The 142,081-nt window shown below is 42.7% G+C and overlaps 7 protein-coding genes and 1 pseudogene across 9 annotated transcripts in view; 3 read left to right on the top strand and 5 right to left on the bottom strand.

Annotated features, from left to right (window-relative positions):
• Nucleotides 1-15,007: 15,007 nt before the first annotated feature.
• Nucleotides 15,008-19,450, bottom strand: LOC148593570 (phospholipid transfer protein C2CD2L-like; annotated as a pseudogene). The gene is made up of 6 exons (XR_015913693.1): nt 19,304-19,450; nt 18,622-18,792; nt 17,806-17,901; nt 17,116-17,255; nt 16,384-16,665; nt 15,008-15,450 (listed from the first exon to the last, which is right to left on the bottom strand). The product of XR_015913693.1 is annotated as a phospholipid transfer protein C2CD2L-like (transcript).
• A 20,359-nt stretch (nt 19,451-39,809) lies between these two features.
• GYG1 (glycogenin 1) lies at nt 39,810-52,071 on the top strand. 2 transcript variants are annotated; one of them, XM_088530512.1, is made up of 7 exons: nt 39,810-39,961; nt 41,727-41,901; nt 42,254-42,416; nt 46,919-47,045; nt 50,029-50,248; nt 50,955-51,005; nt 51,229-52,071. In XM_088530512.1, exons 1-7 carry the CDS (start codon nt 39,957-39,959, stop codon nt 51,421-51,423), a joined length of 936 nt encoding a protein of 311 aa, XP_088386638.1. In that variant the 5' UTR covers nt 39,810-39,956; the 3' UTR covers nt 51,424-52,071. The 2 variants fall into 2 exon arrangements, with proteins under 2 accessions (XP_088386638.1, XP_010215192.2); XM_010216890.2 differs by lacking the exon at nt 50,955-51,005.
• Nucleotides 52,072-54,922: 2,851 nt separating this feature from the next.
• Nucleotides 54,923-77,213, bottom strand: HLTF (helicase like transcription factor). Its single transcript, XM_088530501.1, has 24 exons — nt 77,193-77,213; nt 75,713-75,923; nt 74,949-75,115; nt 73,782-73,915; nt 72,563-72,663; nt 71,865-71,939; nt 71,462-71,653; nt 71,216-71,311; nt 70,162-70,210; nt 69,153-69,240; nt 68,725-68,801; nt 67,418-67,507; nt 67,103-67,200; nt 65,452-65,595; nt 64,554-64,692; nt 63,757-63,892; nt 63,362-63,541; nt 62,793-62,911; nt 61,280-61,458; nt 59,047-59,175; nt 57,548-57,660; nt 57,087-57,267; nt 55,779-55,859; nt 54,923-55,149 (listed from the first exon to the last, which is right to left on the bottom strand). Exons 1-24 carry the CDS (start codon nt 77,210-77,212, stop codon nt 54,997-54,999), a joined length of 2,952 nt encoding a protein of 983 aa, XP_088386627.1. The 5' UTR covers nt 77,213; the 3' UTR covers nt 54,923-54,996.
• A 4,491-nt stretch (nt 77,214-81,704) lies between these two features.
• Nucleotides 81,705-86,837, top strand: LOC104569884 (tubulin alpha-3 chain). The gene is made up of 5 exons (XM_010216883.2): nt 81,705-81,779; nt 83,207-83,429; nt 83,889-84,037; nt 84,857-85,537; nt 86,451-86,837. The coding sequence occupies exons 1-5, from the start codon at nt 81,777-81,779 to the stop codon at nt 86,745-86,747; spliced, it is 1,353 nt and encodes a 450-aa protein (XP_010215185.2). The 5' UTR covers nt 81,705-81,776; the 3' UTR covers nt 86,748-86,837.
• Nucleotides 86,838-88,145: 1,308 nt separating this feature from the next.
• On the top strand, nt 88,146-105,219 carry HPS3 (HPS3 biogenesis of lysosomal organelles complex 2 subunit 1). Its single transcript, XM_088530499.1, has 17 exons — nt 88,146-88,376; nt 88,493-88,987; nt 90,473-90,659; nt 91,835-91,920; nt 92,976-93,168; nt 93,435-93,516; nt 94,951-95,105; nt 96,161-96,269; nt 96,479-96,660; nt 96,927-97,104; nt 97,739-97,969; nt 99,883-100,068; nt 100,735-100,923; nt 101,476-101,583; nt 102,057-102,263; nt 103,502-103,592; nt 105,006-105,219. Exons 1-17 carry the CDS (start codon nt 88,154-88,156, stop codon nt 105,131-105,133), a joined length of 3,030 nt encoding a protein of 1,009 aa, XP_088386625.1. The 5' UTR covers nt 88,146-88,153; the 3' UTR covers nt 105,134-105,219.
• Nucleotides 105,220-107,193: 1,974 nt separating this feature from the next.
• Nucleotides 107,194-124,437, bottom strand: CP (ceruloplasmin). The gene is given in 21 exon segments (XM_088530498.1): nt 107,194-107,377; nt 108,344-108,506; nt 108,948-109,087; nt 109,474-109,690; nt 110,436-110,542; nt 111,071-111,199; nt 111,695-111,834; nt 112,865-113,072; nt 114,012-114,224; nt 114,856-115,006; nt 115,554-115,996; nt 116,552-116,691; nt 117,559-117,724; nt 119,565-119,819; nt 120,478-120,651; nt 121,147-121,359; nt 122,868-122,900; nt 122,903-122,983; nt 122,986-123,054; nt 123,057-123,109; nt 124,251-124,437. Coding segments are annotated over 21 exon segments (3,291 nt in total). The 5' UTR covers nt 124,406-124,437; the 3' UTR covers nt 107,194-107,336.
• Nucleotides 124,438-130,323: 5,886 nt separating this feature from the next.
• Nucleotides 130,324-135,589, bottom strand: TM4SF18 (transmembrane 4 L six family member 18). Its single transcript, XM_010216884.2, has 5 exons — nt 135,378-135,589; nt 133,564-133,653; nt 132,784-132,926; nt 131,099-131,279; nt 130,324-130,359 (listed from the first exon to the last, which is right to left on the bottom strand). The coding sequence occupies exons 1-5, from the start codon at nt 135,552-135,554 to the stop codon at nt 130,345-130,347; spliced, it is 606 nt and encodes a 201-aa protein (XP_010215186.1). The 5' UTR covers nt 135,555-135,589; the 3' UTR covers nt 130,324-130,344.
• A 5,203-nt stretch (nt 135,590-140,792) lies between these two features.
• The window catches only part of LOC104569887 (transmembrane 4 L6 family member 1), a 3,471-nt gene continuing 2,182 nt past the window's right edge, over nt 140,793-142,081 (bottom strand). The window contains exon 4 of the mRNA XM_010216886.2: nt 140,793-141,010. Within this exon, the coding sequence (XP_010215188.2) occupies nt 140,809-141,010 (202 nt within the window). The 3' untranslated portion in view covers nt 140,793-140,808. The remainder of the gene's footprint in view (nt 141,011-142,081) is intronic.

Below are 142,081 nucleotides of genomic sequence, written 5' to 3'. Positions count from 1 at the left end.
TAGGAGGTTTAGGGGTCCTACAGGAGCTCTAGGGGGTCCTATGGGGGCTCTAGGGGGTCCTATGGGGGCTCTAGGGGGTCCTAGGGGAGCTCTAGGGGATCCTATGAGAGCTCTGGGGTAGTTACAGGATCTCTAGGGGGTCCTATGGGGGCTATAGAAGGTCCTATGGTGGTTATAGGGGGCCCTAGGGGAGCTCTAGGGCGTCCCATGGAGCTCTAGGGGGCCCTTTGGGGGCTATAGGGCATCCTATGGGGACTATAGGGGGTCCTATAGGAGCTCTAGAGGTGCTATAGGAGCTCTAGGGGATGCTATGGGGCCTATATGGGGTCCTATGATGGTTATAGGGGGCCCTAGGGGAGATCTAGGGGGCTCTATGGGGCTATAGGGGGTCCTATGGGAGCTCTGGGGGTCCTAGGGGAACTCTAGGGAGCCCTATGGGGGCTATAGGACATCCTATGGGGACTATAGGGAGTCCTATAGGAGCTCTAGGAGGTCCTATGGGGCCTATACGGGGTCCTATGGTGGTTATAGGGTGTCCTAGGGGAGCTCTGGGGGCCCTGTGGGGGCTCTAGGGCATCCTATGGGGACTATAGGAGATCCTATAGGAGCTCTAGGGGGCCATAAGAGCTCTAGGGGTTCCTATGGGGTCCATAGGGGGTCCTATGGGAGCTCTAGGGGGTCCTATGGGGGTTAAAGGGGGTCCTAGGCGAGCTCTGGGGGGTCCTAGGGGAGCTCTAGGGCATCCTATGGGGACTATAGAGGGTCATATAGGAGGTTTAGGGGGCTATAGGAGCTCTAGGGGGGGTCCTATAGGGGCTCTAGGGCGTCCTAGGGGGGTTATAAGGGGTCCTATGGGAGCCCTAGGGGGTCCTATGCGGGCTGTAGGGTGTCGTAGGGGATCTCTAGGGTGCCCTATGGGGGCAATAAGGGGTGCTATGATGGTTATAGGGGGCCCTATGGGAGCTTTAGGGCATTCTATGGGGAATATAGGGGATTATATAGGAGCTCTAGGGGGGCAATAGGAGCTCTAGAAGTTCCTCTGGGAGCTATAGGCGGTACTATGGGAGGTGTAGGGGGTCCTATGGGGGCTATAGAGTGTCCTATGGTGGTTATCGGGGGCCCTAAGGGAGCTCTAGGGGGTCCTATGGGGGCTATAGGGGGTCTAATTGGGAGCTCTGGGGGTCCTAGGGGAGCTCTAGGGGGTCCTATGGGGGCTATAGGGGGTCCTATGGGAGCTCTGGCGGTCCTAGGGGAGCTCTAGGGGGTTGTATGGGGGCTATAGGGGGTCCTAGGGGAGCTCTGGGTATCCCGTGGGGTCTCTAGGGGGTCCTATGGTGGTTATAGGTGGCCCTATGGGAGCTCTAGGGCATCCTATGGGGACTATAGGGGATCCTATAAGAGCTCTAGGGGTTCCTATGGGGGCCATAGGGGGTCCAATGGGAGCTCTAGGAGGCTCTCTGGGGGCTATAGGGGGTCCTAGGGGAGCTCTGGGGGTCCTAGGGGAACTCTAGGGAGCCCTATGGGGGCTATAGGACATCCTATGGGGACTATAGGGAGTCCTATAGGAGCTCTAGGAGGTCCTATGGGGCCTATACGGGGTCCTATGGTGGTTATACGGTGTCCTAGGGGAGCTCTGGCGGCCCTGTGGGGGCTCTAGGGCATCCTATGGTGTCTATTGGGGGTCCTATAGGAGCTCTAGGGGGTTTTTAGGAGTTCTAGGGGGTCCAATGGGGGCTATAGGGCGTCCTATGGGAGCTCTAGGGGTCCTATGGGGGCTATAGGGGGTTTTGTTGGAGCTCTGGGGTTCCTGTGGGGGCTATAGGGGGCCTTACGCGAGCTCTAGGGGGGCCTAAGAGGGTTATAGCGGGTCCTAGGGGAGCTCTAGGGGGCCCTATGGGGGCTATAGGGGGTCCTATGGAGGTTATAGGGGACCCAATGGGAGCTCTAGGGCATCCTATGGGCACTACAGAGGGTCCCATAGAAGCTCTAGGGGGGCTATAGGACCTCTAGGGGGTCCTTGGGGGCTATAGGGGGTCCTAGTGGAGCTCTGGGGGTCCTAGGGGAGCTCTAGTCATCCTATGGGGACTATAGAGAATCCTATAGAAGCTCTAGGGGCTCTCTCGGGGCTATAGGGGGTCCTATGGGAGCTCTAGGGGGCCCTATGAGGGCTCAAGGGGGTCCTAAGGAGGTTATAGGTGGCCCTATGGGAGCTCTAGGGCATTCTATGGGGAATATAGGGGATCCTATAGGAGCCCTAGGGGGGCAATAGGAGCTCTAGGAGTTCCTATGGGAGCTATACGGGGTATTATGAGAGGTCTAAGGGGTCCTATGGGGGCTATGGAGTGTCCTTTGGTGGTTATTGGGGGCCCTAAGGGAGCTCTAGGGGCCCCTATGGGGGCTATAGGGGGTTCTATGGGAGCTCTGGGGCTCCTAGTGGAGCTCTAGGGGGTCGTATGGGAGCTCTGGGGGTCCTAGGGGGGCTATAGGGGGGTCCTATGGTGGTTATAGGGGATGCTGGGGGAGTTCTAGGGGGTCCTATGGGGGCTATAGTGGGTCCTATGGTGGTTATAGTGTGCCCTATGGGAGCTCTAGGGCATCCTATGGGGACTACAGGGGGTCCTGTAGGAGCTCTAGGGTGTCTATAGGAGCTCTACGGGGTCCTATGGGGGCTATAGAGGGTCCTATGGTGGTTATAGGGGGCCCTAGGGGAGCTCTAGGGCGTCCTATGGGAGCTCTAGGAGGCTCTCTGGGGGCTATAGGGGCTCCTAGGGGAGCACTGGAGGTCGTATGGGGGCTCTGGGGAATTATAGCAGTTTTAGGGGGTCCTATGGGGGCTATAGAAGGTGCTATGGTGGTTATAGGGGGCCCTAGGGGAGCTCTCGGGCATCCTATGGGGACTATAGGGGATCCTATAGGAGCTCTAGGGCATCCGATGGGGGCTCTAGGGCGTCCTATGGGACCTCTCGGGGGCCCTATTGGAGCTGTAGGGCATCCTATGGGGACTATAGGGGGTCCTATAGGAGCTCTAGGGGGGCTATAGGAGCTCTAGGGGGCCCTATGGGGGCTATAGGGCATCCTATGGTGGTTATAGGGGGCCCTAGGGGAGCTCTAGGTGGTCCTATGGGGGCTATAGGGGCTCCTAGTGGCGCTCTGGGGGTTCCAGGGGAGCTCTGGGGGCCCTATGGGGGCTCTTAGGGGTCCTATGGTGGTTATAGGTGGCCCTATGGGAGCTCTAGGGCATCCTATGGGGACTATAGGGGATCTTATAGAAGCTCTAGGGGGGCTATAGGAGCTCTAGGGGTTCCTATGGGGCTCTAGGGGGTCCTTTGGGAGTTCTAGGGGGCCCTATCGGGGTTATAGGGGGTCCTGTGGGGTCTCTAGGGGGTCCTATGCGGGCTCTAGGGGGTCCTATGGGAGTTCTAGGGAGCCCCATGGGGGTTATAGGGGGTCCTAGGGGAGCTCTAGGGCGTCCCGTGGAGCTCTAGGGGGTCCTATGGGGGCTTTAGGGGGTTCTATGGGAGCTCTGGTGTCCAGTGGGGGCTATAGGGGGCCCTATGGAGCTCTAGGGGGCCCTATGAGGATTATAGGGGATCCTATAGGAGTTCTTGGGGGTCCTATGGGGGCTCTTGGGGGTCCTAGGGGAGTTCTAGGGGGCCTCTGGGAGCTATAGGGCATCGTATGGTGGTTATAGGGCGCCCTAGGGGAGCTCTAGGGCGTCCTATCGGAGCTCTAGGAGGCCCTATGGGGGCTATAGGGGGTCGTAGGGGAGCTGTGGGGATCCCGTGGGGTCTCTAGGGGGCCCTATGGGGGCTCTAGGGGGTCCTATGGGGGCTATAGGGGCCCGATGGGTGCTCTAGGGGGTCCTATGGGAGCTCTGGGGGTTCTAGGGGAGCTCTAGGGGATCCTATGGGGGCTATAGGGGTTCCTAGGGGAGATCTGGGGGTCCTAGGGGGTCTATAGGGGCTCCTATGGTGGTTATAGGGCACGCTGGGGGAGTTCTAGGGGTTCCTATGGGTGCTATAGGGGCTCCTATGGTGGTTATAGTGTGCCCTATGGGAGCTCTAGGGCATCCTACGGGGTCTATAGGGGATCCTATAGGAGGTCTAGGGGGTCTATAGGAGCTCTAGGGGGTCCTATGGGAGCTCTAGGGGGCCCTATGGGAGCTCTAGGGTTTCTAGGGGAGCTCTGGTGGTCCTAGGGGAGCTCCAGGGGGCCCTATGGGGGCTATAGGGGATCCTATGGTGGTTATAAGGGGGTCCTAGGGAGCTCTGGGGGTCCTGTGTGGGCGCTAGGGGGCCCTATGGGGGCTATAGTGGGTCCTATGGTGGTTATAGGTGGCCCTATGGGAGCTCTAGGGCATCCTATGGGGACTATAGAGGGTCATAGAGGAGGTTTAGGGGGTCTATAGGAGCTCTAGGGGTTCCTATGGGGGCTCTAGGGGGTCCTATGGGGCTTATAGGGGGTCCTAGGGGAGTTCTGGGGGGTCCTAGGGGATCTCTAGGGGATCCTATGGGTGCTCTGGGGGATTTATAGGAGCTCTAGGGGGTCCTATGGGGGCTATAGAAGGTCCTATGGTGGTTATAGGGGGCCCTAGGGGAGCTCTAGGGCGTCCCATGGAGCTCTAGGGAGCCCTATGGGAGCTATAGGGGGTCCTAGGGGAGATCTGGGGTTCCTAGGGGAGCTCTAGGGGGCCCTATGGGGGCTATAGGGCATCCTATGGGGACTATATGGGGTCCTATGGTGGTTATAGGGGGCCCTAGGGGAGCTCTAGGTGGTCCTATGGGGGCTATAGGGCGCCCTAGGGGAGCTCTAGGGCGTCCTATGGGAGCTCTAGGAGGCTCTCTGGGGGCTATAGGGGGTCCTAGGGAACTCTGAGCCTCCTCTGAGGCTCTGAGCCTCCTGGACTCAGATATGGGGAGCTGGGAGCCTCCTGGCCTCCTCTACGGGGGCCTCTGAGCCTCCCGGCCTCTGACATGGTGGACTCTGAGCCTCTCCTATGGGGGTAGGGAGCCTCCCGGCCTCCTCTGTGGGGGCCTCTGAGCCTCCTGGACTCCACTATGGACGTCTTTCAGCCTCCTGGCTGTCCCAGCCTTCTTTATGGGGACCTGAGCCTCCCGGCCTCCGATATGGGGGGCCCTGGAGCCTTCTGGCCTCCGATATGGGTGTCTCTGAATCTCCTGGACTCAGGTATGGGGAGCTGGGAGCCTCCTGATCTCCTCTATGGGGGCCTCTGAGCCTCCCGGCCTTCGATATGTGGGACTGGGAGCCTCCTGGCCTCCAATATGGGGCCCCTGAGCCTCCCATCCTTCCCTATGGGGGTCTGGGAGCTTCCCAGCCTCATCTACAAGGGCCTCTGAGCCTCCCGGCCTCCTCTGTGCACAACTGGGAGCCTCCCGGCATCCGATATGGGGGGCCCTGGAGCCTCCTGGCCTCCACTACGGGAAACTGGGAGCCTCCGGGCCTCTCATATGGGGGCCTCTGAGCCTCCTGGCTTCTCATATGGGGTCCTCTGAGCCTCCCAGCCTCTGATATGGGGGACTGGGAGCCTCCTGGCCTCTCATACAGGAGCCTCTGAGCCTTCTGGCCTCCACCATGGGGGTCTGGGAGCCTCCATTATGGGGACCTAGAGCCTCTGGAACTCCTCTGTGGGGGCTTCTGAGCCTCCTGGCCTCCGCTATGGGGGCCCTGGGGCCTCCCAGCCTCTGATATGGGGACCTAGAGCCTCTCCTATGGGGGTCTGGGAGCCTCCCGGCCTCCTCTACGGGGGCCTCTGAGCCTCCCAGTCTCCTCTATGGGGATCTCTGAGCCTCCTGGACTCCAATATGGGGGACTGGGAGCCTCCCGGCCTCCGATACTGGGGGCCCTGGAGCTTCCTGCCCTCCACTATGGGAAACTGGGAGCCTCCTAGCTTCTTATATGGGGGCCTCTGAGCATGCTGGACTCGGATATGTGGAGCTGGGAGCCTCCCGGCCTCCTCTATGGGGACCTCTGAGCCTCTCCTATGGGGGTCTGGGAGCCTCCGGGCCTCTGCTACGGCAGGTCTCTGAGCTTCCCAGCCTCGTCTACGGGGGCCTCTGAGCCTCTCCTGTGGGGGTCTAGGAGCCTCCCGGCCTACTCTGTGGGAGCCTCTGAGCATCCTGGCCTCTGATATGAGGACTGGGAGCCTCCTCGACTCTGATATGGGGGGCCTGGAGCCTCTTGACCTCCTCTATGGGGGTCTGGGAGCCTCTAGGCCTCCTCTGTGGGGGCCTCTGAGCCTCCTGGACTCCACTATGGACGTCTTTCAGCCTCCTGGCCTCTCATATAGGGGCCTATGACTGTCCCAGCCTTCTTTAAGGGAAACTGAGCCTCCTGGAATCGGATATGGGGAGCTAGGAGCCTCCTGGCCTCCGATATGGGGGCCTATGAGCCTCCTGGCCTCCAATACGGGGAGCCCCGGAGCCTTCTGGCCTCCAATATGGGGAGCTGGGAGCCTCCTGGCCTCTCATATTGGGGCCTCTGAACCTCCTGGACTCCGCTATGGGGAGCTGGGAGTCTCCTGGCCTGCACTGTGGGTGCCTCTGAGCCTCCTGGCTTCTCATATGGGGGTCTCTGACCCTCCCAGCCTCCTCCATGGGGGCCTCTGAGCCTCTCCTACGGGGGGCCTCTGAGCCTCCCAGCCTCTGATACGGGGGACTGGGAGCCTCCTGGCCTCTCATACAGGAGCCTCTGAGCCTCCTGGCCTCCGCTATGGGGGTCTGGGAGTCTCCGTTATGGGGACCTAGAGCCTCGCGACCTCCTCTGTGGGGGTCTGTGAGCCTCCTGGCCTCCTCTATGGGGGTCTCAGAGTCTCTCCTATGCGGGACCTGGAGCCTCCTGGACTCCGCTACGGGGCCCTTGGTCCTCCTGTCCTCCGACATGGGGGGCATCTGAGCCTCCCGGCCTCCGATACTGGGGGCCCTGGAGCCTCCTGGCCTCCGATATGGGTGCCTCTGAGTCTCCTGGACTCGGATATGTGGAGCTGGGAGCCTCCCGGCCTCCTCTATGGGGTCCTCTGAGTCTCACGGCCTTTGATATGGGGGACCCTGGTGCCTCCCGGTCTCTGATATGGGGGTCTGGCAGCCTCCCAGCCTCCTCTATGGGGGCCTCTGAGCCTCCTGGCTTCTCATACGGGGGTGTCTGAGCCTCCCATCCTTCTCTATGGGGGCCTCTGAGTGTCCTGGACTCCGATATGGGGCACGGGGAGCCTCCCGGCCTCATCTATAGGGTCTCTGAGCCTCCTGGACTCCTCCATGGCGTCCTCTGAGCCTCTCCTATGGGAGTCTGGGAGCCTCCCAGCCTCCTCTATGGGGGTCTCTGAGCCTCGTGGACTCCACTACAGGCATCTCTCAGCCTCCTGGCCTCTCATATAGTGGCCTGAGTGTCCAAGCCTTCTCTATGTGGGTCTGACCCTCCTGGACTCGGATATGGGGGGCTGGGAGCCTCCTGGCCTCTCATACAGGAGCCTCCGAGCCTCCTGGCCTCCACCATTGGGGTCTGAAAGTCTCCCAGCCTCCTCTGTGGGGGTCTCTGAACCTCTCCTATGGGGGGCCTGGAGCCTCCTGGAGTCCGCTAAGCGGGGGGCAGTCCTCCTGGACTCTGATATGGGGGTCTCTGAGTCTCCTGGCCTCCGATATGGGGACCTAGAGCCTCTCCTATGGGGGGCTGGGAGCCTCCCAGCCTCTGCTATGGGGGTCTCTGAGGCTCCCGGCCTCCGATATGGGGGGCTGTAGGGAAATGCTGTGCTGAGGATCTGCAGAGCTGAGAAGAGCCTGTGCGGTCGGGACCTAGCAAAGCTCCTGGCAACCAATCAGAACGAGCCTGGAAACCCCTCAGCTGCTTGTAGGGATCAATATCCGCGCACGTCGGTAACAACCGGAGCGAGACCTGACCTCATGTTGAGTCCGTGTCCTGCGATCCGGCTCGGCTCCCGGAAAGGCCGTGCAGTTATCCTGCGCTGGGCCAACAGTCGGCGCCCGAACAGGGACCCGACGGCAGGAACGTTGGGACCCGACGGCGGGGGACCAAACGGCAGGAAAGTTGCTGCGACGGGTGGGAGATCCTGGGTCGCCGCGGCTGGACGGAGGATCCAGGAGCCGGGAAGCGGCGTCCGCTGCGAGGGATTCTCTGCTCCCAATCAGGCCTGGCTGCTGCAAAAGGAAAAAGGGGCAGTTAGAGAGGAATGGGCAGAGAGCCGCGGCCAGGGCTGCCCAGCAGGGCTGCTCAATCCCGGCTTTCAGGTCGCAGTGGAAGCACAACGGGAACGCTGGCTAGGGGATAAGGAAGCAGGCCAAGGCCAGAGCGAATAAAAGAGCTGTTGAACTAAAAGGAGGAGCTGAACAAGCCAGGGGGGCTGGAAGGGTCTCGGTTACATCATTGTCAGCCAATCAGGAGCCTGCACAGTGACGTCACTAACTGCCACAATCATATAAACGTGCTGCATGCGAGCTAATAAACGAGCAGGATCCTTTAACTGCCATTGAGGGGGCGTCCTGACTCCGGCCGACCTCCTACAGGGGGACATGGAGGGATATGAGGGACACTGGGGACATGGGGGGACATGGTGGGACTCGGGGGGACACGGTGGGACTCGGGGGGACATAGGAGGACATGGAGGGACTCGGGGGACATGGGGGACACATGGAGGGGACACTGGGGGACAAAGGGGATACGGAGGGACACGGCGGGACGTGGAGGAACACGGGGGGACATGGAAAGACACACGGGGACACACTGACGGACACGGGGACACACGGAGGGACACATGGAGGGGACACTGAGGGACAAAGGGGATACGGAGGGACACGGGGGGACACAGGGGACATGGAAGGACACACATGGACACATGGAGGGACATGCAGGGGACACACAGGGACACACAGGTGACACATGGGGACACACGGGGGATACTGGGGGACACATGGAAGGACACAGAGGGAAACAGAGACACACGGAGGGACACGCAGGTGACACAGGGACATGCGCGGCCCCCCAAAGCCCCCACGTTCCCCCTATTCCCCCCTGGATCCCCGTGTCCCCCCCATGTCCCCACCACCCCCCTGTGTCCCCGTCCCCTCGGCTAACGAGCCCCTTCATTAACCCCCCCATTAACCCTCCCTCATTAGCGGGCCCCCCTCATTAAGCCCCCCCCCCCCCCACTAACCCCCCCCCCCCCGGATCCCGGTTTCCTACCCGGCAGCTCCAGCCCCAGCTCCATGGTCTGCGCTGGGGCAAGGGCGGGTCCCAATGTCCCCCTGCGGGTGACACCAACCCCGTCCCCGCGACCGGGAGGCGCCGCCATCGCTGCCGCCGCCTGCGCCCTCAGCTTCCGCTTCCGGCGACCCGCCCCTTCCGCCGCGCGTTGCCCCCGGCGACGGCTCCGCCAATGGCGGCGCGTTGCCCCCGGCGACGGCTCCGCCAATGGCGGCGCGTTGCCCCCAGCGACACATTCACACTGGAAGAGGCAGGATCCCAATGTCCCCCTGTGGGCGACACCAGCCCCCCGTTACCCCAATGACCCCCTGTGGGTAACACGACCGACCCCGGGAGCGGGAGGGGGAGCGGGAGCCGGCCGCGCGAATGCGCCCTTCCCCTTCCGCCTCCGGAGACTCGCCCCTTCCGCCGCGTTTGCACGCGGAGGTGCCCAATGGCGGCGCGTTGCCCCCAGCGACGGCTCCGCCAAGGGCGGCGCGTTGCCCTCCTCCCGTCTGCGCATGCGCCGCCTCCCCCTCCCTCTTGCAGTACCGGTAATCGGACACGCGATGGCAGCAGAGAGCGCTCCCGACGCTCTGCGCATGCGCACCTCCACCCTCCCAGTCGCAGTACCGATGTTCCGACACCGTTCGGACGATAATTCTAGTAACCAGTGATGTAAATACAAAGGCTCTTAATTGGTAGACAATGATCTAACAAAGGCCGCAGTGAAGAAAGAGGGCGGGCGCTTACGCTTCCCCTTTGCAGTGCGCGTTGTTGGACACGCGGTGGCAGCAGAGAGAGCGCTGGAGCTCTGCGCATGCGCGGCCCGTCCTATGCTGCACTGCACTTTTTTGCACACCAGGGGGCAGGAGAGTTCACGACGACCCGTAGTGCGCATGCGCATTCACCTACTCTTCTTGCGCATGCGTAGATAGGCCCCCGCCGTCCCGAGACTTGTGCGCATGCGCATATTTTGGGGCGGGGCGGGGGGGTGGGGGTGCGGCTTCCCCCTCTTCAAGCTTCCCCGTTCAGCTTCGGCGAACTCCAGAGGTTCCGGGCGTTGCAGAGGCTGTTTGTGTTTTTGTTAATAACACCAAGGGCTCAAGGCCGTGCTTTATTAAGATATGGATATCCTAACGAAGGCAGCTTCTCCAAACGCCGGCCAAATTTGTCACCCCCCCCCCCCCCCCCCCCCGCGCTTGCCGTTGCCAGGGGCTTTCAGACCAACGGCGACGCACTGGTGGCAGAACGCGCATGCGCATGCCCCTTACGCTGCAGTTCCGAATTTCCGACACCGGGGGCGCCAGTGAGGGCGCCAGAGCACACGGCGCATGCGCTGAAGAAGGCTGTTGCGCGCATGCGTACTGCCGTTTCCCTCTGGTGCACGCGCGCTACGGTCTCTGTGCCGCGCATGCTCCCTGGCACCCAGCGCGGCGCACGCGCAGCAGCGCACGCGCAGCAACGTCCTCTAGCGGCAGGAGCGGAGGCCGGGCCACGTTCCAGCAGCTCCGGCCTTTTCCTGTCTCGCGTCCCCCGCACGGCGCTAGGACAGTGTGAAAACAGCACCCACCCTTGTCCCCCCCTTTCACAGAGATGCGCACACATCTCCCCTGTACCTGCGTTGAAGCAGGCAGCGCCTGAAGGCTGCAGCAGCAGCTTTCCTCTGCTCAGTGTGAAATACAGTGCCAATTTATTTATTAAATATGCAAAATAAAATTAACCACACAAATACAATAAAGATGCCAGCAGCCGTCGTGCCCTTGGCTCATGCACTGTAGACCCATGTACCTATCTATTTCTAAGAACAGTGGCTGACCGTGGCAACACAGCAGCTCCAGCTCTGGCCTTCTTAGAAGCCAGAGCTTCTCTTCTTACACAGTGGTAGGCAGGACGTGAGACATGAGATGAGGTTTGCAACTTCCTGGTCATTTAATAAGTTAATAGGTTCAGCCATTACACAGCAATGGAATTCTTCAGAAACATTTAGACAGGTGCTCAATTTCATTCTTTTAGCCTGTAATTAAGTTTGTTTTTTAAACTGTCCTCTGGTAAGAAGCTAAACAGTTCCTATCCTTTTCTCTAAACACTCTGGGGTTAAAAGAACCTGCCCCGAGAGAAGGCATCAAGTACAAAAGAGCACGCACGTGTGGAGCGCGGGTATTTGGTCTCGTACAGATGAGGAAGGCTGCAGAAAAGCAGTCATGCCTGTCAAGGGAGCCGTGGTCCAACAAAGACCTTATCCTTTTCCTGCCGCCACTGAGGTTACTACTCCAGTTGTGATCCAGAGGGAGCCAGGACGGAACAGGGCCAAAGCCTCCGGTGCTCACGAACAGCAGCTATCCGGCGCTGAAGTGTTTCAAGAGCTGCCCCGAAACCATCTCTCCGTTGCATGAGCAAAGAGGGGACTGAGAGGCCCTCTCTCCAGCAGCAACATTGCTAAAGACACAAAGGAGACCCGAAACTTTCCTACGCATCCGTTATCTGGGCTGGAGCCAGAGCACAGCTCGTGCTCCCTGGTATCCATCTGAAGTTTTCCTGATGCTCCTCTCTGCTGACAGATCCTTCCAGATTTGTGCTCTTACTGACTCCTCTCCAGGCCTCCTCCTGCACTTCAGTTGTACATGGCATGATGGGTGCAGCAGGTGCAAAGGTTGGCTCTTCTCTTTCAGGCCCATCTCCGGTACGGTCTGCGTCAGTGTGTTCTGAGGACTCCGCAGACGCTACTGATGCCATTCGCTTTCTCAGCCCCCTCCCACCGCGAGCAGGACAGGCCTCCACAGAGCCCGCTCTCTTGGCAAGCACAACTGCATGTGCGCTCAGCGTGTCCCCCCCGGCCCTTCGAACTTCCCCTGCAAACATCAGGCCTCTCTCAAACATCCAGCACCCTGAAGCCTGTCGCGCCTCCTAAAACACTGAGGCCTTTGCAGGGCCCTTCATTCATGCGCAGGCTTCGCTTGCCTCAGCGCAAGACCCCTGTCAGCTGGGTGCCACGGGCTTTTTTGCCAGGGACTTTCCTGACAGCCTCTCCCAAGTGTGGGAACATGGTATGTCCAGACAGAAACATACGTACAAGAGTTCAGCTAGAGACATCTCTTTTCTTAGAGAAGCAAAAATACACCGTACAAGTAAATCCCAGTAACTCTGTTCATCCAAAACGGGGGGAAGGAAAGTTTACTGTGTCTTCATTTAGCCGCCGAAATCAATTCCACTCCATCTGCAGAAGTGCCCAAGAGCCAGGAAACTGGGAACAAATTCAGCGTGTGTTGTGAATCTTGCACATATATCTTGGGAATCAATGGTTTAACACCGCTTCAAAAAGAACCGGCGTCTCCCGAGGTTGGCGACAAGCTCTAGTTTTGGTTTTCCTTCTAGGTCTCATCTTGCCTTTGTCCTCTGAGACAGACCAAAACATTCTGCTTACGAGCGAGGTATGTGCTTGTGAGACACCAACCCTGTTAACATTTTCCGTGTGAGATTTTTACCAAAGAGAACAACTGTCGCTATCCCTGGCAGCTCTTGCGATGTGCTCAAATCCGAAACTGAGCGTCAAATACGCACGTCTGAGCTCTGGATAAGCACCAGCACCTGCTGCACGTGCTGAGACAGCTCACCCCGCTCGTGGATTATAGGAAAAGGAAAAAACCCTTGAATTTCAATGACAAAAGGGTAGATGCTAAAGCCCTAACTGGAGAGCTGCTGGCACCTCATAAAGTTCTCAAGACAGGCGAGCATTTCCAAGGCAAGGTCTCATAGCCACTAGAGAGGCAGCACCGCCCGGGTTCCGTGCGAGGCTGCCTCAAAATCTATCAAAGCAGAACAGCAAATTCAAGTAGTGGCAGCGGCAGTGGCAGCCCTGGCAGGGATGGTACAAGAGGGAATGCTCCAAACCCTGGAGCTCCGGGAACGAGGGCTCGCCTGCTGACGACAGGGCCATGCACAGCACTACCCTGACCCGGCAAGGAAGTCTGCCGCGTTGCTGCAGCCTAGATGCACGCGGCCGACTTCCAACGGTGCTGCAGCAGGAACTGGTCAACTCCATAAAGAAAAGTAATTTTCTGGGAGTAACAGTGAGCACTCTCACGGCTCCAGCAGAGAGCTGTGAGCTCAGCCATGAAGGCCTAGCCACAGCAACTTGCTGGGGAAAAAACAAACAAAAAAAAAACAAAAAGGGAAAAGGGAAAAGAAAGCACAAACATGAAAGAGGTTGGCAAGGACAGAAAGAGTTCTGGACCAAAAAAGAGATGGAGAAGAGGTTCCTGGGCAGCTGGCTGCACTATTTGGATTTACAATGCCATTCTAGTGAGGAATCCAAAGGAAAGGCAGGAACAGGATTCCCTTCATTTGGCACACATCAGCATGTTCCCTCCAAGCCCCCGGCGATTCAGGCATGCCCTCCTGGCAGACGCCTTTAACGTGGGCTTTGAAACTCTTGCCTGTAAACCCTCTCCTAGTGGCACCCGCTAAGCTCTTTCCAGTCTTTCCCGACATCCCGCGATGACCACAGCAGAGAGCCAGGACTTGTCTTTCTGGTTCACACAATACCTGGTTTCACACACTACCTCAAAGAACTTCTACTTTTTCAACTGGTCACGTACTACCTAAGGACTGATGACACTGACAGTCTTGAGAGCAGAGCGGCAGAATCCAGGCAGGCCTCAGGGAGCTCTTCTGTACAATTTTCTCCATTTTTCCCTGTTTTAGGAAGCCTACGTCACACAGCAGGGAGCTTCGGTTCATACCATTTGCTCTGAGATGCAAGGGACCTCCCCAAGCGCTGTGGTGATGCTGCTCCAACAGGGCCTCAGGAGACATTCAGGCTGTGGCTGTTGTGGGAAAAAAGCACGCAGCAGGAAGGGAAAAGCCTCCTCGTACATAAGTCCTTGATTTTCCTTGGTGCAGCTCTCCCTCAAGAAAAAGCCACCATGAACACAACACCCTGCTCAAGCAGGGTGTTTCCACTTTGCCAGACTAGTATTCCATGCAATCCAAACTGCTGCCAGCGAAAATATGTGAACCCTTGCCTCTTTCCACCCTGCGCCTTCAAGTAACACAGCAAGCTGCCCTTCGGCCAACATCACCACATGCCTCACAACGCATTCCCATGCACAATGCTGGTTGTCAGCGCTCATCTACTGGCGTGCAAGGCCGGCACTGCGCAAGCCCCAGAGCCTGCCAACACCTACCCAGGCAGCTCCCAGTAACGTTTCACACCATGTCTAAGTGAAAAGATTCCACTGGCACCAGGCAGCTGGTATGCACATGGAGCTCGGCTCCTTCTCTGTTCTCAAGAGCCGATGCAGAGAGTGTCTGAGCGTGGCAGCACTTAGAGCAGCCCCCGCAAGTTCCTGCACGGGCTTGGTCTTCTGCAGCACCTCGCCTCGTGCTCTAGGCCTCCCTCTTCCCAGAGGCTCCTCCCTTCACCAGAACAGAACACAGGCATCTCTCAGCACTCTCTGATCCAGAGAGCATTCCCAGTGCAGCTCACACTGCTGATGGCCCACGAATACCTTGTCCCACAGCGCGTCACACCTCAGTCAGGGCACGGCGCCTGCACCTGGCAGAAATGCTGCCGACCAGGCTGCCAGGGACTGCGCCCTTCTCCCTCCTGAGAGGGTCAGAGAGGGCTGCGGTCCACACCTCTGGGAGAGAGGGCTCTCCTGGTGCTTTCCCAAAGGTGAAATGTGGGGCTGTCACACAGGCGGTACCATCCCTTTCCAGCAGGGCTCCGATGAAGCTAAGCTGAATGTGCTTCTGCAGCTCTGGGCCCCACAGGCCCTTGCGCAGGCCAGCTGCATTTCTCGAAGGAGCACACGGGGTCACAACCGTCAGAGACGGCGGGGAGCAGCCTAAGCCCCAGCTTTTCCAGACCTCTGCTGCCCACACAGTGCGATGCACGGGGCATATCTTCCCTCAACCAACGCTGGAAGAAACCGGACTGTAGGTCTCAGACACTGTGGAGCGGGAAGAGACAAGAAAAGGGTTTCTGTGCAGTCTTTCTGCCTTGCCTCTCCCTCCTTCAGTTCCCACCTGGTGGCGTGCTGTTGCCAGCTTTAGGCTTGGGTTTCGACCTGATGGAGAAGCACTTGATGAGGCGGCAGGAGAAGCTGCCAGCTTTTGTCCTCGCGGCAGAGCTGATGCTGATGTTAGACAGGTCATCATGCGACTGACTCAGGCCCGCTTCCTTCTGCTTGCTCCTCCTCTGGAAGATGAGCTTGGTGCCGCTCCGGAGAAAGCTAACTGCAGCGACAAAGGAGGCAGGTCAGGGAACAAGTTACAAGTTCCATAACTTCATAGCATGCTACAAGTGCCAGGGCTGCAAGCAGAGATATCCAAGGCATATGGCCTGCCTAAGTGACAGTCGCTAGCACAGACAGTCTAGAGCAAGACCTCAAACCCTTGGATGTGAGGGCGATCTGGCTGCGACATCTGTCACCCCATTGATGCCAGGGTTGATTCGACTGATCTGGCTGGCTAGACAGGTGTCCCTTCCTCCCTCAGCGCTCCATGTGCATCCCTCCCGAAGCTGCACACTCCGGTGAAGAGGATGACCTTCCTCGATATAGACGTACCGTTCATCGGTCAAGGGTATACGGTACCTGCGCTCCCCTGCTAGAACCTCCAAACAAGCTCAAGCGGGGCACACCTGCTCTACTCCTTACAGATGTATGGAACAGGGACATCCTACGGCCTTGCGGGACAGAGGGGCTGGCTATTGGGACGCTAACAAAGGCTGCAGTGAAAAAAAGAAGGCGGGCGCTTACACCTGCACCATCCACTTGGTTCAACATCCCGTTCTGTGCCCGTGCAGCAGAATTCAGGAAAGGGGAGAATCCTTCTTCCAAGATGTAAGCATACATGCCTGATCAGCGCATCAGAGGCTCGAGAGTCCAAATAGCTTTCTGGGAACATGCAAACTGTAAAAAGCCCCATCTGATGGGCCACAGAAATCTTCTGACCCTCAAGTAAGTGGACACCCTCAAATAGAGATGTCTGGGACCATCCCAAAGGGGACAGCAAGAGCAAGACAGGCTCTTCCTGGACTCAACTGCAGGCCACCATCACTGAGCCAAAACGTGGAGAAGACACAGACTCAGGCAGCCCACTCAGCCAGCACTTCACCCACAAGCACAACATGCTGACGTGTGTTATCGCCCAATTGCTCATCCTCACCTTTGTGATTTTTCAAGCTCCTGGTCTCCAGAGCTCCCGTGGAGCCAGTTTCAGACTCAACATCTTCCACCGATGGCCTCTCTGGGATGTCCGATTGCGTCGTCTCATCCAGATCCTGGCTGGTCCTTTGTCCTGACAGCGATGCTTCCAACAGCTGGGATGATTCGGTAGGACTGTGACCCAGGTCATCTGCACCTGCTGCTACAGGATCCCCATACGCTGCGGCCACAATCCAGCAGCATAACCCAGAGAAAGGGCCATTTCATCTTGGGCAATGGGTACCTGGAAGGGGTTCAAGGGCAAACAAAAGGAAGCCAGGGCCTCAAGGAGCAAATTCATCCACTTTTTCCATCCACACCTACGGATGGATTGTCCTGTTCAGCTCCTCAGGGCTAAAAAGCACGGAGGCACAGCCTCTCCTGTTGTGTGGAAGCATCCTGGAACGTACCAGATTCCAGTCTCCCACATCTGCTCCCTCGCTCCCATCGGCAAGCCCCACAATAATTCCTTAGACTCTCTACAGCTGTACTGCAGAAGAGCCGAGTACCTTTGCCACCCACCGGGAGGCAGCGACAAGCAGCAGAGAAGCAGCAGAATGATTCTGCAGAGCAAGTCATCTGGGCTTGGCCACGCCTGCCCAACGCTGCTCCTGATGGCAAGGGCTGCTTTCAGCAGCGCATCCTTAGAGACAACAGCCCAGACCGGAGATGGAGCTCCCACAGTGCCAGTTACTTTGGAAAGTCCTGAGATGATTAGCGTGCTCCGTCTTGTTGGGTTCTTCTTGGCAGGCTTGTTATTTGCCTCGGTCAGCTGCCAGATCACTGTATCAGCCACCGGATCCAAGCCATTGGGCATGTGGCTGTCCCCCGAGCGCAGGATAGGGTCAAAGAGCACCCTTTAGCAGCAGCAGAGGTCACTTGCCAAGCACAGGGCTCGTAACGGGCAACTACATGCGCTGGACGGTAGAGAACAGCACTTCCTGGACTGGAAATGAGCAGAAAGAAGGAAGCTCCGCAGAGCTCTCAGCTCTTCCAGGCATATCTTTGCTATCCACCCTGCCCCAGACCTCCCAGATGTTAGGCAGCCTCTGCTGCAAACTGTCAAAGCAGCCCCAGCACTATGCCTGCAAGGCAATCAGCAAGCCAAGCGCGCGGCAGTGAAGCTCACTGCCTCCAGATGGTTCACAGCTGTTCTTGGTAAGCAAGGGAACGTTCTGAGTCAGGCACTGGAGAGCCAAGGGGGAATATAACTCCTCTCCCTTCAGGCCCTTGGACATTCTCTTCCCCAGCAACTGCAGGCGAGTTAGGTCACCCACACAGGGACCTGGGCCATGTGCCTTACCAACCCCATTGGCAAGAAAGATAGATTAAGTAACATCACCGCTCCAGTATGACCCTCAGGCTTCCAAGCACTTACAGCTACTACCGGATATGGCGCTGTGAGGACATCTGCTCTCCAGAAGCACTGTTGTCTTCTTCTCGGTCACTTCCACCTTGGATGGGGACCTTGATGGTGAATCTGCTTGCACAAGAAGACAGAGATACAAGATTAGCACCAAGCAGACACGAAGCCTGGGCAAGGTCACCATTTTATGAAGTGAAAGTCACACTGCCTCGAGCACGTGCAGTGAGCCTGCAGTGCCTGACTCCATGTGGCCTCCTCGTAGCAAGGAAACAGTAAGGCGCCTACTGGGTTATGACACATTAAGCACCCCAGCACAAGGCCCCATTCATGCTGCTCCCCAGACCCATCCCACAGAGCAGCCAGCACCATGTTCACCAGGTTCTCGGACTGCCAGCACCAACAACCGTTACTCAGCAGCCTCAGCGCGCTTTCAGCTTCGCGGGCAGCATGCAGAGCACAAGTGCTTCAGAGCAGCAGCACACTGAGTAAGAGCAGCACAGCACTTAGCGCAGCAGCTAAGCAGAGCGGCTCTGCAGCAGCGTATACAAAATGAGAACGAGGGCCTCCTGCCACCACGGGCTGTCAGAGAAGCTCCCCCTTTCACGGTTCTCCCTAGACATCGTGCTACAACAACGATGCTCACGGGCCAATCCAGAGGGCAGAAGTACTGCCCACCCAAGCACTGCTTAAGAGATGAGTCAGCAGCAACCACATCACACAACGGCGATGCAGTCTGGCTACTGCCCGAGCAGGTAGTCTTGGGCAATCCCCAGCCGATTCGGTGCCCACCAGAGGCAGCACCTGGGCAAGATGCCTGTTCTAGGGCAGCCTTACCCAGTTTGCAGCCTGCCTTGGGCCGGGACTGAACTATGGTAATCACGATGGTGCCATCAGGCACGATGGTCTGGTCCATCTTGACCTTCCTGGTGGAGGTGATGCTCATATGTAGAGATGAGGCATGCTGAGCAGAGAGCTGAGGCATGCAGGAGACTCCCGGTACAGCAGCTGCCCAGAGTAAACCCGAAGCCCCATGAGGCTTTCCTCCTCCCAGGAGGAAAGGCAGGCAGGACGGATGGCAAGAGCTACTGCTCAGGGCTTTCAGTACTGCTGCAAGCCACGATGCACCTTAGTCTCAGCCTCCTAAGCCTGCCCTTTCTGAATGCCTGAGAAAGTCTCAAAGCCACGGCAGCAAAGACTCCAGTGAGCGGCCGTACCGGAGTGGTGCCATGGGCCCAGGCAGCCCACGTGCTCAGGCAGGAAGATTCTTGCAGCCCTTTCTCACACCAGGGAGGCCAGGCGCCCAGAAGTCATCCTTACCGGGGTGTCCCTCGAAGGGAGGGACGCTCAGGAACCGCAAGCGAGGCGCGAGGTCACTCGGTGACACCCTCTCCTCAGCCTAGGACAGCCAGTGCCCCGCAGCACCCCTGGGCCTCAGCGCGCTAGTCCCCAGGGAGGGCCTAGCATCGACACGGCCCTGGGGCGTGCGCTGGCAGGGCCCGTACAAGCGGCGCCTCACCTCCAGCGCACTCCTTCCTTCAGCTGCCAGCGACTGCCCCGCTCCCGGCGCCAGCGAGCAGACCTGTCTCCCACACGGCCGTTTGCCCAAGGAGTCCAGGCCACAGAGATGTCCAGCCACAGACGACAGCGCAGGAGCATGGGGCATGCTAAAGGGCACAAGGAGCAAGAGCAACATCAAGAGCTGAGCAAAAGAGAGAAAAGAGAGCAACACAGGACGCAAACAGCAGCCTAAGCAACGATGCAGATGCGTCAGATTAAAAAAAAAAAAAAAAGACAGACCAAATTAAATGAAGCCAGGTTAGGCACAATTTGACCAGTGCAGAAAGAACAATGCTAGCAAAAGTTACTGGGACACTGGTACACAATATATGAGTCCATAATCTATACCTGGTATAGATTTCCTCTGCCAAGTTCCTGACACAAATGAAATATCTGAAGCTACACTTTAACTTATGTGCAGAACAACTTTAAAATTATACAGGAGCAAAAAAAAAAAAGAAAGAAAAAAGAAGGTGCACAAACACAATAAAAATAGTACTTACGTTCAGCAATTTGCTACAGAGGAAAGCTGAGCTAAATGTTGAAATCCCCAGACAAGTTTCTTAGCTGCTCACTGGCACCAGACCCATTTTGAACACCGAGTGTATCTTCAATGGCAAAAATAACGCTCACAGGGCCCTGCCGAAATGCTGTCCCAGACCTGCTCAGAGTTATGTTCTGTATCTGAAAAACAAGATTGTAGCAAGGTTAGAAAAATCACATAATTGCCATTTCCACTCCTTCTTTCACAAAAAATTCCTTCCTAATGTTAACTGGTACTCTACAGCGAACAGAGGAACATCAATTAATTCTGGATTAATTTAGCCTGCCAAGTCATAGCAAGATCTGACAGCAATGATTTTAAAAAGGGCCGGGTAGCTTTTAGTGGACGAAGTATGACTGCATTTATCTTCCTATTGTATTCGTGATTGATCTTTGATACAAACTTTCATCTTCTTGAATCATCTTCTCAGAAGGTTTGAACCCAGAGGGATGTCTGGTGCCAAATTGTCCTGACTTTACGACAAAGCACCAGAGTTCTGCATGATTTAGAAAGCAAGTGGCATTTTGCAATTCAAGATCTTTTAGCTTTTCTTACATACCTTTTAGATAACTACACATGCGTTGCTACCCTTTCTTTCGGACCAGACAGTTTCTCAAGTCGGCAGTGACCGAGTTGGTGGTTGTGCTGCCCTGCCAGACGAATCTATCTGCCCCTAGATTGGACACTTTTGAAGAACACCTGGTTATGGAGCAGTTCTTCCAGCTTTTGCTGATAGGGTAGACGGTCCTTTCTTTTGTAGCTCCAGTTTAACTCCCCTTTCAAGGCTCCTTGCTACTCACTTTAAGGGTCCATTTACATTCCTTCTGCCAGCCTGGCATTTGGGGTCAGCAACTTTCAGGTTCCAGAGACATTGCTACAAAGGGAATACTATCCCAAGGTGCCATAATGGGTTTGAACCTGCATGTGCTACAGCGACTCTTGCAGGATGGCATCCTTCCAGGGCAAACCAAGATATCAAACTAAACTGATGAAAAGGGGCTGCTTCCATAACACAAGTACTTCCCAGGCAGGAGGTAACACATAGAGCTGCACAGCACCTACAGCAAGTTGGGGGAAAAAAAAGAAAAAAAAAAAAAGGAAAAAGAAAAAGAAAACGAAAACGAAAAAGAAAAAGAAGGTAGGGGACAGAATGGAATTGGTAGTTCTCCGGAGAGTACTAGCTCTGTACTTCCAGGGGGAGGACGTGCACGAGGAGATGCACAAGAAACATTCTCATCTGCTCCAAGCACTTGCATATAAGAGGGACTACATCAAAATGAGGGATTCCTGGACTTTGTCTTCACTACACACGCACTATCCCAGGGCCATAAGCTTGCTTTAAAGGATCAGGAGTGTACTCATTTGGGCACTAATACTCACAGAATCCATAGGCACTCTATCAAGGAGGATTCTTCGTCAAAAGCTCTGACAGAGTGTTGCTACGTAATAAACCTTGACAAGCAGCTCTTCATGCTGATCCTCCAGCTCAAGTTTCTTCTGCTGCATGTAGTCAAAGGTGCGTTTTTTTGCATTCCACTGCCAGGGCCTCCCCAGCAACTCCTGCAGCAGCTCCCTCCCCCCATCAGAAGAAAAACAACTGAAGGACTTAAGATAACCTACTTCAAATGGGGAAACTAGTGCATGCTGGTGGGCAGGGGACTCAAAGAGCCAGTCTTGGGGACAAACAGAAAACTCTCTAATGTAGACGGGGTGGTAGTAGTTTGGGCCAAAGAGGCAGCACCTCTTTGAGCCACGCTGTTCCCTGCATATTTGGCAGGGGAGGCCGCCTCTTCCTGCCATAATGGTATCCAACACCAGCAAGGACACAGTGAAAGATTTAGGAGACTACAGGATTTACCAGAAGCATTTCCAGTTATGAAGCTCATGTCAGAGCCTGCAAGAAGAGGGAAAAAAAAAAACATACACGCCGAAGACAAACAGGAAGTCACGAGCCCTCTGCAATCCAGACACGCTTCTGCAGTTATCGCTATTTCAAGGCGCCCCTTCTGCAGCTCTGCGCAATTTATATTCCCAGAAGCTGGACACAAGGGTGAAGTGCAGCTCAAAGAAAGCTAAGGCAGAACTGCTCTGGCCTATAAATTACTGCTCTCAACCACTGCACAAATAAAGTGCTAGCATTCCTGCCAGGAAATCCTGCCAAAGGATGAAGGTAGGTTAGGTACTAATGCAGCAGGTCCTCATCCTTAAATTGTGTCTAAAGGGGCAAGTCTTGTGGTCACGAGTTGAACGAGTTGTGATTCTCACAAATAACATTTGTGAGAGGCTGCACAGAGGAATTAGATACTGGACAAACGTCGCCTTCGAGTGTGGAACTATACATTTGAATGCCTAGGACGTACCAGAGATCTAGCATACTTACATTTACTGTCTATCATTTCTCCTACGTCACTTCTGTCTGAACAGGCTTCTCCATCTTCTCCGGTTGTTAGTGGACGGATGCCCTATGAGAAAGCAAAGAAAGGAAGACATTGAAAAGGAAATTAAACAGATTCACAGAGCCTCAAAGGCTTTCACTCTTTCCCCCCACCCTTGGCCTAAATGTTATCATTTGTTGGGCAAATGTTATCTATTGGTTATCATCTACCTGCTATCATACCGGAAAAGGGAAAGAAGCAATACTTTCTCTTAAGATTAATTTCCCTGGCTGAAGTTAGAGAGAAGCACAACGTGTAAGCAGAGAGTAAAAGCAAAACATAGATCCAATTTAAAACACTTCTCTCCCTAAGGAGACATGCCCCTCCCAGTATTGGCTACTGGGATTAAAAGAGCATCAATGTAAAAAGCATGAAATGGAGAAGAATACGCGTGCACACACACACACACACACCACAGGTTTCTGAGCCATGAGAAGCCCAGGGAAATCTATTATGTCTAGAAAAGCTTCCTGCAGCATACAGTACTTTAACATATCGTATTCCATTAAATGCAGGTTTGCAACACTGCTGCTGGGGGAGTGCCCCTGCATACAGCCTTGCTCTGCGAGGAGCAGGGCTCTTCACAGGCAGCTCTGTATCATAAACAGCAGAAGTCAGATTCTGCAATTAAAGGCACTGTCAAACACTGCACACACATACTGTGTATTCAGGCACCAAGGTGACGACAGATTGCTACATTTGTATCCTGACATATTTCTACTTCAGCATTTTTAAGCCATAAGTCTTCTGCAAGAAATAGTCTTGAGGACATAATGGGAATGACATGGTGGGGGGGGCATAACAGGAATGACACGGGGCGGGTCACAATGGGAATTGCACAGCAGGGTGGTCGCAGTGGGAATGGCACAGTGGACTGGGCTGTCTACGTACTAGGCTAGAGGCTGCGGCTGGGCTGAGGGGCCGGCGGAGAGGAGGCCAGAGCGGAGCTCAGCGCAGGCCGGCACGCTGGTACAGAGGGCAGAGCAGAGCGGCGGGTGGAGGGCCGGGCTGAGGGAGGAAGCTCCGGGCAGGCCTCGGTGAGGGCAGGAGCAGGGCAGTGCCAGGCCAGGGCTACATTAGGGCAGGTCGCATTCGGGTAGGTAAGCTTAGGGCAGGGCTTAGGCTGGGCCAGTTAGGCTCAAGGCATGGAGGCATAGCATAGGTATCTGGCTGGAGTCGAGAGGGTGGTGATCAGCGGCACGGCTCAGTTGGAGGCCTGTAGTTAGCGGTGTCCCCCGGAGGTCAGTCCTCGCCCCAGTCCTGTTCAATTTATTCATCAATGACCTGGATGAAAGCACAGAGTGCTCCCTCAGCAAGTTTGCTGATGATACCAAACTGGGAGGAGTAGCCGATACCCCAGAGGGCTGTGCTGCCATCCAGAGGGACCTGGACAGACTGGACAACTGGGTGCTGAAAAACCTCATGGAATTCAACAAGGCCAAGTGCAAGCTCCTAGGGAGAAATAACCCGACACCAGTACAGGCTGGGGACCGACCTTCTGGAGAGCAGCTCTGCAGAGAAGGACCTGGGTGTCCTGGTGGACGACAAGGTGACCATGAGGCAGCAGTGTGCTCTTGTGGCCAAGAAGGCCAATGGGATCCTGGGGTGCGTTAAGAAGAGCGTCTCCAGCAGGTCGAGGGAGGTGATCCTGCCCCTCTACTCAGCCCTGGTAAGGCCGCATCTGGAGTATTGTGTCCAGTTCTGGGCTCCACAGGACAAAAGAGATGTAGAGCTGCTGGAGAGAGTCCAGCACAGGGCTACAAGGATGATGAGGGGCCTGGAACATCTGCCCTGTGAGGAGAGGCTGAGAGAGCTGGGCCTGTTCAGGTGGAGAAGAGAAGGCTGAGAGGAGACCTGATCAGTGTATATAAATACCACAAAAGAAGGAGCGAGGAGGTCTGAGGCCCACCTCTTTTCAGTGGTGGCCACTGACAGAACTAGAGGAAATGGCCACAAATTGAAGCACCGAAAGTTCCACAGGAACTTAAGGAAGAATTTCTTGACTATGAGGGTGCCAGAGCACTAGAACAGGTTGCCAAGAGAGATTGTGGAATTGCCTTCTCTGGAGATCTTCAAAACCCGCCTGGACACAGTCCTGTGCCACACGCTCTAGGTGACCCTGCATGTGCAGGGGGATTGGACTAGATGACCTCTAGAGGTCCCTTCCAACCTTAAGAATTCTATGATTCTATGACAGGTAGGCTTAGGATAGGTTTAGGATAGGTGGGGGTGGGGTTCAGGCTGCCAAAAGTCCTTGGAATGAGTGGAAGGCACCACCTGGTGAGTGTTACAGCCCTGTGGCTTACAGGCAAAGAGACTTTCCCTTTATGCTTCTTTGGCTGACCTCTTCCTTTCATACAGCTGGTCAGCACCAGTGGGAGAATCTTGTGTGGGGGTCAACCTACATCTCCTAGATAGTAACATGGTTCTGGTTGTTGCTAGTGGTGCTGCTGCAATGCTAGTTTCAGTCGTGCGGTTGTTCAAGTCGGAATGGACAGGACGCCGTTGAGAAGGGCCCAAATGAAAATCACCATTTCACATCAGGTTCCTTGGATGCGAAACTCATAGCATATGATGAGCTGTCCTCTGGGAAAGTACTTAGATTTTCTAGGTCAGAATTACAGGTCTCTATGAAATCAACTTAACTGGGAGGAACCACCTTTCACCCTTGAATTAATCTAAACTTGGAGCCAGAAAGAGCTCAGTTCAAATACACAGCACAAAGGGCTGATGTGCTCCAAGTTGATCTTTGTGCACAGCCAAAAGTGCAGAGAAGCTACTTCTTTTAAAACAAGAGTATGTAAACTCAATAAATTTCGCCCCTCACACAGAAATGGTAAAGAATTTCAATTTCCAAAGCTAGACTACAATGCAGCCCTTTTAGCCCAAATATCAAGTGATTCTTCCCCTGCAAAACAAAACTGATAGGACAGAGACTCTAGTAGCAAGTTTCTCAGCTCAGAACGGGGACGCTGTCTGCAATGTGGCAGCTCTAGCAAGCTGGCACAGTGGCAGCTCCCGACAAAAGCAGCCCTTGCCGCAGCGCGGAGCCCCCAACAGGCTCCTCGAGCATCCTCAGCAGCTCTGAGCGCCGGCACCTCCTCTGCACTCGCAGCACGTGCAAGCCACAGTCCTGCTCGCCACGGCCTGGAGACCCTGTCCTGCGCCCGCTGCTCAGCTCCCTGGAGGCTCTCACTGGGATTACAAATTTGCCACCAGCAGCACCACACGGAACTACAGGGAGTGCTCTGGATTTTTTTTTTCTTTTAACTTTTCAGCTGCCAAACATTCACTTCTAAATGCAGCTCTCGCCACAGAGTTGGTAGGGGATATTGCTTTTCTTCAGCCTTTAAACTTTGGGTAGTATTTACAGACTCTGTGGCCACCTGCTTCTGTCTCACATTTAGCTCGTTACAAAACAGGAGACAAGAGCACTGAGAATGGCACAGGGTTTTGAATAACAGGGCTGGTAATCGGCAACTGCAAGGTAAAGTCCATAACTAATAGTTATGGACTAGAAGTCTTGAAATGGGATTCTTTGCTGGGTTTTGGATTCTTTGCAGTTTTTCTTTTGTGCCTTCTCAGAACTGCACGAGAGGTTTTAAACTGACATGGGCCAGTTGAGCTTGCAAGTTTCTTGGAAGTTTCACGCAAGGAAGCACTTCAAAGTTGAAGAAATGCATGAGCTGAAAATGATTGTGAAACACAATGCGACAAATGTTTGGAATTGTCCAATATTAAGAACAGGGAGGTTCAGCACAAAGCCATGAAGAATATCACTGGTACTAAAGAAAAGAGGAACAGAAGCAACATTCAGATTTAATAAACAGGAAAGTAGAAGAGATGCAGAATTTTAAAATCATTGTGAAATAGAATACCAGTAATAGTTAGAATTGTCCAACACCTGACAATACGGAGGTTCAGCACAAAGCCATGAAGAAGAGATGAAATTAAGCAAAATTCAGATTTACTAAAGAAGGAAACAGAAGAAATGCAGAATTTGAAAACAATTGTGAAATACAATATCAAAAAATGGTTGGAATGGCCCAATATTGGAAACAGGGAGGTTCAGCACAAAGCTACAAAGAAACTCAATGGCATGAAGAAGAGATTAACTGAGGCAACATTCACATTTACAAAAGGAGAAAGCAGAAGAAATGCAGAATTGGAAAACGGTTGTGAAATACAATACCAGAAATGGTTGGAATTGTCCAACACCTGACAATGCAGATGCCCAGCACAACGCCACGAAGAAGAGATGAACTGAAGCAGCATTCAAATTTACTAAACAGGAAAGCAGAGGAAAGGCAAAATTTGATAACGATGTTTTCTACTTTTTTCTTTCAAAGTAGTATCCTGACCTACTAAAGGAATCTCTTAAAGAACCCTGAACGAGGTCCAAACTTAAAACCTCTTCATTACCTTTTTCTTAATTACAATTTCTGAGATACGGGATTTATTAATTCGAGGACAAGGATAGGGAACTTCTTCCAGTAACTCCTGAGGTTGAAAACATCATCTACTTACTTACCATAGCAATTCTACTCCCCAGTCCCCATTTTAGATCACACATTTGGGTCTCCTCCTTAATTTCACTGCCTTGACACTCATTCCAACAGGGATTTCAGCAAGAACATAATGCTACCTTACTACTGAAGGAAGAACCACAAGAAAGTTTTTATTTTTATCTGGTCCAAAAGAACAAGTTATCGCTTTCTCTTTGACAACAGCGATACCCCAAATTCAGATATTTGCCTAGTACATAGCAACAACTTTTAAGAAGAGTTAAATATTTCTCACCCTTTCAAAAACTCTTCACAAAAATATTTTCCTACAAAAAACCCCCCAAAAAACAGCCAACCACCTCTGAGAAATTCCTCCCAAAACATTTTCCCCCACAAAAAATAATCCTTCCAAAAACTATTCGGCCATTTCCTTTTGAAAAGTTTTCCCCTATGAAAAAATTTTGCCCCTTATTTTTTTTAAACCTCTACCAAAATAATTTCCCTTCCAAAATAGCTTCCCCTCCAAAAGACTTAGAACATCAAAGTTGTTACCGCTTTTCCTAACCAGTACTGTGTGAAACAGTTCTTTTTACCTCGGAGCTGTTGCTCATATCTATGCAAGCCCTGTTCTCTGCTAGAGCAAACTTACTTCTGTATCCATTGCCCTACCCCCAGTAAACGCTTTACCGCTAGTGCTACCCTGAGCACCGCTGCATCCTCCAGCACAGGGGTAGCGTTGCTGACGTGCAGCCAGCCGGGCTCAGGTATCACACAGGCAGCCACGTCCTCTCCCAGCGACCTCCACCATCTCCCACAACACCTTGGTCCTAGTCTCCCTCAGCATTAGGGCACTGCTCAGCACTCTCTCTCAAACCTGGAGTATTGTGTACAGTTCTGGGCTCCCCAGGACAAGAGGGACTTTTAGAGAGGGTCCAACATAGAGCCATGAAGATGATTAAGGGACTGGAGCATCTATCATATGAGGAAGGACTAAGCAAGCTGGGCCTGTTTAGCCTGGAGAAGACTGAGAGGAGATCTGATCAACATGTACAAGTACCCCAGGGGTGAATGTAGGGAGGATGGAACCAAACTCTTCTCGGTGGCGGCCAGTGACAGGACAAGGAGTAATAGGTACAAGCTCAAACACAGGCAGTTCCATCTCCATGTGAGGAAGAACTTCTTTACTGTGAGGATGCCAGAGCCTTGGCACAGGCTGCCCAGAAAGGCTGTGGAGTCTCCTTCTCTGGAGATCTTCAAAACCCGCCTGCATACCACCCTGTGCCACGTGCCCTAAGTGTTCCTGCTTGAGCTGGGGGTTGGACTAGGTGATCTCTAGAGGTCCCTTCCAACCTTAACCATTCTGTGATTCTGTGAAACCCTTGCAGACAGGTGCTTAATTAACCAACCCTTTTGTCCGTTTTTAAGTCCACGCAAGAGTCACAGTGCTTGATCAGCCCCTCTCTGTGTCAGGCCTACGACCTGTTTCAGGCAGCTCCTGGATTCCTCCTGCCCTTGGATGTGGCCTCACAGGTGAGGAGCAAGAGCAGCACCTGGATCAGCAGGCCACACTGCTTCATTTCAAGACGATCTCCCTTACTGCATCGCCCTACAAAACAAGCCAGAAAGACTGGCAAGGCCGGGAGGGCAACACATTTTTTGACCGCTTCTCCCAGGCTGTCAGGTTGTCTGACACAACCACTTCAGTGCTTCTCACACGTTACTCAAAGCTACCTTCATCTAGTACTTCACACATAGTTGTTTCTGTTTTAAGAGGGCACTGCTAAGTGTCTAAATCTTACATAAAGTTCAGAACCTGCCACACACCCTCTCTAGTCCCTTCTGCTTTCACAACGCTTTTGGGAATTAAAGGAGGTCATTACTAGTTCTCACCGACATGGGGCTACAGCAAGGCATTTCTCCCGCTCTGAGGAGGAGCCTAGAAGCCCTGCTGCTTCCTGGAGCCTCCTTGGGTCTTACCGGAGCCCCTCGGGGATCCCTGAGGCTTGTCAAAGCTAGTGGCTCTCCCTAAGCACTGCGCACAGTACACCTAGCCTCCATCAGCCACATCTGGCACACACAGGGCGTCATGAGAACCGGCTCAGAAGAAAAGAGAGAAAAACCTGTGTGACACCCATGCGCCGACCCGTTGCCACTGCACCAGCAAGTGCCAGGAATTCTCTCTCGCTAAAGTAGCACTGAGCAGAGGGGGAGATGCAGAGCACACACAAAGGCACTAGGACACCTTGTACAAAAACATGTGCTGTCCTTAATAATACCCGGGTGCTCTTGGGGGCAGCTGTGCAGAAGGGAGAGGGGTCAGCGAAGCTCGGCGGGCAGGGAAGGTTCAAGCAGCTGCTACCTGGGGGCTACTACTCCCCCCGCCCGGGGAACCGCGCGGAGGCCTCCGCGTGCCCGGCAGTATCTGTCGCGTGCCCGTCTCCTCGCCGGCCCCGCCACGAGCTCAAGGAAACGCCCCGGGGCGGCACTAACGGCCCTACCTCCCGTCGGCCACGGCGCCTTCAGCCCACGCGTTTGGCCCTTCCCCTCCGCGCTCAGCAGCCCCCGGCCCTGCGGCCGCTGCAGGAGCGGCCTCCCGGCGGGCCCTTCCCCTCAGCCCCGCTCGGGGCCGTGCGCGTTCCGCTCCTCCAGCTGCGGCCGCAGGGCCGAGCGCACGGCCCGGCCCGCGCTGCCGAGGCGCCCTCGAGCCGCCGCGCAAAGGGCTCCGCCAGAGCCGGCCCCGCGCTGCCCTCGCCCCGCCAGCGCTAGCGCCGCAACGCCACCTCCACGCAGCGACGGCGTCAGCGGACAAGATGCAGCCCGAAACCCGCCTAGGGCACCCTGAGGGCCGCGCTCGCCTCTCTGGGACCCCACGTCCTCTCCTCCCCGCACCCGCTGTCCAAGCACCCGTCCCCTGCCCCGCCCAGACGCTGCTCCTCGAGCCCTGCGCGGGCGGGGCGGGGCGGGGCGAAGGAGCCGCAGGGGGGCAAGACCGGGAGCGGCGTCCGGCGCCCGGGGCTGCTGCGCGTGCCTGGAGAGCGGCGGGGGACAGCGAGGGGCTGTGGGGCTGCCCCGGGGAGAGAGAGAGGGCCGCGGAGCAGCTCCGAGACGGCGCTGCCTGTCCCCGCGGTACGGGAGGGACCGAGAGGGGACAGCACCCTGCGCCGCCACTCCAGGAGCCCCGGGAAGGCGCTGCGAGCGCGGCCCGTTCGCTCACCCCAGCGCTGCAGAGTAGCAGTGCCGGCCACGCAGCGCGCACACGCCAAAGAGGGCTCCAAAGCTCTTTTACAAAGTCCCCCTTTTCCCCGGGCAGCATTGCTCTTGATACAACACCAAGATGCAGAAGGAAAGATTCAATCTGTTAAAAGTGCACTCTGAAAAGTAACTATGCTCGAGCATGTCAGTTGTTCTTTCCATAGCTTGGCTTGAAAAAACAAACAAAACAAACAAACAAACAAAAAACCCACAAAAAACTTCTGAAGAAATTAGATACATTTTCAAAATTAATTCAGAGGCTTTGAAAAAAAATATTTACAAACAGATAAAAAGATGCATACTTGTTTCATACCTTTTCAGCCATTCATAAGATGTATTATTTTTTCTAATTACTTGGCTTTCTATTGTAATACTAAATTGAAGTACAACATAAAGCAATAAGACACACTGCATTAAGACCACCAGGAATTCTTCCGGCTAATTCCATTCCTCCATTGGCAAGTGAGCATAGCTGTAGCTCTGTTAAGTAGCAAAGGTCTAATTGAACCAAAGTGGGATGCAAAGTATGTTGCAGCATTAGTAGCCGCATACCAATCCTAGTGAAAGTGCTGACTCATATATCTTAATTCATTGGCTTTCTAGGCACTTCTGCTATAAAGAAGCTGGGCTAATATCCATCTTATTTTTCACAAGTCTTTCCTGGAAGTGGTTTCAAGAGGCACTGCCAAAGTTCCCAAATGGAGCACTCCAGCCTGTCTTCAGCCTTCCCTCCCATACAATTATTTAGCTTCCCTATTTTCTTAGCCTCAATGTGGAAATCTTTACTAAATTCATCCCATTTTGCCTCCCTGTTCAAGTCTTGATTTTGTCTCTCCCTTTCGCTGCATCATTGTCACTTCATTCCCCAAAGCCCTACAGAAACTGTCTTTATACATCTCTCTCCTTTCAAAATCCCAAAATTCCTTGAAGCTGAAAGTCTTTTCAGGTTTTCTGTTTCACACATTCTCATTTTTACTACACTCCCCATCATCTCCATTTTCACAAGTTCTCTCCTTTTTCCAGGGTGTCTCATGTCTTCTTTTCTCCCAACCATTTCCCAGACCTTTACAGCTTTCCCTGCATTCCCATTCATTAATCAGACATATAAAAAGAGTTTTTTAGTCCCCTGCAAACCTAGCAAGCAAGTGAATCTCAGCGCTATATAGTATTGCTATATAGTATTTCACTGTTCAGCCTGGAAGTCCAAAATGCCAGGCCACAGGCGACAGAAACTGCTGGCTGCAGACAGTCCCACTTAACTTATCTTTGCTGAAAAGGACAACTGAAAAATGCAAATAGACAGTCAGGTTCATCCAGCACCTTTAGGGCAAAAGGTAGAAACTAACGTTCCTCTTTATAATTGCAGGTTAGACATAATATCCAAAGTAAGACATTCCTATAGTAGGGATTGTATTTCTGCATAGTTTCCCTATATGGTCAGTACAATGTGAAGGAATGGAGAAAAGATTAAGATGTAGTAGTTCTAAAATGATTAAAATTCCCATCACTCCTGTGGGTTTTTTTTGTTTGTTTGTTTGTTTGTTTTGTTTTTTGGGTGGCGGTGTCTTCTTTTAATTTAGGGATTTCCAAGTTTAGCCTTAGGTGTATTTTGCAGAGGAGTGAAAATTTATTTATAAATAATGCAAACTGGAATATAATTTCAGAACAGACAGAACTGAAAATGTTTTGAAGCTAATTTTAGAAAATTGTTCAACTGTCCAAACCTGCTGTGCTACCATCCAGAGGGACCTGGACAGACTGGACAACTGGGTGCTGAAAAACCTCATGGAATTCAACAAGGCCAAGTCCAAGTTCCTGCACCTGGGGAGGAATAACCCCAGACACCAGTACAGGCTGGGGACCGACCTTCTGGAGAGCAGCTCTGCAGAGAGGGACCTGGGCGTCCTGGTGGACGACAAGGTGACCATGAGGCAGCAGTGTGCCCTCGTGGCCAAGAAGGCCAATGGGATCCTGGGCTGCATTAAGAAGAGCGTCTCCAGCAGGTCGAGGGAGGTGATCCTGCCCCTCTGCTCAGCCCTGGTGAGGCCGCATCTGGAGTATTGTGTCCAGTTCTGGGCCCCACAGGACAAGAGGGATGTGGAGCTGCTGGAGAGAGTCCAGCGCAGGGCTACAAGGATGATCAGGGGCCTGGAACTTCTGCCCTACGAGGAGAGGCTGAGAGAGCTGTGCCTGTTCAGCTGGAGAAGAGAAGGCTGAGAGGAGACCTGATCAGTGTATATAAGTACCTCAAGGGAGGCAGTGAGGAGGATGGTGCTGGCCTCTTCTCAGTGGTGGCCACAGACAAAACGGCCAGAAACTGAAGTATCAAACGTTCCACAGGAACTTAAGGAAAAATTTCTTAACAGTGAGGGTGACAGAGCACTAGAACAGGTTGCCAAGAGAGATTGTGGAATTGCCTTCTCTGGAGATCTTCAAAACCCGCCTGGACACAGTCCTGTGCCACATGCTCTGGTCGACCCTGCATGTGCATGGGGGCTGGGCTAGATGATCTCTAGAGGTCCCTTCCAACCTTAAGCATTCTATGATTCTATGAAATTAAAACATCTCTTTTACTCTACAAGACAATACTAAATGCCGACCAGATCCATCATGCATTCAAGTTTTTCTTCAGCCATTTTGTCCTCCCTCAATAACTAATAACTAGACTTGTAGATAGACCTACTGTGCTGTATTAAACCAAATGATCACTCGGTCCTTCATCGGGTCTGAAATAGAAGTAGCAGACTTAAAATACAATTAGCAGAGAGAAACACAACTGTAGAATAATTACGCAGACATAGGTGTTTATTAGACTGCGTCTGACAGACAAGGTAGCTGAGAGCTTTTAAGCAAAATAGAAGTTAATAAGAGGCTGAGGAGATAATATTAGGGAAGAGAAATAGGCAGTTCATTGCCTACAGGACACATAGAGGCTAATGGGGAGGAATATTATATTGTGTCATAAAATTAATAATGCTGGTTTTACTTCGGAATAAGTTTTTTTTTTTTTTTTGTCCGAACGCTGGAACACTTTCTCTTACTAAATCAACTAGTCTAATGAAAGTTCTCTACCTAAAAATGTTTTCCTATGTCCCCAGACCATCATGGTAATGACAACACTACTATTGACACAAAAGATGTCATGTACCTTCAACAGCTGTCAGAGATGCTAAAATGAACCTGTTTTATGGTCTTTGGTCATGTTTCATCTTCACAGATGTTGTGTCTTAGACTTCCAAATCTTAAGTAGTGGAATTCTGCAGCTCAGTCGTTGTTATGCTGCAGCCAGCACTAAAACTCTCTTTGTTATAACCATGACTACCTCAGAAAGTCTATTTGTGTGCTGAGGTCTTTGAGAGCTGTGGTGAGCAGTGAAAATACAAGGATTACAGTTTAACTCTCAGAGTTGCTTAGTATTATCAGCTAAAATACTTTTTCAAACAGCCAGATTAGAAAGGTAAATAAGCCTACCATAATCAATGGTCTTATTTCTTGGTCTTTTTCCTGTTCTTGCCTGGGCCAATGCACAAGTTTGGTCATAAGTTTCCAAGTTCAGGCAAGAGCCAGTATAAACCTGAAGAGAAAAATAATCTATAAATAGTAATCACTAGGGGAAAAAAAAACTCACTGCCCTTCTTCTTTGTTCGGTCAGAACACAAACTCTGTCCTTTCTAGTACACGAAAAAGGGGTTTCATTAAAGATTTCCATACAGTATTTGAAAAGTATCAGTGGCTTTACATATAACTAAAATATTGGGAGGAAAAAGCACACTAAATGTGCCAGGGATAAAGATGACTTTGGAACACAAATATTGTCTACTGTCCTTTTACAGAATTGTAATTGGCTTCATAAACAGATAATCTCTGTCCACTGTGCAGTTCTCTAAATAAAACACATCTCCTCAACATACATTCCCATAAGTGATGCTGTGCCAAATGGTTTTCCTGAATATCGAGCCCTATCAGGGTTAAGTGCTTAATAGCTACAGACTAAAACCTATGATCTCTCAACTGGACCATTATACCCATTAAACATTTAAAGAAAACAAATTCAATGAATGTATAACTGAAGTGGGATTTTTTTTTAAGCAAGAACCATGACATCAGTCATTCTGTACTAAAAGCTATAAAATATATGAAGAGAATAGATGAAAAATAATCACTTTGAATTCCTACCCAAGAAATTTTGCCTACTGTAGAGTAGAACACAATTTGATGTTGGAAGGAACCTTTAAAGATCACCTAGTCCAATCCCCCTGCTTACACAGGGTCACCTAGAGCATGTGGCACAGGATTTCCTGTCATTCTTACAGTAAAAATCTTTGTCTTATATTCAGATGGAATTTCTCAGTTTCAGTTTGCGCCCACTGCCTCTCGTCCTGTCACTGGGCACCACTGAAGAGCTCTTGTCTTCACACTCCTGCCATCAGGTGTTCACAGACACTAGTAAGATCCCTCTGAGCCTTCTCCTCTCCAGGCTGGGCAGCCCCCCGTCCTCGCTGCCTCTCCGCGCTTGAGAGATGCTCCAGTCCCTTCAGCACCTTGGCGGCCCTTCACGGGGTTCACTCCAGCCCACCCACGTCTCCCTCGTACTGGGAGCCCAGCACTGGACACAGTACTGCAAACACGGCATCACCAAGATTAAGTAGAGGATAAGGATCACCTCCCTTGACCTGCTGGCACTTGAAAGACACTTGGACACTGTGTCAAAAGCCTTACTAAAACCAAGGTAGAGGACATCCACTGCTCTCCCATAATCTGTCAAGCCAGCCATTAATCAGGTGTCGTGGCCTCTCATATCAGAATTATTAGCAAAGGTGAGGACAGAGAGATGGAGCGGAGGGTAGATTAGAGAGAAAACACACACATATAGCTTAGTCCCTTTGACTAAGGACATGAGGCTTGTGAAATAATTTGTTTATATTTCTATGTCCCCTAATATTTAAACCTTTTTCTTTAGCTTAATGGAGGTCTTGGAGTTTCTACCTTTTCTCAATTTGTAAAAACAAATGAAAGTAGTAGCCATTCAAGTCTCCAGGAACAAAGAAGTCTACATCATTAGTCCACATCTTAATAGATGCCAGGTTATTCATATAAACAGGAGAAAAGCTTCCACTGCATCTTGCATGACAGATCAAAGCAAAAGATCACATAAAATCAAAAGAATCAGAGACTTGCTTGCTTCATTGCTTATAGAAGAGTTTATCATCTGTTAGCTGGAAGAAATCGTAAGAATTCCTCAATCTGTAACACATGGGCTTACTGCCATTTGTAAAGCAACATACATCAAGCAAATGTAAGCTTTCCAGAATAGCTTAGCATTTTGGAAGAAAACTACTATATTTAAGGAACAGATGGATTTCTTTTGAAGAAAATGAGACCGAAACTGTGACTAGCTCAGAAGTGGGCAAAACCACTACTAATTAGGAAATAAAGGCAAATATGTGAGAGGTAAATAAGCCAGAGCAATCCCATAATAATTCAGTTAACCAAACACCAAACCCTTCTCAATCCTGTTAGTAGTTCCAGTATACTGAAATCCTAATACTAGAAAAAGTTTGTGCCAAGTTTAAAACTTCTATGCGGATACAGGAAGTTCTTAAATACTAAATGTCGAGATTAGTTTCATAGTGAGGTCAAGGTGAAAAGGACATGGAATGGCACAGGGCATGATCCACAACTGCTTTGTTGTCAAGGGTGCTTGTAATAAGGACGACGAGATGACAGTTAGAAAGAGGGACCCAAATCTCTCGGCAAAGTCCTCACGCGGTCTACCTTCTTTCTGCACCTCAAGCCAGATACTTCACACCAGGGAAGTCTCCCTCTAACCACCCACACTATTGTTTCACTCGCAGTGTAATAAAAACTGAGTTTCTCTCACTCTACACCTAGAGTGAGTGCGTAAATTCACTTTTTTTCTTCCCCCAATTTTTTTTTAAAAGACAGAAATAATATTTTCTTCGTGGACTATTTCCTGGAAAATATTCACGGGCGACATCCCCATTTTCCTGACACATTTGGAACCACCGCGCACAATCCCTCACAACGCTTAGGGAGGCGGGGCGACGTGCCACCACCGCCCCCGGTAATGGCGGAGCCCCGCCTCCCCGTCCCGCCGCCGGAGGCGGGGCGGTGTGACGGCACCACAGACGCAATGGCAGAGCCCCGCCCCTCCCCTTCTCGCCCCGCCCCGCGGGGAGGGGCGACGTGCCGTCGCCGCCGAGAGCGATGGCGGAGCCCCGCCCCCGCCCGCCCGCCCTGCCCCGCCGCTGGTGGGCAGCGCTGCTCGAGGCGGGGCCGCAGCCACGGGCCGGGGACGTGTCGCGCAGCTCGGCCCTATTTAAAGACGGGCCGCTACTCCGTATTGGGAGTTCTGTTGCCGCTGCGGCTGTCTGGGGCGACAGCGCGATGGCAGGTTAGTGAGCGCGGCCACTCGGCCTTCGCGATGCAGGTCCCGCCGGCGTTGGCCGGGCTCGCGCGGCGGCCGCGCGCTCGCTGTCCGCGGCGCTGGGACGCGGCAGCTCCTATTTTTAGACTGCGGTGCTTCCTTCCCCCCCAGCTCCGCGGCGCCTTGCCGGGGGCGGGCCCGGGGCTGCCGCGGAGTGGGGGAGCCCTAGCACTCTCGCCTCCGCCTGGCCGCGCGCCGCACCGGTGGCCGTTGCGCGGCCGTCACCTTCGGCTCGGGCCCGTCCACCGCGCGGAGCCCGAAGCGCCGCCGTGCACGTGCCTGGTCCCTCTCGGGGGGGTTCTTGCTCCCCCTGAGCCTGGTGCCGTCACCGCGGTTTTCCCGGTCACGCTATCAGCGTGGTGCGCCTCCTCTTTCAGAGCCGGAGGCGTTGTGGGAGGCTCCCGGTCTGCCTGCCAAGGCACCTTGTGTGTAAGTGTTCCTGTCCCCTGAGGAACCCCATACTTGAAGTCAGGTTACTTTGCTGCTGCTGCAGAGGACCAGACAAACTGTGAGGATTGTGGATGGGCTACACAGCGATGCTCCTGAGGGAAGCACCTGAGCCAGGCACCAGGTCTTGACCCTGCTGGCAGGCTGCCACAGGAAGGGAGCAACTTATGAGGCTTTGGGCCCTGGTGGAGAGGCTGTTTTGTCTAGAGCCTTTAGCCTGTGACCTGGGCAGGCAATTATGTCCTTGAAATAGTGTCTAAAGATACAGAGAGGTTTCCATTACCTGTAACATGAGAAAGCTCTTGCCCAGATAAGTGAATTATAAAGATGTACAAATATCTTCCACTTTGTTTTTGCAGCAGTCTTACTGTCCCTCTGTGGGCAGTAGTGACTAGTAGTGACTAAAGTGTGAACATAGCCTCCTGTGAAGGAAGAGTTCACAGTGAATGGGGATGATGGGCAGGGAGACCTGAAAAACTTGTGGATTAGGTATGATGGACTAGTCTCTTGTAGATTTAACTTTTATATTAAGCAGTAACTGGCTTTGCCGAGGCTGTAGGAGGGACTAGTACATAAGATCTATGAATGTAGCAAAGAAGAGGTAAGAAACAACATGTCTTATTGAGAGCTGTTGAGAGCTGTACGGACTTTCATAGGTTGGGAAAGACCTTCACTATCATCAAGTCCAACCATAAACCCATCACAACCAAGTCTACTAAACCATGTCCCCAAGTGCCTCATCAGCACTGATGGAGCCCCAGAGAGCAGGAGCCGGGAAGCAAATACTTCACCTGCTTTGAGATACATATTAAGTGCCTTTCTGTTGTTGCCCACCTTGGGAAGAGCCCTAGGCAGGGATGGAGGTCACAATTCCAGGTCTGTGTCTGCTGGTGACCTTGCATGTGTCCTTGGTCACTTGAACCTCACAGTACCTTCACCTGGAGCTGCAATAGAAACTGGCTACAAACAGCAAAAGGTCTGAAGCGACCATGTGCAGATGACACCATTTCACCTCATTGCTTCCCTTGTGGGCTGCCCTCTAATGAAGGGTCCCAGGGACAATGCACAGAGGACCCACTCATAGGAGCTGCAGCCCCTGCTGTCATCTTCTGAGTTCCTCTTGTAGCTGGCGTGGCTGCAGCACGGCCAGGCAGGTGGCCGTGAGGCTGTGCAGCTCTACAACTTGCCAAGCAGTCTTAATGCTTCCAAATGCAGCTGAGATGAACTGGGGAGATGTTTTAGCCTTTACTTCATAATAAAATTGGTTTTCTCCTTAAGACCTGTGTCATAAAAGCAGTCTAACTGGTAAACATGGCAGTTCTGAAATACCGGGGGCAGGGGAAAGGTAAGGAGACTGCCAAGAACATACAAGTTAACAAGCAAAATTATACTGTTAGAGGCAATGATACTAGAAGAATTAGTCCTCTACTGCTGAGAAAATTAGTACAATCTTGCTTTGTCTAAGCTGTAATAATTCAGTAATAATGCATGCCTCCCTATTAGATGGATACTTTGCCTCTTAAAATGGTACAGTCTTGCTAGTTGTAAAGCTTCAAAGCTTTAAAATGGGGAATTATCCTATTGATTTGCTTGGTTGTATGAGCTAATAAATTGCTAGTTAAATGAATTTTTAAAAAATTACTTCTGGCTTTAGAGTATACTTTTGAATTATTTAACTGATCACTATAATCTAAATACCTGAGACTAACTGGTTTGGCTGCTAGCCAAAATACAAGTTTTTGAAGCCGTTAACTCTTACCAACTGCATAGGTGGCAGTCACATTTTTATCTATTTTTAATATCTTATGGGCTGAGTAGTTGTTCCCAAATTTGGTGATTCCTGGGAAGATAGCTTCCAAAATAAATGTTGATGTTAAAAAAAAAAAAAAAAAATTCTTGAAATTTCTCAAACGAAAAAATGATTTGCTGATGGTGTTCACAAAAATCCACAGCTGCTTGCTAGGGAAAAAAAAACATGCTTCTCTGTAAACCACTGTAGCTTGGAAAGGACTACTGTATAGTGATAGTCAAACAGTGATTTCTAAACTACTTCATTGTTAACTGAGTCATTTCCACCCTGGAAGATTAAAACAAAATATTACAGCTACAAGAATGTACAATCACTTTTAAGAGACTCCTGGAGCACAAGATCATATAGCTTATAGCAATGATCTAACAATACCTTTCTAGAAAATGTTAACTAAAGAGGAAAACTATTGTTACAGTTCTTAAAATATTTATTGGAGCTTCCCCCTTAAATCTTGTATTCCTGTGATAAAGCTGCAACAATGTGTTGCTAAACTACTCACCTGCAAAATTCTGAGCTAATAAAACTCAATACTGTTGTCCAGCACCTAATTCAATAGTTAGTTTAAATGGAAGTGAAACCTAAGATTTATCCTGCCCCAACTTCTGTGTTTAGATCTAAACCCGCAGTACCTCTGCAAAACTAAACAGTTTGTAAGTTGACACTACATGCAAGTTTATTAGCACTGATACTTGAAAGTGGCTGTATGTTTGCCCCTAAAATGTCTCTCTATACTTTTTCAGCCTTTTCACTAACATCGGGCATGACACTAACATCTGTGGGCAAGCTGGAACGGGATTTCTCTTGCAGCAGTCTTGATCTTGTTCTTTACTACATCTTGCTATGTACCAAGCTGCTAATAGCAAGTATAGCTATGCAAGTATAATCTGCTTCATTTAGTAGGAGGCAGGCATAAGACACATAGTTGAAAGATATGTCTTAGAGGTTTCTCAGCATGATTGCCTAACAACTGCAAGTCTCTTAAAATCTGTTTCAGAATAATGTATTGACCTGGCTAACTTTTCCAAGTTAATTTCTTCCAGATCAGTCTTTTGTGACTCTAGCTACAAATGACTCCTATGTGAAAGGAGCACTGGTACTTGGTTCATCTTTGCAACACTATAGAACAACAAGGAAGTTGACTGTACTCATAACTCCTCAGGTCTCAGATCTCATGAGGTAAGGTCACTTAAAGGCATACAGCTGTCACAGTGCCTGCTGATCCTGAACTCCTTTATAGGAACCTTCTAAATCTCCTTCTGAAGTCCTGTAGAATCATACTTGGACTATCTGTTGAAAAAGCACTGAATGTTTCTTCAGACAAGAGAGTTTTTTCTTATTTATTTGATATCACTGTATGATAATGACTTAAAAAAACCTCACTGTATTAGAGCACTGAACCGTGACTCGACAGTACTTCTTGAACTGGATCTCTGCTCTTTCATAGTCATAGCTGGAATTGCCCCCAAATATGACATTGTTTGTGCCTTCATTAGGGGTCCATGTGGAGGTGGGAGTAGGGAACTTGCTTCATGAGCGTGATTGAACTAATGTAACATTGAAACTCTGTTGAAATATAGCAGACACCTCAAATCGGAATACATAATAAGAGAATAAAATGAATACAACTGATGTAGTACCAAGGATGGCAGTAGATTCAAAACCATCTAGATAGGCTCACTGCAGTAAGAGAAATGAAATTTTCCGAAAACTGCTTCCTATGGTCTCTCTAGAAGTAATCTCATCATGAAACTAAGAGGACTTTTTTCATATATAAGGTGGAAGAAAAATAAAGGGCTTAGTAGCTATATGAACTGCAGATCAGAATTCAAGAGTCTGTACATGAGGAAGTTCTGACTGAGACTAAAAAGTGGCTCAGTTAATGGAGTGAATCGCTAGAGTCGCTTGGCAGCTAATCAACGTCATCACTCCAGTGATGTTGCTCCATGTAGGTATACTATTTCATTGTAATAAGTGAGGACACTCTTTCAAGATGAACTGGATAAGCATCCTTACTTATACCAGCTATAGCAACCCTACCAGTAGACACATAACATAACTTGAACTTATATTTTTCACTCTATCTACAAACAATTTGTCTTAAGTTCAAAAACAACTATTAATACCAAATTTTTCATCAGTAGGATAGCCTTGTAAAGCAGAGTTCTAACTCATCTGTAAACTCTCAATGGCTCAAATGGTATAGATTGTTGCTGAGCATTAAAGATGCTGCTTACAATAGTGAGACTTCACAGATGTTTTAAATTCTTAAAAGCACATCCTCGTTAACCTCTTCGGTAACTAAGCAATAATGTTAAAGCAAAGGATGGATATCTGCTTCACTACACTGCCTAAAAGTTTGTTATTCTTAGGGTGGACATGACAGAGTTAAAATGCTGCTGCAGCTGCAGGCATGATTTAAGTGAAAATTTTAGGGGATAAAGAAAGCTTTAATACCTGAGCCAGTCACAAGTTTAGAGTAGCTATGGCTATTACATAAACTCCTGTTGCAACCGCTTAGCTGCTATCCAAAGTCTTGCCCAAGTTACTTTAACAGCTTCCCATTTCTTAATTGAAAGCTTAAAATAGACTGTCATCCCACCAAAAGAGCTCAGTCTGTTGGGGTGGGTGGGTGTGTGTAAAGCTTGCACTGCACAGCCATAACCTACATAACCTGGTAGCAATATCATCTAAGCCCTTATTTTGAAAAAATAGATAAGGTGTCCATTATAAGGTGTCCCATAAAGTGACCATTACAAACTAGAAAGACTAATGTGGAGAGAAATGTTAATGCATTCAAATATATGCAGTTGGCTCTTACTGTTGGCACATGAAATACTGTAATGGGTTCCTTGTTATACCACTTATGTTTGTGGAATCTGTCAAGTAGTCAGGTACTGGAATAACAATAGAACTAAATCCAGACAACTACCCTTTTCCACAGGAAAGTGCTGGAAAGAGTCTTCGATGAAGTTATATTGGTAAATATTCTGGATAGTGGAGATTCAGCACACTTGGCATTAATGAGGAGACCTGAACTGGGCATCACTCTGACAAAACTTCACTGCTGGGAACTTACGCAGTACTCAAAATGTATTTTCATGGATGCAGACACAATGGTAAGTAGTTTTCTTACGGTGTCTCTTCATGACCTGCTGTGAGTGTTGTGTTTTTAGGTATGTGCTATTTTTTTTGAAGGACTGAGGAAGGTTTTTGCCATTCGGGCATCAATAACTCCATAACTGTGGAGCTTCTTTTAAATCTAAACAAATATTTAAAGATATTTAAATCTAAGTATCTAATAAATGGGGATTATCTCAATTTAAAAAGCTGTGTTCTACCACACAAGACCAATGATATGATAATTTTTCTTCATGTTTGGAAGTGTATATCAAAATACGTTAAGACAAGATACCCAATTCTAGCCCAGAAACCAGAAAGCATTTTTTTCCCGCCCCCGCCTACAACTAGGTTTTGTCAAATATTGATGAACTTTTTGAGAGAGAAGAGCTGTCTGCAGCACCAGATCCAGGCTGGCCTGACTGTTTTAATTCTGGAGTTTTTGTGTACCGACCTTCCATTGAAACGTACAATCAGCTGTTACAGCTTGCCACAGAGAAAGGCAGCTTTGATGGTATGTATTAATCCCTATTCCACTATAATTTAGACAAAAATGGTAATGGTGGTTGGGATGGCTCATGGACATATGGTATCAGGGCTCCTTATGATGGAATTAAAAACTGTTGTGACTACACAAAACTTATGGGAATAAAATCCTCTCTAGCAATGTGTTTTCAGATTCTGGCCCCCATGAAATGCAAAATAAGAGCTTGGCCTTTAAACTAGCAGATGAAAGCATTAGCAATGTAGAATCTTCTAATGTGTTTTAAAGATCAAGCAAATAATTTGCTGCACATGTGCAGCCATCTGCAGTATCACACTTCATGTATTTCTCAATGAAGTTCCCTTAAGCTAACCCTGACATTCAAGACTGGGTGTTTCAGGCTAATTCAAGCTGCTGTATTTTTTTAAAAACCAAACCAAAACAAAAAAAACCCAAAACCAAACCAAAACAAAAAAACAGTACAGATCAATCTCAGTGCAGCTCCATGGGAAAAAAAAAATGCATTTGAAGACAGGATTATCACTTCATGCTAGATTAGACCTTGATAGACTGTGATAGCTTCCTATCTATCTTCATGCAACGCTGATAGTCTTTGTGCCAATATCGAACATTTGTAGCCCTGCCTGCTTCCCACCATAGGTCACTGTGCCAGATTTAAGCTTGAGAAGCCAACTTTTGCTGTCTTGTAAGTGTCCTAAAACTACAACCGCTGCAGTTAACGAAGCTGTTGCTTGAAGCTTGCTATAATTCAGTGCTTCTGAATGACTAGCACTGTCTCCCTTCACTAAATTTCATTATGCAGGTACTGTGGCACAGAGCTAACTGAAAAGGCTGAAGATAACTAGGTAAATAATACCATAAAATGCTCTTTTCTTTGAATGTGAAGAGCTAGCCTGTTGACCTACCTTTCTGTACCTCATAAGCAGTGAGAATTCCAGATGTCATTCCTTTTGTGCAGAGTAACTGCTATTGAATGCACTCTTGTGCCTTGCCTCCAAAAGAGCAATATATGTCAGTTGGATGCTTAATGCTACCATATGACTAAACTGCTGAAAATGTGTGTGTTCTTGAAATAAAGAGTTTGTCTATACATTGCAGTTGGCAGCTCTGAGAATTCTTAAGAGATTAAGTGTAAACTGATCACCAGCTATTGCAAAGGCTTTAACTGCCACACTCCTGTGCTAATAAAAGTGTGTGTGGGGTGGGGGGGCAGGGGTAGAGAGCTACGCAAGACCACTGTCAAATAGCTGCAAGAATAGCTAAGATGTGATGGTTGTTTGCTGAGATAGTTGAGACTGAGTCTTAGCAGACCCCATCTTAGGTCTGTTAAGGCCCCTGTCTATTAAAGAATAGAACTGCTTTCACACTGTAATTTGACTTGAGAGTCATATGGTGATGCAACTTCCTCAGTGTCCTAAACAAGAAGCAGTTGTTGCATTGCTTAACAGCAAAAAGGGTAGGTTAACAGTTTAAGTACCAATTTTTTAAAACTGTTGTTTCTACTTCAGCTTTTACTTTATTATTCAACTTTAATAATGCTAAATGGTAGCCCAGATCTGAATAATGAGAGAGGGGAGACTTATACTACTTGCTAAAGCTGATGCTGAGCATGTGAATTCAGGTGACAGAGGCATTTAAACTTAAATTGGTCTGAACAGTAATAAAAGTTTCTAGGAAGCTTTCTTTTTAAAGATAAATATCTGTGAAGGGTCACCCTTCTTAATAGCATGTAGGAATGCAAACTCTATAAGCTAACAAGTAATGGCTGAGTGTGTGCAACAATTCCAAGTAAGAAAAAGACTGATAGAATAAGTTGAGTATGTTGTTGCCATTACTGGAGTTATGAGCCATCTATTCTGCAGGTAGTTCCTTTTCTAGATTATCTTACTGTTAGTATATGTATCCTTAATATCGTGGTGCAGAGTCCAGTTGGAGGCCTGTAGTTAGCGGTGTCCCCCGGGGGGGTCAGTCCTCGCCCCAGTCCTGTTCAATTTATTCATCAATGACCTGGATGAAGGCACAGAGTGCTCCCTCAGCAAGTTTGCTGATGATACCAAACTGGGAGGAGTAGCCGATACCCCAGAGGGCTGCGCTGCCATCCAGAGGGACCTGGACAGACTGGACAACTGGGTGCTGAAAAACCTCATGGAATTCAACAAGGCCAAGTGCAAGTTCCTGCACCTGGGGAGGAATAACCCCAGACACCAGTACAGGCTGGGGACCGACCTTGTGGAGAGCAGCTCTGCAGAGAGGGACCTGGGTGTCATGGTGGACGACAAGGTGACCATGAGGCAGCAGTGTGCTCTTGTGGCCAAGAAGGCCAATGGGATCCTGGGGTGCGTTAAGAAGAGCGTCTCCAGCAGGTCGAGGGAGGGGATCCTGCCCCTCTACTCAGCCCTGGTGAGGCCGCATCTGGAGTATTGTGTCCAGTTCTGGGCCCCACAGTACAAAAGAGATGTAGAGCTGCTGGAGAGAGTCCAGCACAGGGCTACGAGGATAATCAGGGGCCTGGAACATCTGCCCTGTGAGGAGAGGCTGAGGGAGCTGGGCCTGTTCAGCCTGGAGAAGAGAAGGCTGAGAGGAGACCTGAGCAGTGTCTAAGAGTAAGTACCTCAAGGGAGGCAGTGAGGAGGATGGTGCTGGCCTCTTTGCAGTGGTGGCCACAGACAAAACTAGAGGAAACAGCTGGAAACTGAAACACAAAAGTTCCACAGGAACTTAAGGAAAAATTTCTTAACAGTGAGAGTGCCAGAGCCCTGGAACAGGCTGCCCAGAGAGGTTGTGGAGTTTCTTTCTCTGGAGATCTTCAAAACCCTCTTGGACGCAGTCCTGTGCCACGTGCTCTAGGTGACCCTGCGTGTGCAGGGGGGTTGGACTAGAGGTCCCTTCCAACCTTAAGCATTCTGTGATTCTGTGACTATGATTAATACTGCATTAAATTAGAAGTTAAAACTGAAGTGTAGCTGAATGAAGACTGAGGGCTTGTCCGATTTCCTTGTTGCTGCTGTGTTGCGATGGGTAACTTCAAAAGTGCTTTCCCTCTTCATGGGCTGAGAAACAAGTCAGAAGTTCTGAATTACTGTCCTGTGTCTCTAGGCCATTTCTCACTCTGCAATCTGCATGTATGCTGACAGCTGTAACAGGATCCTTAGAATTTATATTTGTCAGTGTACCTCCTGTACCTCTACGTGTATGCCTGGTATCCAGACATTCAGTCTTAGAAAGCAAACTGTACTGAGGCAGCAGTAAGTGTGCAAACCTTAGTTTAATCATAAGACCTATGAGGCAAGAGACTGATCACTACAGCAAATAAAAGATTAAAATAAAATACTGTCTCTCATCTAACTATCTGTTCATTTATCTTCAGAAATGTTACTTTAACAGAGATAGAGGGAAGTGAGCAAATCAAAGTCAATTAAGTCTTTCAGTCATCTTGCATTTAAAGTGTATTCTGTGAACTAGTGAATGTATATAAATAAATAATTTTCTTGCAAATTAGTCTGCTTTTGCAAGTTTTTTTTTTTTTGCAAGCTACTTGCAAACTAGTCTGCTTCAGGCCTGGAGCTTGCTTTTTTTTTTTTTTTTTTTTAAGCTTCTCTACTACAGACATATCAAATTACTTTTCATTCATTTGATCTCTCTATACCCTCTAATTGCAAACTAAGAGGCAATTCTTACCAGTGCTGTAGCCATAACTTTGATAGTTAACCTCACTCAGTGGGTGAGTAACTTCATAAGATAGGTGCAGAAGTGTTGACTGTCTCAATGACTTTCTAGAATACTTAAAGCAAGTTAAGAAATAATGTCTAGAGGTCATACATCAACTTAGTGTATGCATAACAGTTGGTGGTCTTTGCTCTTGAAACACTGAATATATCAAACAAGCAGCTACTAAAAATGATTAAACTCAAACCTTGTTTTAGTGTAATTTGATGTAGTGATGTAGATGTGCATTAGCTGAATACTAGTAAACAGCTAAACTTTTATTTCCTGTTAAAGGATTTGGTCAAGTTCTGTAAGAGTTGTCACTAAGACTGAAATTGCTTTTCTTAAGATCACAATGCAGATGGATGTATCCACGATTGATGACTTGTTAACAGAAAATTGCTAACCTAACTGGCTCAGAGATCTTGCTCTTAGCTTAAGTAATAAAACAAGCCTCTTTGAACTGGATCTTCTTAGCTATAGCTTTCCTGAAGTAAGTAGTATGCTATTCTCAAGACCTGTTCTCTGCTGCATTATACAGCTTGAATTAAGCTATAGTAAAATAACATGAATAGCAGCGTTTTAGCAGCTTGCTCTCTTCTAGAAAGCAGGAGTAACTCAAACATATTACCTTTTTCATGGTCTGCAATTTTTAGATCTAAGACTGCAAGGTGTAAGGGTTCATTCACAAGTAGAACTCAATGCTTTATGTCAGACTTCTCCTGGCTGCACTACTAATTCTTAATTAGGAAGGACTGGAAGATCTTAAAACACCTACCTAAAACAGCTTATTAATATGTTTTCAGGTGCGGACCAGGGCTTATTAAACACCTTCTTCAGCAGCTGGGCAACAACAGACATGAGCAAACATCTACCATTTATTTATAATTTGAGCAGCACTTCTGTATACTCCTACCTTCCAGCATTTAAAGCGTAAGTTCAAAATTCTGAAGGGACGCGCTGTAACCAGATATAGGGCTTATAAAAACTAATCTCTTGTTACATAATGGCAATGCACAATGAACTCAGCTTTTTTTTTTTTTTTTTTTTCCATAATTGGAGATCACTGTTACAACCCAAAGAAGATATAAAGTAATTTTTACCTTTTTTTTTTTGGGGGGGGGGGGGGGGGGAGGGGCGGGGGGAGAAGGAGAGAAGCTGGGGGGGTGGAATTAATATTAGGTAAATTAGTTATTTCATGGTGAGAAATACAAAAAAGCTGTGTCTGGGACTTTACCTAGCCTTGGGAGTAATATTTAAGTTGATTTAGAATAAGCACACTTGTGCTTCTTCCTTTTTGGAAGTGATTTCTCAGCTCTGGTACAGCCTGGGAAGCTATTCCAGCAGTCATCAAAGGTAGCAGCTCTTCAATTGTCTTGAATCCAGTATGTCACTGGTGGTGGTGTTCCTGTCTAGATAGCTTGTCCCCTCATTACTTAAATGACAGAATATTTAATTACCCTCGTATTACTAAATACCCAGTAGTTATTTCATCTGTCAACCTATACTATTCCTATATGAATTGTACAAAAGTGTTTAACTTGTTTAAGGCTAGAATGCTTCACCAGTCTTTCTAGACCTAGAGCAATTTCTGTAAGTAACAGGGTGGGAGAAAGACTACACCCAGGTGCTATGCCCTTGCACATGTCCAGTGGGGAAAAAAAAAACCCACACCTGTCTAACAGTATTAGACTGGGTTTGTGACTAAACCCTGTGATAAGCAAAGTTACTGCTTCTATAAGAGCATTGTAACAGGCAGACAAGAGGCAACATGAGAAGCTGAATCCTAACCCAAACCCATGTTCATTAGGTAAGAAAACAGGTACCAGTTACATAAAAACAATCTGATTTCTGAATGACATGAAGTTACTAGTGTCTAAAGCAGCAGCTAGCATAAACAGGACTGTTGCTGGCTCAAGCTCAAACTATGTCTTGTGATCAGAACACCCACTGAAATCTTGCCATGCTAAAAGTGGAACACTTATTTTAAGAAATACGTACAAGCCTGAGAATGACTAAGTGGTTGGAGAGCATTTGATAAGCTAACTTCTATTATGAATTATATCCCCTTGCTGTGGCTGGACTGGTTGATAGTCACATGGCCTTAAACTTACAAATGACCTTGATGTCACAAAATACTAATGGGGTTGGTAGCTGTTGACAAAAACTCCATTTACCTGATCAAATCAGTTACCTGACTTCAGCAGACCTTCCGAAAAGCAAAATGGAAGTGTGGCACTTTAGAACACCCTACTCAGTGGGTAAGCAACTTCTCTTGCTTAGATGAGGAGCTACATTCATAATAACTAGCAGCTGGAATAAACTGAAGCTTAAATTTGTTGACATGATTAGGTAAGTTTTTTGCAGCTTTGTACAGCAAGACAAGCAAGACTTCACAGGGGTCTCGGTAGTGCTTTTTCTAAAGGATAACAACAACACAGGAGAAACTGTTTAATTTCAAAAAAAATCATGAAGGACATCTTTTTGGGAGAGCAAAAAAAGATTATGCACTGTGGCAAATGTGGCATGTATTAACTGTTGTACAGCTCTTAAGAGGGTAGAATACTAAGAGTACTTCATTTGTAGAAATATTGTAACTTAATGCTTCTTAGACATTCTCTGATGCTAAAATTAGAATTTGCCATTTAAGCCTTGATTTATAACAAGGCTTGCTTTATAACATAATATTTATGACAAATCTTCTGAAGCCAGCAGAAGGCTAAGATGAAAACACAGCTGATAAAGCAATGTGCCAGCTAATGAAACTTGGGATTTTCATTCAATGTCCAGAAACACACCTTCCCAAGAGTTTGCTTGCAGCTACTGCCAATACTTGATCTTGCTTCAAGCATGCATGGGTTTTCATGCCTCAATATCAGTCATGTCCATAACACTGTATGCAAATACAGTTAATCTTTCAGTGTATGGGAGGGGAGGAGTTAAGAAATGCATATGCTTTGATTTTTTTTTAGTATTTTAAACACGTTGAATCACACTTTCACAGTCTCCATAAGTAGAAGTGAAACATCCGAGTCCCAGTCAAAACGACTTGGGCATACTTAAATTGTATTACTGCACAAGCTAGTTTTGCATTATCATTCAGTTCCATTTCATTATGTGGAGAAGAAATCCTAACACATAATACAAACTGATCAAGATATGAAAACTGTTGTTACTAGAGAGACTGCTAATTTTCAAAACTGACTCCAGTTAAACTCTATTATGAAACTACAGAAAAAATGTAATTACTGTCATCTTTTTTTACTTCAGTTCTTCAAAAGGGTTGCATCTTGTCTACACACATAATGCAAAACATCATACTAATAATGTTTGGGACAAAGCTAGAAATCCATACAGAAAATTGAATTTAAGTAATTTCAAGGGGTTGTCTTGCAAGATCATGCTGCAGCAAGATCGAAAGTCTTCTGGAAAGGCTAGCTTACATATAGCTTTATGTATAGCTTTTACAGGGATGTAGACTGAAAAATTAACTCTCTACACTGACCCTTCCATAATGCTTATACTGTCTAGCTGTCTGGATCAATGACTTTGGAGTAGAATCTTTTTTCACTTTTAAAACTAGTTTGAATTGCAGCGGCTGCTTGAGACTGCTCTCTCCTGAGCTCTGGACATCATTCTACATAAAGACTTGAGTTTGCTGTAAGTACTGAAATAGTCCAGACATTAGCTTTTTGGCTGTATTCTGACTAGCATAATGTAGAGTTCTGTTTGCACTAGCAATGCTTCCAGTCCCAGTAGGCACTGGCAGTTTTATATAGCTTACTGTTTGGTTTCCTAAAGACATTCATATTTCTGTTTTCTGGATACCAACAGAAACTGCAGGTTCTAAATTTGCAGCAGATCTCTTTCTGGACACCGACAGAAATTATGAGTTCTAACTTTTTCTGTCTAATAGGTTTGGTGCAAATACTAAAGTGGTACATTTCCTGGGAAGCACAAAACCATGGAACTATACATATGATTCCAGGACAAAAAGCCTAAAAGGAGAAATGCATGACTCTAAAATAGTTCACCCAGAATTCCTCAACATGTGGTGGGATACCTACATGGCTAATATTTTACCATTACTAGAAGAGTATGGAATCATCAAAGAAAATACCACTGCTGTAAACACGGTATGTGTTTTTTTAATATTCCTGTATAAACTATCCAGGTATGGGTTCTTAACCATTTCACTGACTCCCTTCCCCCTCCAACTCAAAACACGGCTTAGGTTTAAATTAGTTTTTGGGGTGTATTTTGTGTGTTTTGTTTTTTTTTTTCCCTCCTATTTTGGAATAGAGAATAACACAGATGACAAACGCGTTGTAGTAGTCCTGAACATAAATGTATTGCTAAGTTGCTTATTTCCAAATTACCTAACCTACAACCAACTATAGTACGTGGCTAATGGTGTACCAGAAATTAGTTTAAACTGAGTGTCTTTTTTAATACGTACAGCGGGGGGGGGGGGAGGCTAATTCTAAATGTGTTTCAGCTAATAGTGTTCTCAATAAAAATCCAAATTCATTATACAATTCATACATACAGATTTTACATGGTAAATCTAGGTATGACTAGAATAATTACAAAATTAATACTTCAGTAGACTCACAGGGATGAATCTTAACACTTACCAAGCCCAAAGTAACTCTTCTAATTCTGGTTCTCATGCATGGAGTTTAGTAGCATGTTTCTTAACTGTAGACTCTACAGTCTCAACTTAAACTAGCCCATAGGCTAAGTTCTCAGCCTTTCTCAGCCCAGAGTTACTGATCTCATAAGCTGTATTTTTCTCCTGTTAATCTTGCATCTTTCATCTTTCTAATGAACTATTTGCAGCTATCGGGCTTGGTCTATACTCTGGCTTTCTCTTGTGGCTTCTGTAGAGAGGTATGAAGAACTAAAACTTTTTTTTTTTTTCTTCTCTCTCTCCCAGCTCAGTTCTGTCACTTTTGCTTTGTTATTTTGCTAGGAAAAATGCAAAATCCCTGCACACTGGCAGTGCTTGCTGCTGTGCATGAGAACATCCATTTGGTTATCCCACTTTCATGTCTATTGCTCACTTTAGCTATGCAGAACATTTCTAGATTTTCACTCTGCCTTTCTTTCTTAGGCAGAGGTTACAGAGGCAGTGTCCCACATGTCAGTATCAGCAACAGCACCACCACCACCTTCCCCACCAGCACCAGTTCTACCAGCTTTGTCTTCACTAGAACGCAAGCAACGGTGGGAGCAAGGCCAAGCAGACTATATGGGATTGGATTCTTTTGACAACATCAAGAAGAAGCTCGACACCTACCTTCAGTAGAAATACTAGCCTCAAATGCCATCAATGCAAGGACTTGCTTCTGTACTGTAGCCGGTAGAAAGCTGTTGAATGCGGTCAGTTAAACTTGCTAGTAGCTTGATGAAGATTTTTCGTTAAAGGTCTCTTCAGTGCTACAGATGAAGACTGAGCAAAAGCTAGGAAGCAGAATTCCTTAGGCCAGTTATAACTGCCCATTTTCCAATTCTTCTTCCTAGACTAAACACAGGTATTTTCAGCTTAAGTTTTCTTCTGTTGCGATCAATACACTAAATTGGCTCAACAAATTTCTTGAAACTGTGGGTTTGTACCTCACCTTATTAAGGTGATTAGCATTACTCCCTTAACTCGCTATTTTAGATGCAAAATCCAATCTCTGGGATTGCTCGTTGCTCACTGGAGTGGTTGCCATTCTGCCTTATAATACATTTATTAATGACACTGGGATACATGCAGGTGTAACAATAATAGCACTGCTTTATTTTTCTAGTCACTCTTGTACTGAAGATCTTGACCAGGTTCTTACACACAGTGCCTAGAATGTGGCAGAATACATTTGTTAAGTTCTGTATAGTGTGGTAACTAGTTAAATGAGTTTTATCTGTTACTTGTAATGTTGCACTTGATACAAAAATAAAAAGTTGTCATGCATTACTGGCTTTTCTAAACTCTGAAGCAGTTCAAAAAAAATGAGATCTGAAGAAATCTTACTAAAATGTTCAATAGGTGCAATCCTTAAACTTTGCTAACTCCACTCTTAACTACCATAAGCAGGTGGCCACCATTAGTTCTCTAAATAGTTCCAGACTAGTCACTTGCCAGGAAGCTGCTTAAGGCAGATCCCCGTAATAGACTGCCATGGATATAGGATAGGCCTGTGGAGGAACCACATACTGAAAGCTACTCAAACCAGCAGAATGGAATTTGGGAGGAGGGAGTACAAAGAAACATAATTCCTAACATAAGCCCTGTAGAGTATGAACTTGTCTTTAAACACAGATATGATGCTAGGTTAGGAAGGAAAGATTCTCAGATTTAGAAGTCAGAAGAGCAACTACCTGTTTTAAGTAACTTTACCTGCCTTGATTAGGAGAAAAACAAACAAAAAATGATGACAAAAATGCACATTTTTTTCCACGAAGAAAGAGAGTAAGAGAGGAATGTTTCTCCAGGAAACACAGTAGTGATAGCCACAAACTACTTACATCCCATTAAAATAAAACTAAACAAAAACATGTTTTTTAACCACTCAAGTAGCTGAACAGATCTATCTAGTCAGCACTTTTGCTTTCCATTGGCTCCCTTTTTTTTCCAGCCGGCAAACATTTTCCCTTTATTTCCCAGTCTCAGTTCTACTTATGTCTACAATTCACATTGTATCTTAGAATATCAACTGTCTTGTTGTTAGAAGAACAAGACAGACATTAGGAGCATACCATGTTTTACCACTTTGCTGCCAAGTACAACTCCTCAATGTAAACACAGTCTAAACATAGCGATCTATACCTCCAGTTCTGAGAGTCACAGGGAAGCCAGCTTCACCGCCCCATAGCACGTAACAGAAGACCAGAACCAACTGGTTTTCTAGAGAAGAGAAAGATAGAACAGAGGAGAATATACAGAATTCTTCAGTGGTATTTATTAATGCACAAACAGTTGAGTAATTTACCAAATGACTATTTCCTGTAGCAGTCAAGACGTATGTAGATCATCCTTCCACTAACACATGTTTCAACCTGCAGAATACATGGTGTATGTTATAAAGAATGTTGACCATTTCAGGAAGCAGTTAGAATGTTGCTAGTCATTAATCATTTCACCCTGAGCAAGTTTGCAGATGACACCAAACTGGAAGGAGTGGCCGACACTCCCGAGGCCTGTGCTGCCATTCAGAGAGACCTAGACAGGATGGAGAGTTGGGCAGAGAAGAACCTCATGAGGTTCCTCGAGGACAAGTGCAGGGTCCTGCACCTGGGCAGGAATAACCCCAGGCACCAGCACAGATTAGGGGTTGACCTGCTGGAAAGCAGCTCTGCGGAGGGGGATTTGGGAGTCCTGGTTGACAGCAGGTTAATTATGAGTCAGCAATGTGCCCTTGTGGCCAAGAAGGCCCATGGGATCCTGGCTGCAGCAGGAGGAGCATTGCCAACAGGGTGAGGGAGGGGATCCTGCCCCTCTGCTCAGCCCTGGGGAGGGACCTGGAGCATTGGGGGCAGTTCTGGGCTCCCCGGAACAAGAGGGACATGGAGCTGCTAGAGAGGGGCCAGCGCAGGGCCACGAAGATGGTGAAGGGACTGGAGCATTTGTCATATGAGGAAAGACTAAGCAAGCTGGGCCTGTTTAGCCTGGAGAAGAAAAGATTGAGAGGAGATTTGATCAACCCCTTCAAGTACCTGAGAGGTGACTGTAGGGATGATGGGGCCAGGCTCTTCTCCGTGGTGGCCGGTGACAGGACAAGGGGTAACGGGGACAAGTTGAAACCCAGGAAGTTCCATGTCCATGTGAGGAAGAACTTCTTTCTTGTGAGGATGCCAGAGCCCTGGCACAGGCTGCCCAGGGAGGCTATGGAGGCTCCTGCTCTGGAGATCTTTAAACCTGCCTGGATGGACCCTGTGCCCCTGCTCTGGGTGTTCCTGCTGGAGCAGGGCTGGACTAGGTGATCCCTAGAGGTCCCTTCCAACCTCAACCATTCTGTGATTCTGCAGAACTATGGTGGGTTTGGTTTTATGTTTTTGTTTGTTTAGTTTTTTTCTTTTAAAACTTAGAAAGGCCAAATGATTCACTGATTGGCAAATGGGTCATATTCTACTTTCACATATCACAACTTAAAGCACAGTTCAGCGTATGTTTATATGTGATTATAAACTTCATTATGAATATAAGCATCTGATTCTAGCATTTTATCCAAACTGTAAAACAATTATACACATAAGAGAAATATCACAAAAATATTTTATAAATATAGTAGTTAATTTTTGACAAGCTCTTAGGAAATAATCAACAGAACAAATCCCTGCTGCATCTGTGTATTATTCAGAAATCATGAAAAAGATTCCTGTGCATCATAATTACACATGTTCAAATATATAAGGAATCTTTATGAAGTGATCACTGATCATGTATTCTAAAACAAAAACAACAAAAAAAGAAAATATCTGTTAACAGCAACACCAAGATTGGAACATGAAGCCAATTTGTTTCTTAAGAGTGGTGATGTTTTAGAAGAACAACACATATGCTGTGCTTTTGCATTTTAAAAAAGCAATGAAATTACTATAAATTAGAATGCATGAAAAATACGCACTTCCTTTTGGTTGGATTTTTAGGAATTCTTAATTTTCATACCTAATATGTAACACTTAGAAGAAAACACCTTAGAAAGATTTCAGTACTGCAAAATACATTTGTGTATTTCTAAAGCAACATTCAGGAGAAAATTAATTTTTCTGGTTTAAATCACTGCAAACATTTATGTTTTGACTACACATAGCAAAATTACAAGTTATCATGAGAAATATTTTGAAGATTAATCTATATTAACTATTTATTTTTTACTCAGAATACCATAGTTTCAAACTATAAATCAATTAGAGCCTTGATTTCATTAATTTTGTTTTGCTTTATTTCACTTGCAGATGGCTTTTTGGTAGCAAAGGCTCCTGCTGCAAGTTCCCTCTTCTTATTCTGGATTTTCAGCATGTTTTCTTCTACTGAATCCTTCACAATGAACTGAAATACATAAAAAGTCCAATGAGGAAAACTCATTCGCTCTCCGGCCCCTTAATTTAAAAAAGTACTTAAAAAAAAAAAAAAAAACGCACATCAGAGCACAGTTACATTACTTAGTAGTCCTTTTTTGAAGAAAAAATAAGAGGGAAGAGTTATAAAAATATTTAGCATGTTAAAAGAAGAACAAAAAAGAAGAAAAAGAATTGTTGAAAGCATCGATATAGAAGAGAATTTATCTTCATTTTCCCAAGTATTACTTTTATGATTAAGTACTGGATGACACAATCTAGCTGCTCTGCATAAACAAGGTGCTGCCACATAACATTCCAAATACCTCCAAAATGATAAGCAGTAACAACCAGTCTAGGCATAGCAATAGCACCATCTTAGCCCCTCCAAACAGCTCAGAGGGGACACCTTATTTTCACTATTATTATTTTAGAGGAAATAGGTTACATATAATAAAACCTTACAATCCAATGCCCCTACTTCAGAAGTCATACCACAAATACAATTAAGTTTACTGGTGCGACATACGGTATTATAATTCTTTAAAAAAAACACAACAAAGCCTTTCAGAAAAAAAATCATAATCATTAAGACTTCAAACAGACGATCTTCCAATTTACCTTAGTAATAACAACGTTGTACTTCTGACCCAGTCGGTGGCACCTGTCAAAACACTGGTCTTCTGCAGCAGGGTTCCAGGCCTATCGGCGGCAACAACGAGAAAGTTAAATAATGTCTGTTCAAAACACCAGTAAGGTGCATGCAGAACCATTAAAAATGTTACCATACCAAGAGCACCTGAACAGACGAGTACTGCACTGCAGATGAGCTACCCCCAGCCTGAGGCTAGCACAAAAAGCCCTCTGATGGCTCAATACTTAAGAGGACTGCAAGCAGTTAACAGAACACACATGGAAACAATACTTTCTAAGATACATCACAATCAATGATAATATTCTAAGATATGTTACAATTTCAATAATTTCCAGATCTTTGTCTCCATGTTGTTGTTATCACTAATTTGATTGCAAAGCTAGTACTACTATTTTATTATTGCTGGTACCAGATGTGATGCCTGGTCTGAAGCCATGATTCATTACCTACATTTACTTTGCTTTTTTTTTTTTAAGGTGAAATCAAACTGGAGAATTTATCTCACTTTCCAATTCAAAAAAAAAAAAAAAAAAGACCAGGGCATAAAAATAAATAGTGGAAAACGAAGAAAGTGAACAGAAAATTTTGTGCAGTGAATAATCAGACAGGATGAGACAAACCAATTCTTTTAAAGATACTGTATTTCTGTAACTACTTTGTCACTATAATTTACACTTTCTTTCCATACAAATAACTTTTTAATACACTTCTTCCAGAGAGCTTTAACTAAAAAATAAATGCATAAATAAATAAATACTAATCTAATCACTCTGAAGTCAGGTACCGTATTTCTTGGCTTCTTACAATTGTAAGAAGTGCTCTCAGACTCATGTCTTTATTTGTAAGTAACTTCACAAAAATTACAGAAGAGACTATAGAAACACACAAAAATAAGAGTTTTTGCAGAAGCAAATCCCCTGTACCACTTTAACCTATTAAATATCACAAACAGAAAAGCATATTAAAAAGCATTCACAAAAAAAAAAAAAAAAAAAAAAAGGAAAGACTTCAAATACCACACTAAGATGTTACACTACTTTGTAAAGAATACTATTACCACTCCAGCAGCTCTTCCATTCACAGGAAGTAAAAACAGACACATAAGAGTATTCTGATAAAGTAAAAACACAGCACCAGGGAAACAAACAAAAGTTCTGCTTGTCCTTAAGAGATACCTATGGTGTAATGTGTTCTCACAGGGCTTTCCCTCTGATAACACTAAAAGACTTTCACTTAAGATTATGCCAGGTCTTTATGAACAACCTATCACTTACAGGATCCATTAAAAACACTCGGGAAGCTGCTGTGAGATTTAATCCAAGTCCACCTGCTTTTAGAGACAAAAGCATTATAGTTGGGGATCCTTGTTGACTGCTCTGGAAACACTGAATTGCTTCTACTCTTTTTTTCTGTGCCATGGAGCCATCCAAGCGAGTGAACAAAAATCCTGATTTTCTGAAGAGAAAACAGTAACATTCAACAATCCATTTTCTGTGACAACGGCAAACACACATAATCAAATCTTGACCTCTAATTTGAAATTTGTATTTGAAATTGTGCATTTTAAGGGTTATTCATTAAAAAGAACAGGAGTGAGATTCATGGTTTATACCACTAAGCAAAGCTTTTTAGTAACACGTTCATCTTCTGAAGTTATGAAAAACTAAAATAAGACTCTCGTGAAACCTTTCTAAATGAGTATATACTTACTAAAAATGACAGTAGTTCCACTTACTTCAAAGGATTTTCTATCAGTGACAGGAAGGTTGTGAACTGAGAAACAACCAGACATTTAGTAGCTGGATTCTCCTTCCGTAGTTCTATTAAAGAATGCATTAGAGCATTTATCTGAAATCAAATGAAGACTTAGGCAGTTTGATTCTGACTTGGCTACATTTCACTCCTACTATCGTGCTTTGATCAGGTTCACATCAACTGAAATACCAGTCTTCCGTAACACCATTTAAAACAGCTAATTCTAGGTAATGTGGAGTGAGTTTCTTTAGTTTCCCAAACAAAGTAAGGGTTGAGCACTTTTAATGGTTAAAAACTACTGACTGAGAAAGAAGGACAATGAGCCCCTTTTCTAGGCCTACTGCCCACCATCAGGAACCAACGACTCCCCTAACCACAAAACAGATGGAGAGAAAAAAGAAAAAAATGAAAAAAAAGAGACTGGAGCTCAGAATACTAAAATACTAAGATTTAAGCAAGACACAGCCACAAGGTGAGCGTCTGCTATAGAAAAGCTCAACAGGCAAGAAAGGCTTCCCCCATGACTACATAGGCAAATAACCTCTAGGCCCCTTTCTGGGTATGGCAGAAGATAAGGAAGCGCCAGAACTCTCAGGAGCAGCATGAAAAGAAACGAGCAGGGACTTTGGCACGCAGCAGAGAACATAGGCAATTTTCTCATGTAATGAACCACTGCTAGAGAATGTAAATGGAGGAAATATTAGCACCAGTTTTTAAAAAGAAAAACACAAATCAAACAAAGCACAAAAATCTTAAATCATTTTAGAGTACAGTGTCTGTCTTAGGTCTCCACAGAAAGATTTTTTAGGGAGGACATTTAAAAACAACTTTTGAAATAACAGTAACTTAACTGCAAATTTAAATGAAAAATATAGTGTTCTGAAAAAAAAATCTTAAAACAACAAAAATACTGGAAGCACAAGCAAGAAAAAAAATCATGTTTGGCAGTAAATATACAATGAAGAAGGTGAGGCACTTCAGACCTTGAAAAACACATCTACGAGGTAAAGGTCCTGTATCAATCTGGCAGGTCCTGTACTAAGTATGTGGGGCTCATTCATTTTTCCCTCTAGAGCAGAAAATGTCTATTTTTAGTCAATTTCTGAGAAAGAATATTTTCACCTTCCTAAATGAACAATGCAATAGCGTTAATGGTTACATAACTACTGCGTTGCCAGAAAAAGAGACACAAGATACAGCTTTCTACTTTTCTACTGAAAGTTTCCTTTTGTGTGTACACATCAAAGTTCACAGAGATGAGTACCAGATACAACAGGCACTCTTTCAGTCTGGTTACTCTACCACAAAATGTGTTTGCAGAGCAATTTTATTACCATTTTCTCCTGGGCTGTTTTGGCATGCTGGGCAGTCTTTTAAACAGTAATTTAAAACATGTGCTTACTTATGATTTATATAAAAGTTCTAGAGAGTGCCCTACAAAATCAGAACTAAACAAAAGCAAAACAAAATGTAATGTACCTTAGAACTGGATATCCACTCCTGATCACCTGTCTTCCCATTGCTGGAGTCTAATTCCTCTTCTAGGGGACATTCCATCAAATGATCTATTCGCAGTTCATTCCTACAAAGAGGGCAACTGGCCTTTGGCTACAAAAAAAGTAAAAACCCCGACCCAACCCCAAAACAATATTAGAAAAAATATATATTAGTCACAGCAAGTACTAAAGATCACCACTGTAAAGCACATTTCACAAAAGCTGTTATAGTGTTAACCATTAAAAAAATCCTCAAGGAGTACTCCACACTCATATAACATAATCAAAATAATTTTATTAGTTAGACCATTAAGGTAGCATGCTAAGAGGAAGCAATGCTAAAAATTATAATTCAACTCAGTTTTCCTTATTTTTTCTTTTTTAGAGCATGCTTATATTTGAAATAGGCAGCTTCAGATTTAAAAGCCAGCAAATACTTGGTCTGTGGGGAAAAAACTATTTAAAGTATTGTGCAGTAAAAAACAAACCATCTTTCAAAGTGAAGATCATTCTTATCTGTAAGCAAAGGATGAACTTAAACTCATTCTTTCCTCAAAGTAAGCAGAGAAATTTTAGTAATCTGATGAAACGTGCTTTGTTAGGGCTAGATATCAGACACAGGGTACCATCATCTCCCCTGACACATACACACACACACACACAAACATGAGAAATTAAAAATAATTTAGCACCAACGACTCTTCTCTTTGAAGCATACTGGCTAAGGCAAACCTTAGATTTTATCCAGCAGCACTCTCATGGGACTACACACAAAATAAAGAAAAGACTGCATGCACTATATAAACACAGGACTTTGGGAACCAAACACACAGAAATGAAAAAGTCTTGATCAACAGTGCAACCACTTAAAATTATCTAAGTTAACTAACAGAGCAATCTGTGCATACAAAGCAGAGCCTCTCAGAACACACTGCAAAGGCCATCTCAGGATGCTACTCTGGAATGAACACCCAGACAGCTAAGAGGCTGGCAATGAGTTTGCACATACAGCAGCAGTAACTCCCTTTCAGGAGGGAGGGAAACACAACCCTATCCTCTCTCATTCCTCCTGCCACAGAGGAATCTGATATAAGTCTTTACAAAAGTAGTTACAAATGAACTTTCCCTAGTCCAAAACCTTCAAATATCAAGACAAAAATAGATAAAATTTAACAGATTCAGGAAAAAAAGGAAATCTTCAAATCCTTCTCAGTATGACAGTGCTTGGACTTTGTTGTTTGTTTAAAAAAAAAAAAAAAAAACGCTCACATCTTCAAACATCCCTTCTCCAACTGAGTACTGGAATTAAAACCAACATAAAAACAAAAACACAGATGTACAATGGCAACAAAGCCAAGCAGAACTTGCAGTGAATGGATATGAAAAATGCCAAGATTAATTTCTCAGAATAAAACCTAGAAGAAATTAAAACATTTGATGCTTATCTGGCACGGTTTTAGATGAATAGAAATGCACAGGGATTCAAACACTGTAGATATTTTACAGCTTTATTAGGACTTTTAAATAACAACTCAAGCTAGCCTAGATGAAAGGCTTGTACTGAAAAGGAAAGTTTAATGAAATGTTGACCACTAGAAGCTTTTTCCTATTTCAATAAATATATCAGGGAAAACAAGTTACCTTGAAGTTTGTAATAAATGAAAGATAAATCTTTTTACTCAACAGTTCTGTGTTGGCAGCTTCACATCTCACTCCTCACTGACAGTTTAATGCTTCCTATTGTATTAGGAATGGAAAACACAGGCATCCTGCCTGGAAGACACTGCATGGGTTTATACTGTTTTAGAGGACTTGGCATGGGTCGTTTTGTTGGTTTGGTTTGTTTTGAATTGAGCTGTTCAGTAAGGTCCTTTCCTGAGTTATTTGCTAGGTTAACGTTACATTCTAACAATTCTGTCATAGGACTACCCAACTGAGATGCAGCATTAGCACAAACACCTACCATATGAGAAAATGGTAGGTCTCTTGATTGTAGAATTTAGATGTCAGTCAGTGTTTCAACTAGGAGCTGCAGAAACTCCTTTCAGAAGGAAGTTTCTGAAACTACTGTCAAAGTTTGACAGCTCATCTATCCATATCTAGGCTAATAGTTTTTATACACCAGAGGGTCAATGGCTAGATGGCCTTCTGGTGGTACCTGTTCTTAATTTTTTTGAATAGCTATTACAATTAAATACAATCATAAAACATCCAACCTGTTCACTTCTGATGACTTCATAAATACACCGTTTACAAAACACGTGTGCACAGTGTGTTATCACAGGAAGAGTCAGTGATTCCAAGCAAACTGCACATTCTTCATCTGAACCAGTGCTCAGAACCAGTTTCAGCTTATTCACTAACATCTGACGCAGTTCTTCAGGAGTATTATTACCTGCCAATACAGCAAAATACTTGAAAGTAGCAATTCCACATAGGAGACTGAACCGACGCACACCAGCACAGTTCCACTGATCAAAACACAGTTATAGATCTTACACAGTAAGGATTTAGCCTACAATGTATAAAATCCCATGCTTCTTTTAGGACAAACATTTATAACAGTGTTTTATGATGACAAATGCTAAAGAAAAATTCAAATTTACTATTTCAAAAAATACTAAGAGTAATCTTATTTGGAAACAAGGAAACTAGTACTCAATCTAGACTTCAAGCTCAGTGATGAGTGTAACATAATGCCTAGTAAGATACAGCAATTTCAGGTTGCAGCTGTTTAGGTGGTATCATTGAGGTGTTGGAAGTCACTTTATTTATAGTTAAGACTGCTCAGAAACATAGTTAAGAGTGCTTAGAAATGAATCAATTCACATCACCCTTAGTAATCACTAGTCAGTTTGAAAAAGAAAATAATAAAATAATTATCCACTAATTCTCCAGGCTGTATTTTTCAGAAAGGTGAATAGCGACCGTCTTCAATAAATAAATAAATAAATAAGTAAGGTTTTATACCATGATCTCATTGGTCTTTTGGTTTCCTGGAAAAAAGAACACCTATACCACTGAATGTCAAAATAGGATTTTTGGGAATATTAAAACTGGGAATTCTTAAACTCCGAGTATTTTAAATAGACTATATCTTCTTCTGAAAAAATGGGTATCATTTTTAAAAACTGTGTAGCAGTACATCTTGTTTCTCCTAAATCCTTAGCTTTTTTCTAAGCTCCACTCTCCTTTGTCCTCAGTGTTCACCCCTCCTTACAACCATGAGTCATTAGTTTCCTATTCCGCCGAATTTGCATCAGACCCTTTGAAAAGGCTACCAATCTGCAATTTCCCCAAGCTCCTGAGGCAAGAAGAAATCTGTAGCAAAAACACTTCTTTAACGTATTACAACAGTGCTTTTTAACACGATGCTTTTTATCAAGCTTTCCGCAGTCAGTTCTGTGGAGATCTTACTTCAGTCATTTACGTGAAGGGCTGTAAAAATTTATAATCTCTTGCTTCTAAGCCTTTATAACTACTAACACTTCTTTGCTTTCCTTTTTATTTGGGTTATGTCCTTGAGTACTTACTTCTCAATCATATTCAAACAGCTTACTGTTGGAAAAGAAGATGTAATAGGCAACAAAGCTGAAAGATCAGTAAACCAAGCTGACAGGAGGAAGGCCAAGGATAGAAAACTCAGAAAATGCACACACACATTTGCATTCTAAATCCAAAGTAAAAGACCTGTCTTCAGAAACGCAGAAACCAAATATACTCACTCACCAGCTGAAAAACCAGATGTATTTGTACAAAGATGAGGATGACAACAAAGCTGCCGCAATCTGAGCAGGACACCAAGGATATGAGCGTAGTGAGCCAGTACAGTCCCTTCACTGAAAAATCTGAACAACAATTTTATTGTTTGAGTATGAAATAGTACCCAGAGTAACAGATGACATCACAAGGGATCAAGTTCAGCTATTAGAATTCTGTATTTTTACTGTCCTGTTTGAATAACGGTTTTCTCAAATACTCTACTGAAAAAGGTAAAAAATTGCTACCAGTAGCATGTTCTACTAGAGAAATTCTAAAGAGCAGTGCCAAAAATTTTAAAATCCCACTTCATACATCTGACATTGCTTTCTGTTTCCAGACGGTTAGAACTTCTAATACATAGTTAAGCAATGGCTTCTTCTTCAGAGCTCAGCAGATGCTGTTACTAATTTGCAATTACTGACTTACAACACACAAATTGACACACTCTGCTACTATAATTAATATGATAGAAACTTCTGGAACTCTGGTTTGTGATATTAAACTCGCCAGATTCAGAAAGTTGTCTTTCTATTTACCTGTTAATGGCAGCTTTGCTCTCATTCTTCACAGACTGATAGATTTGTCTTTCTTCCTCTGTAAGTGTGATATGCTGAACAAGTACTTTACGCTCTGGTAACTCCAAAATAGGTTTTCCTTTAACTTTACTTATTTTAGTTCTTCTAAGGGTAATACTCTTAATCAGTGACTGTAAATGCCTAGAAAAACAAAGATAGGCCATTTCCATTAACAAAAAATACCAAAGGGTATTTTTTGCAATTTACAAAATCCAAGCGTAATAATGAAATATCATCTGAAATATGAAACGACTTATATATTACATTTCACTTTTAAACTTGAAAAATTAATTTTTCACATTACCCTTCTATCGCCAGTCACACCTTCCCATAAACTCTCTGGAAAAGTTTCATACCTAAGTCCCCCTGAAGTTCCCAATGTGACTGGACGCTGAATTGTTCTGTGCCACCACTCTCGATCAGTAAAAGGTTTCAGTTTTAAAAAGGAAATAAGAGACCACAAATCCTTTACAGAATTCTGAATAGGAGTACCTAAACAACATGTAAATAAACAAAAAAGACTGTAAGACCTCTAAAAAGAGGGAGTTTTGATCAAAGTGAAATCTCTGTATTTTTTCCAAACCATAAACAGCCAACAAGGATTCTCACAATTAATTTGAACTGTTATTATAACTATACATACTTTTTTTTTTTTAATTAAAACAATACAAAGCACTCAAATACATGCAAGTGAGAGAAGTACACCTCTCGGTGCCAGGAAGCCTTGGAAAATAAAGCTTTTCATGTCATCTTTACCACCAGTAGTTACACCATTATCTTCTTGAAGTTAACTTTAAGAATCATGTCTGCCTGCTCCCGGATAGCTTCTAAGAAAATGGCACATTTCAGAAACCTTCCAACATTCAGATAAATCAGAACTAACGTGCCAGCACATAAACAGGTACTTTTTGTTTGCACCTCCACTGAATCTGTGATATCAAATTTTATTTCGAAATTTGTTGTCATGAGCTTAATTTAAAGAAAGAAAAAAAAAGCCTAAAACACTGACCAAAGAAAACATTCAAACTAAATCTGACAGACAGACACTAAGCATGTCCCACAAAAAAACAAAGTGAAAACACCTACTGGAAAGCACAAGGCAGTATTATTCTATGATAATATGCACTGCAATTCCTCGCGTCAAATGTTTTACCTGTAAGAACCCATCTTCTGTGTGCCTCCAGACTTAAGACAGCTTTAGTTTGCTGAGCATTAGGGTTTCGTATAGCATGTCCCTCATCCAATACAATTCTCAACCACTTGATTTTGTGTAATGGGCTATCATCTCTGATCTGAAACACAGTGTTGTTTTTATCTTTTGACTAGATGAATTTTTTTTGCAATTTCAGTTAGTTTAGGATATTAATATAACAATTTCACAATTAGCAATGAAAAATATTTATTTACAGTTTATTTATTTCACAGGATCAAATAGTAAAACTGAGGCATTCATTCTTTTAATGATTCCTGTAAAATTCTTTGAGTTCTCCTCAGCCCTTATTGCTAAGGATGAGCTACAGCAAAAGAAAACTGGGGCTAAAACAAAAGAAAGGCTTCAACAGCACAAAGATATGAAAGATTACTCAGAGCTCACAGAATCAAGTAAAGTTTCCTTTATACTTCAGATTTGTTAAATGGTTGTGATTTCAATGGAAACACCACTTTTCAAAATATGTCACATGCATATGAATTATTTGGTTGCAATCTGCATAGGACACATCTTCCCTGGGTATCACAAGAGCTATGGAATCAAGAGGTCTCACGATAAAAAAATGTCACGCCATCGAGAACTGGAGCAATCTACACTCTCCACATCCTTTTTTAATCCTTAAAAAGTCTCTTCTGAAAGCCGTCATAATTACAGCAAAGTCATTTTCTCCACAAAAGCTGTCAGTAAAGAACACCATCTGTACAAAAGCGCATGAAGCAAAACTACAGCTACGCCCTTTGGAACATCTATCAGAACGGCTCTCCGACATGCCACCTTCATTATCCCAAACACTGAGATCTCAAATACAGTATTTTCACAGAATGCTTTCACATTTACTTACTCCATAATCAGTAGCTAAAATGCTATAGGTTGTCAATACAACATCTTGTTTTGAAAGAATTGCTGGGTCTTTGTTACGGTCAGAACCATAATAAATATAAATATTCAGGTGAAAATCTTGGCTGGTATGTTGTTCAAACTGGTCCTGAAAAGCAAATCACCAAGAATCACCCAAAAGATACTGTGTCACTATATGATTGTTAGAATAAAATCCTAAAAGTTGGCCTAAGTAATAACTATTTCCCCTAGCCCTTTGATATTCTACACCTGCTTATATAACAAAAGCAATACGGGTTTCTTTTTACGTGTCCACACGGGTGACGAGTGATCAGGAACATTCATCTCGGTCACTAGTAACATACACAGTGTCACATTCTGATGACTATGTTTTTACTTCTTGTAAAATATTAATGTACGACCTGGTGGTATAAGCACTGTAAAATCCAGTGAATCTCCTAAACTGTACTGGGAGAGTTTCTGTATTCTTTCTCACTTTCTATCTTCCTCTACTCTTTGTTCATTCTTCTAGCATTCATTTACAGTTAACATCTACCAGGATAACCACCTTAGGTTTTTACTTTTTGCCAAATAAATTAAATGCAACATTACAAAGTACCGCTTATCTTCAGGCTGCACTACATTGCAATCCGTGACAGGTAACATAACATAAATAACTGTATGACTGTCAGCAAAGTATTAAAAAACAAAAACAACAACAAAAAAAAACCACTACCCATGGCTTATGTTCCTTGCACTTGTTCTCTCAAGTACTTGGCATACAGTAATCATTAGATTGACACTTTTAAAATACTTGCTTCAGTTTCAAGTAGATGAAAAATATTTTTGATACTATTTACAGCGTTTCCCATTCACAGAATCACAGAAGGGTTGAGGTTGGAAAGGACCTCTGGAGATTATCCAGTCCAACCCCTTGCTCAAGTAGGGGCACCTAGAGCAGGTGCCACAGGGTGGCATCCAGGCAGGTTTTGAAAATCTCCAAAGAAGGAGACTCCACAATCTCTCTGGGCAGTCTGTTCCAATTATATGATTTTAATTTTCCATTAGTTTAAAACTAAAATTTGTTTCTTTTTCTTACTAATGTTCTAGCTAAAAGCAGTAAAGACTTGCAGACAAAAGTGTTAAAGTATCCCCTTAATATCTGCACTCAAAATGGTCTGAAAATAGAAAACCTGTAACTTATGCAGAAACGGAGCCAGAAAAGCCCCTTTAGCTTCTTCCCCCTAGCAGGGCTACTCCCAGAAAGAGTAAAAACACCAAATTTCTGAAAAATCTCTGATAAGTCAGTAAACATGCATCATCAGTAAACCACAACCTGATTTTCAGCATGCAACAAGTAGCACCTGTCTCCTAAACGTCCCCCGTCGTTGCCCAATTTGAGGAGCTAAATCAGTTTGCCACGCCACAAGAGGAGATGGAAAGTGAGCTCTTTTATAGAGGTTAGCTCATTACTCGTAAAATTGCACTGTTGTTAAAGCAGTACTCCATTTCTACAACTTTAATCAAATAGAGCTGCTTTCACAAGAGAGATATTTCATGAAAAATGAAAACCATATGTTAAGCATGAGAGACATGCAATGCCACCTCTGCAACATCAAAACAACATTTACACATTAAAATAGCATAGAACCTACAATCCAGTTGCTTAGGACAGACAGTGGGCATATAATCAGTGTGGTTCTGGGGCCACCTTCAGTGCATTTTTTCTCAACAGACTGAATGCTAGCAGTACCTGAGAAAACAGAAGTCATATTTAGTAACAGTCCACTTTAAAGCAGAGTAGAAGCTCACAGAAATTACTTGTTTTCCTGAAGTCCTGTTTACATTTCATCTCAACAGTATCAAAACAATTCACAAAAACATGTGTCATTTATAAAATAATATCTATACGATATTTCAGCTTCAACTAACACCCAGAAATTAATATGATCTGTGTATTTCTTCGTTACCCATTCTCTTTTTTTTTCTTTTTAAAGGAGTAGCTGCTACCAGAAGAGCAGATCCAAAGCCTGTATCTTCTGAGTTGTCACAAGAAGTTGCTCGGGGGTGGGGGAGAGAGGGCAGGGGCAGAAAAAAAAACAGATAAACACAGATTTTTTTTTCACAGCAAACACACGCATGCATTTATTTTTATGACACATTTCATAAAATTCAAACCTGTTAACCAGATTACTTTGCCTTATCCAACACAGTTTGGTAGTGTGCATGCATAAAATACTAATACAACCCCTTACTTCAGGCTATTCATTTTCAGAAGAAAATGATTTACCAATCATTACAAAAGTAGCTTAGTACAGGTTTTGATCCAAGTACTTGAAACCTAAACTTCCTGCTTACTGAACACTACTACCCTGTAGCCCTTCATTTTTTTCATGCAAAATGCTTAGTTCAACAAATCACACATTTCAGTATCACACTTCAGGCATCTACCTCAAAAGATGCACTTAATTTTTTGAATGTTTCTCCAGTTCTAACACCCTGACAGCATCTTTGTCAAAATGTAAGAGTATTACTAATTCAATTTCTCACCATCTATTTTGACCTTGTTCATAGCTTGTCGGAGCTAAAGAAAAAAGAAAAAAAAAAAAAAGAAGAAAAAAAAAAAGATGACCAAAACAGTTATTTTATGAGGATGATCAGGGGCCTGGAACATCTGCTCTATAAAGAGAGACTGAGAGAGCTGGGCCTGTTCAGCCTGGAGAAGGCTGAGAGGGGATTTATTCAGTGTCTATATAAGTACCTCAAGGGAGATAAGTGAGGAGGATGGTGCTGGCCTCTTTTCAGTGGTGGCCACTGACAGAACTAGAGGAAAAGGCCGGAAATTGAAACACCAAAAGTTCCACAGGAACTTAAGGAAAAAAATCTTGACAATGACGGTGACGGCACTGGAACAGGCTGCCCAGAGAGGCTGTGGAGTCTCCTTCTCTGGAGATCTTCAAAACCCGCTTGGACGCAGTCCTGTGCCACGTGCTCTAGGTGACCCTGCGTGTGCAGGGGGTTGGACTAGATGACCTCTAGAGGTCCTTTCCAACCTTAACCATTCTATGATTCCATGATCTTCTATCTGTAAAATTTTCTCCTTATAGCAGCTTCTTAGTTGTATTTTTTTTAATACAGTGAAAACTAACTCCTTTTCCAGTTAATCTGAAATCCTTTTCAATTTTTGCTGAGGAACGGAAAAGAGTACATGTCACAGTAATGAAGGCTTGACTCTTTTTTTTTTTTTTGACAAATAAGAGAATTCCCTACAACTTACGTTCTGTTTTCAGTGGTAGACATTCTTCAGTCTCTCCTAGGTCACTTCTTGAATACCTGGGTTTTTTGGCTTTACCTCTAAGATATCATTATTAAGGAGAAAAAAAAAAAGGAAGCTTTACTACTGCTTGAATTTAGATAATAAGCCTCAAGAGAATAAACAAATGCAAAGCAAATTATTTGTAAATTTTCCTTTTAAAAGAAGGCAGAAAAAAAGCTAGAGGAAAAAAAAGTACTGAAAGGTGAATGATGCCCATACGAATTAATACAAATCATCATTAAAATTCATTTTTATTATAAGAAGAACAAGCTACTGTGACTGGAAGACTGAAACGCATTAGTATGCTTCACAGCTTCATCATCTCTTAAGCTGTCTTTCTGATGAAAGAAAAAGACAAAGAAAAGACAAAGACCATTACAGATACCTACCTTTTTGGATGGGAACTTGAAAGTTTCAATGGAATAGTTTCAAGTGTTTTTACACCAGAAACACCAGGCTCCACTGTATTGCTAGATTCTTCATAAAAAAAGAAATAAAGAAGATTCTTCATAGAGAAGCATATTTACGAAAAAGAACATACATATTCTTCAGCTTGATTGTACACCAGCTCTAGAGTAACTTGATCAACAAAGCAAGCAAAGATTTTCATTAAAACAAGCTGAATTGTTCTGCATGTGACACAGGTTACTGATACTGAGGTCACAAATGAAAATCAAAAATGCTTTAAGAAAAGTCTTAATTTTCAAGGTTATTAAAACTGTACTAAGTTTGCATGCGGGCAGAAACCAAACTGTCAAACAAGGAGCATGCAAAACGAAGCATCGTACTGATAACAAAAAGGGTCCCAATAAAGTTCTACCAGTAACTTCGAATAATGTTAAGTAGGAAGGGTTTTTTTTTTAAGGTTGAAATCTTACTAATTAGGGATTTCTGCATTGCGTAACACAAAACCCATCATAAGAAGACAAAAAGCCATGTGGTAATATTGTAATGCGTACATCTGGTTTACACAGTCACAAAAAGGTTTTTCTTTGGTGGGCGGGAGGGTGGTTCAATGTCCTTGCGGGATAGTGGCCAAAACCTTCCCAAAGTGCTCAAACAGCATACAAGAAGCAAATACAGTAAGAAAACACAGATACTGAAATGGAAAGAACCCACTTACAGCAACACTTTTGCTACAAGTTAGTTATAGCTCCTGGATCTAGTAGTATACTGCAATGTTTAGGTTTCCTTTTCCTATATGTCAATGGAAACATCTTTGATAGTCATTTTTTTTTAAATACTTCTCTGAGATATTTACTTTGTAGAGAGTTTTTACACATTTGTGACACCAGAGTGGTATTGCAATACCAGAACTGACCACAGTCTAAGAGCTCCTCAGGTAAATGTATTAATTATTATGCAAACACTACTGGTATCTTTATAGTTTACTGTCACCTTTACATAATCGGAGTCCAATGTTCTTCGTGCTGGCAGTACAAAATTCCTAAGGAGAAAGGGAAACTTTTATTCTCTAATGTAGCCACAGGACACAGTGTCAATGACATTATTACACTACCTATCCAGGACTTACTGCTCTGAAATATGAGAAAAAAAATGTTCAGTGGTACGCAGCTAGGTCACTTAATAGTGTTTTTTTTTTTTTTTTTAGTAGCCACATATACAGTTCAAATGAAACTGCAGAAAGGCAGAGGGGTGAAAAAATCAGGCTACACAGTTGCCCTAGAAAACACACTAATTAACATTTTCTCCTTAACATTCTGAGGAGAAATGTAAATATTTTATATTATTGTGCTAATTTTAGACAAGTATGCATTTAAAAAAGAAAAAAAAAAAGGGGACAAAAATCCCATCCCTAATACTGTTAGAAAACACTGTGCAATAAATCAGGCAATCATAGTACTTAGCTTTTAGTTTGTGTCCTGTAATTAAATAAAAGGAATGTAGCAAAGGAAATACTTCAACTAGACTGCCCAAGAGCTTACATAATTGTGTTTTCAATTTTTTGTAGTTTCCCCTTCTCATTTAAAATACCTGACAAAAGTATAAGCTCAGTTATTTTTTCATACTGAGACGCTGTGCTTGCTATTTCAGGTGTTTCAAGAACTCTCTAAACTGCACAGAAACCATGCATGAACCTTCCCAGAAATGACACTGTAACACTATGCTATCTTTATGCATTTATAACAGCAGATGAAATTTCATTGCTAATGTTATAAATTCTTAGGTTAATTTTAATTTTTTTTCCTTCAAAGCCTCTAGGTTCATTTTTCCTTGTAATATACTCAAGAACACATTCTAAGATAGCACAAGTCTACAGCTTAAGCATGCACTTTGAAATAACACAGTCTACCCACCTGCAACTAATCTATCCTTATTCTTTTTTGATATATGTGGACATTAAGTATATCAAGTACAAAAAATTCACAGCATATAAAGTTACTACTTAACTGCTAAATTAAGTATGGACAATCTTTTTCTTTCATCTCACCTCATAAGACTTATCCTTTGTGGTTGTTTCAACTGGAAGAGGCTTGCCATCTTGGAAATTTGTGAGAATCAATGCAATAGTAGTAAGCGTTTTACCCTGCATAATATAACAATGTCATACATTTCACAGACTTAAGATTAAAACAAAAACAAAACAAAACAAAAAAAAAAAACAAAAAAAAAACCCACACACCCAAAACAAAACACAAAAAAACCAAAACCCACAACTTGGGAAAAATATTTTTACCAATCCCATATCGTCAGCCAGTATTCCTCCAAGAACATTTTTTGGTCGCTCCTTTACTGCGAAGTTGGTAATTATATTGTAATATAAATTATTTCTCTCTTCCCAAAATGGTGGCAAGTCATTACTGTTCTCACGTGAAACCATCCAAGCTAAAGCCTGCTTCTGATGGGGAAGCAACAATGTTCCGACAGCCTGTAAATTAGAGAGAGATGTCATGCATGTTTTCCTACATTAAATACCACCTGCCATTTTTGAAAGAAATGTTTTTATAAAAAATTCTTTTGCATCTACTGAATTTTTTACTGACCCAAGCAACTCATATGACTATATAACAGAACTATACATGTACATGAATGAGAATTTTTATATTTTTAGAGAAAATGTTTTCCAGCTTAAGTAATACCTTTGCTGCTTCCATTTCACAAGTTTTATCATCTTCCTTCAGATGCTCAAACAATCTGTCAAATTCGCTTTTAAGCTGTACAAATGAATTTAAAAAATGTTATTAAAATACAAACTCATTAAACATTCAGTGACTGTATGCCTCTCAGATGGTAATAAGCACAGACCTGCCATGCAAGACTTAAGTCGCTGGACTATGTTTAGTTGAAACAGCAGACAAAGGCATTGGTAGGTACAGCAATATAAGAATTAACTTTTTATTTTCCAAGACACACATAGGCAAATAAAAGCAAGAGCCTAAGATTAAATGGCTAATGATATTCGCAACCCTATGCAATACTCAGTATAGTTATTAACTCACTCTAAAGTTATTTGCAATCTGGAAAACACCAAGAAATAGAAACACACAACCACAACCATATACAGAGAACTGATGAGCAACCAAAACACCCCAAAATGCCAAGGGACTCAAGGCTTTCACAGCTGAAATTTCTGCTTACAGTATAAGAAATAAAAAGTTCAAAAGTTCAATTTGACCTTTAAAGGAAATTTGTAGCTCAAAGACAAGAAAAAAAAAAAAAAGCTTACTGAGACAGACTTCCACTTCACAGGCAACATTTTATTAATAAATAGTTAAAAGGCCAACACTGTTAAAATACTACCTTCCTTGTGTTTACAATGTAGGTAAGAAAAGCAAACCTGTTCTGTTGTCAGGCGTACAGCAGGAGGAACTGGAGAGCTGTAAGTTGATCCAGCCTTTTCAGAGATCCAGTCTGATCCAAGACCACATTCTGAACCTCCTTGCCAATAAAAACATTGTATTTTGAAAAAGTTACAATGACAACGTAATCTCAATTACATCAATCTTCGCTGGCTCATGGGCAACGGTGCTGAGCACAGGTACTGTAAAACACCTGGCCAACATGTTTTCCCATCTGTCTTTTAGTCTCAATTTATCTTTTAATTACTATTGGCTATAAAGGTATGCAAAAAAGCCTTTTAAGTCTCACAGGCAATGAACCATGGGGTTGGGATCCTTTGAGACAGCATCTCGATTTCTTAAACATTCTTCTGCTGCATAAAAGTTGCTTTGCTCAATTGACTGATAACACAAAATACTTTTTACTCCAAATTCTATTTCTCTCTAGCTATGCACAACAGAACCTAAAAGATAACAACTGAAAGTTTGTTTCATATTAATGTATACCTTATTAAAATTGATTTTACACTAAATTTTTACTCCTATTAATAATGAAAACTGCTGTGATTCAACATAAAATAACTGTGTCCTTTAGAACTCAGTGATGTTAGAGTCCTGAAAACAACAATGCAACCGACATAAAGGTCTGCCAACAAATTTAAGGTAAATCCAAAGGTATGCTCTTGACAAATTAACCAGGGACACAAGCACACTTACTGAAAGTAGGTCAATAAAACTGCAGAGTCCCGTGCAAGGCATGGCACAGCCACAAGAAAACAGCATACGAAACAAAGCTTTCTTAATATGTAAATATCAAGGCATACCTCACCCCTCAGTTGCAACATTACATCTTTCTATCCTTACTCCACTGCTGTGGCCCCTTAGGTCACAAACCAAGGGCCAGATCAGAAATATGCTGAGGAGTAAAAGTTTAAGGTCACAGATAGCCAGCTTTTAAGACAACTAAGGATATGACTTGATTTATTTTTGAGGTAGCTCAAACGCCTCTCCAATTGCTGTCAGCTATTATGAAAGATAGGACACAGAAGCATAGTCCCTCTGAACCTCAAAATTAATAACTGTGAGCTCTGCGCTTTTCCTCAGCTAAAGTTAAAAAATTTTATGAATGCCAACACTATGATAAGAATCAAACCCTTAAATAGTTGTTCCAAACAGTGGATAGATCAATATTTTGAAAACCAAATGTTCAAGACGTACCTTTCAAAGGAGGAGCCAATTTAAATCCATGAATTTTTAGCTGATCTAGCACAGCTTCCTTGTTTTCTTCTCTTCCCCAAAAGCTCATTTGTACAGGCATGGTAAATACATTTTTTGCTCCATAAGGGACAACCCTATTAAGAATCAGAAAAGCAAGACAGAACACTGTTAATCTTTTTTTAATCTTTTACAATGAACTTGCTATTCTTTCAGTGATAAATATTCCAAAATGTTCATATTCAGTGTATGACACAATTTAGGAAACAAGCTTATGCAGAATGAATCCTAAAGCCTTTTAGAGATGCTACCACATCTGGTTTGGTTAAGGACTCCATAATGACCTTTCCTTCAGGAATTTGGTCCCACCAGGATCTCTGAGTTTTATCATATACAGGAAAGAATTAAACTTAATGCAAATAGTTCAAGAGAGTAGTGAAGAGCCTGAAAACATGAAGCTTTAATCATCATATTGCTGCAAGCTGTTGTTTCTGCCAAAAGAAAGTAATCAGAATAGCTTTCAGAATATGGTAGCGCCACTGCAGGATTAGGATGATTCACCTTGTTTAAAACTATGCAAAACAGATAGTCCCTCTATCTTGGTAGGATGAGAGGAAACTTATCAGTAGACCAAACAGTTAGCATTCTTTAATCAATGGCCAACCTGGAGCTGCTGATTAAAACTGAAACATTTCTTAACTTTGCAAATTTGAGAAGAAAACTCAAGGCCTACGCATCTTTAAGTGAAATGCGTTCATTATAATACTAAAAATCACTCCCACAGCTCAGAAAAGATCCCTGCCTAGGTGAAGACCTTTTCCTTCTGTATGCACAATAACAGCCACAATTATAACTGCAAAAGTTAAGTAAGCAAAATTATAATTGTATGTAAATTAGTAACCAATCAATGCAAGAGGGATGCACTTGGGATGATTACTGTGTGTGAATATAGAGTTTGGAAAGTCAGGAGTGTGCTCAATTTGTGGGAAACAACAGAGCACTTGGCCTTGCACAACTCTGAAATAAAGAAGCAACTGTCTCTCTTGCGCATGTCACTGCTGGCCCAGTGCACACCGGGCAGCAAATCTGCTTTTCGGAAAACAGAATCACATCAAAACGCTTCCCTTAGTTTATATTCATGGAATTTAAAAGTATAATTTGTCCACTTACCCTTCAACTACTGCTAGTCTGTTGTCCATAATGTCTGCCAACGCTGCTGCTAGTTCTTTTTTAATATGACCTACTTGGTCTCCATTCACATTCTTGACTTTCACAGCATTTTTATCATAGGGATTACTGGGCTCCCTTTCCAGCGCAACCATTTCATTGTTATTAACCTAAAAAAAAAAACAAACCCCCAAAACATGTTAATTAAGGCACAAATTATTTACAGAAATATTTAACATACACTTATTCAAATGTCCTGAAGCTTAAAGTTAATACAGTATAGCATTCTGTTCAGACACTGTAATAATCTACAATTTACTCAAAAGCATTGCAAAAGAATAAACTAATGTCAGCAATTTTAAAAGTACTCTTGAGAGCAAGAACTACATCCAACTACCAACACCGCAGAGACGCCTCAGTCTCTTAAAACCGGTTTTATAAAGGAAGAGGCATCCCTTTTTGTCTGCCTAAACAGCTCGAAGACCTATACAATTTCTTGCTTTCTATCACTTTGAGCCAGCAGATGAGCGATCCACCAAATAACCAAATCAGGCTTGTATTTTAATTGTATTTTGAAACATAGACTAAGGTTTCAGAATATGCATTTCCTGTGAAGAATTTTGAATACAGCAAGTTGGATAAGACAAAAAAAAAAGGCCTAACCTTACACAGTCAAAAATTATGAGAAATTTTATAATTAAAGCTTTTTTTTTTTTTTAAGCTGGCAACAACTCTTTGTTCTGCTTTACTATTTATCATGCACTTACAACCCCTGTGTAGTATCGTAATCCAACAATAGTTCCTCGCAAAGTCCCATATAAGATTGCTGAATCTGTATCCTCCTCGTCTGGTCCAGAAGTGTCATCAATGGAGGAGCCTTCTAACGCAAGACTGGAGCAAAACTCAAAAGAGGAATTATGGCAATAGTTCCTCTCTCCTGTGTGAGAGTTGTGTGGCAAGAATCCCCATCCAGAACCTCTGCAGAAAGACACAATGTGAATTAATTGACAATTACTTAATAATAATGAAAAATAATTGAATAGTATTTCTTTGTAATCACTTATTTTCACGCCTTTAAATGATGGATACTTGTAGACCTAAGTCTAACAATTTTATTCAGATAATACTTACCTGGAAACATTAAACAAAAAGTTTATGTCAAATAACATTTTTCTGTCATTTTTAACTCCAATTGTTTCATTTAATCAAATTACAATAAAGCAGAGTTGACAACATAACTGACTACACTGAAGTATTTGCACATTTGATCATATATTCCCTTGCAGGAGTTTCTTGGTCAACATTAAGAATCACAATTATTTTTGCAGCTGTAGTTATGTCTCTAATTGCAGTTGGCGCAGTAGTATTTCCATGTGTTTCCCAAACACCAGCTTATTTGATCTAAGAGAAAGGTTACAAAAGTGTGGGTAACCTGTTATCTCTATGACTTCATGTCTACAGTTCCACAAGAGACAAGGAACAGAAACACTTATGAGTCGCAAGGCTAATAAAACAGCTGCCTGCACTTGTATTACACCTAACATCCCTTGTCAGTACTTCATATAACTTTAGAAATAACCAGCTACTCCAATTTCACACAAGTACTGATACTGTTTACCTGCACTGTAAGTTTCCGCCCGCCAGGTTCTCTCCCGGATGAGAAGAGACACCCAATAATCCCTAATAATCCCTAATAACCCCTGCACTGTAACTCAACGGATGGAAATGCCTGCAGTTAAGGATCAGATGCATACTCAAACTAGCCAATGATTGCTTTTAATAAGTAACATGTGGCAGTAAAAACCCCATATGCATTTAGATAAGTATGTGACTGTTCAACATCTTTTGAAAATCGTATTAGTTTTTATGCCTTCTCTGGAGTGCGGCATCACCACCCACTGGTGTCTTTTCAACCTAACACCTGAAACTCCTGTCCCAGCCGCACGTTTCCCATTTCCAGAACCCCTAATGTGGTTTGAGGGGCAGCTGGCAGGCGACCAGCAAGGGCAGAGCAGGTCGCGCCGCGGCCGCCACCCGCCCGGGGGTGCTGCCAGGACTCTGGGGCAGCTCGCCAGCCCCGGCGCTGGCGGGCACGAGAAGGCGCCGCAGGCCCCCCGCGCTCTCCGCCGCGCCGCGCAGGCCAGTGCCGCGCGCCGAGCCGTGGAGAGGTCCGGCGGCCACCGGAGACGCCGCTGGCGATCCAGCGCAGTACGCCCGGCCCCCCGCACGCCGCCGCCCCCGCCTCACTTGCGCGGCCTCCACGACATGGCGGCGGCCTTGGCACCGCTCAGGCCGGCCGCGCACCGCCCTGCGCCCCAGGCCTGACTGACAGACGGCCACCGCCAATCCCCGCCGGGACAGGCGCGGATGCCGACCAATAACGACCGCGCGAGCAGGACGGGGGCGGCGCCTTCCTTGCTCCCGCCACGCACCGGCCGCGCAAAGCGCGGGGCTCGGCCTGAGCCCGCGGTCCGCGCCGAACGGCGGCTGCTCTTAAACATCGGCAGTGACATGGGGCGCGTGTAATTATCCCCAACAGTTACAGGCAGGGCAATCCTGTTCATGGTTTCGCAAAGAAGCCAAGAAAATAAAGAATGCCCACTGATTGCCACAGTGGCATTCTGTGAAAACTCAAAATACTAACATGATTTACAGAGTAGCTCCAGAGTAGCAAGATAAAAGCCCTTGGTGCACTACTCATAGCAGATACAGTATGTTCAAGAGTTCTTGCAAGGGTTTGAAGACTGCTTGCCTTGCTCAGTGGTAGTTAAAAGCAAGCATCTTTTTGCAGTATTGGGAGAGTACCTGTAAAAGTGTCAACGCTGATTGTTGACAATTTTCAGTTATGTCAGTTATAGAGACTTAGACAAACATTGACATGATTATGGGTAGTTTTAAGAGGGAGTCTAGAAATTGATTTTAATTTCAGTCTAAGATATCTTGCAAATAGAAATGTTGTTATTTGAGCAAGTTCTTGAAATTACTGAGAAATTATCACAGATTTAGTATGAAAGGATGGAATTTTAAACCTCTGCTTTTGGTCAGTTCAAATTTTCTGGTCACAAATATTGAATAAAATTTCTACTATAACTTTTACCATAAAGCTATATATTTACCAAAAAAAAAAAAGTGACTAGGATTCTATAAAAGCACTTACATATATATTTTTTGACAAAATTGATAGAACTTTCTCTCATAAGGATTTGCAGATTCATAAAAATCCCAAAGTAACAAAGACAGTTCATTCACAGTAATTTTCCTAAAGAATTTCTTTCACAAGCCAGACTAGTTCCTTCTCCTTCCTAACTCTCTGGCAATCCATACTGCAGACTGAAGAGAGAATCCTGCTGTTGGGCAAACCAGGAGACCATCAAGGGAGCAGAGTCTAAGACTCTGCTTCCACTATCCACAGTGCCACAACAACCTGCAACCGAACATCTTGCACTCAGATTAATACGACTTACACAGTTCACTGCTGTCTGACAATCAAGATTGCTTCGCATTCAAACAAGATCAGCTTTAAATATCAGAAGTCCTTCAGAAACCAAGATTTCTTCATTCATTCATTACTATCCCCATGCTATTTCCTCATACACTCCCTCTCTCACCTTTCACTGTAAATTCTCTTGCATTTCATACTAAACTTGCAAAATATTTCTCTTTCCGGTTTCTATGAACCAGAAACACAGACCTGGACATCTATAAAAATCACAGTTATAGTTCAGTCTGGTTATTTTCCTGTCTGGCATGATTCATATGGCTGAGAAGTCCTTGAAGATCAACACACATTAACATATACCAAAGTGCTAGGTATAGCAGTTTATTGTATTTTCAATAGGACTGTATTTTCTTCATCAGAAGTTTAGTAAGTACGTACAAAACATCCCACAGTGATCAGATATCAAGTCCTTTCCATTTTTTTTTTTAAGGGGAGATTTATAAGCTTGCATTTAGCTTTAACACTCAAAGAGTTAATTCAAGACTTCTCAGCAATATTGGCAATACCATTTTGCCTATCTTCCTTCCAGAAAGAGAAAAGCCACGGAGCAGCAACAAAAAGCATTAGCGACAAGTCTAAGAGACACAGGCTAGTTGCTCCAAAGGAAAGATGCTTCAAAGAAAAGATGTAGACACTGCTGCCACTGCTAAGTAGTGCCACCTCTCTCCGAAAGGGCCACTGCCAAAAATCTGATCCTTTCCATGCTTTGTATGACCATAGCAAGGATTTTACCTAAGAAACTGCTCACTTTGCTAATAGTTACTCACTATTCTAATATAACACTTATGTAAAATAACTCATACACTGACTTTGTGACTAGCAGAGAAATCTTATGAACCTTTGTATTTCAAAATCATTTTATATACACACACATACACACATAAAAGCAAGAACTCTGGTGGATTTGAATCATAGACACACAAGGTATCTGGCACCTTTAAAAATGAAAATTAAAATTTTAAATGCTGAGGTGAGAGTATTTTCAAATGCCATGTTTCTGTAACTATAACATTTACCATGTTAATCAGTGGTGAGCTTAAGGCAGTTCATATTCTTGGGCTGGTAAAGATTTAGCACAATTTATCTATATGTATCTATATGTATTTTCAATGTAGAACATTTAACTTTTAATTAACTAGAATAGTATGTTGTAGCTTTCGTTTAAAAATCTGAATTAAAGCTAACGCACTACATCTAGCTTTTCTGTTGCATTTTTACTTTACCAAAAAACAAAGAACTTCATTCACATGCATATGACATGAACTGCTGATATTTTGCTCTCTTAATATGGAAATTTCGCAGAAAATGGCAGGAGAAGAAAAAAAAAAAAAAAGAGACTGCCTGGAATACACGGGAAAAAATGTATTACTTAAAACCTTCAATAGACTTAATTTATCAGTCATTATGGATCATGAAAAGAATTCACATTATCCCAATGTCAGAAACATCTTCAGAGCCAGGAACCCTGAGTATTATAACGCACTGAGGAACTTACTATCAAACTCAGTGCTACTCCAAACGTTATATTATTAAGCATAAACTAAGCACACAGAAATAACTGTAACAATTTATTATTCTGGTACATCTCTCATCGTACAGGGACATAAGGATTTAAATCATCTAGCAAATAAGAGAGCTTGCAGGCTTGGTGCCACAGTCTGGCTCCACCTTACATTGTAAAATGCACTAGGCATCCACATGCACCCAGAAAAAATAATGCAGAAACTATCTGCAAGCCCTCATTGCTTTAAAGGATCACTTGATAAACCAAACCATCTTAAACACAGTCCACAGCCACATTACTTAAGTGAAGCTTCAGGACAGATGACATATCAACACCATGATGGAGTTTTCTTTTATCATGGCGATCTTCATTAAACAAACAAGCAGCACAACACTAGTAGGTACCAGGCATTGATCTCAATTTTATACTGCCTTCATAAATGCAATTGGTTAAACGCAGCTTTCATAAGTACAATTAGATACTAATGGCTTGCACTTGGCAAAGAGACCTTACTGAGAATCTGAAATAAAGCCTTATCGGCAAACTGCTGAAACAAGCGCATCTTTCACTTAGTGGTATTTTTTTGAGTACATTGCAACAATATAGTTCACATGAATAGAATGTGAATTGTTTGACTATTAAAATAACACTTTTTTTCCCCCCATTTGTTACTTTCAGGCAACTGTCTGAGCAAAGTATTATTTTCCTCACATTTCACTTTATCATATATAGAGATAACAATAATAACCTGGACTGAATACTCCTAAATACAAGACCATTAATAAGGAACATTCTGGTTAAAAAGTCAAATATTGAAAGAAAACAAAGGACTATTTAGACTGAAATACTTTCCTGTCCAATCTGGACTGAAAAAGCATTAAAACAAATAATTTTTTTAGCTATATATATGTTTTTCTCTGTGATATCTCTCTCAGGCTGTTTTGCACAACTGGTGTTACATGAAAATAATCCTTGCTCCTACTCAAGAAACTCACAATGCATTTACTGCATTTCTCTGGACCAGTTTGATCTTCTCTTTATTGCAGACTCCTGCACCCACGATGAAGCATCTCTGCAGAGCAGTGGCCACACGAAGAGGGTACACCGTGAACACTGTAAAAGAAGCAAGTTTTGCTTGGCACAATAGAAGCCTGTGGGGAGGCAGCTACCCCAGAAAGCAAGAGAGCTTCTGCTCTGGACGTCCCATTTCTACCGCTGGAGGGCACTTCCAGCCTCTCATGCCGTACCTGCCCTTGCGACCGCTGCTGAGGGACATCACGTGCCGCCCCCCAGACGCACCGCAGGCTCCTCGCGACCTCGTCAAGGCGGCCGCGGCGCGAGGCGTCTCCAGCCGGGCAGCGCTCCGCGGCCACCGCCGCCTCCAAGAGCCTGCAGAGCCGGCGCGACCGCCGCCCGCCCGCGACGAGTCGCCGCGGAGGCACCCACTGTGCCACTCAGGGTAGACAGCGCCGCGCTGAGGCGAGGCGAGCGCTCCAAGGAGCGCGGGGGCCCGGCCGCCAGCCCCAGGCCGAGGCGGAGGCGGGCGCTTTCCCGCCCAAGGGCGCCCGAGCAGCACCGCGGTAGACAGTCGCAGCTCTCACGCCTGCGCGCGAGGGTGTGACAAACAGCACCCCACATAGAAAGACGGCGGCGCTCAGCTAATCAGAGGCCTCCGTTCGCCTCCGCGCGTACTGGAACCAGCCAATGGGAAGGCAGGGCGCGCGGGCGTGAGGCGCGAGGCGGGCGGCCGTTGACAGTTGGTGCTGTTCGGCGCAGAGAGGCGGACGTGGTCTGACACAGCGGAAACTCCTCACCCCAGCAAGGCAACATGGTGGGGAATGGGATCCTCGCGACCGGGGAGAGAAGGGAATTCGGGGGCTGCATCTTTTGCAACAGGTCTGGGGAGTTCAGGATTGCTTGTATTGGAACAGGACTTGCAGGCAGCACTTGTGAGGAGCTTTAGCATCAGCAGTAAGGCGGAAAGATTGGGGAGGAGAGAAACTTGTGTAAAATAGTTCAGGAGAAGTTAGGTGTGGAAACGGGTGGGTAGCTAGTGGAGTAAGAGTGCATACAAAAACAACGAAGTGCTGTTAATAGTGTGCTGGCTGCACTAAATAAAGGGAAGGTAAGGAGCAGGATAAAACACTCGAGTGGTAGCGAGAGGACACAAAATCGGATGAACCAACCATTGCGCTGTCGGTTTGGTTGTCATGGCTTCCGAATCTTTCGAGTGCTGTGCGCAGCCAATCAGAGGAGAGGAGTCCGAGCGGCAGCCAATACCGTGGCGCCGTGTGGTGGCGAGCGGCGCGCTGCCGAAGGGGCGGGATCGGTGCTTGAGATCTGGCGCTTCTTCCTCAGGCTCTGGAAGTCGTGTGCCGGCAGGTTGCGGGAAGCTGGAAATGGTGAGGTGGCAAGAAAGCCATGGAAACTTGGGGCAGCCTGGATAGACGTGGAAATGAGGGTGGTTAATTTCACTGTCTAAAGACTTCTGACAAAATCATGATGGTGAGAATTAAAACATGAAATCAAGGAGACAAGATAGGAAAGACATGTCCAAATACCCTACTTTTTCTTTTCCACTTCCACTTTCCCTAGACACGAGGTAACAAGCAGCTAGAAGGTTATTTAAATTTCTGATGTAAGGAGGGGAAAGGATTTATTCAGAACAGATTAAAGGTATGCAACATACTTGCCTAGCTTTATCAAAGCTGATAAAAAGTGGGCAGATAGCACTTGATTGAGACACTGGGATAGGTTAGTAGAGGAAACCATACAGATTCTCAGTTTCTAGATACCTCTGTTTGTCATTAAAGCATATTAAGAGATCCTATGCAGGGAAGGTTCATGCAGTGTTTACCCTATACATGACCTGGCAACAAATTGAAGAAATTTTGGGTTACTACTATATATAGAAGTCTTCCAATTAAAGAAAGGTGAAAGAGTAGCTAGAATATCAAAAAACTATGCATCCAGCATGGTAAGGGATGAAGATAGTGTTTTCATGCCATGTGCTTAACAGAGAATATGCCATCCATAAGATGGTAGCCTGTAAAATCTAAAGCCATTGTCCAGGTCAATTGAGGTAAGGGAGTCTTCCGAGTAGCAGACAATATGATCAGTATGATAACAACGTTAGGGAATACTTGCAACAGAAGGATTATGGTAATAAAACTCCCAGAAAACTAGTTATGACATTTGCATCTGGAGGACAGGTATCTGTGTACCCCCTGTTATTGTTGTTCTGTTTTTAATTTCCAGCGTGAATGCATATCTATCCACGTTGGTCAGGCTGGTGTTCAGATTGGCAATGCGTGTTGGGAATTGTATTGTCTGGAACATGGGATCCAGCCTGATGGTCAGATGCCGAGTGATAAAACTATTGGAGGTGGAGATGATTCCTTTAACACTTTCTTCAGTGAGACAGGAGCTGGTAAACATGTTCCCAGAGCAGTATTTGTGGACCTTGAGCCAACTGTAGTTGGTACGTACCAAACTTACAAGATCGTTCATATAAAGTGCTATTTTTCTCTACTTTTTCTATATTTGAAAGAAATGAAATACAGTCTTTCTAAGGGTAACACTTGCAAAAAAAAAGAACTATTTTACAGCCTGTGGAAAATACCTGAATTGTTGTGTTGTATACAGAGCTTGGTTTAATTTCTATTCAGAATCTTGCATGTATGTGAATCTTGTCTGTGTAGTTTCCTGAACCACCTCCATATTCCTGGATTCAAACATTGCTTTGCAACCACCTGTTTTCCTTCAAACAAGGGGACTAAAGTTGTGCCAACCATTTACACTAGTTTAGACAAGCTGCAGGAATAGTCAGGGCTAGTGTCTACATTTTATTTTGCCTTGTAGGCTTACTAGCAGCACAAAGAATTGAACAGATCAGTATTATGTCCTTGTGTTATTTTGATTTTTTTTTTTTTCTTCACAGATGAAGTACGTACAGGCACATATAGGCAGTTATTCCATCCTGAACAGCTCATTACTGGGAAGGAAGATGCAGCAAATAATTATGCCAGAGGCCATTATACCATTGGAAAAGAGATTGTTGATCTAGTGCTAGATCGCATTCGCAAGCTGGTAAGCATTAGCACTGCAAGTCAGTATTTAAAATAACTGATAGTTATCTATAGTTATGGCTGTTCTTTGCTTTTAAGCATAGATAGTATTTTTAGTTTGATATCCCTGCCCTACCCCTCTGTCCCGTGAGTTAAATAACCACTCAGGCCATAAAAACAGCATTTCTTTTAATAACTGAAATATCATTATCTGAAGGTATTTTAAGGATATCTCATAACATTATAAGTCCCCTAAATGAGTGTAATTATGGCATTTCACACTAGTGTTTTGTTATTTTCAAGTTGAATCATACTGTTATGCATCTTGCAAAACATTTTCGGTACCTTAAACCTCAGGACTTAGTTGAATGTTTAGCAATTTAAAATACTTATTCTAGGATATTCTGACTGGGAAAAAGTTCATAAGATCATGTGATTCAAAGTGAAAAAGTGATTGCCTGACTAGTTAAATTAGGAAACATCAAAAAACTTGGTTTCAGTACTTCAATATTTACTGCATGCTGAAATAGAGTCTGTTTACATTCCCAAAGCTGTAACCCAGTTATATATATTCTAGTTTAATACAGTGGTGTACAGTTGCTCTTGCTTACAGTAGCATTAAAATGATATCAACAACTAATTCAGCTTTTTAATATGAAACAATACTCAATAACAGGTATAAAGAGGCACTAGCAGTTTTGAATAAAAGGTATGCATCTTCAAGGATGCTGGTATTTTTTATTATAATAATCTAGAATTAATATATTTTTTTAATATTACCATCTGCAAAGTCATTAATAACATTTTCTTTTCTCCTACCTTTTTTTTCATCCCGTTATAGGCTGATCTGTGTACAGGGCTGCAAGGTTTCCTTATCTTTCACAGTTTTGGAGGCGGCACTGGTTCAGGGTTTGCATCTCTCCTCATGGAAAGGCTCTCTGTTGACTATGGCAAAAAATCTAAACTAGAGTTTGCAATTTATCCAGCGCCACAGGTTTCCACTGCTGTAGTGGAACCTTACAACTCAATTCTAACTACTCACACAACATTGGAGCATTCAGACTGTGCTTTCATGGTAGATAATGAAGCTATTTATGATATATGTCGTCGCAATCTTGACATTGAGCGGCCTACTTACACCAATTTAAATCGACTAATTGGGCAAATTGTCTCCTCCATCACAGCCTCCCTGCGTTTTGATGGAGCCCTCAATGTAGATCTGACAGAGTTTCAGACTAACCTTGTTCCATATCCACGAATTCATTTTCCCCTTGCAACATACGCCCCTGTCATCTCTGCTGAAAAAGCATACCATGAGCAGTTATCAGTGGCTGAAATTACAAATGCTTGTTTTGAACCAGCCAACCAGATGGTAAAATGTGACCCTCGTCATGGCAAGTATATGGCCTGCTGTATGCTATATAGAGGTGATGTTGTTCCCAAAGATGTTAATGCAGCTATTGCTACTATCAAGACTAAGCGAACCATTCAGTTTGTGGATTGGTGCCCAACTGGATTCAAGGTACTTGCATAACTTAGAAATTACCTAATGTTTGAAGTATTAGGAATTACATAGTATTTGTAGGTAATAGTGATTCTACAGTGTCATAATGTCCTTGCTACTGAGCTGTTAATATCTCAGATTTTTAAACAAAAAATGTAAGATACTGCAACATGAATGAAAATTCCTTATCAGGTTAATAAACATAAACCTAGCAATTATATGAATAGGCAGTACTGAGGATCTTAAAACAGTTAACAGATGATTATTGAAAAATTACAGCATATTTTTGTTCATTCCAAGTGTTAAAAAAACTGAATTATGTATAGAGGAAGTATAAATGATCCTCAACAAATAGTGTTTTCAGTGATCCGAGTAGTACTTCAATGCAGTAACTTCCAAAACATTTAAAGATATCTTAAAATGGCAGATGATGTTAACTGCTAGATCTGTATTCCAGTGACTTAAGTTTAGTAGGTCCCACTTCTACTGCTGGGACAAACCTGGTGGGTTTTGTTTTTTTAACTCCCAAATGTAAACTTTTTACCATATCAGTATCAGATTCTCCATCAAGGATTTTGTCCAGCTATTATGCACACGTTCAGGACTTGGAAAGACTGGACCTTTATGTTCTAATTAGATTCTAGTAAGCTCTCGCTTTCAATAGTTTCTTCATGGTCCTTCCACGTTCATTTTTGTGGTTTACACCTCATAATCCATAAGGGAAAAAAAATCTATAGATCAACCTGTCTCACTTAATGCTAGCCCCATTTGACTTGATCCTGTAATTAGGATTTTGTTAATGGTTTTGATGAAAAGTAATGGTAAGCTGGTTTATTTGTTCATAACCATGGTGGTTTTTTTCATTGATGACAGGAGTAAGTTCTAAAGAATCAGCATTCACTACAAAGGATTTTATTTTCTTTTCTTGAAGGTGGGAATTAACTATCAGCCTCCAACTGTGGTGCCAGGTGGTGACCTTGCAAAGGTGCAGCGAGCTGTGTGTATGCTGAGTAATACAACTGCTATTGCTGAAGCATGGGCTCGTCTTGATCATAAATTTGATCTCATGTATGCTAAGCGTGCCTTTGTACACTGGTATGTTGGAGAAGGAATGGAGGAAGGAGAATTTTCTGAGGCTCGAGAAGATCTGGCTGCCCTTGAAAAGGATTATGAAGAAGTTGGTGTAGATTCAGTGGAAGCAGAGGCTGAGGAAGGAGAAGAATATTAAGAAAACTGAAGTCTGAAAATTTCAACAACAACAAAAAAATCAGAATCCTGTTCACTTGTTTGATTTTTCAAATAAACCTTTAAAGTTCTACCTACTGTTCTATACTCTCTAAGCAAGGACCATTTTAATTTGTAGCTTTGGTGGCATCCAGTGGATGCAAATTGTAAAAGAAATCAGAAAGTGGTGACCAACTTTCTATGATCCTGACATGTTCTGTTACATATCCTACCTTCATTTTGCTTTCTCCCAAGCAGGAAACTGTTTCCACTCAGGTTGTTTCAGAACTAAAGTGTTACGATTATTCCAAATCTGTCTGCACAATACATAGGAATCTGGTTTCTTCCATTCTTCCCTGAAGATTGGGTTCACAAAAGACTTCAGTAAAAATTTTTGAAGCTAAATAATATTGTACATGAGTAATTAGTTTACTTGACTGTAGTTGTACCATAGGCCATTGCAGTTTTGAACTGAACTAGCACTTACTATGAGATGACTCATTATCATAAAACCTGCCATTTTCAAAAGAAAAAATGGAACACACGCAAGAGTAAATTTTCTAACAGGAAAGGTTCCATCCATTTGATTTTCTTTAGATAAAAGGAAAAATAAATGATCTAACATCTGATTTAAAAATACCATAGTCTTTTTTTTTTCTTAAGTTTCTTTACTAGAACTACTTCATGAATATTCTTTAATGTTATATTCAATTTAATGATTTTACAGTTGATTGTGAAACATTGAAATCATAGCACAATCAGCTCAGTAAAGACTGGTGATCCACTGACTTAGAATCGTTAAGTTCTGAATCCTGAAAAGGCTACATGTTTTATAAACTTAGAAGGGAAAACAAACACCAAGTAATTTTTGACTACATATACTGAAGATACCCAGAAATATTTTCAGAAATACTACTAGGATTTGTATAGCATCCCGTATGCGCAGTGTATGAAGTTTTAAAGAAAAAAATACTTTTAAAAAACAAATGCCTTTGTATTTGCATACATAGGATACTGAAAAGATGTCAGACCAGAGCAAGCAGTGCTCGGCTACCGCCGCTCCAGGCTGAACCCCGCTCTGAGTCGCCTACTTCGCCCACCCCGAGGGGCTGGACTCCGAATACGCAGCACATTCAGCAAGAGCTCCCCGTCCGCGGCGCCTCCCTGCGCAGCCCAGCCCCGGAAGTCGCCTCTAGAGCGCGGCGCCCCGCGCGACCCGGGAGCGCTCCGGCGGGCGCCAAGGGAGCACCCAGCCCGCGGGGCCACCGCCCAGGGGCGGCCCGAGCAGCGCGGCTCAGGGCGCAGGCGCAGGCGCAGGCCCAGCCGCGCGGTGCATGCGCCTTCGCGCTCGGCTCCGTGGCGGGGAAGTGCCGTCGCGTCCGGCGGTTCCGCCATCGGCGCTGCGCGGCCATGGTGCAGCTTTACAACCTGCACCCTTTCGGGTCGCAGCAAGTGGTGCCCTGCAAGCAGGAGCCGGCGCACTTTTGTTGCGGGCAAGACGAGCTCTTCGTGGCCTGTGCGGCGGCCAGCTGCGGGGTGGAGGTGTTCGCCGTGCGCGAGCAGGGCCGCTGCGAGCCGCTGGGCTCCTTCGCCACGCTGGGGGCCGTGCTGCGTATGGCACACAGCCGCGCAGGTGTGCGCGGGGCGCCGCGGGGCTCGCCCAGGGGCTGCGGGGGGCTCGGACGGGCGGTAACGGTGCTGGGCTGCGGGCTCGCGGGGCCGGTAACGGTACTGCCATTCTTTTTGCAGGAGACTACGTGGTAACAATTGAAGAGAAAAACAAAGCAACTTTCCTAAGAGCATATACAAACTGGAGATGCATGTCATCTGGGAGCCCTCGTGTGTGTGTCCGGATGGTGGGTCACAAGATGGAAGAGTCATATGGTGAAACCTTGAAAGAGCAGATGTCAATTGTGGAAATGCCACTTTCGGATCCTCCACTGTGCATTTCATGTTGTCCTGTAAATGGAAACCTTCTTGTGGGCTGCAAGAATAAACTGGTGATGTTCAGTTTGAAATACCTGGTCATAAATCAAAACTTGACTGTTTTGGATTTTGAACGCTCCTTAATTTTACACATTAATAATATAATTCCTGCAGAAGTTGCATTTTGTGCCAGCTATATAGCCATAACAACGGAGCTGGATGTCCTGATCCTGAAACTGGAGCTGACGCAACAAGATACAGACAGCGTGGGACAATGTACACATGGCGTTAGTACACTGCAGGCGCCTGTGGACAGAGGTAAGTGAAAAATGTGTGTGAATGTACATATACATATATATATATCTGCTAGAATCTGTTAACTGATTCTTGTTACTCTCAAAGTGGCTGCATCAAGATTGTTGCCCCTCAAAAAAAAATTCCAGGTAGCCTTAGGACCGTTAGCTTGAATGTATTAGGGTATGTTGTACTGTCTGTAGTTAGAGCTAAGGCCTAAAACAAATATGCCTTTGCAGATACTTGCAGGATAGTACAAGCTCTGTAGCCACAGGATTATGTCTCTTCTGTGATGTCATCAAAGGCCGCATCATGGAATCACAGAATGGTTAAAGTTGGAAGGGACCTCTAGAGGTCATTGAGTCCAACCCCCCTGCACACGCAGGGTCACCTAGAGCACGTGGCACAGGGCTGCGTCCAAGCGGGTCATGTGGAACTTAAGGAAAAATTTCTTGGCAGTGAGGATGAGAGAGCCCTGGAGCAGGCTGCCCAGAGAGGTTGTGGAGTCTCCTCCGGAGATCTTCAAAATCGCCTGGATGCCACCCTGTGTCACATGCTCTAGGTGACCCTGCGTGTGCAGGGGGGTTGGACTAGGTGATCTTCAAAGGTCCCTTCGAACCTTTAGCATTTTGTGTTTAAGTAAGAGAGTTTTTATGGCAATGCATGTGCACTTCTGTACCTATTTTCGAGATCAGAACCAGGATGAGGAGGAAGTAAGCAATGTTCCTTTTCAGTATTTTGTCTTCTTTTGGGGCTTGCCATAAACTCTTAGAAAATCTAGAAATATATTACTACTTAGCTAGTAGGCTGTGTTTTCCCATATTGCAGGTAATCCATGCCTGTATAATTACCTGTATTTCTAAAAAGATGAAACAAACATCTACAAACTTAAGAAAAAATGTTATTTGTAATTGAAAAAAAATTAAAAAGAAGATGAGTTTCTTTTAGAAGTGGAAACTTTACCTAGAAAAAAATAATGCAGAGTTTAAAAAAAAAAAAAAGTTTTTCAGGTAGGGAGAGTGCAAGCTGGAATATTCCTCATTGACAGAAGACAAATCTTAATTCAGAGAATAGTTTCATACCTCTGTGCTTTTTTTATTATTATTACTTAAAATTGTATTACTTAAAATTAAGGACTTGTTTTCCAGAGCATAAGTGAGTTTAAGAAAACCCAGCATTCTGTCATAGCTGCCTTTCCCAGTTTAAAACCTTTCTGATTATCCATGGCTTTTTCTTACTTGATAGCTTGCCAGACAGAGCAGGTTATTTCATTCATGCCTTATATTGAGCAGTTTACCTGTTTTTTCATGACTCTTGACTTCTAGGTGTTATGACAGTTGAGGTTTTAAATGAAAGATTGTTCCTGTCTTTAGGCCCAGCTCTCTTCAAGTTCTAAGAGTTTGAATGAGCCTGCTAATTAGGCAGCTTCAACTGGAGTGTTTAATTGTGTCACCTCAGTTTCTTACTGGAACTGGTTTGAACAATGAATGCGGCGTTTTCATTGTTAAGGTATGAAAGACGATGGTCCTCCAGCACATACTGTGCAGCTTGAGTCAGATGAGTTTGTCATCTGTCAGAAGCCAGTGGAACTGCTTGGGGAAGAAAGTAAGTTATGTGAGATACCCATCGTGCTGGAATCAACAGGATTAGCTACAGAAGGTTCAGAGTACTTCCAAGTGCGGTATCTGCTTTTCAGGTATTAAAAATGCGTTTTCCTTTTGTAGGCTGTATGTCCATGTATCCTACTACTTCTCACAAGCCAAGATGGTCAGTTCATAATTTTTTGAAAGTATGACTGAAAAGTTAAATTTTTTTTGAAAGTATGATTTGACTTGGAGACTATTTATAAAGGGTATTGCACTGTGTAAATGCTGACATGCCAAAAAGGTGACCCATTTTTGGCCCTGTGTAGCCTAAGACTTATTTTGTTTGAGGAATGCGACCACTTATTCTCCTTGAAATGAAATTGAGCTTTAATGGTTTTGCAGTTTTGATGATGCTTAAACAATGTCTGCTTTCCATCTTGCCTGCTTGTTGTATCCTGCAAAGAGCATTTATGGCAGCTCTTGTGAGATATCAGGAGGAGTTGCCTTTTGTAAGCATAATTTTCGTACTTGTTTGCCTGTTGAGCCCCCAAAACCAAGTTTTACACATCTTATTGCAAAGGAGTTACTGTTTAGAGAAGGCTGCTTTAAAGGATAACATACAAGAAAACCAATAGTCCTTTTGAAGCTGGAGATTGTAATCAAGGCACAGCTGGCCAAACTTAGGTTTTATTTATGCTGTAGCCTTCATCAGCTTCAGCTGAAGTAATACCTATTCAGGTACATCTAAAAGAAAAATCTCCCTTTGTCCATCTGGAAGAAGAGAGTTTATCAAATACCTTAAGCACTAAGAAACTACACTATTTTGTTAGTATCAAAACCATTAAACATTCATTCAAAGTTGAAGAATAATCAATGTCACAGTCCAGTAGTGAATTTCAAAGCAAAGCAGAAAAAGGAATGACACATTAAGTAATAGGGAGGAAATCCATGACTGAAGATGGACTGTTATGTATGGTTCAGTTGAATAAAAGGGGGAAAAAGACTCAATTTATCTTGCAATGAGTGTAAAATTTAACATGCAGTCATTTTGATTTTTGATTGCAAGCATTTGGTATAGTTGTCTCTATGTGAGAACATGCTTGTGAGCATTGCCATGGTAATTAGATGAAGAGTAGGCAGAGTGTCAGGGGAGTTCAGTAGCGCACAGCAACAGGAGTATTAAAACTTCAGCTACGGCTATTACTGCTGCTTGCTTGTCCAGAGTACCTGGGAATGTTTTTTTTCACCAATATTCCCTGTTGTTGTTTTGGCTTTTTCTTTCCAGACGGTTTACACCTGATCAGTCACCTTTTGGCTTTTGTGAAGAGACGAAGTTGCACTCTCTTCAGCTGCTTCCTATGTACCAGACAGGTAGATGCATATTCATGTCTGCATTATGGTCTGTGTCACAAGAGACATGGGAAAGGGAATATAGGTCTTTTGGACCCTGTTCCAGTCAGAATGTCAGAATATTTTTTATTAAGGTCTTTTATTCTTCCCTTTTCGTAATTTACACTGAGCTTCCGTTAACAAAAAATGTTGACATTTCTCTGAATTCTGTAGAAACCTTAAAATAAAATGTCAGGCCACCATGTCGAAAGAAGTCATCTAGATCTGTTCTTATCAATTCTGTACTTATTAATTTTACATCACAAAATGGCCACTTTTGACATTGCATGAACGTATTTATCCTCATTGTTATCATGAGATCCTACAGCACTTCTCATTATTTTTAGCAGTGGTAATCACTGGTAATTGTTAATACACAAGTTTCCTGTTAACAACAGAAGAGGATAGATTCGAAGCTTATGGGTTACTAACACACACTAGCTTAGGCCTCAGCAGAAACGTCAAAAAACTTAATCCGTTACCTTTACTAGCTGCCTGCTTATTTTTGTACCTGTTCTGTTAAATAGCAAACCCTCTTCCAAGTCACAGCTGACCTAACCGAATGATCTACTTGCCATTCAGCTCCAGCTAACTGACGTTTTGTTGTGATTTAGTTTTCAGTAAGAGAATCTGTAGAATCTGGACATGGCTTTTACTTCCCAAATCAGCTTTATAAGTAAAATTTATAAATAAACTCATGAGGACTTGTATGTGATCAGGGCGGCCATTCGGTCTATGGGCACCTAGTTGTGACTAGTCTGCCTAGACTCCTACATGCTGTTACATCTGTGGAGTTTCTTCACTCAGTGACACATCCACTCTCTTGTTAGAATTGCCTTCAAATGAGATTGCTTACGACTTGCAAATTAAATGTATTTCAGACCTGTACACTGATGCTCATACAGTTCTCTTCTGTATCTAATAACAAAACCAAGCTGGAACTTGATGCAGGTCTGTTTATCTTTTAGGATAACAAAGTAATTGCAAGGTTTTGATTTATCGGCTATATGAAATGTCTTTTTTATTGTTACTTCTAGGAAGTTCTGTGACAGCCCATGGAGAAACAAAGAACAAGAGAGAGCTATTGAGTCTCTTTTGCTTTTTCTCTTTACCTTATGTTGGATATCTCTACTCTGTTGGGAAGTTAGTAGAACTGATCTCTACTTACCAATATTCAGAGAAGTCAGAGCAGGCAGTTCTCACTCCACAATTCCTGCATGTCATTACAAGGTACTGTGTTTATGAATTTGCTAATGATATCACTACCATTCTATCTGCTTTTTTCATTGTCTCTAAAATACAGCCTTCGTAGCCTCTCCTGAAATCTCTGGGTAGGTTTATATGATAGCACAGCACAGCTTCCAGCCTGTGCTTCTAGGCCCATTTAAGGAAAAATACCTGATTCTTTGAACTCTTTGCTAGTCAGTTACTGCCAGTCTAACTTTTTCTTCCTTTGTTGTTGTTGTAATCAATGTAGTTTCTTTTTTCCCCTTTAGTGAGAGCTTACAGTGTTTCACAGTGCGATGCAGTGCAGCAGCAGCTCGTGATGAGGATCCATACATTGATACAACTGTGAAGGTGCACTTTGTTGTCTTGTACTCGGTGAAAAAATTAAAAATACAAACAGTAGTGTGGTGCTTAGTTTCCTTACAGTTTCTTTCACTATGCTTTCCTTTTTTGGTTGAAACAATAGAATAATATCTATAACTACTATTTGACTTTAATTTGTGACAAACTGCATTCTCATGGTCTACAAATATATCAGTGAAACACGCACAGAATCACAGAATGCTTAGGGTTGGAAGGGATATCTGGAGATCATCTAGTCCAACCCCCCTGCACAATCTACTATTGCCTTTTAAGAGCTAGAATATTAGTAGAATGTTTCCAAATCCACTAAAAGCTATAAAGAACATATATTTTAGACCAAATTCCATGCTTTGTTTACCCATCGGAAAGAAGAGTGCACAGTTTTCCTTTATTGCAGCTGATGGTGTCTGTAGAGCCTATGCATCTTGAAGCCCCTGTTCTGTTCTTTCCCCGCCCAGGTGTACTTCAAATGTATGTTTTTGTAAGAACGGTACAGACCTTTGAACAGGTCTGTTTGGCAGATACTTAGGGTGTTTTTTACAGAAGGCTTTTTATCTTTTGCAAGTGTAGACTTTTCCACTTTCTCACATTACTTATCTGTAAGAACAGGATAAATGTCAATAAAAACAGACTGAAATAGATTTTAAGTTAGTATGTGAGATTTTTCTTTGGACATGTAGACAGAGGACATGAAAACTTTACAATATCTCTATCATGCTGTGGTTTTAAGTGATAAACCCATATTCAGAGCTGTCCGGGTCTGTTTCTGTCTGGCTCATGACGGTTTCTGGCCTCGTTCCAGACCAGGCACAAGTTCGGACCCCTGCTTCTTAAACTTAGGAACGTTTATTCAGTGCAGTGGTGTGAGTAACAAAGTTTACAAAAAATTCTAAGCTTTCTTGAAAAATGTTAATATTTAAATGCAGTATTTTACCTTCTTAAAGCTATAAATTCGGAATGTATTGGACAAATAAGGTTGCATCTTTACTTTTGTAGCTTAGCTTCTTGTGGAGGATATGGTAAATCTTGGCTGAAAAGCACATATTGAACAAATCAAAGTTGAAATTCAGGAAGTAGAAATATATTCCCTTGCTTATTGTTACAGCTATAGTTACGTAATATATTATAGACAACTGAAATGGGACTTCTTAGGCTATGTTAGGCAATCTTTTACAACTTGGTCACATTCATTTAAGTGGTCCATGTTAGGTACCAAACTCAGGCTTAGTTATTTTGAGACAAAGCTAGAGCTGCATCTGCAGTTGCCAAGTCTGACTGAAGCATTCAAAGTTGGGAAAGAGTAAATATTGTTGTATCGTATTATTGGGCATAAAAATACATTTTTTTTTCCTCACACGTCTTTTAATTTAGAGTCAAAGTATACATTAGTTGAAATTACAGAACAGTTGGTTTTCTTCATAGGCTTGTCCACCTGTGTCACTAGATGTCTGCACATTAAGAATGCAGCTTTTTATAGGACCAAGAGCTATCTGTCATTTCAAGAACCATGTAATACTTCTGATTAAGGCCGACACAGAAGATATTACTGAAAGAAGAAAACCTACAAGGAGGATGCTGTAAGGATTTGTGTCTTTGAGCGAGATGTCTATGTGTTCAGTGTTGAATTTCTGGGTGTTGGAGTTGGAAGGAGGATCCTCTGTGAAAAGGTGGTTCTGGAAATGTTCACAGAACAGTAGATAAGAACAGAGGTTGAGCATACATAGGTAAACAGACTTTGGGGGGGGCAGTGGGGGCAAAGGGCAGTGGATGAGAACAGAAATTAAGCATTGAGTTTTGAATTATGTTGCATTAAATGACATGGAAGAAATGAGGGAGGACGGTTGAAATCACAAATGGCTGAAATCAACCAAATAAGTTACTCAAAATACTGAAAAGCTGTAACTTTCATGACTAATGTTAAAATAACATTTCTAAGAACGTATCTGTTATTCAAAAGAAAAATACTTCTCTTGAGAAAGAAAAATAATATGACTACTAAAGTTGCAGGCTAGCAAAACATGTTGTAGCACAAAATGAAGACACACTGTCTTCTACTACTTATATTTTTTCAAGGTTCATAGTTGGCATTTTAGGAAGAAATGTTTTCTACCTCCTGTAAAGTTAATCAGTTGAACAAGTGCTAGTCTACTTAACACCATAATTAAAAAAAAAAAAGATTAAATATTAGTAAAATACCGAAGACGAAGAGTCTGTCATTTCCTACGGTATTTTAACCTTAAGGCATTAAACGTGTTAGACTAAAACAATGTGTTAGACTAAAAGCACACTTTAATGGAGCTGCAGGAGTAAAAGTACAGTAAACCTTACAGAAAATAAGTATACATCTTGATTAATTTATTACTCATCTTTGTGGAAGTATATAATACTATCTGATGTTAAAACACAGGTGAAGATGTACTTGATGGTACTTGATGGTTCCTAACCATGCTGTCTCTGGTTTATGAGCATGCATGTCCACTGAGTTATTAAACATTATTATTTAAATTCACAACGTAATTTTCAAGTGTTCAAACATATTTATTTATGCATTTAGACTGTCAAATCATGGCTCATTTTTTGTCTGCATAATGTTTATTTGGACACTGAAAACTCATTTCTTCTTTCTCTCTAGTTCTAGAAAGACTGGCAGCATCAAATCCAGAAAAAACTCTGATTCAGAATCTGGCTGGAATTTATATATTATAAACACTGTTTCAACTATCCAGCTTTATAGAGAAATGGTATTGTCCAGTTCCTGCATTTGTTGTTTGGTGACTGAAGTATTGTAATATAATCTCTCCATTTTATTGCTACATATACTGTAATGTATTTTTCATGGGTAGTCCATATGCTGTTTCACATGGCTGCTCTCCTCTTCTCCTCTCTAGATTTGTTCCTGTATATTCTTTATTTCTGCCAAAGACCTAAATATCTGCTATATCTGTTTTAGGTGGATTATAGTAGAACATATGAAAACATAAAAACTGAGAGTTGCATCCATCTTCTCAGTGAAGCTCACTTATTAGTCAGAGCAGCTGTAATGGACCCTGGTTTCCTTAAAGCAGATGATAAAGAAGAACTTCTAACAGCATTTAGAGAAAGCTGTGCTTTCCTAGGAGACTGCTACAGCAGGTATATGTTTTGGATGTCAGTGATACAGGTGCACTTTTGTTTCTATTAATGCAACCCTGAAAGTTAAAATATATTATTGTTCAGTATTCTATCTTAGCACTTTTATTCTACCAAAACAACTTACTGGTTTTCTATTCAGCATGTCTAGATATTTGAAGGTATTTGTGTGTGCAGTTTTGACTGGTGCATTATTTTAGTTCTTAAAAAGATCAGTGGCAAAGCTGTTGCCCTTAACTTCATTTTACCCCTTCCTCTGTTTTTTTCAGGTTTGACACAAAGGATTACCACCTTGCATTGCCTTACTACAGAATGTCTGGTTTATCCATGACGGAAGTTTTAGAGCGAGTAGTTTCACAAGGTGATGAAAAACAGAAATATGAAAGAGGATTTCTGTTTTACTTAACTCACTCTCTTAATGAAGACTTAAATGAAGAATTAAGTCAGGTAGGAAAAAGACTTTTTTTAATCTACTGGTTAAGTTCTAATTTTGAGAACTAATTTTACTTTATAATTTTGTGTGTCAAATTTTAATTAAAGTTTCCTTTGAAACAGCTGGGCTCTACTACTGTTCTACTTCTTTTTTTTTTTTTTCCTCTTCCTTTTTATATTTACAAAAGAGCAAGCAATTTCAGTTAACTGTAAAAAGAAAATTCTGGTACTTCTGACCACTGTCAAGCAGTGTATTTGCTACTGAGATGCATGTTGCTAATGATCTGGCTCCCAGTTACACCTGGAGATACTTCTATGCTAGGAAAGTTTATCAAATTTCTATCATCCCCCATTTCTTTAAACGCTCATTCCTGTAGCAGAGCAAACTCTTATTTTGAACGCTGACAAACTGTACAGATTTGTAAAACTGATTCACTGTGGTGGATGTTCTCTCATCCACCAGAGAATGGACTGATTTGCTCTCAAACAAAGTTCCTTTACTTTTACTGGGAAGGTAGGAGGCAGGATTTGATAGCTCTGATTTGATAGCAAAGTCGTTTGTCTCTCTCTACATGCTGTTTCATATGCTGTGAAAGACTGTATATCTGGAAAGGTTGAAGCGGTTAAATGGCTTTTTCTTTTTAATCAGGAATTGACGACCAAAGTTCTCCAAATATTCTACCTTACTGAACCTGTCCAGCTGCCACATATCATCTGCACTCCCTGCATGAGGAATGTATGTCCTTCAACAGCTATGAGTTACCTTCAGAAGATAGAAAAGATTGTGCCATCAGTGGTCCTGACGCTTACCAAGGCTTTCGTGGCTCTGAAAATGGGAGACCTGATGATGTATAAGCATGAGATGGACTCCTATAAGGAGGTAAGATGCTTAAAGCATGAGCTATTCACCCCTTTTTAAGTAGTGTGAATAGTTCTTGGCTTGTGGTTGTGTTTTACCATGAGAGTCTTTCAGTCACTCTTCATTTTCCTCCTGATATGCTGTGTAGTCTCCACTGAATGTCTGCAAGGACAGACCTGGGCTTGAGGGCTGGCATATGCTGGGACTGTACAGTTCACCTTGCAGCAAGAGTAGTCTTATCCTGGCAGAGTCTTACCAAGTGTGCAGAATTTACAAAACTATTAATTCTTGCTAAGCTAAGTGCTGTTTACTGCAGTGTAACAGGCTCTGCAGAGCCAACATGGCAGGCTTATATAGCAGCGTTCTTCCACCCTTTGGTTGACATGCCCATGAAAACTTAGCTGTCTGTGCTAACAGCCCTTGAGAAATTGCTCTTGAGAAGAATGTCCTTAGTGCACACGAGCCATGATTTCTGTATCTATTTAATATACATAATTTCCCATCTTCTAGGGCAGTCAAGGCACTCAGCCTCTGTACAGATTGCATCAGAATAGACATTAGTGATAACAAAGTAAGAACTCCTAATCGGTAGAAAAAATATTGTTAGTGAAGCCGTCCCTATCATGTGGTTTCAGATTGAGACCAATCTTTAAATTACATGTTAAGATTAATTGCGTGTGGAGGGTGGTTGGACTAGAACTCTAGAGGTCCTTTTCAACCTTAATGATTTTATGATTAGGACAGTTGAATATTTCCATGTTACAGAGCTTGAAGTGCACTGTCTTCTTGAGAGTAAGCTGATGGTATTTTAAGAGCTTTTTAAATAAATTGATGGTTGTTCCAAGGTTAAATATCAAAATAGGAGAAGCTCAGGGGAACTTTCAGGATTAGTAATGCACTCCATGGTTTCCAGCCTTACAATTCAAGCTCTATCAACAGCAGGGGTATTTAGCATCACCTGCTGTTTTAGGCATACACAGCCAGTTCAAGGGAAATGGCTGTGTTAGGTGCAATACACATTCTATCACAGTGTGTAGGAGTGAAGAATGAGAAAGGGTCTTAAAAAGAAAGCACGTGTGGGAGTACCATATTAGAAGAATGTTTGCAGCTCATCTGTAAAAAGCTTTTTACTGGGAACTTGAGAAAAATACAACTTTTCAGGAAATAAGGAAAAACAAGTTGCATGCATAGGCATGTAAAAATCTGAATTTTGTTTCTAGATGTACCTTATATTTTCTGTGTATTTTGCTTAATTTGTTTAGGTGTAATTTCCCAGAGAGAATCACAGGATGGGTGAGGTTGGACAGGACCTTTGGAGATCATATAGCCCAACCCCACTCAAGCAGTGTCACCTAGAGCACATTGCACAGGATTTTGTCCAAATGGCTTTTGAATATCTCCAAGGAAGGAGACTCCAAAAACTCTCTGGGCAACTTGCTGCAGTGCTCAGTCACCAGTGTCTTTAAAACAGAAATAGTATCTTGTCATGTTTACAATCAAAAGCAGTTGAAACTCAAGAAATTACTTAGTACAGCACATTTTGATCATTGTTTCAAGGGTATTTTCAAATCATACTTCAGCAAAGTAGTCCTACTGAATTTCCATTCATTGACTTTCAAAACATCTTGTTGACTGACTGGGATTTTGTAATAAAACCCTTTTATGTGCATAGTAGCTCCACATAACTCAAAACAGCATGGTACTTCCAGTGTTCAGTGCAATAACATAACATTTAGCAGCCAGTGTTCAGCACATAGATTAGAGGTTGGTCTCTGGAAAGCTTTCCTATAAGTTGTAGAGAGAGCATTTATTTTCTTCCACCAGCTCTCCTTTTATTTCATCTGCAAGCTTGATTGCCAGAGCAAATACTGAGTTTGGTGGGTCAATTGGTATGTGGATTGAATTCTTCACCTGATTTATCTCTGTGTCCGCAGACAATACTGGCCTTTGGCTTCGTTGGGCAGCCAAAACTCTTGAGACAGCATAAGGAAGGAATTGTTATTCCGACTGAATTTTCTGTTCATCTGAAGGAGACACAACCTGGGTTACTGGTGGCTGCCATTGTGGCTTTATATGAGAACAGTAAAATGGAACTGGAAGAAGCAGATACCTTTTTCAAGGTTAGACTGTGATTATTTTTTTTCTTTTATTTTTCTCATAGTTATGCTGGCTCAGGCTGCTTTGCTCATCAATATTGTTGTTCCCACACATTACAAGGTTTCTTCTGAAAGAGAGGAATGGAGGTGGCCAGTTTTGCTAGATTCATTTTAATGGCTTTTTTAAAGCTACTCTGAAGTCAATTAAATATTAGAGATTGATATACCTGACACATCAGATGTTAAAGGCCTGAAGCATCTCCTGTGTGGGTCTTACCAGTACCTGCAGGTGAGCTACACAATATTTACTTATTGCAGGCTTTCCTTCCATTAAGATGTTTCTTTAGAAGGTGCCTGCTTAGCTGTTGATACATTGAAATCTTCAGTTTAGCAGGTCTGTAAATGCATGTTGAATAAATGATTTCTAACAGTGGAGTCAGTCTCCAAGAAGAAATCAAATAACATAATTCAGGCTGGATTGTATTAAAATCATTCCAAAACCTTTTTACTTTGCCTATCAGTGTGTTATGTAAAATCATACTCATTAGAAGTGCATCAGAACACAAAGCAACCACTGCCTCTGCTAAAAAAGTGAGAAACTGTTATTCTTGTTTCCTCTAACTACTGCTCTCAATAGTTGCCATATTCTGTGCTAACTTGCTAGTTTTTGTTTTGTTTTTTTGTTCTTAGACATTGTGCAATAGCAGTGAAAACACTGTCCCTCAGCTCTTAGTAGATTTTTGGGAAGCTCTTCTTGTAGTATGCTCTCAGGAAGAAGTGCTTCAGGAACTCTTGCTGAGGTTAATTTGTCAGTATGTTTGGAGAATATCAAAGAGGAAATTTCCTGAAACCAAACCACTGAAAACAACAGAGGATCTGGTAAGTACATCTGTGCACTCAGAGAAAGTTTTTATGATTTCATAATCCAGGCAAAGTTCATTCAAATACTGTCTTGAGTAATGTAATTCTGGACAGTTGTTTGAAAGGTGCAACACGTAACGTTGTGTGGACTTAACCAAATGGATATTCTTGTTTCAGGTCAATTTTACTATTTGGGTACGTTTACAAGTAAACTTTCAACAGGAATTTCAATTCTGGACAGGAATAAGGGCTTAAATGAAAAAAAAAAAAAAAAAAAAAAAAAAAGGCAGTTTGTCCAGTGGACTGTTTCAAATTTTACAAAACTGACTCAATGAGAAAATCTGTGAGTGGATTACTATAAAGTTTTCTGAATTATAAATCTGGAATACAGAACTAAGTTGAAGTAACTTTTCAGTTTATTCTTTACTCAGTAATATGAACCAAAAGAAAAAACAACTGCTCTTCTAAAGTACGCTACTTGAGAATGGAATTTTCTTCACTTGGAGCGGGTTTCACATTGATCTGTAACAGCAGAAAATTTTCTGATACTAAAACTTCTTTCTTGTATAGATAAATTCCTGTAATCATTTCGGGTTGATTTTCCCTTGGGTAACTTTCATAATGGCAGTGGGATCTCCCTTTGATCAAGATTATCCTGAAGATATCTCAAAACTACAGGTATGAAACCTTTGCAGCTTACACCTGTTCTGCAAATGATCATTTGTGTTTGAATCTATCTATAGTGGTGGGAAAAAAACACAAAACTTGCATTGTTGGCACTTCAGCCTTGCTCAAGGAAAACTGCAGGGTTGAGGTCTTTTATTAGTGTCTACCGAACACTCAAACTGTACTGCCATGTATAATAATAAAGCTGTTTCTAGGATAAGACTTCTGTTATCCAACTTGAGCTAAAAGACGCATTGAATTACAGAAGAAAGAAATACCTCAAGGATATGTCTGTAACAATGATATATTCATTTACAGTCTATTCCACACTTACTTGCCCAGTTATCAGTAACTGTCATTAAAGGTAATATTATTTTAAAACTGTTACAGTAAGTGAAAGTGAAAACTTTTGTTTTAAAAGTGTGGCTAATTTTTCCAGCAAAGTTTGACTTAAATCCACAAATAGCTTTTCTTCTTGTTTTCAGTCTATTTTATGTAGTCAGTCAATCAATGTAGCTTCAGCTCTGCCTTTCTTGGAGCCTCTGTCAGAGGATGGCAATGCTGGCCTCACCATCAGTGTTCTCTGCAGTACGCGTCTAGGAAAGTATGAGGATTCTCTCGACATGCTTTTGAACAAGTGTCCTGATGCAGTTGTTTTATATGCTCAACATGAACTGAAAGATGAGAGTCGGGTGAGCTGCCGTTGCTAAACTCATGCATTTTTTTAAACACTGTTATCCCTGTTACATGTGCACAGCTGAAGAGATCAAATAGCCCTGCTTTCAGAGCAAAATGCTTAGCTTGTTTTCAGCTTCTCACTTTGTACTGAAATTTCATAGCTGAATCCCTACTAATTTTAATGAGAATATATATTTCTTTCACAATTCCTTAATAAAAATGTGACTGCTTGTATTAATTTTAGTAAAGAATCATTCAGATGGCAGAGTGCCTCAGAAAAGAAGAATAATGTGCTTTTTTTTTCCACTGTAAATAAAAAGCCAGTCTCACCAATCAGTGTTCTAAATAATATTTGACAGCATTGTGTAATATATCAGATTTTAGTGATAAGCTGGGAAATGATGGTCCTTCAAATAAAACCACTTTTAAACATGTTCTTCAAGCAGCCTAGTGACACCTGACCTTATAGCCTAAGAATGATACTAGTTCATTAAGGAAATTAAATTATATTCCTTATGTCCCACTTTCTCAACAGAAAGAGCTGTCCCACAGCTGCTTAATGAACTGTGCACAGTTCTGCTTGCTAGAATCGGCAAAGTTGATTTCCTGCCACCTGGAGATACCAGTGTTCCATTCTAAAACCAAATTACTGCTTATTTTCAGATTTGAAAGTAGTTTTTTTGATTGTTTCCATGTTACTGGTAGAATTGAGTGTGAGGTTACAGTACTGAACATGAAGACAGGTGCAAGAAAAGTGTTACCATCTGTGTAAGAAAAGGAAAGAAATCCTTTCCCCTCTCTGTTCTTACAAAAAGTACACAAAAAAAACCTAATCCACTACAACTGATGGATTGGGACAGGTAACAGAGCAGAGTTCTAGTGTTTACCACTTACCTATCACTTTGCATGAAGTTGTTTGGAAGGAAAAAAAAAATCTTACTTTTCTTACTGCATCAGTGTGTCACTAATTATGTATTATATACACATGTTCTGAACTATAAGCTTTCTTATCTGTAGAGGTGCTGGAAGAGGTTACAGTTTAAATATTAAAGTATAAAAGTGAAATTTGAAAATAATACTTATGCAAGAATCAAATCATTATATAAACTAACTCCTGAGTTCATCTTAACCTAAGGGCAGTTGCACACATCTGGTCTTAGTTCGGTATATCTTTAGCAGGTGTTTTAGGGTTTTAATTGCAGGCATTGTTAGTTCACACTTTTAGTTTGTTGTTGTTGATGTTTTGACTTAGGCTCTGTGGTGGAACAGGCTGCTTCCTGAGCTTTACAAGAGAACCAGACTTACTGGAAATTACTGTCCCGTTCATATTTCCTCACTTAAAGGTAAATATCATGATGACAAGGAGGCTCAAGAAGCTCCTGTATGGCATGCAGTGCTCTGAACGTTGCGCAGGCTAATGATTATCAGTGTGATATGTGGAAAGAAGGGACCCCTTTACATGGGCGAAGCTAATACTGCTCAGCAGCTATTGAGATAGTTGGGCAGCATTCTGCAGTGTGCAGAACACTTCACAGTGCTAGTATTACCTCGTTATAAGTCATGAAAAATACCACAAAAAGCTCTCAGATAGCAGGAACAGTAATTGCTCTTTTTTCTAGGCTAAGTGTCTAGGGGTGTAAGCAATAGCTGTCAGGCTATTACTCATCATCCTATGGAGCGCTTAAGTGTCCTTTTATGATTGAGCCATAGATTGAAAAGCTGCTGTGTGTTACTGATAGTTGGCAGTATTAAGCAGAAGAAAATGTCGTCGTTCATTTTTGGGGGTTGGGAAGGGGGTTGCTCCCGGCTCTTTGAGCAGTGGAAGTAAAGCAGCAGAGGAACCAGTCCTGAGCTGACATAGTCCCAGTGTTAAGTGTTTGTAGGAAGACAGTAATAATGCATAGTTGAGGGTCAGTTTGTGTGTTTTTGATGGAATAAGAAGATTGAATGAAAACAAAACTATCTCTGTTGTCTGTTCTGAGGGCAGAACAACAACACACCTGGGTTGCATGCTGTAGAACAGGTTGCCAAACTGTACCATAAAGTTTCAGTTTCTAGTGACAGATTTTTTCTTTTCAGTATTTTCACGCAATAACTTTGCATTAATCAGAACATGCAATTGCAGAATCCCAGAATGGTTCAGGTTGACAGGGACCTCTAGGGATCATCCAGTCCAACCCCCCTGCTCCAGCAGGGACACCCAGAGCAGGGGCACAGGGTCCATCCAGGCGGGTTTCGAAGATCTCCAGAGCAGGAGCCTCCACAGCCTCTCTGGGCAGCCTGTGCCAGGGCTCTGGCATCCTCACAAGAAAGAAGTTCTTCCTCACATGGACATGGAACTTCCTGGGTTTCAGTTTGTACTCAACTGGATCTCAGAAGCTGCTCACAGCACATGACATACTACAAGTTATTCTGAGTTAGGGTACTGTGGTATATTTCTAGTGCTTTCTTTCCACTTTGTGCAAAACAGTTGAAGTAACAGGTCAGAATTCTGTAAGCATTAGTGCCACACGTAGACCTGATGAATAGAGAGAGAGGTAGGATTTCACTCTGAGATGTATTTCTGTTTATATGCTCTTTCACCTGAGATTTTTTTTTTTCATAATTGTGTGTGGTCTCAAATTTGATTCCAAGTATAATATTTAGATAATTTGATGACTTTAATTAGTAATGACATTGTTAATGGTGTTTTTTTGTTCCTTTTTTTTTTCTTTTTTTTTTTTTTTTAACAAAAATAACCTCCCTGTCCTGGGCAGAAGCTTTATCAGTTGTTACAATGGAATTGGAACTAAGAGATTTCCTCAATGTTATACCAGAGGATGGAACTGCAGCATTTTTCTTGCCACATCTTATTCACTGCAGCCAAAGGAAACCATTGACCTAAAGCCAGTGAAAATCTACTATGCACTCAAATACCGAGAATGCGCTGGAATGAAAAAGCAAATGGAACAGTAGAACTACGCAGAAAGCTTTGTGGGGCTCACTCTACACATCAGCCACTTTATATCCATGTTGAAACCTTAGCATGGAAACTACTGTCTCATGCTAAGCATTTCTTTTGACAGAAAAAAAAAGTACTATTGCACATAGACAGAACTTTGCTATCCATAGGAATTCCTGTCAGGTAAAACTGGATGGTGGGTCATGAGGTTAAAAAGCACAACTATTCAGCTATTGGATGTAGGTCGCTCGTCTCCTAAATGAAGCTAAACTTACAGCCAAAGTGCTTAAAAAACTACTGACTGTACAATACCATTACATATTTAGTGTATGCTAGAATAAAGCATACATTAGTAAAGTCAGTCTTAATTCCCTGCTAGTTAATTGGATCATGACCAAGGGGTGGGGGGCATGTTTCTAATTGTGTGCATAAATATGCTTGACTTACACTTGAAACTAGGCCCTTCATTTTGCACCATAGAAATTCCCTGGACTTCCAGCTGCCAAAACTAGTCATCTCAGTAATGTGTCTACGTGGAATGAACTACCTGGTGTGCTGCTTGCTTGCTTTTTGTTTGTTTGTTTGTTTTCTTCTCCCATCTGCTCTCATTGTCTGTTGCATCAATAGATCACAAAAGCACAAATCCACCTGAAAATCCTCTTTATCCCACTTATCTGTCATATGTGTGTGTGTGTGTGTGTGTGTGTGTGCAGATGTATGTACTGATGTTTTTCTTTTGGCAGACTGAGCAGAAACCCTTGTTCTATTCTTCCAGCTGGCACTTTAGCATAATAAAGTATCATAATACTTAAGAAGTTCATAAGAACACAGTTGAATTTTTTTAGAACCTACCCCAGTAAAACAATTGCAATGTGCTCCTTTAACCATGTAAAAGCTTCATTAGCTGGCAGTGGTGCTGTCAAATCTACTTTCAGTAAGTGTCCTGTTACTTAAATGGCTAGCATTCAAAGGATATCTCACCTGTGTTCTGAATGAAACATCAAAAAAAACTAAAGCTGTTGAACCTGTCTGTGTGGTGTGTTAGCAAAGCCATACAGGCTTCAAGACCTTCTTTGGGCCCTGTTTTGATGCAGAGAAGCAACTTACTTTTAGTGCTGGTGTTGTTTGAAGTGGAAATGTTTTCCATTCTTGCCCTGCTTGTTCCCCTCCCTCCTGTTTTATACTGCTGAGGGTTCACTGGAGCAAAGGGGGGAATAATAAAACACGGCTAGATGATGCTTGCTCATACTGCTGTTTTTTGACCAGAAATGGTCATGCAGAAGCAGTGCTGCATCTGCCTGTTAATAACTGCTTGATTTAGGTAGCAGAGTACTACCCAGCTAACAGCAAAATGATTCCACGGCTGTCCCTGTTCAACATGCATCAGGGCAAAGCTCCTAGGTGCCAGCCACCAAATTTTACCCTTACACTCCCTGAATTTCATCAGGCTCAATTCAGCATAACTCTGCCCTTCTTATAATTATTTTTTGTAATAGGAAAAAAAAAAATCTTAGGCAACCATGATTAGCTTCACTACATTAAAGTATATTACTTGATAAAACTGTAATTCAACAGAAATATAGGCTTATTTTGTTAAAATCTTATTATACAATCTTACATATGTATTTATTTTGAACCTCTGCCACAAGTGATAGCCTACAACCTAGTTCTCATCTTGTAATAACTAATACTTGACTAGTAAAATGTGATATCAGATCTAGGACAAACACCTGAAACAAATTTTGCTGCCACATAGCTTTATTTACAAATTAAAGAAAAAGGAACTTACACTTCTCTCGTCTCGCATATATTCTTTGTATATATGATAATTCCTAAGCAGTTAAATAACATACATCAGGAGTCACTTAGAATGTGCTAATTACCAGGCCAGATTTTTTTTTTTATTTTAAGGAAAATGTAATGTATGTAAGCTTATATCCTTACAACTGTTGTATCATCCAGCTGTCTCAGTCCATGAGCTTCCTGTTAGAACCGGCCCACTGAATGAAATCTTCAAAAATCCATGCTAGGATGGATGTCCAGGAGATTGTGTTTCCTAAGAAATGCCTCACTCAGACCTCAGAGGAACCACCGTGGTAAAATGTCTTTTTCATACTGTTGTGTCTGTTGTGCCATTAATTACACTTTAATTAACTGAATGATCTTCTGAAATAAAAGACCATTTGTCTGTAAAAAGAAAAAAAACACAACAACTTTGTCATAACCATTTAAACTTTCATCTGCCCATGGATATGGAGCACAGTTCAAAATGAAAACAACAGATCCCGGTACCTTTTACACGTTGTGAGTTAGGGGGTTTTGTTTGTTACAGTCTTTTTTTTGCTTCTTATTCTTTTGCCTCAAAAATACACTGAATAGTTCTGGAATGTCTGTAAATAGCTGAGTGTGAGCAATCCAGTGTAATGCTTCTCTGGAAAAACCCTAGTAGAGTCTACTATATAGTAAAATTCTGTGTGTACATCGCTCTCATTTTACTCTGTCAGCTCTTTTATCATTTGCACAAGTTTGGCATAGGATAGGCCTGCAAATCTCAGTGGTTTATAAAGCAGTACAGAAATAGACTGTGTTTAACGGGCTTTTTTAAAATATACATTCTTTTTACACACACAAAGGATACAAAGGTTTTTTTTAGGATTCATCTTCTTTTGGACAACTTTTTTTGTTGTTGTTAAAGCAAGTTAATACTGCCTATAAGGCTAAAATATCCTTTAAAAGGAAAACAAACAGGACTGTCTCTTCATATCTTAACTGGTGCGCAAGATGACTTGAGCTTTATTTACCTGTTCTAGGTTTTGCTTTTAAATAAAGACTGAGATGGAGTTTAACACTATGAACACTTCTAGAGTACGAAAATACTTTAATTCATGAAGTTCTTCTTAAATTGAAAAAGTGTCATTGTAAGCTTCATTGGTGGGAATTTGAAGCAATTGTCAGTTAAGCTGCAGTTTGGCTACTTTTGTTTTCTGAGCAGTATCACTAAGGCAAATATTGTAAGCTAATTTGCAACTCTGGCCTCCATATTATAACATCCATGGGATTCCTGGACTGGTTCTGCAAACGTCTCTGACATGTCTGTGAGACCCTTGTTGCATCTTTAAACACAATGAACATTACAGATAGCTAAGCTCCTACCTTCCTTTGGGAGCACCGTGTAGGTCACTTCCATGCCTGCATGGATGTGATCCGTAACGTGGCAGTGTAACAGCCAGGTCCCCGGGTTCCGTGGTACCATCTCCACCATCTGGAATGTCCCAGGGAACAGGTCAAACACATCTGCCCGATAAACTCCTGTTTGCTGCAGGATGAAAAGGAACAAAGAAACAAGGGTTAAACAGCAAGGCATCACCAGGTGGCAGTAACATATGCAAGCTTAAATGTATATACCCATCAAATTCACAGTATCAGCTGGGTGAAACTATTTGGTCTATTGCATGTCATCGCTACAGGACTCTTGTTTCATAATGCACATGATAAAACTAGCAGATAAAGGGAAAATGGTGTTTGTTATCTTACTGCAGACATGAAAATTCACAGCAAACGTGTCAGAGCAAATTATGAAGTTTCTGTGGTATTGACCTTGTCAGATTGATCAAATACGAAATACCATATAGTCAGATTACAAAACTGCTACTTAATATTTTAACATCTGACTTTTCACAAGAGGTTACCCGCCTCTCTATTTGGTCCAGCTCTCATTCTTAACACGGCAAAAAAATTGATGGAACTGTCCTGTTACCTTATAATCAAAACTGTGGCCATGGAAGTGTGCTGTGTGAATATCTACTTCGTTGCCCATTCCCATCAAATACCAGCTTACTTTATCTCCAACGTGCATAGTCAGACCGTGCAAATTTCCAAATACTTTTCCATTAATGGCTAGAGAGAGAAAAAAAAAATAAGATTTTTTTTGTGTCATACTATTCTCAAGGCTTTACTGAATGCAAGCATTTAAAATACTACTAGACAAAATTGTTTTGAATGATCTTACCAAGGAAAATGACAGCATATTATGAATGGGCCTGATTATATCGTGTATATTTGATATATATCAGGACATGCCTTCAGGACAGACCTGGTATTGTCTTTTTCTTTAAGAGAGATTAACAATATTCTAAGATAGTGCAAGAGATTTTTTTTTTCAGGCTTTCCACCCTTTAACTAGAAATTCAGGGGGATGAGAAAGTCAAATTTATATACAGTGCTTTGAAATATATAACTTTATAGAGTTTTGGGATTTTTTTTAAATTAAATTGGAACCATACCATGCATTTTATTACTTTCAAGGAATTCCTCATCCTCTTTGTCAACAAGGTGTGGGTTGGTAGAGTAGGTTTTAATATTTCTATCCAAATACCACGACTCATTCTCATCAAACACCATAAAAAGAAGAGCAAATTGAACTTTCTTTTTAGCATGAAATGATGGCAGATAATGTCTATGACACACAACAAGTGTGCCTATTAATCCACTGTAAGTGTCCTGAAATTACAAATGAAAGAAAATCAAATAATTACAAGATGTGACTAGTAAAAGCAAAAGCATTTTTAATGAGACATAAATGCTCTTACTATTTTAACAATTTTCAGTATCTGACAATAATTTCTTCTCGCTTTTTTCTACCCAGAGATCTAGTTCAACTGTAACTGTTCTGTGTGTGTCTCTTGCTATAGCCCATGCACTTTTTATCCATTTTTTATTTCTTGTTCTTTTTTGTTTTCAATTTTGTTTTATGTTCCAGGTTGGCAAGATAAGTTGTCTTCTACTCAAAATTTCTTTTACACTTTCAAAATGAAAGTCCTCTTACCACTTTTCCATTTGTCTTTACAAAATATGAAGTATGAGCATTAATTTCAATTTAAAAAGAGATTGGTCAAGTATCCTAATGAATGCTTGTACAAAAATGGCATGTTTGCGTTTCATGGTTGCATATATAAATTTTTGTACAGTATTAATTAGATACAAAGAAAGCTATAAAATGTCTGCTTTAAAAATAAATCTGAAGGTGATATATACCAACAACAAAAGAATGAAGGAGTAAGAATACAACAGAATAGGACTTCCTAATTCTGTCCTGATTTTCCTGCGTTACTCCTGAGACAATTCAAATATATTGAATTGTAAGGGAGTAAGCGGGGTGGGGAGTGGAGACTTGGCAGATAAAGCACACGGCATTTCAAGCTCATTTTCCTTTTATTATATCTGTGAACTGCTGCTAGCATCATACCTTGATCATGTCCACAGTTGAATGGTATGCCCAGGCAATGCAGTGTGGATCACCTCTCCCAGAACTAGATCTCTCAGGGATTTTCCAGGTATACGTTTTTGTTTCACCTGTATGACACAAATGGAGATTTTTTTTTTTTTTTGAGTTTTTCTGCTTGCTAAGAGGTTGTGCTGAAATAGATGCTATTTTCATTATGGCTTATTTTTGTCTTGAACTTTTTCTTCACAAATACTGCAGTGGTTCATTTTCCTTCTACAGATTCCTAGTTCTTCCTGACACTGTTCCTGTGTGTGACTGCACTGTCCAGTTTACCATGTTTAATAAACTAATGATATCTTTTGTAAAGATGACAGAATAACTTATGAAAGAATAGATAACATAAGCCATACTCTCTCTATATTGCCAAATCTTTTTTGCTTACATGAAGGGTGTAGCCAAGCTCTATCAAAGAAAACCTACTGCTAGGATTAGCAGGGATATTTTTAATGTAGAAACGTAAGTATTAAAACAGCTTCATTAAATCTAAGAGGCTTATGTTAAAAAAGTGTATTTCATGCAATCCTAACTTAAAAGCTTGCTAGATATTACTATAAGGCCTGAAGTTACCCGCGAGAATTAAAGTGGATGTTTGATACCTGGGTCAGTTACTGCAACAACAGCACTGTCTGTTTTCACTCCATGGGCGTGTATAGAATAAGGTCGTGATGCCAAGTTCTTAAAAACAATTATAATTTTATCTCCAGTATTTGACATAAGCAGTGGCCCTATTGGAGTGAAAAGAAAGATTAAATTAGTCTTACAAATGATCAGAGCTGAAAGAGTTTATTATGTTCAGAGATACACGCTTAATTATATTAATAATAATGATCAGAGATGCAGTTTAACTATTTAAACTCAAAACTAGACATGGAAAATATATATTCACTATGATACATAAGCTTTAGTAGCTGAAATTAGGCAGCTAAAGAGGGCTGATTTTTAAAAGTTCAGGGAAGCTACTGTAGATTTGAAGTTAGTTGAGATGTGGCTGCATAATTCTATGACAACTTTGAAAACACTGACCCATGATCAGCCACAAAACCTAAAGTTTTTTTTTTTTTTTTGTAAAGCAAGCACCGTAGTGCACAGTGATAACAGCAATTCAACATAGGTTTAGGCACTTAGTATGGTTAGAATTAGGCTCAGTATTACTACAGCAGCGTCAAACAGTTTCATTGCATTTTTCCCAGTTCTGAAACTGATCTTCATGATGACTCTACCTTGAATGCCTAGGTGCTGCTCCTCCTCTGCTCTTTCTTTGGGAGTACTGAATGTCTGATCGATGTACTCACGATATACAACCTTTCTATATTTTGAACCAATGAATTTGTCATCTTGATTTAAAAATGGATTGCCAGGGCTGTGGAAAAGAGAAGATAGGCTTGATAATATGTTAGAAGTTTCTTGATGGCTCTGATAACATCTTTTGCAGGTGTATCATTTAACCATCAAAGTGGAACAGTGATCACACAGGCTACTGGTACCTTCAACAAGTGCAATCTAACGATTGTAAAGCCCTGCTTAGGTCCCTTTCTGTATTGAGACATGTGGAGCTGTCTCTGCAGAGAACATGTGACTGGAGACGGTTAAAAATAATCTGATACCATCACAGTCCGTATTACTTGTGCTCAGCAGTATGAAAAAGGCAGCTATGCAGGGCAAGGTGCAATCATGATGAGAAAAAAAAACACATGAAAAACACATCTAAGCCAATACACAAATACAGACTGGTACCATCTACTTTAATTGCAAATTAAGCTACATAGGCAGTTGCAGCACACACAATTCATTATTTAGGCTCTCCTAACAGACAGGAATTGATCCACTCCGTTCCCACTAATTGGGGTCCAGATACTAGGAATACACCAAGGCTAAGGCTTTATTTAAACATGTCTGGTATTACCACAAACATCTTTTCTTGTATCAAATAAAGAAATGAAGAGAGTGAAAAAAGAAAACTGCTGGATGAATGCTCAAGATCACATGCCCAGAGTTCAGATAGACACAAGACAAGGACATATTACATACAGTAGGAAACCCACCAAAGGACAAAGCACTTATCCTATCTACAGTGCAATGAAGACTTTAGGCATTCTGCATCAAGGTCTGTGCCAACACTGGCAAAGAATATATAAACAGGCAACATTCAGGATCCACTAAATTCTGCAGGTGCCTCACAGATTTGTGCTGGACCATTTTCCTGAGCATGATGCTGTCTGGTTCATAGTTACATGGCAACATTACTGGGGAGGACCTTAAATGCAAGTGATCCCTGAAAATATGCAAACTTATGCAAAGAAAATGTGTCTCAAAACACCTGGATTTCTAGAAGGAAAAGCGTCACTCCTTTCTGCATTTTTATTTTCTCATCTAGTGTATATTCCACATACCTTTCTTCATGAAATTGATGCCGCTCAAATTCCCATGTCCTGTTAGGAGAATAGTCCCATTCCACTTCCACGGCAGCAATGTAGTAAGTTTTTTCATGCAAATACAGCGATGGGTCCACGTTCCACCAATGGCATTGTTTCACTTCGTATTTCTGTTTCATGCCCCCTGTGTAGTGATCTGTTGTCAGGCATGACACTTCAAAAACTCCTAGACGTTATACAAGAAATAAACCGAAGACAAAAAGGTATTAGGACTAGATCTTGAAAGTCTACTACCTGTGCAAATTTTATTATTTAGAGACTGAGACGCTGGGTGTTGCTCAGTTAAGATGAAAATTCTTAACAAATCATGGCTATTCAGGATAGTAAAAAAATCAGCACATACACACGAGCTAGCAAAAATCAAGGCCTGAGCATTAAAAGCTTACTGCCTGTGAACAGTTCGCTGCTTTTCAAACAAGGCTTTACAAAGTTCTGGCACCTAAAGGCTCAAAGCATCAGTTATTTAAAGCTTGGCTACAAACATAAAATGGTCGTAAGTTAACAGTTTCTAAAGCAGGGAACAGGACATTTTAAACCACTAAAACATTAAGAAAATCTGCTCTATTAAATCAATCCTACTGATGCAAAGAGTTGAAAGATAACATCAAACTAAAATGTAAATAGAAAGAAGCAATGCCAATACAGCATTTCTGCATTACACTAGGGAAGACTTGGTGTTAATGCCATAAATTATAACAGCAATCTGTATTTTTTCTCCTTCTAGTCACTTTGTTCTAAATTAATAACATCCTAAATTAGCACTTCTCTCACAGTTTCTTTCAGAAATTACTTGATAGTATTTATTGTTAGACCTTTGTCAGTCGCATGGTTTTATGCGAGTGGGCCAGACTGTTCCCAAAGCAAAGATGAGGTAGGATGAAACAAGCCTCCTTCCCTTGTTTCCCACATCCCATCCCGCACAGGCTGCTCCCTGGCGCTGCACAGCAGGACAGGCTCCGTGGGAACGCGGCCGCACGGGCGGTTTGGCAGCACAGCCACGCGACGTGTCACGGGGCAGCCCCTTCAAGCCAATCAGAAGTGCTAGGATGAATTTCTGCATCTACCAGATACAGGATACTGGCCAAAGAGTAACCATGACATTTACCTTCAGAGTCAGGCTTCATAATGGCCGTAAGAGAAGTATGTGGAAACAGATTTGCTGTATCCCGTCTTGTTCCTTTCATGAGGAATGTGTTTTCTGCGAAATATATTCCATGGACATCGACTTCTGACCCCATACTCATCAAATGCCAGGAAACCACATTTCCTTTACACATGTGAAGGCCAGGTTGATTTCCGTACATATAACCATTAATGGCTGTAGAAGATTTAAGGCAAAAAACCCAACAACTTTGGTTAACACATACAACTGTTCTGCATTACATATTAAATAATACACACTTTGGCTGTACTGCAATGCCTCAGCCTGACAGAAGTAGCAATACTGTAATACTTTATCACATTAGCAAAATTAGACAATTGATTAAGCAAAGCAACCTTTAAAACCCAGTGTTTAAAAGCAGTTTGGTAAAATTCTATCCTTAATATTCCTGCAGGTATTCTGGAAAAAAAAAAAAGAGAGGAAAAGAAAATGAAAAAAAATCCACAAATGGCATATATACATATATTTATAGTGCAAGAGAAAACAAAGGTTTTCTCTTGTTCCCAGCCACATTCAGCATGTGGGCTACAGAGCTCCTTCTGCCCCATGTCTGCGTGAATGACACATGACAGTGCTAAATGCTCAACGGCCTCGCGAGGCACCCAAGAGCAGGCACTGCCCTGGGAGCCGAGCTGAATGTGAACTGCATGCAGGCGTGCATTTCATTCCAGTGCAAGGGAATCAGTCTCTGCCATTACATAGTCTCTTCTCTAACACAGGGTCACAGTAAAATCTTACGCTGTAAAGAAGTCTTTAGCTGGCTAACTATAACAACTTAATTTCTTACAGTGCATTTTGTTAGATTCTTGGAAATCCTCATCATCTTTATCAATTTTGTCAGGATTTAGTGTAAACATCAAAATATTGTCATCCAGGTACCAGCTGAGATTCTCATCAAATACTGTGGCAAGTAGAAAATATTCCCTGTTCACATTTTTCTGTTGGCAGGAAACAGCACAAAAGACAACAGAAATGAGTGAACATTACAGGAGGAGCTTCTATACTCCTAAGAATTTAAGAGTATAATTTACAAAATAGGATAGATGCATACAGTGATGCTGCCTTCATTCAGATAACCTCTAAGTTCTCTAATTGCTGTAACTGGTTGAAAGGTATCTGCCGCTAATATTCTTTCTACCAGGAGAACCTCTGAACAGAATGAGTACTTTGATCTTCAAAGCTTCTACGTTTTTCTAGTCACTCTCACCCTGTTTGGAACCTGCGTGCCTGTGGCTGCTCACTGCATTGCTGGTTTTGCAAGATGGTGTCTGTCTGTAACAAGATGATTTTTCTTCCTTTTTTCTCCCCGCTCCCCTCTTTTTTTTTTTCCTCCTAACTTTTTCTGTTTTGTGCATTACCCTCAGCACATGTGTGAGACAGCTGTGCTGAGGGTTGTTAAAGCGGCAGCTCTCAGGGCACAGTTCAGAGAAGACAAAGCAGATCCAGGTATGATGGTACAAATGCTTGTTTTTCTTGTTAACAAACCTGTTTCCCTGAAGGGAGCAGGGCTCCTTTTCTGCACACCAAGAGAGGACCCACAAGGCCAGAACTGGTGTCTCTGACTGCATCGACAGATGAATAGTAAAGCCAGGTTAGGCAGTCAGGATCTTGGTCTGTAGGGCCCACATCTTCTGGCACGTTCCACTCATACGTAAACATAGCGCCAGGACTCACGTGGGAAGCTGGAGATTCAGTACCTAGTACAAAAATCAATGTTAACATGAATGAATGTTGTTTATTTTGTCCTGGTGGGCTCCAACACTTGCAGGTCCTGGCTGCAGACTCACCTCCAGCGAAGGTGTTGTACCAAGCCCCCTCATTGCTCTTGAGGTAACTCACACCGTGCGGCTGGATGCTAAATGGGCGGCTGGCGTTGTTTTGGAAAGTCACCCTGATGCTCTCACCCACTTCTGCCTTGATAACAGGTCCTAGAAAGGAGCACAGGGACAGGTTTCGGTCAACTGAAGTACAGACAAACTCCACAATCAAGTGAAGTACAGAGCTCATGGGAGTGTGCGAGGGCTTTCCCTGCACTGCATGGCCGCAGTGAGGATCTCTGCCATGCAACCTGACCCTCACAGCGCCCTGCAGTATCCGAACTGCTTGTACCAATGCTGCAATTCCTCTGGAAGGCCTGGTGAGAGGCAGGTCAGGCTTCCTCCCTGTGGAAAGGACCTGTGCTGTCAACCTTGATTTCATCGCAGCACGGCCCAGAGGCAGCCAGGCCGGGAAGAGGAACAGCACTACAGGGAGATGCTCTCCAGCCTCCCAGTGCGGCTGTGAGGCCTGCACACTGAGTGGTGCTCCTGCAGGTTAGATGCAGGCTTGGCCGGCCACGGCACTGCCACCCAGGGCTTTGCTTGCACCCCAAGCAGCTCCCTGAGGAGCCTGTGGTTGCCCACGTCTGCAGGAGATATGGCCAGAAGCTGGAAATGACCATCCAGTCTTGTAAATCTTTGACAAAATCGTTTTAAATATCTTACCTAGGAGTCCAAGATGCTCATCCTCTGGGAGCCTCTTTTTATGTTCTGTGAAGGTATGATCTGTGTATTCCTTGTAAACAGCTTTTTTATAAGAGCCACCGATTCTTGTCTCACTTTGTTCAAAAAATATCTGAGAATCACTGTGTAAAAGAAATTGTAATAGAAACAAATATTTTAAGTGACATTGCTGTGCTTTTCAATGGCAGCAAGAACCTCATCCTATTTTCTTAGCATCATATGTAAAAACAATCTTCTGAGTCTCCACTTAGTGGCCTGGCCATGTGCTTATGTGCAATCCCACATGAGGATGTGCAGAAATACATTATTTTTCACCACCTTCTCTTTCAGAAATAAATATCCTGCAGTGTTTTTCTTACAGACCCCAGCATGCTTAGAGACTTATCAACAATGATTTCTGTTCTATGTTTCGTAACCCTAATTCTGTACTTCCAGAATTTATTTTTATTAAAGCTTATAATAAGTCCAAGTATAGTAGGTAAAAACACCAAGCATAAGCAACATTTAAATACAGAGAAAGCATGAAGACTTAGTCAGTACTGTATCTTCAAAACAGGAGCTTTCCACATTTCACAAGCACTATTCAAACAATGAAATATGCCTCACCCTTACAGAACTGTCTAGACAGGAGAGAGGGCAAAGCCACATTGTGCAGCAGCCCTTCCACCAGCCGAATTACCAGCTCCGTTTTCTAACTCAGCATAATCAATCATCTTGAACTGTTCAACAACACCGTCTACACATGACAGTACTATTTATCTTTATCTGAGTGAAATTACTAGCATTACAGCAAAATATACAGTAAGATTCCAAGGGAAACAACTGATATAATTTGTTTGGATTTTTACCTTGGCATTAACATTCAAGTAGAGCTGAAGACAAGAAGAAATTCTGCTTAAAACATCAATTCTACCATACTGCTTGCCTTATTTAGCATCCTTATGTCAATTCTTCATGGAAAGTAAAACATTTTAAATCAAGGCATTTACCTGTCAGCAATTAATTCCTGTCCTGTAAAATGGTTCATTGCAGATGGGCCATAATTCCAGATGATTTCTTCAGCAGCAATGAAGTACTGTCTTATCTTTGTACTCTCATTATGATTTGTTGTGGATTTTCCACACTCTCTTACTTTAAAAAGGGCCTGCATACCACCTAGAAAGAAGAGGAGGCAGAAAAACTACGGCTTTATTCTCTCTTCCCCTGGTTCTAACAGCTCCTGCTCTTCCTGGCAGCATTCCCACACCACTGGTGGATGTACAAACCACAGATAAAGAGGAAGATAAATGGCAGGCCACCTAAGCTCGAACGCAGACACGTGATATGGTTATTGATGACAGGCAGACTTTCAGGGAAAAGGGCATTCTGTAAAGATGCATCTGACCTGCAGCTGAAGATAAGATCAGGGCGGACTGGAAACTGAGCACTGTTAGTCAGCACTTGGTCGCAGCAGGAATGACCAGCTGCCTACTGCACCTAATCAGTCACTCCTGGGTCTCTGTGCCCTAGGAGTTATCTGTGGAGAGAGGTCTGCTAGAAAGTCTGATTGCTGGACATATAACCAAAGCAAGAAGAGCCCTTTTACAGCTGTAGATTATGCCAGTATCCTATCTGTAGGGTTTAAAAGTGCCGTCCCAGATGTTTCAGCCAAATCAGGATTCTGCTTGATATAGCTATCTCAAAACTTAAAACCTCTGTGTGGCTGAAGCTGTGGATTAAACATATTCCCTTTAATATCAGAATTTCTAAATCTTGGAGCATGATTTTGAATTCTCTGGTCATTCTTACTTTTATGACAAATGACTTCTCTAACTCAGAGTTAGGGAATTATAGATTACAGAAAAGCATGAATTACCTTATAAACATTTCATATAGTTAACAAACACTAGCAATAGAAGATATAGGAAAGAGAAAGCAGCTTTTCTCTGCTTAACAGCCAATGTGCTTTCCAGAGCATGTATTTATTATCAAAAAAGCTAATTTGTCCGTCCTGTGCCTGTCGTCCAAACTTGTTATTAGCTCCAACTTATTGGTTGGGAAATAGAATCACAGAATCACAGAATGGTTGAGGTTGGAAGGGACCTCTAGGGATCACCTAGTCCAACCCCCCCTGCTCCAGCAGGAACACCCAGAGCACGGGCACAGGGTCCATCCAGGCAGGTTTAAAGATCTCCAGAGCAGGAGCCTCCATAGCCTCCCTGGGCAGCCTGTGCCAGGGCTCTGGCATCCTCACACCAAAGAAGTTCTTCCTCACATGGACATGGAACTTCCTGGGTTTCAACTTGTCCCCGTCACCCCTTGTCCTGTCACCGGCCACCACGGAGAAGAGCCTGGCCCCATCATCCCTACAGTCACCTCTCAGGTACTTGAAGGGGTTGATCAAATCTCCTCTCAATCTTTTCTTCTCCAGGCTAAACAGGCCCAGCTTGCTTAGTCTTTCCTCATATGACAAATGCTCCAGTCCCTTCACCATCTTCGTGGCCCTGCGCTGGCCCCTCTCTAGCAGCTCCATGTCCCTCTTGTTCCGGGGAGCCCAGAACTGCCCCCAGTGCTCCAGGTCCCTCCCCAGGGCTGAGCAGAGGGGCAGGATCCCCTCCCTCACCCTGTTGGCAATGCTCCTCCTGCTGCAGCCAGGATCCCATGGGCCTTCTTGGCCACAAGGGCACATTGCTGACTCGTAATTAACCTGCTGTCAACCAGGACTCCCAAATCCCCCTCCGCAGAGCTGCTTTCCAGCAGGTCAACCCCTAATCTGTGCTGGTGCCTGGGGTTATTCCTGCCCAGGTGCAGGACCCTGCACTTGTCCTCGAGGAACCTCATGAGGTTCTTCTCTGCCCAACTCTCCATCCTGTCTAGGTCTCTGAATGGCAGCACAGGCCTCGGGAGTGTCGGCCACTCCTTCCAGTCTGGTGTCATCTGCAAACTTGCTCAGGGTGAAATGACTAATGACTAGCTCTAACTACAAAATTTCTGATCACTGAAGCTTATTCTGTACCTTGGATGTGGTCGTTCACTTGGCAGCTCAGCAGCCATTCTCCAGGGCTCCTTGGGACCATGACAGCATCAATGAAGGTGGCTGGGAAGAGGCTCACAGTGTCGACTCGGTGATTCCTTTCTACTAAAGTCTGGCCATGAAAATAGGCTGAGTGTACATCAGCTTCGTTACCCATGCCAAAAAGATGCCACTTTACCCTATCTTCCACACACATTGTGAGGTCTGGGAGGTATCCATACATATACCCGTTGATTGCTGAAAAAAATGTTATTTATTACAGTTACTTTTACAGAGCTCAGGATCTTTTGCTCAGAACAGGATGTCTTGAACCAGTCTTCAAGATGGAAATAGGCTCAAAAGAAAAATGCACACCTTTTAAATAAGGCCAATATCAGACACAGCTGACCTGTAGAGCTAGCTGCACAGCTAAATCTGGAGTCTTCCTGAGAGCCAAAGGGATCTTTTTTGTTCACACTAACAGTGTAAAATTTTTTTTCTGAACTGCAATATTAAAAAGCTAAAATAACAAAACCCTGTTTAGAGTTCCCGGAAAATTATACTGGCGAATACTTTCTTGGCCACTAGGAATTTTACATCACAGTTTCAAAGGTTTGATTTTACAATATTTGCCAATGTGCCAAACTGATAATGAGAAAGGGGGAAAAACAACAAAAGAGGCTGAATATTATTCCACTCATGTTGTCTCCAAGGCTGGCAGCAAAACATTAGTTGACACCAGTGAGGAAAAAGCAGGCCTCTAAAACAACGTTTTTTTAAGAGGGCCATAATCCTCAAAGAAAGAGTCCTAATTAAGACAAAATGAAATCTATAGTTCATCTTTAAAAGAGACAAGTGATCAAAATATTACTGAGTTACACTAATGAAAAGCAACTGTAATATATATGTCTCTTACAGTGCATTTTATTGCTTTCCTGGAAGTCCTCATCATCTCTGCGAACGTTGGAAGGATCAGAACAGTATGTCCTGATATTGTCCTCCAGGTACCAGCTAAGATTTTCATCCATCACAGAGAACATAAGGATAAATTCAGCAGCAAAGCGTTTATCGTCGTCCTTACTCATGGTACCTGAAAAACAAAATAACAGATTGAACTTTGTTAACATTATAATTTCCTCCATTTTAAGTGTAGTACTTTTAAGGCTGTTTACTTATATTTTGTCACTGTTCTGGAGGGTGAGTGTTTACATAAATCAATTCAATATACTTAGAGATTAGTTTTGATGAATGCTACATTACTTTATTAAGAATTAATATTGCATGTTGCAATAAACTTAAAATTGTTTTCCATACTGTTGTTCATACATCTTTTTGCATTACCAAATGGACACATTATGCTCATATGTGCTTATGGACAAAGCACTCCACAAATTACATTTAGCACACACAAAACTGAACTATATCTAATACTACTAAATGGCAGCAAATTGAAAAGACAAAATGTTACTATTCCAAAATAAAACGGAATCATCTTTGCTTTCAGGAAATACTTCACTTATCCTTATCAATAACCGTTATGAATCACCTTGCATATTTGTTTTATATATTATTTATTTGTTTTTACCTTTCCTGCAAATTAATAAGGGTCCAACAAGTCCTGAGGCAACATCTCTTGGAGCATCTATGTGGGAGTGATAAACCCTGGTTATGCAATCCGCATCTCCGCTTGCTGGGCCTTGATCTTCTGTCACATCCCATACATAAGTATACTGGTCTCCAGGCTTCACAGCATCATCTCTTTTTTGCAAATCTTTGGTGTTGTCAGGATAAAAAGCACCTGAGGAATGGCACACAGCCAGTATTAGCAAAACACGTTCACAATACAGTGTGAGAATGACAGTTGAAAAAAAAGGAGTTGGGGAGGGTACATGAAGCTGTTCCACCACCATCTGTTCAGTCTTGCCCTTCGTAAGCAGTAGATTGTCAGCTGTGCACCTGCCATGCTTCAAAGTTGACTACATGTTGCAATAACATTGATCAAACATCTGAACACAGGGAACAAATCTCTAAAAACAGATAAGAAGATATTTCCTTTCTGTTTAAGAGACTCTCCATTTGTCTTTGAACTCCATGGGAATGCTTTTATTTCAGGGGAACAGCAAATTTGGTCCTTACTTCACTGCAAAGGCAAACGTATAATTCCGCTAAAAATAACAACACAAATATCTGCAAAAAATTTGTTAAATACTAATCTTAAAATCTCTCCTAAACATCCCACAGAGCCCCAAGTAATACAGATGCCTCTGAAAAGAGAGCAATAGAAAAGAAAGATGTAAATATTGCTCCACAAAGTACTTACTGCATAACACACTCATCTGCTCCCCCAGAAAATGCCTTTATCAAGCCACGTACTGGATACAATGAAAATGTCACAAAATATAAGAAAACTAAGTTGAAACACAGGCATTTTCTTTTGAATTAAGTATCTGTTAATACTGCATTTTCTATTACTTCTCACACTATTTTTAAGGCCCACTAGTAAAACTTCCTATGGCCATATTATGGTGTTTCTTGCTTGCAGTTAAGAGCATAGAAATGAACAAACTTGCCCAAGGATTCAGTGAGATGTCAGGGTAGAGCCCAACCGTTAGATTTCACCACGGCATGTCGCATTTTCTGTTTTTCAAAGAGAAGATTAGAATTATCGCTGTTTTTCCTTAGGATGGATGTGTTACTGTCTCTGACAGATTATGTTTATGCCCACAGGTTGCGGTACTTATAAAAGATGCTAGAGAAGTATTTTAGATGCATGAAATATAGAATATGTGCCAGGAAACCACTCATTTTAGTGAAAACTGAAAATCCGTGATTGCTGTGAGAACAGCCATCACCATGGCAAATCATCCCTGACCCGCTAGTATCACTACCACACACCTTAACATATGTCAGACTTCTGTCCCATTAATTTATCTACTAAGCAGCAGCTGGTTCTCCACCATAAGGATTTCACGTACATCTCATACATAAATGCAAGTTAATAAGTTATCACTGTTAATAATACTTTCTTTGACATTGCATCAGCTTTTCCTTCAGATACCCTCAGAACCTGGGTTTCATATTACCTTCATTTCATGTGAAATGTTGAAAATGGCCTTCATAAATCTTCTGGAATTTGGCTCTTCAAAAATATCCAAGTTCTTAATTGACTCCTACTTTAAGCTGATAGTTTCTTGCTTTAAATCTGTGTTTCTGTGAGCAGAACTCTCTCTGGTGGTGAAATGACACTGACGCCCCAAAGAAGGGCTAACTGCTGGTAACTTCTGGCGCAGACCAACTCACTCTTACCTTCATTTTCCTTGGTATATGTTACTCCATGGGATGCAGAGTGTAGCTTCTGGAAGCAAAATTTTTCAAGTGGATAACGATGGAATCACCAACTTCTCCCTTAATGACAGGGCCTAAAACCCCAGCCAGGAAGGTTTCTCAACTACCACATCATACAAATTACTGGTGTATTGAGTATAGACAGCCTCTTATAAATGCTTCCTATCCTATGTGGTCCTTGTTTGAGAAAGACTTCAGCATGCCTGTGGAGAAAAAACAAATCTGCATTGCAATGTCAGCCACTCCTTTTTATATTTAAATAGTGTTAATTAACAGCATGCTGAATAACGTTGTGCCTCTGTAGCACTGTACGCAGCTACAGCTGTGGTTAGCAGAAAACATAGCTCTGAACCTACAGCTAGCCACACAGAGAGACTTAATGTTACACAATAGCCTGGATTTTTTTATGAATATTTGTAGGATTAAGATAATGTCATTTCATACAATTTCGGGCCATCCACGTGTCCATGAAAATAAAAAGTGTAATAAAGGGGGAATCACCAGCATTACATTGCATCTCTCTCAGTTTGTAAGTGAAAAAAATAAACTGATTGCTTCAGCTCATGCTTGATAAAATTGTAAATACAGGCTGAGAACTTGCTGGCTCTCACAGTGGAGAAAAGACACGACAATTCAAGCGCAGAAGCAGAAGTTGATTAAAGCAGGAAATCTTTTAAATATTTATCTACCAGCTAAATGAGGAAGGTATTTTCTAGATAATTGTCATTATTTGCTCTTTTTTTCTTAATTTGGTCCTAGTAGGCATAAGGTAGGCACAAAAATCTCAAGTCTATCTACAAGGCGGTAGGTATCTGAGTTTTCCATCTGTTGGTTCCTGCCCCGAGGGGCTCTCCTGCTCCTCCGGGTTACTCAGGCTGCTGCTCCCTCCCTCCAGCCCTCTGCACACCCCGCGCCCAGCGCAGCCGCCACGGGCACGAGGACTCAGCTGCACCGCGACACAGAACGGGCACTGGCAAAGACCAACCTCTGCAAAGGACATCTCTGCTCTGCAGGGAAGTCTGAACACAAAAGTAAAATCCTTCCCTTCAGCAGTGGCATATCATGCAAACTGAATCATCACTAAACTTTTGGATTGTTTTTCTAGCCTTTCCTTCTAAGGATTTCATTGCAGTCAACTCACAAAAAACATTTGCTTTTTATTAGTAGAGAGTTGGAAGTTACTTCTTAAGTAAGCTAGGGAAAAAAAAATCATTTTATGTCTGACAGAAAATCCACTGACAAGAATATTATCTGTTTCACCAACTTCGCCAGATTTTCAGACTGATCTGAGTGTCTAAAGTCAACAGTGCTGAAAATGTAAACTCTTAAAACTGTGTTACTTACTCTTCTTCTGCAAAGAGCTGCCCAGATATGATGCTTTTATTGCCCGGTGCATAGTTCCACACTGTCTCCACAATCCCAATATAGTACTCTCTGGTAATCGCCCCTGCTTGGCAGCAGCAAGAAACCAGCAAGCAGCTTAGGAAGAACAGCTTCATATTGCATTCGTGCACCTCGTGGAAAACGTGAAATAGAAACAGAGGGTGGGCACACGCAATCTCCCTTTATATGCTCAGTCGCTCCCAACCCCCCTGCCTACGCTCCCCCACCCCCAGCCCCGCTCATTTGCTTTGCCAAACACAATAAAAAGTTGCACAACATCTCTGTGTGTCATGAGTAAACAAAAGATTCTGGTAACCTCATTAGTTCAGGTAATCTTCAAAGACATTTCTTTCAATTTCTGCAAACATACTATAATACAAACTACTATTTAGACCATAATCAGATTGTAAATCTTGTAACTGAGTTTATGGTGCTGTAGATTTAAATGGACTCGTATAACTAAGTGTAATGGCATTCCACACTGCCTTTACCACTGTCTCTATATTCCGCATCCTAATGAGAAAGAAATGCTGCTGAGACAAGCACTACAGGTGAAATTTCTGCTGCTCTTTCTCTGGCTCCTGCCCAATCTCCTGATCTCTCTCTCTGCTGATTCCTCTTTGCACAGCACTCACTCATCTAATGAGATAGAAATGGATGAGGAAGGACTGAGGCTACACAGATCATGTGCTGATATATACTTGGGCAAGCTTTGCCTACCACTGCAGCTCCCTCTGAAACGTCAATTTAGCACAATGTAGCACAGCCTCTGAAGAACTCATTGCTGAAGCAGGGGGCTGAGGCTGCGTTTCATTTCCAAGCAGTTTCGGGATTGCTTCTGCCCAAATGGAAATGCAGCCTGGAAATTCCACAAAATGAACTCCCTACCACATCCCCTTCCCATCTTGTGTGTCACCAGAGAAGATAAACCACGCTTTGTAATAGCGCAAACAGAACATATGCATAAAGCAGAAGATAACTCTAAATCTTACCATTGCCTAAATTTATTATACAGTGTAGTAGGTTTTGGCTTCTGAACACAGGACTTTTAAAAAGCACCTAACAAAACTGAAATTGCCTTTTTTTTTTTTTTCCTCCAGTATATATCAGCAACATCATGGCTGTGTTTGAAGCTTACCTAGATACACAAACAAAAATGTAAACTTGCAAGTTGCAAAGACTTCCAGTAAAGATATTGTCAGTCACGTGTGCATTTTTAAAAAATGCATTTTGCAATTGAGAAACTGACACAGTCACACTCACTCAAAATGCACTTTTCAGTGTAGGACCACTTAAAAATATTCATAATAAAACCATTTTCTTAATGCTCAGAAACATTTATGATTATTTTGGAAAGATGACTAAGATTCAGAACATAACTAAAGCACAACAGCTTTCCTTTAAATACATATAAACCTTACAGTATTTTAACTGTGATATACAGGAGAATTACCCTTATTCATATATAAAAGTTTAGACATCGTCAGAAAACTAAAACTCAGCTTTCGGAACCTTACAATTGTGCATTAAATGGAGATTTCTGTTTCTCCCTATGAATGTATTCAGACTCAAAAAAGCTGATAGACGCTATGATGAAATCCTGGAGTTTCCCATTTTGGCAGCACATGCTCTGAATGATTTATGTAAGGTTTCTTTTTCTTTCAAGGATGAAGGTCAATGGTCTGTTGGGCAGACCAGTTAGTACTAGTTGTATACACCCCATGTGAAAATTAGTTCAGGTAAAAACAGCAATAAAATATTACATCTTTCTACAATACTTAAATTTAAATTAATACCTTAATACCTTAATACAACTGAGAATCATTCATGCGCCTGTGGGTAGTTGGGTTTATATTTTTTTCTAAGTTACCACTGAATTTAGGTGAAGAAAAGGCACATATCCACTATAACTGAATTCACCGTATTTCTCCAAGGGTAGAAACAACCAATCCCTTGCTTTAGTCCTTGACTCCCTTGAATTACTCTTTTTTGACTTGCAGAGTAACTATACATTGTTTTTATTTAAAGACAAAAAATTTGGATGTGCAAGAATTTTCCATTACAGTTTTTAATCAGTCCTAAGGATCTCCAAAAATTTATGGGGCTGACTGAGCCTCCCTGAGCCTGTATTAGTCTCTCCAGAGGGTGTTTGAAGAGCAAGAGACTCTTTCTTCATTGGTAGACAGAGCCTAAAAAGACTGTGTAGCTAAATTAATTATTTCAATCAGGAATGCAAAGTTTGGTGACATGAATATTCCCTTATTGTTTTAAATCACAGGGCCTCACTTCTCATACTGAAGATGATGAGATGCTGAAAAATGTTCTGAAAGTTCTCAAAATTGAAAATATAAAATTGTCCTTTTGCGACAAAATTTTTTTTGATTAAAAAAAAAACAAAATCAGAATATTCTGACCAAAAAAAAAAAAAAACTCAGCAAAAGCTCCCAGTGAAACCTACAACTTCTCAATTTCTTAACATGAACAATTTGTTTAATTTGCTGCCCATCCTGCTGTTCTCGCCTGCTGCAAAACCTTTGCAAATAAATATCCTCTCGAGCTCTGGGGGGCTTATTTTGTCCTGCGATACTCTATAGCTTCTCAGTATGAAAAAAACTTCCATACAGTATCTGAAAGATCCCTGCAGGTGCATGAGCAGATCATACTGCAGTGGGATTCACTTTTACTTGCAAAATGGAGTAACACATCCCAAGATGCAAGGTTGGCTGGGTCTCCACATTATTTTACTGCAAATCACTATCCACATTTATTTTTGTACAGTCCCAGCCCATTTCTAACTTCAGTTGCATGCCCATCACTGACAATGACATCGAAAAGAAAATTACCTGCGTTTGGGTAGCTGTGGTCAAAACCAAGCCTTTAGATATCTTTTCAGTTGTGATGTTTTAAACGCAGCTCTGCATCAGTCCGCGTGTCCGTGTGAGAAGGGTGGTGTATGACACAGACCAGTGTCTCTGCGCTGGCTGAAGATCCGGGTGAGAGAATGACAGTCCTGTCCTAACCACAGGACCGAGATGCTCTGGCAAAACCATCGTTTGAGAGGAACTAATGGTGCTGGCACTCTTACCTTTAGGTTTCAGCATCAACTTGTTATTTGCAGAAATCTGCAAACTCAAAATCAAAGCTTTGTGATGTGCCAAGGGTGTATTTTCCCTGTGGACCTGAGCGGGCAGCACACACACCCCAGGACCAGGAACCCTTCTTGGGACAGAGGGTTTCTCTTCCAAGAGCAAGGTGAGGGCTCACTGGCTCTTTGAACTTTGGGCCAACATCTGTATCCTGCAGCTAGAGAGCTCGATGTCATGTTGCCTTGAAAACCCTCTAGAGTAACCAGTCATGCTGGTATTTTAAAGTCAATCAATATTGCTTACAGGAATCCGTTTTTAGGTACCAGGCAGGGCCATCACACCACATTTAGAAATGAATCAGGACTCTAACTCACTAGTCAATTTTAGCTCTGCCTCGCGTGTGCAGGGGGGTTGGACTAGATGACCTCTAGAGGCCCCTTCCAACCTTAAGCACTCTATGATTCTATGATCTGAAGGTCTTTTGAGAAAAAAAGTTGGCTAAATTTCTAAATGTAACTCAGTATTAGCCTTTAGCGCCCTCACCATCCATCTGAATGAATGAACTGCCCCTTTAAAGGCTGAGAAGTCAGGTCACAGTTGAGCTCTAGCCAGGACAATGAAGACGCCAGTGTCTGGATTACAAATAAAGAGCACTGCAGAATCAATGCTTTTAAAAAGAACTACAACCTATCCTTTGAATTTAGCCACAAAAGTAGGAAATACAAGCCAGAGTTGAAGAGGAAATGTAGACTCAGAGGGAATAATCACAACAAAACATCGAGCAAAGACAGTCAAGCTATTTCCATGGGTAATTCCACCATTAACAATATTACTGTGGGAGGAAAATAAAATAAAATAAATTCCTTGTGTTTCCAGACAGTTAAGTTCAAAATTTTTAATTGTCAGAGACAAATATTTTGTGAAGTGGAGGAGAGAATAGACATGGGAGCAAGAGAAGGGGTTAGGAGTTTCCAAGTTCAAGCTGTAGATATTTCACTGGTTTTATCCAGCAGATCTCCCTCAATAGACCCTGTTTGCCTACAGATAAGTTTGTATTTTCCCCATGACTGGGCTGGAGCCTGAACAGAAAACCCTGTTTGTTTTCTTTCCTCAGTAAAGTCGAGCCATTCTCCTAAGGCTAGGGGCCTTCTTCTGGGGTGTTTCTGCTCTGACTGTGTATTTCAGGCATACTATTTTTCATTCAAATAACCAAAATCTTTCCCCAACATTTCTAACATCCTCAAAATGGCAGTTACGTGGCTTGCAGGCATGAACCCTGCCAGATTTTGCAAGCCATTTAATAGCAGTAAGGGTTGGTAATTCTTTTGTTTTTTCTTCTCAGAATAGTATCAATAAATCCATATGAATGCAGGATTATCATATATGATATGACATACTTGTAAGCCTATGGAAAACAAAGTGTGCAGTTGCAAAGAAAACCCATTTTGTCATCATATACCTTCTTATCACATACCTCTGAACATCCCTGCCACCTTGAACTGTCACTGAGATGACTAGACTCCTCCTTAACTACCAGTCCTGAGATTCCCTCAGGGATGCCAGGTCTTCATGGGTAAAGATCTGCTCTTATGAAGACCCAGCATTCATTGTTAACAATCTATACACCTGTTCTATTCTTACATGAACTCATTTCTTTATTATTTCTTGAAACCTAACAGAAACTAACCAAGTAGAATTTAGATATTTTATTCAAACCCTACAGAAAGAAATCAAACTATCTAACAGAAAAATATCAAGAAAAAAATACAATATTGCCTTGAAATAGAGAGTTAAATTACTGAAATCTTACATTTCTATTCTATCCACAGCTGCTAGTTATGGTATGACTTGCACTTGTAGCAGTGTTAAATTATAAAGCAGAATCGCACTACTTCTGCAATTATAGGGCTGCATGTATTACTGCAAGTCTGCAGTACAGATCCAGCCATCCTCTGGGTTTGTTCTTTTGAAACAAGAGTGCAGAGTGCTCAATACAGCCAAACGTGGCCTGTGCAGCTGCAGATGAGCCACACATCCCCTTCACCGTGAATCTCTGAATTTCCATTGGAAATGAAACAATAATTCTTTGAAGATAGAATGAATTAATAGGACTTTTAATCTTTTTTAAGAAGACGATAAAATTCTGATTGTTGCTGGCAAGAATGTTTCTTCTGCAATGTAGCAGAATCAGGGCATTTACCAGCTAGTGTTGGATACTAACAGGGTTCCATAATAATTCTTGTAATATTTGTTAAAAAGTCTGCCTTTGAATACCAAAAGAAGAAGAAACGCAGTGCAGCTATTAAGGCATGCTACTTAGTACAGATGACCTCGGAGGTATGTATCTAATCTTAAATCAGGCCTTGGTGTCTTTCTGAGCTGTCTGAGCTATACCTCAGAAAGACTCAATAGCCTTTTTTCAGCAATTGTTCTGTGCAGTTGGAAAGCTGCTAGTATAGAATGGACTGATTTTCATGACCATAATTGTTCTGTAATTAAAATCAGTCATCTGGAAGTGTCAAGGATTGATTCAGTATACTAATTCTCAGTAGAAAAACTCCTGCCATACTAGGCTTTGTATCAGGCCTTTTTGGGACAGGAAGAGGGGAAAGAAGATGACTATAAAAGCATGCTTATATGCAGTATTTTACTCAGAGAAGTCTCAGTATGAAAATAGTCCCATACCATCTCAACATGCCTATTGCCAGAACAAGCTGGAGAGTCAAAACTAAAAATACAGAGGGTCCAGGGGCAACCAGACAGGTTAGGAAAATGCACTGCAGTTCAGCCTTTAGCCTTTAAACAATTCATTTAACTTTATCCAAAATAAAGAGGTTTGAGGGAGAAAGTTTAGGACAAGTGTTTCATTTGTCTTCGCAGCACCCAAATCTACCCTAGGAAATGCTGGAGAAGCCATTTCTCTCTCTTTTTTTTTTTTTTTTTGTAGCAGTGAAGAGTTCCTTGCCATTTCAGATAATCCCAGCCTGCAAAAGAAAACGAAGTGAAAGGCCCCCTTTTTTCCCATTTCATATGAATAATATAAAGATAATGTAAGAGTTGCTCTGGCTGTTAAGCATCCATATGCAATCTACTTTCAACATACCCTACAACCTCAAGAAATGACCTCTCTGTTCCCAAGGACAAACTGACAATACTCCTTTTGTCTTCCCTGAAAGCTGTCCTGGCTATCAGGTTAATCAGGCTGTCTTTTGTTAGAAGGCAAAGTGTTTTGAGAGACTTGCTTCATACCTTAACCTTATTACAGGCTGCTGTTAAAATAAGGGCTCACAAGCAGCGCCTTCCTCACCTGTTTGCTCAAGGCCCTCCTTGGTCCCAGCCCTTTCCCCACCCTCCCTGCTCAGCACATATTACCTGTTGTCTCTTCCTCTCCTTGCCGTGAAACCCACACATGGGTAATAACTTTAAACTGAATGCTAGAAGAAAGGTGCTCAAACTCCTGAGGTAAAGACCTCAGCATTCATGCTGAATTCCCTGCTGCCTTCTTTCTTCTCAGCCCTCGTCTTAAAAGTGAGCAGTCTGCAATCCTGGTATGTCAAAAGGAATTACTGAAGGAATCAGTGGATTGAATTTACTATAAGTCTTCCACTACTAAAAATGCAGCATAATAGAGATGGCATAAAACAAGTGCAGGTCCTCAACTGAGTGAAACTGCAGAAACTAAACTGTCTTGCAGCTGCTGAAGAAACAATCTCAGTTTTTTACCTGAACAAAGACAGAATAGGTCCCACAGAGTGTGCGTTTCAACTCAGCAGCCACTTTGAGGAAACAGATGATCATCTGAAGTCCACTAAGTGCTATCAGGATAGAGAGTAAAATGATGTTCCATTCCACTATGTTTGCAGGTTCAGTGCACTGAGACCAAGCAGAGTAATTTGTGAGGTACCTATTAGAGAAAGAGCAACATGAGACAAATTAAATGTGGTACATGCAATTATATTCAAATGCACATTATTTCAGCTGTAATATGTAAAAATAATAATAATAATAATGGGCTTTATATGCTTCAATTCAATGAGATGGGCTCTATTCTTTCATTACACCAGCATAAATCCCGCATGATCTTATCTAATTCAGCTGAGTAAAATGCCTTACATTGCTGTAACTGAAACCTGATACTGGACCAGAGTTCCTCAAATGCATCTGCTTCACTGATTTTTCTCTGATATCCTTGTCACATAAATGTTAGAGCAACACTGGCATTATCTGCAGATGGCATAAGCCAAGTTTAAAACAGGAACATTCCCTCTCTTAGTTTAATGCAGATTTTTGTTAAGTCTAGCTGCGATCAGTACCAAGCACTAGTGAAGAACAGGAATGCGTGTGCAGTGCTGCCGCGAGTGCCACCATCCACAGCTTCCCGTTGCTCTACAGCCACACTTTGCCTCCCCTGGGATCTCATCATTTGCACAACGCACATTTGCCAGCTGTGCACTTCTAACTGGGAGACATGGTACAGCTTGGGGTTAATTCCATGCACCTTCAGTACAATTACTCATTTAGTGCCATTTTTTATTTCTCTAAACATTCACAGCTCACATGTTTGAGCTGAATCCGAACACTTCATTCAACACCTTTTACATGGAAATGATGCTCCCTTTTTGCATACCTCTGTTTCTAAATGGGATATTGACATATTCACATTCCATTTCTAAGTGGAATGGTAATGATGGCAATATGTAACAGAAATTGCAGATCTACTTCAGTGAGGACATACTTACAGTTTGTGAATGGCTATTCCATTATTTTATATAATACATATATATTTCTACTGTTGCTAAAGAAACTTATTTGTGATCTATTTGAACTAAAATGCAGCAGGAAAAGTTTGGCATGACTTGAAATATTAGAATATTACAAACTTCACTCTTTCAAAGGGAGAATGTAAAACCTTGCCAAAGCAGTGCCTCTGCATCTAAAACCAACCAATGGAAACCGTCCAGTTGATGACACGGGAGAGTTCTTTGAGCTTTGAGAATTAAAGAGAAAATTACTCTGTTAATAAATACAAAAATGCCACCTATGATCCTTGAACTAAAAACCTGAGGAAATTGAGCATATATTCTGAGGAGGTATCCATCTACCCTCAATCCAGAGTTATGTTATTTACTAGGTATGTGACTGACCACTGCCAGGTAAGGGATGCTTGGCTAGATAGACCTCCAGGTTTGATCAGGACAGAGAGTCTTAGGTTTAAGCTTTTCTTGTGAGGATGTAAATCCCCTTTTTTGAGGATTCTGGCACACATTTAAGAAGTTGAAAAACTTCCCTCTCACAATACAGGTCATGTGTTCAAGAGACTATACCATTTTCTGTAAAGTTCTGAGAGGATTTGTTGGACTTCTGTTTAATAGAGTTTCTTACAAGAAAGTTAGACAGATGTTTCTTACCCTCCAGCGGTGTCTCTGAAAATATAATCCCATCCAGTTGAGGAATTGCAGAAGGGGCCTTGGAACAATCCCACAGCAGAAACGATAGAACTATACCCAGAGAAAGCAATCCCAAGCACAGCTAGCACAATTGAAATAAAACTCTGAAGTGAAGAGAGAAAATATTACAGCACAGGGACAGTCTCCAAAGTAAATAAATTCATTCACCCTACCCAGCTACTTCCTCAGGGCTGAATTTCAGATGTGTTTTTCCCGACTTTCAAAATTCATAAAGAAAAATACCAAGTAAAGAACAGTAAACACGTACTTAAAGAATAAAAAATACGACAGTTTTTAATACAGCTTTACCTCTCTCCATTATATATTGTTCTGGGATTTTTTTTTAACTTGCTTTTTTGCTGAGTTGCATCCCAGAATGCTAGAAGAACACACATTAAACATGCTTACATCCCAGATGATGTATATTGTGTTGTTACTGGAAAAATAACTTTCAAATGATACAAACAAGGTGATTAAGCTATTCAGTGAGAAACTAGATGAAAACTCTCAGGTTCTTATATTATTTTGACAAATCTTAGTGTTTATTTTTTCCTCTATCCTTCCTATGTATCAGGAGGAAGAATCTACACTTTCTATGACCTCTCAATCCCACTGAATCCTTCTCTGTTAAAAGAAGCAGAAACAAAGCAGAGGAGAGGGCAAGGCAGTACTCAAAACACAGGAGGAGGAAGGCACTCAGAACAAATGCTTAAGAGATACAAAAACAACAGAATGACTCACCCTGTAGGTTTTATTACAGCTCTCACTCTGGCAGCACCGATAGAACAAGTTACTCTCCAGTGTTATTAGAATTACTGCTAACAAAAGGATCTGCAAAGGGACATCACAAGGTGAGCTAAAGGACTGCACATACTAAGCCAAATTCCCTCTGGTGTGTGCAAGGCAGGAATTGTGCCTGTTGAGATTTTTCCTGCAGCTCATTAGGAACACAAACATCCTGAAGGCAAAACATGGACCTGGACTGCATCTGTTTAGCCACTGCTCTGCTCTTGAAACGCAGGAGTAGTGTCTCCTATCACAGCAAAATGCTGCCAGCATGGATGCAGCTATTGTGGTAAAGCTGAAAGACTGAAATCACTCAGAAGTAAAACTAACAGTGAAAGGAAGGGTATTTTTTTAATACAACCATATCGGTTCAGTGTTGGCTCTTCTGCAGTTAAACAGCCAGGGCATCGCCTTCTATTAATAGGGCTAGTCTACAAAAATGCAGTGGTACAAGCTTTCATTTTAATCCACCTCAACTCTCAAGTGTTTTCTCTGTCAAGTATCCATACCATCTTTCTCAGAATATTGAACTGCCACTCTGAGAAGTACTGGAATGAATGGGGACATAAGAGAAGGAAATGTTTCCGAAACTGAGGACAGACAGGAGACGCCCCTGGTTTTCACACTTCTGAAGGCTAGAGGTGAAGAGAAAAATACATCAAGAAAAACGTAACTCAAAAAATTATGGTAGCAGCAATACCAGCATTTTAAATAACCTATTGCTTGAAACTACTTAAAATGCCCTCAGCCACAAGGATCTTTGCTGACATTAGAGTTTTCATCACTGTGACGGGCTCTAAGAAAAATTCCAGTGAGGGCACAGCACTATTGTCTCATCTGCTTGTGCCTTGTTTGTAACAGGTTAATTTAAAAGTTGTTAATACATGGGTAATGATTCTGAAGCTAAAAATGTTTAGAATATGAATCTAACTTTTGCGGTTAACCTTTTCCACATTTTAACTATGCTTTTTCCTTTGAATTCCCTGCCTGACAGCATTTTCTTTCTTGCTCTAGGTCTTCTACCGGTTTGGGATTAACATACAATTTCAAAAGAAGATTTCATATTTTAATATCTCTTCTTGATCTGTACTTTCATAAAAATGTTCATGCACATAAGCCCTCCTTGAAAGGCCAATGAAAAGAAAGAAAAAGCCTGTTTGTAAGCACTTGTGTGACCGTACTGCTCTCTGTCCAAAGGCTAGAGCTCTTTGTGTAGATAGTCAACAATGTGAGCAGCACAGAACTCACTTTGTTGCTACAAATAAGCATATTGCAAATGCAATGCGAAAAATGTTACCATGCCAGTCACAGGGACAAAAAACCTTTTGTATTTAGCCTGAGAGTTCAGCCTGATGTAAATCTTGATGCACCGTGAGCTGTAATCCAGCCTTCTGAAAGACTGTATAGAGCTCATAAAGAGATCTGAACAGTTTGGGAGGTTTTGTAGGTTTGGTTTGGTTTGGCTAAAACAGTTTTAATTCAAATGCCACAGAAAACAAACCAAAATAGTACATGAGCCAATAATAAAAGTGTAACTTACACATAAACAGAAAAATCACATATACGAAATTAAGTAGCTTGCAGTGTTTTTGCCAAAATAATCCATATTCCCCTTAAAAGCCAACTAGCAAAATTATACCTTGCTGCACAGCAAGCCAAGACTATTTGCAATAGAATGCAATTCATTACAGAAAAACAAAAACAAACAAAAAAAACCCAAAAAACCCCACAAACAAACAAACAAAACAAACCTCAGAATCAGCACTTACCATCACACCTGAGAAACAGATCCCTTCAAAATACCACACGTGGTTGGGAAGCTGGTAACTGGCAGCATATGAAGTCTTTCCATTTGGGAAGTATAATAGGATGTTAACAACAATACTCCAAAGTGCAAGAGGGATCAGCAGACAACTCAGGCAGTTTCCACAAGTCTCTAATCCCATCTCTCAGAAACCTTAGAAGTTTGCTCTTCTAAGCTAACAAAAAATTACAAGATTTTAAATTATCAAAAGTGTTTTGACTGCCCTAGCATGATTCAGTCATTTCATAGTCACAAGAGCCTGGTGACCAAGGCTAAAGAAGTGCTTAGCTGTTAACAGAAAAACAGACAGATGCTGCTGTCTGAAGGCTTTGTCCTTTCGGACAGTATGTCTTTAAGCAGCAGTTTCCCTTCTAAAAGCTAACTAATTCCCCAGCGATCTTCCAAAGTGCCTCTAGACATGAGACTCAGGAAGGAACTTCAAACTGTGTCACAGCATCATCACCTCCTAAGTCTGTATCTGGCAGTTCTCATTTCCTAGAGACAGCTTAGAAACAGCTCCACCTGAGCGCTCGCGCTATTATGTAAATACTTGGTGACAGGAGGCAGAATACTCAGCTTCACAACATCTCAGCTGTTGCTACGTTCCATGGGGAAGAGGTCTGTCAAATGATAAATACATCCCTTTACAGAAGGGCTACATGTTGTCTCACACAACAGAATTAATGTCAAAGCTTGGCAGATGCTGGACCAAGGGTGACAGCCATTACTGCCGGCAACCTGTATCCACAGGGAAGCTGAACAAACACCAGACCAAACTCTAAGCAGAATTACTTTCACACTTTAATTATTCTTTCCAGTGCATTATCCAGTGAGCTGTTGTCTGATAGTTCTCTAGCTGTTTTATTCCGCACTCTTATAGTTGCATATGTATGGCTACGGATTTGACCTAAGTAGCTGTGACTCCTCACACAAAGGCTTGGCTGCTTTTGGAAGTTCCTGGCTGGTTGAATTGTAGAAAGTCAAAGTCAAATGTTTTCCTCAGTTTCATTCGTCATCATTTTGACAATTCAAAGCAGTTAAGCATTCGGCCCCGTAAAACACAGGCAGGGCTGTTTTACTGCCTGCAGCATGGCTGTGGCCAACTCAACACTGAGTACATGGTTTGCTCCGTAAGAGAGTCTAGGTCAGAAAAAAAGAACAGAAAAACATAAAAAAACCCTTTCTGCTCTGTGAAAAGGGAGAAAGCTGATTTTAGAAGCAATGATGTCATGATGTATTTTCCTTTTGTTTCTTCATGAGCTGTTTTAGGCCCTGCACACATTAGGTGTGTCTCATGATCTCTTTAAAACTGCATTAGCTCTGTTGGGATTGCATACCCACTGCTTTCCTACTGCTTCTGATGAGGTCACCCAAGGAAATGGGGCGATACTGCTGCTACAGTTACAACATTTTTCCATCCATATTCTGTGACTTGCCTTTCTTTGCTTCCCTCTCTGCTTCTTCTAAGATGCTTCATTTTGAAGTCCTCAGACTTTACTCAGAGGACCTTACTACTCCCCTGGTTCCTGTTTTACTCCCTGATCACCAGAGGCACTGTTTTAGGCCTCCTCCTAACTGATGTTAGCAACACCTTTCCTTTGCATACACACAGGCATGGGCAGAACTCATGCTATCGAAACTGTCTTACAGACCACAGAAAAAAAAATGCATGAGTTAAAAGCAGGCATGTCACATGGAATCATAGAATCCGTAAGGTTGGAAGAGGCCTTTAGAGACTGTCTAGTCCACACGCAGGGTCACCTAAAGCATGTTACACGAATTGTGTCCAAGTGGGTTTTGAAGATCTCCAGCGAAGGAGACTCCACAACCTCTCTGGGCAGCCTGTGCCAGTGCTCTGTCATCTCACTGCTAAGAAGTTTTTCCTTAAGTTCCTGTGGAACTTTTGGTGCTTCACTCTGCGGCCGTTTCCTCTTGTCCTATCGCTTGCCATGACTGAAAAGAGGCTGGTGTCATCCTCCTCACTCACTCCCTTGAGGTATCTATATACACTGATCAGGTCCACTCTCAGCCCCACATAAACACATATTCTCAGAATTCATTTTTATTACAAAATTCAGAAGCCATATAGTGGGCCAAACTCTATAATTTTTCAAAAAAGCAAAGGTGAAAATTACTGATCAGATTACCTTTTTATCCAATTTGCTGCAACTATCCATTGCAATCTGTTTTGATTAATAGAAATCTAATGGAAAATGACATTTGACACACAGAGTTCATTCTGAGTACAATACACAGCATGGTTTATTTTTTATTTAAACAGAGCTCTGAAAATACCAAATCAAGCTTTGTTTTGTTGATGACATGCTGACTGCCAGAACATGAAGCAACAATTTTATATTAAGTATTAGGCAAACCTGGCAAGCCCCAACTTTAGTTTCTCATTACTATGTGTTGCAAGAACCACATTTTCCTGTAAATATCCATGATGATGAGCCCATTACCATAAACCACTGTTTATTCTGGGTGAAAGACTTCTCTGCTACCTGTTTTTCTGGGATTTAACTGGTAAAACTCCCCAAACACTCTCTTATGCATTAGGCATCGAAGGACTTTGTTTGGATTATTTCAAAAGATGACATAAAACAGTGATTTTGCAGTAATGCTATGCATCAATGCTACATAGAGATGAGCTACAGTTTTAATTCTAAATCATAGGCTAATCATTCTGATCTGGCATTCCCTATACTGATAGAGTTCTATGATTAATTAATATGTATAAGAAACAGATGTAACAACCATGCAAACAATAAAGACAAAATCTCTTTAAGTCATGTGGGAACTATATCCTATTCCATCAGGGCCCTGCTTTTCCCTTCCTTCTCCCTGCCACTGAATACCCAATTTAACCTTTTGGACACTTTCAGTCCACTTATTTTTCTGAAATAGGTATTTGTACTGCACAGATTTTGCTTTGAGAACAACCTTGGTTTCTGTCTACCTTTAAGGACCATCTTTCTCATTACGAGCAGTACTAAGTATGCATTGTAACTGCTGGTATTCTTTTTCCTCTGAGCAGAAATTAACTTGCCTCATTTTGAAAAAAAGCAGAAACTACTAGATTCTAAAATGTTCCTGCATTCCTTTTTTTTCCTCAAATTAAGTGGCTTGTCACACTATTTATTGCAAAATACTGGTATGTTCACTTGCAAAATGCCATTGCCAGAAGCACACCAACCTTGCCAGAAACAACGCTGGCAGCATATTTAAACTCAATGGTGATAAAACATCCTCTGTAATATCCTACGACCTAATCTTCAGAGGTTCTTACTGAGGTTAGAAGAACACTGCCTGCAGGCTGTCTCCTGCTGAAGTTCACTCTTTCGGATTACATTATTCGATTAACTCGCCACCACTGACTTGAATTCCCACTCCATTTTCTGAACATGGCCACCCCGCAGGGCTGGCTGAGCGAGGTAAAAACAAGCACCACGAACATATTTTCTTTTGTCCCAGGACTCTGAGGGGCAGGAGGGGATCACTCTATGGGACTGCAGCAGTGAAGGGCCCCACGTCCTGCAGGAACCTCCTTCCATTCCTGGGAATGGCTAGCAGCAAGGAACGGCTAGCCCAGACCCAGGACAGTCTCTGCCTACTCAGAAAAGCTGTGTTTGTCACAGGGCTGTCACTGAACTATCACCCCCTTCTTGACACACATCTTAATCGTGAGTGGCCCCAGCTGTTTAGCTCCACTAAAGGATCTGAACCAAAGCAGTGAAGCAATTCTCGCTCTGACAGAGCCTGCTGCACGGTAAGGAGAGGTTAGGATCTAACTGCTTTAAATCCATACTCTCAAGCCACCACTTCCCTCATCTCAAATCAGGCAAAGAAACTTTCATCAATAATTTACATGCAGGAAAAGAAGCACTGACACCTGCTGGATATTTTTAATACAAATCTTTATTTGTAAAACACAGGAGAAGTTTTGAACAATCCACATTTTATTTTAATGCATTTTTCCAGCTCTCACCTGAAAATGAGAATTACATGGATCTGCGCTTCGTTATCCATGTTTTATACCGCTGCTTTGTTTTTTTTTGTTTGTTTGTTTGTTTTTTTTTTTGCTCCTGGTGACTATTCATTTATTCTAGGTCAGACTAGTTTTTAATCCATCATGAGAATTAAAGTACAATTTTATGGGGAAAGCAACATACAGTACAGAGCTGCTATGTCAGTAGAGAAAAAAGAATGTACCTTTACTGACACACATGCTCAGTCAGTTGTCTGTATGAAAGTGAAATGAACCAAGTAAATTCAGGATTCATTTTGCCTTTAGATACAGTGATAAGCATGCACACAATTCCAACAACAGAGGCTGGTGCCAGGTCAGTTAAGTTGACAACAAACAACTTGCTTTCTAGTATGCATGTGATATTACAAAAACCAGTCCCCCCACTTCCCTCCAGAAAAAAAAAAAAAAAAAAGACCCAGAATACTCAACACATCACATCACAAATGCACCAACTTCAACACAGTTTCAGGTTTTCTAGCAAACGTATGTCTGTGAGGGGAAATGAAAGAAATAAATAGTATGGGAAAGAATGCCAATATTATGTTCAAATGTAAGATCTAAACTAACCTGACCACATTTACACAGTCATATAGCATAAGCTTCTACTGCACATGGCATAGAGAACAGGAGAGAGAAGACAGTAATAGCTTTGAAAGAGGCATAATGTCCAGCTTTAACAACTGAAAATATGAAACATTCTCATCTATAATCTCTGTGATATAAATTGCATCTGTTTTATACCATACATCTTTAGAGATGCAATGTTACCACTGTGATAGTTATTTTGGCAAAAGGCTCAAAATGTGTAACAAGACTCTAAAGAAATTTGGAGGAAATTCCTCAGTCCAAAAACAGTTAATACTTTGGCAGATCTGCGTGCAGGTTGTTATTAATGTGTTCCTTAATTCCTTATCCAAGTTTTACAAAACAAGGTCAGTTTTCATTAATGGGACAAATTCTCACTGACCTATCAGCTGCTGTAAGCAAAATACGAGGCTAAAGCAATAAAGTTAGAAAAAGTAGCTTACCACAAAACTGCATCATATGGTGCAATAATGGTTTAGGCCATGACAAAGAATATCATCAGCAGGAGTTAAAAATTACAATAGAAATATATATAATTTATCTAATGCTGATGATATTTCTATAGGGGAAAAAAACTTCTGCTTCTAGGCAGAATAACTTCACCACAGGCAGCTAAGCAATCAGCTAAAAGCACGTGGTCAAATTCTACATGAAAATGCTGATTACAGTAGGGCTGTACAAAGTCACACAGTGAACTGGTGCTTAAGAACACTTAAGACTCTGCTGTAGCATCATTACAATATAGTGTTTCATGTTCACCATCTAAGAAGCATAGCTATATCTACCTGAAGAAAGCACCTACCTCCTCATGATGGCTGCACAGTCCGCATATTCCTCCGAGAACGACACTGATTATGTGTATGAAGCACAGAATGAACTCTATTCCTCCCAGGACAAGCAGAATGGAAAAGAGGGTGACGTTCCACTGTACAATGTTTTGTGGTTCTTGACATTGAGACCACTTGTTATACTCGAGCAAGTACCTGTCCACATAAATTGTATATTAAAATTGTGCGAGAGAGAAGGACATAGCTAATGGGGTACTTAATGTACACTAGAACTAAACTAGATTCAGACTGTAACTGCACTGAGAATGACTGATGATTATTCCTCTAAGCAGGAACAGAAAATGTAATTCCCTGCAAAGCCTGTCCTATTTAAGAATACATTGAATTACCAAACGTATTTTTTAAAGTCTTGGTTTCTTTTAAAAAAAAATCTAAGTTATAAAGGCAGAATTTTCTATTTTTGATTAAATGAGACACAAGCTCATGAAAATTGAAAGTGCAAGCCATTTTGTAAAATAAGCACACAGCCTTTCAAAATTGGGCCTACTGATTCAAAGTAAATGGGCCACTTCCTCCCTTGCAGCCTTGTGCTGCTACCTTTGGGCACTCACATGCATGATCTACGATCACCAAACACTAGCTAACTTCAGTGGAGCACTACAGTAGATTCCTATAACTGCTCCTCACCCATGTTGTCAGGTCATAAGCACTCATGACCTTCAGCAAAGTGTTAACACATACCTTCTACATCCAGTAGTAGCAAAAATAAAAGAATACAAAGAGAAAGAATGGTCCTTCTCAAAAGAGATGCAGCTGAAATATAAAATTCAAAATCTCTATTGCAAAGGATCTTGATGTGGCTTCCTACTCAAAATCATCTCTAGCCATGCATCAACCATAAATTCCAAGTAAAAACAGCCTTGGGGGTTGCCAACCACATAAATACTGTAAGAGCACATCATGATTCAAACCAGATCCTCTTCACCTATAGTGTTTGTGGGGATTAATGAAGAACAGCATGCAACTCAGCTTCATAGGCTTGTTTTGCTAGAGAACCCTAACTTTGGATAATTAAGAGGCTTTGGCCCTTTTCACAGTACATGAAAAACGATTCCTGTAAGCCTTTTCCAGTTTCATTTACACAGATTCTGTAACACAGTCGCTACTGATGGTATTACGCCAGCCTAGGCTGAAACAAAGCAAATTCAAAAGCAGGTGTCACAAAACATTTTCTTAACACTGTGATAAACCATGTTTTATAACAAG

This window comes from Tinamus guttatus, unplaced genomic scaffold, assembly GCF_059628265.1.
Source record: "Tinamus guttatus ecotype Peru unplaced genomic scaffold, ASM5962826v1 Tinamus_guttatus_pri_ptg000376l, whole genome shotgun sequence".
NCBI classification, from domain to species: Eukaryota; Metazoa; Chordata; class Aves; order Tinamiformes; family Tinamidae; genus Tinamus; species Tinamus guttatus.
This window is presented reverse-complemented; position numbering and strand designations above follow the sequence as displayed.

What these genes read in the sequence shown, in the direction of transcription:
- GYG1 (XM_088530512.1), top strand. An exon ending in TCATGGATGCAGACACAATG is followed by an intron (nt 41,902 to 42,253) that starts GTAAGTAGTTTT and finishes GCCTACAACTAG; the next exon opens with GTTTTGTCAAATATTGATGA. An exon ending in CTTGTGGCTTCTGTAGAGAG is followed by an intron (nt 51,006 to 51,228) that starts GTATGAAGAACT and finishes TTTCTTTCTTAG; the next exon opens with GCAGAGGTTACAGAGGCAGT.
- HLTF (XM_088530501.1), bottom strand. Translation starts at nt 77,212, where the DNA reads ATGTCGTGGAGGCCGCGCAA. An exon ending in ATGTCGTGGAGGCCGCGCAA is followed by an intron (nt 75,924 to 77,192) that starts GTGAGGCGGGGG and finishes GTCTTTCTGCAG; the next exon opens with AGGTTCTGGATGGGGATTCT. An exon ending in GGAACTTCAGGGGGACTTAG is followed by an intron (nt 63,542 to 63,756) that starts GTATGAAACTTT and finishes TTGTTTTTCTAG; the next exon opens with GCATTTACAGTCACTGATTA.
- LOC104569884 (XM_010216883.2), top strand. An exon ending in TAGATCGCATTCGCAAGCTG is followed by an intron (nt 84,038 to 84,856) that starts GTAAGCATTAGC and finishes ATCCCGTTATAG; the next exon opens with GCTGATCTGTGTACAGGGCT. An exon ending in GGTGCCCAACTGGATTCAAG is followed by an intron (nt 85,538 to 86,450) that starts GTACTTGCATAA and finishes CTTTTCTTGAAG; the next exon opens with GTGGGAATTAACTATCAGCC.
- HPS3 (XM_088530499.1), top strand. Translation starts at nt 88,154, where the DNA reads ATGGTGCAGCTTTACAACCTGCACCCTTTCGGGTCGCAGCAAGTGGTG. An exon ending in GCAGGCGCCTGTGGACAGAG is followed by an intron (nt 88,988 to 90,472) that starts GTAAGTGAAAAA and finishes TTCATTGTTAAG; the next exon opens with GTATGAAAGACGATGGTCCT. An exon ending in AAGCAGATACCTTTTTCAAG is followed by an intron (nt 100,069 to 100,734) that starts GTTAGACTGTGA and finishes TTTTGTTCTTAG; the next exon opens with ACATTGTGCAATAGCAGTGA.
- TM4SF18 (XM_010216884.2), bottom strand. Translation starts at nt 135,554, where the DNA reads ATGGGATTAGAGACTTGTGGAAACTGCCTGAGTTGTCTGCTGATCCCT. An exon ending in GCTGTAATAAAACCTACAGG is followed by an intron (nt 132,927 to 133,563) that starts GTGAGTCATTCT and finishes TCTTCACTTCAG; the next exon opens with AGTTTTATTTCAATTGTGCT. An exon ending in TTCAGAGACACCGCTGGAGG is followed by an intron (nt 131,280 to 132,783) that starts GTAAGAAACATC and finishes TTTCTCTAATAG; the next exon opens with GTACCTCACAAATTACTCTG.